Genomic DNA, 144179 nt, shown 5'->3' with positions numbered 1-144179 from the left:
TGGAGGACTCATGGAGACTCAAATATGTGTAAGTTACGGAATTTGTCCTCAAGAAACTCAGAAAGTCAGTTTAGTGGGAAAGACAGCCCTGTAAACAGATATATACAGTGCCTGAGTGTTGTGAAAAGGATGCGCACAGGGGGCTGTGGAACCCTATCCCCAGCGAGGGCCTGAAGGCTTTCCTGAAGGAAATCATGCCTAAATTGTGTTGTAAAGGTTAGGAATTGGGAAAGGGAGCAAAAATAAGAGTGGGATTGCAAACTTAGGAAACTGTGAATGGAAAGGAACGACCAGCAGTTTAAAATACTGCAGTTTCAAGTTTTGAGTGGAGGTGTGTAGAGGTAGGTTGGAGCTAGGACCACAGAAGGCTTGGCTTTGTATGTAGGCTAAGAGCTGTATCCTGGAAGTGAAGGTGCAAGATATGCGGGCACAGTCTCAAAATCAGTCGAGGTGAAGTAATATAAATTCTAACATGACATACCAATTAAGTAATTAACTGTATTGACTCATTCAGAGATTCTTGTTTGTTGTCTACATGAAGACAGGAAAGAAAGGAAGTTCTACACCTCTTAACCGTCTTCATTTTGGTATGATTTCCTCCTTTAGGTATGTTTCTTTCTGTATTCCTAGTATAATCTATTGATGACACCAGTGAATCTCTGTCAGGACAATAAAGTGGAAGCTCCCACATACTCCAGATTTGCGTGGGATCTTACACATTTCCCACACTTTGATGATTATGAAGTCTCTTCACTGCATTTATCTACTTCTACCCACCCCCCCCATCCCGCACCAAAGACCACCAAAATAACCTATTCAGCTAAAACCAAGTTTCTTACTTAACTGCATTAAAGGAGTACACTGTTGTGATATAATCTTTGTAGTGTCTCAGACAGGAAGTTACGGGTGATTTTTATAAGGCTTTTGAAGTCTAGGTTGGAGTAGTTTAAGGTGGCCTTTTCGATGTAGGGATCTTACTGGGATTGGACACAGTGCATGGCATAATAGTTTAGGGCTGGTGGATGCAGCAAGATGAGGGACTTGAAGGCAGATGTGGCCCCTTTTTGATAAGAAGAGGGATTTGCCACGTTGAGTGATCAATTCAACTTCTCAGTACCTGAGAGGGAAGCTCTTTACCCAGATGAGCAACCTGTTGTTCAGATAAATGGATTTTCAGAAAGTTTCTAAAGCTAGCAATGAAGTTATGTACTGATTTACAGCCTATCCTTGTTGGCAGGAATTTCCTGGAACAAGTAGTAAACTCACGTTGATTGATGTACAATCAGTTAAGCTATGGGTTATAGATGTCTCAGTTCTCACAATAAAATCTTATTACACCTTGAGTACTGTATAAGAGAAAGGGACTTTTAAATCTTAGTTTATATGAAGTCATTCTCTGTTAACATTCTTAAGACACAAATTTCACATTCTTTTAAATTTAACAGGTGATGCTACTTGTTTTCTTTATGTATAAAAAAGGATTGTCAACACTTTAAAATTACATATAATCAATCATATTTGGTTGGGAGGGACAAATGTTTATTAAAATGTAGCCTGAATTGTATGTATTAAGTGTATCCAAACTGCTTTTGTGACCTAACATTTGGAATTTCTGCATTTAAAAAAATCAACCAGTTGTTTTTTGATATCTTATTATGAAAATTTTCAGACAAAAAAGTTGAAAAAAATTTACGACTAGCCATACACCCACCACATTTTATTGTATGTATTATCACATATCTATCAATCTATCCACTCATCAATCTGTCTTATTTTGATGCATTTCATAGTTGGAGACTTTTGTACACGTCCCCCCAAATATCAATACTTCAGTGTGCATAAAATATAGCATATGTGTATGCATATTTAACATGATACAGATAGTTCAGCATGCATGTCATTAACTACAATGACATGCACACATCTTAACCCTACCATTCCTTGAGTTCCAATATAAGCATTGTTAAAAGATAAACTGAAACATGTTAAAAATTTTAGGAGTTTGAGCAAAAATTGATTTGAATTAGGCAGCATCCAATATTGCAGCTAGAAAGGAGCTCTGAGGAGCTGTACATAATGACTTTTCTAGCCAGAAGGGAGAGGAAACAAGGAAGTCATTCTAGGCAAAAAAGTGGGTTGTCCAGAGGTAAACCCAAGCACATATGGACACCTTATCTTTGACAAAGGAGGCAAGAATATACAATGGAAAAAAGACAGCCTCTTCAATACGTGGTGCTGGGAAAATTGGACAGCTACATGTAAAAGAATGAAATTAGAACACTTCCTAACACCATACACAAAAATAAACTCCAAATGGGTTAAAGACCTAAATGTAAGGCCAGACACTATAAAACTCCCAGAGGAAAATATAGGCAGAACACTCTATGACATCCATCAAAGCAAGATCCTTTTTGACCCACCTCCTAGAATCATGGAAATCAAATCAAGAATAAACAAATGGGACCTCATGAAACTTAAAAGCTTTTGCACAGCGAAAGAAACCATAAACAAGACAAAAAGACAACCCTCAGAATGGGAGAAAATACTTGCCAACAAAGCAACAGACAAAGGATTAATCTCCAAAATACACAAGCAGCTCATGCAGCTTAATACCAAAAAAGCAAATAACCCAATCCACAAATGGGCAGAAGCCCTAAATAGACATTTCTCCAAAGAAGACATACAGATGGCCAACAAACACATGAAAAGATGCTCAACATCACTGATCATCAGAGAAATGCAAGTCAAAGCCACCATGAGGTATCACCTCACACTGGTCAGAATGGCCATCATCAAAAAATCTAGAAACAATAAATGTTGGAGAGGGTGTGGAGAAAGGGGAACTCTCCTGCACTGTTGGTGGGAATGTAAGTTGGTACAGCCACTAAGGAAAACAGTTTGGAGGGTCCTTAAAAAAACTAAAAATAGAACTACCATATGATCCAAAAATCCCACTACTGGGCATATACCCAGAGAAAACCATAATCCAAAAAGAAACATGTACCATAATGTTCACTGCAGCACTATTTACAATAGCCAGGACATGGAAGCAACCTACATGTCCATCAACAGATGAATGGATAAAGGAGATGTGGCACATATATACGATGGAATATTACTCAGCCATAAAAAGGAATGAAGTGGAGCTATACGTAATGAGGTGGATAGACCTAGAGTCTGTCATACAGAGTGCAGTAAGCCAGAAAGAGAAAAACAAATATTGTATGCTAACTCATATATACGGAATCTAAAAAAAAATGGTATTGATGCCCCCAGTGACAGGGCAAGAATAAGGATGCAGATGCAGAAAATGGATTGGAGGACACGGGATTGGGGAGGTGGGGGGCAAAGGGGAAGCTGGGACGAAGTGAGAGAGTAGCATAGACATATACACACTACCAACTGTAAAACAGCTAGTGGGAAGTTGCTGTATACAAAGGGAGATCAACTTGATGATGGATGATGTCTTAGAGGGTCAGGATAGGGAGGGTGGGAGGGAGCCTTGGGAGGGAGGAGATATGGGGATATATGTATAAATACAGCTGATTCACTTTGGTGTACCTCAAAAGCTGGTACAAGAGTGTAAAGCAATTATATTCCAACAAAGAGCTTAAAAAAAATGTTGGTAGTTATTAGACCAATCACTTAATCTTGGTATTTAATATATTAGTAAAGAATCATATATACTACTATAAAAAAACTAAAGACAGTGGGTTCTCTGTGAAAGGAGGGAGGAAAATGGGATGGAAAAGTATTCAATCATATCTGCAATGTTTTATTTCTCTAAGAAAAAATTAAATGTGTCAAATCTGGGCAGTGTTTATGGATGTCCCTATTATTCCATGTATTTCTTCTGTACACTTGAAATGTTTGTGACACTTTAAAAAATAGGAAAAAAAAAAGTGGGTTGGTTATTGCAAGGTTACTTTCCTTTAGGGGGTGGCAGGGGTCCAACGAGCAGATTACCTAACTAGTGCTGATCAGGTGATTCCATTTCTGGGAGAGCTGAAACTGTTATTAAGTTAATTCTGTTTGGTGTGAGGTTTTCCATAAGCAACTCCATTTTAGGCCTCTTGTCTTGTTCCTTAACAGCATACTCTAGTGCAAGATACAAGCTTTCCCCCAAAAAGTAACCATTGTTTTGATTTTTTTTTTTCCACCATAGATAGCTTTGCCTCTTCTAGGACTTCTATAAATGGAATTATACAAAAATGTGCTGTTTGGATTAGGCTTTGTATACACCATAATTTTTTAAAACTTTTTATTTTGAGATAATTATAGGTTCACATAGAGTTATAAGAAATAATACAGAGAGATCACATGTATTCTTTACGCAGTTTCCCCCACTGGCAAATTCATGCATAACTATAGTACAATATATACAGGAAATTTATATTGACACAATCTACCAACCTTATTCAGGTTTTACCAGTTTTACATACACTCATTTATGGGTGTGTATTTAGTTGTATGCAATATTATCACCTGTGTTGATTCAAATGACCACCACCAGTCAAGATACAAAACAGTTCCATCACAAGAATCTCTTGCACTACGCTTTTATAGCCACAGTCGCTTTATTTTCTTTCACCACTACCAAACCCAAGACAAACACTAATCTGTTCTCCATCTCTGTTTGTCATCTCAAGAATATTATGTAAGTGGAATCATACAGCATTCATTAACTACAATGATATGCACATATTTAACTGTACCATTCCTTGAGTTCCAATATAAGCATTGTTAAAAAACAAACTGAGGCATATTAAAATTTTTAATATTGGCCTTTGAGATAGGTTGTTTTTTGTTTTTTTGATCCACACCACATGGCGTGTGGGATCTTAGTTCCCCCACCAAGGATTGAACCCAGACCCTGGCAGTGAAAGTGCCAAGTCCTAACCACTGGACCACTAGGAAAGTCCCAAGATAGGCTTTTTTTTACTCAGTATAATCCCCTTGAGATCTATACAAGTTGTTGTGTGTATTGCTATTTATCCGCTTGTATCACTTGGGTATTCCTTTACATGAATGTACCATAGTTTGACTAACCACTCACCTTTGAAGCACATCTTGATTGTTTCCAGGTTTGGCTATTATGAACAAAGCTGTTATAACCATTTGTTTACATGTTCTTATATGAAGTTAAGTTTTCATTTCTCTGGGATAAATGCCCCAGAGTGCAATTGCTTGGTCGTGTGGTAAACACACGTTTAGTTTTGTACGAAAATGCCATATTTGTTTTTCAGAGTGGCTCCAGAAATATGCTTGGGGTCCTAAGCTGCACATGTGAAGGGAGAAACTCTGTAAGGCCAGACAAAGACAGGTCAGGGAGCTGTAAGGTGATTGAATCATACAGCTCACATAGGTAAGAAGATATTCATACTCCAACCAACTGGAGTGGAAATTCTTTGTTGATCATGTAGGGGAGGAATCAACAGACATTTTCTGTAAATAATCAGATAGTGAATTTTTGGGGCTTTGCAGGTCATTCAGTCTCTGTCTCAACTATTCAACTCTACTGTTGTGGCATGAAGGCAGCCATACACAATAAATAAACAAATGATTATGGCTGTTTCCAATAAAACTTTATTAACAAAAACAGTCCATGGGCTGGATTTGGCCTACAGACCATAGTTTTCTGACCATTGATGTTAAGTATTTAAGAGACCACAAAAAAAAGTTTTACTTTAGTAGTGGTGCTAAACTATCCCTAGAGTAAAGGCTTTTTTAGACCTGCTCTAACAAAACTTTAGAAAACAGGTCACAAAAGGATCAGATTGATCCATAAGTAACAGCTTCCTGCAAAAACAAAGATCAACACTTTTTAAAGAAAAAGAACAAAATTTAGATATTCAATATCACAATGTCAACCATTAAATTACTAGGCATGACAAGAAGCAGGAAGTGACACATAAGCAGAAGAAAATCAATGGAAACAGACTCAGAAATGACAATAGGTGATTGAATTAGCAGACATGACTTTAATATAAGCCAACAAGGAAAAATGTTACATCAGAGTGGTGAAATTATGTATGATTTTAGAAATTTTTCTAAATATATATATATATATATAAAGTTTTAAATGTTAGCATATTATGTAACTGTAAGTAATAGGATATTGTTTAGCATATTTTAAAATTATTCTTTTCTCATTTAATGTTATGTTAGATTGTTCCCAGTTAATTTGTGCAGCCCTAGTGTTTTTTCATTTATGCATAATATTCTAATATAAAAGCATTAATATATACTTTTCTGATGATGGACATTTATTTCCAAGAAAAATGAAGTGACAAAAACCAAATTTAGTTCCTTTCTCTCTCTCTTTTTTTTTTTTCCTTGATGAGTCTGGGTAAAAGTTTATCAATTTTTTTTTTTAATCTTTTCAAAGAAACAGCTCTTAGTTTCACTGATCTTTTCTAATGTTTTTAGGTCTCTAATTTATTTCTGCTCTGATCTTTATTATTTCTTTCCTTCTACTAACTTTGGGTTTTGTTTGTTCTTATTTTTCTATTTACTTTAGGTATAAGGTAGGTTATTTATATATTTATTTATTATTAGGTTATTTATTTGAGATTTTTCTTGTTTCATGATGTAGGCTTGTATTGCTATAAAATTCCCTCTTAGAGCTGATTTTGCTGCACCCCATAGATTTTGAATTGCTGTGTTTCTGTTTTCACTTGTCTCTAGGTATTTATTTAACTTCCTCCTTGATTTCTTCAGTGACCCATTGGTTGTTTACTAGCATATAGTTTATCCTCCATGTATTTATGCTTTTTTGCAGGGTTTTTTTCCTTATAGTTGATTTCTAGTCTCATAGTGTTGTGGTAGGAGATGCTTGATATGATTTCTTCTTAAATTTATTGAGACTTGTTTAATGTGTTGCTTAAGGCCAGTGTTTCCCTATTGATTTTCTGTCTGGATGATCTGTCCAGATATATCTGATAAGGATTAATATCCAAATTATACAAAGATCTCCAACAATTTGACATTAAAAAAGTAACCTGATTTGAAAATAGGCAGAGGATCTGAATATTCTCCAAAGAACAGACAGAAATGGCCAACAGACACATGAAAAGATGCTCTGCATCACTAATCATCAGGGTGATGTAAATCAAAACCACAATGAAATATCACCTCACACTTGTCAGAATGGCTATTATCAAATAGACCACAAATAACAAGTGTTGGCAAGGATGTGGAGAAAAGGGAACTCTTGTGCACTGTTGATGAAAATGTAAATTGGTACAGCCACTATGGAAAACAGTGTGGAGTTTCCTCAAAAAATTAAAAATAGGATGACCATATGATCAAGCAATTCAACTTCTGGGTATTTTTCCAAAGAAAACAAAAACAGTAATTTGAAAAGATAAATGCATCCCTAAGTTCACTGCAGCCTTATTCAGAATAACCAAGATAAGGAAGCAACCTAAGTGCCCGTGAATAGATGAATGGATAAAGAAGATATATATAATGGAATATTACCCAGCCATAAAAAGAATGAAATCTTGCCATCTGCGACAACATGGATGGACCTGGAAAGTACTATGCTATGTGAAATAAGTCAGACAAAGACAAATACTGTATGATTTCACTTATATGTAGAATCTAAAAAATAAAACAAATGAACAAACACAACAAAACAGAAACAGTCATACACAGAGAAGAAGCAGGTGGCTGCTGGAGTGGGAGGCTCTGCTGTTCCTCACCAATTATGCCAGTTTATAATGATGTCATAAGACTGCCACACTTGAATGTTAACTTAGTTGATTTTCATTCTCAGCATTTAATATCATCTTGAAACTACCTCTTATTAACTACACTGACTAAATTTTTACTTTAGCTGACATTTCTTTGCTTGAAGAAGAGAAAGTTTAGATACAGTGTGAAGTCTTCAAGTGCTAGGGATGTGGCTACTCGTTCCCCTTCCCACCTAAGTCAGAAGTTCAACAAGGAAAAACATTTCCATGAATGTAAAATATTATAGCCCCAAATAATACCTTATGAATGTTTGGTTTCAACATATTGCATGGGATTATGTACTTAGGTGATAAGTTCTTTCCTCCATTAAAACTAGCAGAGACATAGACCCTTACCTCCTTTATGTCTGCTTTATGGCCTCATAGCCCTCCCATATTTCCTGGTTGAAGATTTGTCATGTTTGACTCATGTACCCTCCCTCCAATCTGTCAATTTCACTTCCTTCCGTCTGTCCAATCTGTTTCTTCCTGTCTGTTCTCAGTACTGCCACCTATTACCTTTGCCTCCTACACTGCCGGCGTCACCATTTCTGATCCATTTCAGATATTTCTAGGGAAAGACACCTCTGAGAAATCTCCAGAGACTCCTTACTGCCTGTGGAGTAATGTGTAAACACCTTAGCCTGGCTACTAGCAAGGCTTTCCAGGACTCCACCCATTTCCCATTACACCCTTTAAGCTGCCTACAATTCAGCCAGTTGGTAGTGCTCTGCTTACTACTTCCAGTATTGCTAGCTCATTTCCTCCACTCTAAGTTATTCTCTTTGTTTGACAGGCCTGTCTCGAAACCGACTCTCAGAGGGATTAAGTGACTATGACAGCGCCTGTGGGGGGATATGAAACCAAGTTTCTCTAACTCAGACTCTTTACTCCTAAATACTTGTGCATGTTTCTTAAGAATAAGAATATTCTCTTACTTAGCCACAGTATAATTCTCAAACTCAGGAAACTTACATCGATGTAGTATTGTTACATATTATACAGGCCATACTCAAATTTCACCAATTATCTTTTATAGGAAAATTCCCCATCCAGAATCCCATCCAGGATCAAACCTTGTCCTTCATTCTCATAATTGTTCAATCTTCTTTAACCTGGAATAGTTCCTTACCATTGCTTTGTTTTCAAGGCATTGACAGCTTTTAAAGAATACAAGCTAGTTATCTGTAAAATCTCCCTCAATGTGGCTTTTTCTGAGTGTTACCTCATGAACAGATTCAGATTATGGATTTTTAGCAGCAATATTACATAAGTGAAATTGTATGCTTCTTACTGCATCACCTCACCAGGCACACGATGACAGCTGTCTCATCACTGGCCTTTGACCACTTGGATAAGGTGGTGTGTGGCCCACTGTAAAGCCACCACTTTCCCCTTCATGCTCAATAAGCAATCTGTGGGGACATATTCTGACTGTGTAAATAATCTTTTCCTCATCAAACTTTCACCCAGTGGTTTTAACACTCACTGATGTTTAATGACACAGTGATCACTATGAGAGTTATAAAATGTTGACTTTTCTAACTCTGTCGTTTCGTCTACATTTATTACACGGCAGCCTAGTGGCAGGAGGATATTTCCCTTCTTTCCCTCTATTACTTTTTAACCAGGAAAGCAAAACAAACAAAAACACTTAAAAAGAACTGGATACCATTCTAACCGGTGTGTGGTTGGTTCGCCTTCCCCTTCAGCGTGCTGGACCTAGCTTCTGGGACCTGGTCCCTCACTCCTCTGCCCACAATGCTCTCAGCCTTGTGGGTGGTGGGCGCCGGCCACACAAAATGACTTACTACTTTGTTGCGCAGTTGGTAGCTCCAGATCTCTACAGCTTGGGAGGAAAATGCTTTTGTGTCCCCATCTCTAAGCTAATTTTATGCTTCACCTGTGGAACACAAAAACATTTGTTTTAAAGCCTCCCAAACTAAATGTGCTTAGGTATCACCTGAAAGCTGGAGGGGGAGAGGTTAAAATGTAGGTTGCTGGGGCCCTGCCCCAGAGGTTCCGATTTAGTCGATCTGGGTTAGGGTCCAGCGGGGATCAGGTGGTCTGCGGAAGAAACCTGAGAAACATCACCCTCAAAATGAAGGTGGGTAAGTCCCCCCTCCTGGAGAAGTCGGCGCCACCGGCAACTCCCAAGGGGCCCGCGCAGGAAGGGCCGGGGTAACGAAAAAGGGCGTTCATCCTTCTCGCCCCATCAGCCTTCAGAAACCTACATTCGGCTGATGCCGCTGGGATGCGGGGACCCAGGTGCTGGAGCGAAGACGGAGGCAGAGAGATTCCGGAAAAGAGATCCGCCTTCGGAGCAGGGCAGGCTGGCTCGCGCGCTGCGGGAAGGAGCGCAGCGACCCCCCGCTCCTGGGCGCCCTCGGGCCCGGGTCCAGCAGCGCGGCGGAGCCCCGCCTCCGCTCCCCGCTCCCCGCCCCCCGCCGCGCGCGGGCGGAGTGCTTAGTCACCGTGAGGCTGCGCCGGCCTGGGGCCGCCGCGCCCCCGTCCTCCCCCGGGCCCGCCCCCAGCCCGCGGCGCGCACTTCCGCGTGCATGGCCCTGCTGGCCCGGACTCCGAGCGCGAGCGCAGGGCTCGGCTGGTGGCGGGTGGCGCGCGCCCTTCCCCGCTGCACGCCGCCTCGGGCCCGGCCCGCCCGCGCGCTCTCCCGCGCCATGGCGTGCCGGCAGGAGCTGCAGCCTTCGTGCCCGCCGCCCGCCACCGGCGGCGTGGCCCGCTACGACTACCTGGTGATCGGGGGCGGCTCGGGCGGGCTGGCCAGCGCGCGCCGGGCGGCAGAGCTGGGCGCCCGCGCCGCCGTGGTGGAGCGCCACAAGCTGGGCGGCACCTGCGTGAGTACCGCGTCCCGCAGCCCCGCTTCTTCCCCGCCTCTCTCCGCAGGGACAGCCTGTGCTCTTGCCTAGTGCGACCCCCCCACCCCACCCGAAGGATGGGCTCCCACGCTGCGCCGTCCGCTTTCCCACGCGGGTCGGAGTCAGGATCGCGGCGGGTTTAGATGAGAGAAGTGTAGAGGGGCTTTTCCGCAGCCACGGGGCTAAGCCTGCGTCTGTATCAGCGCAGGTGTGATAATAACGCTGGCTGGAGGTGGCTAAATCTAACATAACTTTCCTGCATCCTCACGCCTCAGGGTGGAAGGGTATTGTACTCCATGCTCGATCTTATCACCAGGTCCATGAAACATAAAACTGCATCTGGAATACCTGCAGGTGGCCTGTGTCTCCGTGGGGAGGGCGGAAGGGAGGATGGAGCCCATGTCCTTGAATGAGGATCCCGGTCCTCTCCCTTCAGTTTCAAGGGCAGAATGACTTACAGCGGTGGTTCTCGCTCTTGGCTGCACATTCGAATCACCTGAGGAGTTGAAAAATTCTGCTGCTTGGGCGCAGCCTCGGCTTTGAGTGATTCTGAATTGCAGCCAAGGTTAGAATCACCAACTGCTGTTGACATTGATGTAGGATTTACTATTAAATGACTTTACAGACCTTTTGTTTTGGGGGGATTTAAAAACTACCTCCCCCCAAAAGAGGGTTGTAAATCCTCGATTGAGAAACTATTCATTTAAAAAAGTTTAGTTCCCAAGTTACTGGTGTGTGCTTTTCTGTCACAAGATTTGGGTGAAGTTCTTGCTGTTAGTATTAAAATGTTGTATCCAAGAGTAACCTGGACTTGGGGATGGCTTAAATTACACTACATTGGGAACTCCTTAAGGGCAGAAATGGGTTCATATGTTTGCAAGCTCTTATCACCTTAACAAAGACTTTGCTCAATAACCATATGTGAGGCTTCCCTGGTGGCACAGTGGTTAAGAATCTGCCTGCCAGTGCAGGGGACACAGGTTCGAGCCCTGGGCCGGGAAGATCCCACATGCTGCAGAGCAACTAAGCCCGTGCACCACAATTACTGAGCCTGCGCTCTAGAGCCTGCGAGCCGCAGCTACTGAAGCCCACGCGCCTAGAGCCTGTGCTCTGCAAGAAGAGAAGCCACCATAGTGAGAAGCCCAGGCACCGCATGGAAGAGTAGCCCCGGTCTTGGCAACTAGAGAAAGCCCACGTGCAGCAATGAAGATACAGCGCAGCCAATAAATAAATAAATAAATTTATATGTATAAAAAAATAACCATATGTGAATGAAACTCAAAATTAACATCTGTGAAAGGGCTGTCTCCAGTGTCCAGGGCTCATTTTTTAAGTTCAAAATGGAAGTGGGAATGAGGAAAGGAAAAATCCCTGTTAGTTACAAACTTGCACCTTGACACCTTAGTCCAGACAGACTCTTAGGAGAAGTCTGGCTCTGCAAAAAGCAGATGGAGGGGTGCCACTAAGAGGCTCCCCAGACAGCTGGTGACATCACTTGGTAACTGGTCATCTTTGTCCCTCTCTACTTTGCTGTTTTCCTCCTTCCCAGTGTGTGTCCTAATTAGCTTGTGACATCCTTCGGCATTGCCCGGTTCCACTGGTATTAAGAAGGGGCTGAGCCCATTTTTAGGTTCCTGTTAGAAATATGAATGTGTTAAGAGATCAGCTACTTCCAAGAGCAAGCAAAGGACAGCTTAAGAGTCAGCCATTCACTGCTTCCTTATCGAGTGCCTGGCCTTGCTTATCTCATTCTGCTGCAGCAACTTTTATTTTTTAGTAAGCATTGATCTCTTGGGGTAAATCCCCTATTTAATATTTTTATTACGTACCATTTGGGCTGTTCTCAAACTGGCTTTTGGTTTTGAAATACAAGGAAGGGTGTAGTACGCATTACCTATCAGAGAAGATGTAACCAATTGATAAGACATGCATTCAGACTTGTCTCAGGAGTCTAGTTATCTGGGTTAGCCACAGGTGCGATAATAAACTTCTTAAGTGCAGTGATTTTCAAACAGGTGTAGGGAAGGTTGAGGCATTCTGAAGCATATTTCATTTGTTCTCGTCCTCACTTCTCCTATTCTAAGTGCCAAGTATTTGAATTGGGGCTAGTTGAGAGAAAAGGGTAGATACCAACATTTGTAAGATAAAGGTCCCTTCCCTCAAGGAATTTACCATACGGTGGGAGAGCAAAATGTAGACTGTCAATCCCAGAGTGAGGGGGTCTGTATTAATTGCTGTTATGGTAGTTGAGAGAAGAGTTGTAATTACCACTTCTGCTTGGGCACAATGATAGTTTGGGGACAGAGAAGGGATGTTTGTGAAGTTGAACTGGGTGAATATCATTTTTTGACAGGGTAGGTCAGGGGCAGAAGCACAGAGGCAGGCTATGCTGTGTAATCAGATTGGACTGGAGCAGAAGGCATCTCCTGTGAAGCTGATGGGCAGGATGGTAGTAAAAATGTCGAGTTTCTGGAAGCTCAGTGAACTGTGGAAGGGTTCTGAGCAGGAGAGTGACACAGTAGAAGTGGCTTTGTACTCCACATACCATTGAGAGATGTCCCTTGGGAAAGTCAGATAGACGTTTCTTTACTATTGACTCGCCAACCACTTTTTTTTTTTTTTTTTACCCTAAATACAGTATGTTAATTCTAAAGCTTGGTAAAATTTTTAAGTTGCTGTGGATGAATTCCCACTGGAGTTTCACATTAGAGCCTCCTGATGGTGGTTATTTCCAGGGAACGGGATTATGTTTTGTTTTTGTTTCGTCATTAGCTCATTTATTAATATGCCGGGTATACAGTAACTTTTTTAGATGCCAGGGTCACAGCAACAAAGCTAAAAGATAAAAATCCCCACCCTCATGGAGCTTACATTGTAGTTGTCTGTAGTTTCTAAATTTTCCATGTGGTTTATTTATGTATTTACGTATTTATTTATGGCTGTATTGGGTCTTCGTTACTGCACTCTGGCTTTCTCTAGTGGCGAGCGGGGGCTACTCTTTGTTGCAGTGTGCAGGCTTCTCAGTGTGGTGGCTTCTCTTGTGGAGCATGGGCTCTAGGTGTGTGGGCTTCAGTAATTGCAGCAGGAAGCCTCAGTAGTTGTGGCTCTAGGGCTCTAGAGCACAGGCTCAGTAGTTGCGGTGCACAGGCTTAGTTGCTCTGCCTCATGTAGGATCTTCCTGGACCAGGGATCAAACCCGTGTCCCCTGCATTGTCAGGTGGATTCTTAACCAGTGCGCCACCAGGGAAGTCCCACCATGCAGTTTTTTTAACAAATAAAAAAATTCAAGTTTTTGTTTTTAGTTTTCCTCCATGAAAACTTAAGACTCATGGAGTGATGGAGTTGGAAGTGATTTTAGAGATCTACTAATCTAGTCTGACTGTAGTTGTATTTGTTTTTGTTTTTAATAGGAAGCACTAACATGAGTTTGCTGACTTAATTTTTTTAGAGTAATGACCATTAAAAAAATTCTATCACTGTCATTTTTATCGAGAACAATTTTTTGAATACAAGTAGGAGCTTATAATTTCAAATAAAGGACAGTCCTTTATTTAACTTTTTTGGGGGGCAGCCTGTGGGATCTTAGTTAATCCACTGTGTTCGAACCCCCACCTCCCGCAGTGGATGTGTGGAGTCCTAACCACTGGACTGCCAGGGATGTCCTGACTGTCCTTTAAATTGAATACTTTTAGCTTTATAAAAACAGAGCATGGGCCCCATTGCTTTCATTTCATTAAGGATCGGACTCACACAGATCCTTACAGGAATTTAGAAGCATTGTTCTAGCCCAGGACCCTCATTTTTACCAAGGAGCAAATTGAGTGTCAGCTAAAATGTGGTTGAAAGCAAACCAAGCTTAGACTAACCTGTGGAATTAGCAGCCCAGCTGTCAGAAACCATGGCTTCAGTGTAACTGTGTGGAGTAATTTATGACTTGATGAACATTTTTAAGCATTCTTCTCAGCTACAGCGGAGGATGCTTCTTCTGCCTCTTGGGAACCAGTCATCATTTACTTTAAAAACACCTGCTTTAGAATCTACCAGCTGGGTCTCCTCTTGAGAGCTCCTGATCTAGCAGGGCTGGAGTGAAGCCCCAGCAGGTGTATCTTTGCAGAGCCCCAGTCTGATTCTGATGTATCTGAGCCAGACTCAGGGTTGGGGGTTTCATGGGAAGCAGGAACTGTGCGAAGACTTTAACCCTGTGGAAGCATTAGAATGAATCTGGTGACCCCTGCACAGTTGTGGGGGTCAGATGGTAATGAGTTTGGTCCTAGAGTCAGTCGTCTCCTGGTTTCATAACTTCATGCCTTCCAAGGGTGTCTACATGGGGTGACTGCGTTGATTTTCTGACTCCTCCTCAGTTTTCCTTTTCCTGGACGCTTTTTTTGCCCCCCTTCTGTGATACAGTGGAGTAGCCCCCTGCAGAGGGGACAGGTATTTTCAAGATGCGTCACCTTTGTTGGCATACCTCAGAGTTCACTTTTTGATGGAATTTATCACTTTTAACTCTTAAGCTCAGGTATGAGATAACTTTGCCCTGTATTGTGTTCTGTCGGGGAGGAAAAACTTTTTCTTTACCCATTATGTTCAGTAGGTGGGGCCTAGGAATTAAACGGAAAATGGACAGATTATGGGAGAGAAGGTTTATTTCATGTGCACACATGAGTGTCCCAGAAAAGAAGTGGGGAGAAAAAGGAACTCTTACTCCTGGAAGCTTAATACCAACTTAACAAAGGGTGACGCATTGTGGAAATGTGATCAGACAAAGGAAAGGGGGTTTGGGCTTCTAGAGGTAGTAAATTGTGGGGAAGGTGCATACATGGGGGGAAACTAATGGAAGATCAGGGTTACTTTAATAAGGGTGTTTTGTGTGTGTGCAGATTCATCTCGGTGCTACCTTTCCATCTCCAGTGATAAGGGTTTTTCTCCTGCTGGTACAGGATGGGGTGGGAAACACCTTCATAAGGGGAAATTCGAGCCTTGCTTTTAGGCAGAAAGGGGGAGAGCAGAGTTCCTCCCGTGTCTGCTGTTTGTCTTTGCCTCAAAATAATTTTTATGCCAAAGGAGCATATTTTGGGGTGGCGTATTTTGATCCCCTCAAGTTCAAAGTGAAATAAGCAATGAGAGCCCGTACTGCTGCTAAACTTCTAGTGGATAAACTGGGTCAGGAGGCATAGGTAGCTCTAATAACATGATTCCACTCTTTTTTTATTTCTTTGGCTGCACTGAATGCGGCATGTGGGATCTTAGCTCTCCCCGACCAGGGATCAAACCCGCACACACCCCTTGCAGTGCAAAGCATGGAGTCTTAACCACTGGACTGCCAGGGAAGTCCCCAGCATGATTCCACTCTTAAATTAATCTTTTTTTCCTGGATCAGGCAAAAAACTACAATAGTAGTATTAGGTTAGGCATTAAAAAAGGGAAACTGAAAGAAGTCATCTGTGTTTCTAAGATTCAATGAAAAATAAGTGATCTTTTATTGCCTACTGCGATTAAGTCATTTCTGAGGGCAGAAAAATACATGAGATAATTTTCCAGTTCAGTTTTTGGGAGTCTCCAAAAAGGTAAATATAGGCATAACTCATTTTATAGCACTTTGCAGATTCTTCAGGGGTTTTTTTGTGGTTTTTGTGTGTGTGTTTTTGTTTGGTTTTTTTTTCAAACTGCAGATTTGTGGCAACCCTGCGATGACCACATCTGTTGGCACCATTTTTCCAACAGCACTTGCTCTTTCATGTTTCTTTGTTGAATTTTTGTAATTCTCTCAATATTTCAAGCTTTTTCTTCATTATTATATCTTATGGTGATCTGTGATCAGTGATCTCTGATGTTACTACTATGACTTGCTGAAGACTCAGATGATAGCATTTTTTAGCAATAATTTCATAGTTAAGTTACATGCTTTTTTTTTTTAGACAATGCTATTGCACTTAGACTACAGTGTAAACATAACTTTTATGTGCACTAGGAAACTAAAAATATTGTGTGACTCTGACTCTTGTGATATTCACTTTATTTCGGTGATCTGGAACTGAAGCCACAATATCTCCAAGGTCTGCCTGTATAATGCTTCTCATGATCAAGTGCAGATGAGGAGAAATGCACGGATTTCCCAAACCCAAGGTGAATTAGAGCCTTCTGGGAGCTTTGCCTCTGCGATTCAGGGCAGTTCAGTTCTCCGCCCACAGAAACATGGGAAGAGTCAGCTTGAGGAAAAAGTTCTTTCTAACTTAGTGTTCCCTTTGCTCCAGGGCCTATAAGAGCATGTGTTCCAGTGTTCTTGCTGAGTATACTGATTCTATTATAAAGACTAACTCTTGTGGTGTAGGTGTGTGGTTGTTACCAATGACAGGTAGTAAGGATTGATTACCAGACAAAACCCTTTTTTTTTTAATTGCAGTATAATCGACATATAATATTGTATTAGTTTGAGGTGTACAACATAATAATTTGATATTTGTGTATTTTGCGAAATGATCACCATAAATGTGTAGTTAACATCTGTTAACCATACATAGTTTTTCTTATGATGAGAACTTTTAAGATCTACCCTCTTAGCAGCTTTCAAATATGCAATAGAGTGTTATTAACAATAGTCACCGTGCTGTACGTTACATCCCCAGGACTTTTTTTTTTATAACTGAAGTTTGTACCTAGCAAAAGCCTTCTTGATCATTCAAGTCACTGTGAACTGTGCTGTACACACCAGTTGAAGAGGCCAGCAGGAGGAGTGGGGGATTTGAAAGAGGCCTGAGAAACAGGCCACTTGGTAGATTTTTTGTATTCATCTAGGCTGAAAACAATTACTCAGCAACATGTAAATCAGCAACCAACTTGGAGGTGATCACGTGTACTTGGATATTATAATGTCTATATCCCCAGCAGGCTGAACCTGCTTTTCTTTTTTATGGTAAGAATACTTAACACGAAATCTACCCTCTTAATGAATTTCTAAGTGTGCAGGACAGTCTTGTTGACTGTAGGTATAGCGTACTGCAGATCTCTAGAACTTATCCTGCTTGCCTGAGATTTTGGGCCCATTGATTAGTAAATCCCCATTGCACTCTCCTACCTGCCCTGTCCTTGGCAACCACTGTTCCACTGTTTGAATTCTATGAATTTGACTATTTTAGATACCTCATGGAAGTGGAATCATGCAGTGTCTTTCTGTGACTGGCTTATTTCACTTATTTTAGTATGATGTCCCAAGGTCGAACATGCATTTTATTTATTTATTTATTGGCTGCCTTGGGTCTTCATTGCTGCACACGGGCTTTCTGTAGTTGTGGCGAGCGGGGCTACTCTTCATTGTGGTGCACAGGCTCCTCATTGAGGTGGTTTCTCTTGTTGTGGAGCACAGGCTCTAGACACGTGGGCTTCAGTAGTTGTGGCACACAGCCTCAATAGTTGTGGCTCTTGGGCTCTAGAGCACAGGCTCAATAGTTGTGGCGCACGGGCTTAGTTGCTCTGCGGCATGTGGGGTCTTCCTGGGTCAGGGATCGAACCCGTGTCCCCTGCACTGGCAGGCGGATTCTTATCCACTGCGCCACCTAGGAAGTCCCAAACATGCATTTTTAAATGGACCTTTACTAAAAGCAGATCTCAGTTTAAGGAACCCTGCCATTCGTTCCTTCAGTATTGAGGAGGACCCCTCAAAACCAGAAAAGAATCCTCATTTGTTTCACGCTTTGAGAATTCATAAAATGCGGCACGCCTATGTTCGTTCGTAAGTGCCAAAGAAAGGAGTGATCAGAAAGGGTGGGGTTGGTTGAGATAGGCAGATCCTATTGTTGAAGTTGGTCATTTGACTTACCTTGTTGATTGCTTCATCTTTTGCATCAGTCTTAGTAGTATTGTTTTGCCCTCTGCCTCAGAAGCCACCACATCTGCAGGGCCAGAAAAAGAGAGGCCTCTTAATCCCTCAGAGTTCCTGTTTCTTTGTGAAAGGTAGCAACAGAGAATTTTTCTGGTAGAGTGGAATTAAAAGGATTTTATGGAAATATTAATGACCTTCCACATTTGTAAGTGGATTCCAAACAGTCATAATTAATAACTATTTATTCCCTGGGTGTTGCAACATGAGATATTAAATAGAATATGGGATCCCAGATCGTTTTTCTTTTGGGGGAGGAGCAAGAGATATGGGGCCAGATATCACTCAGTGGGTGTCAGGTGGTAGGAAAAACTAACACCCTGGAGGGGTTTGTCTCACGGTAGCTGTGTCTGGGTCCCCCGGATGGCCCCAGAGTAATGATTCATTTAAGTTTGACCCCTGGGACTGGGAGCTTTCACATTAAGGTGCTGCTGGAATAAGAATTGAACCAAAACAATTTTAGGTCTAACATTTGAATCCCTCTTTTATCTGTTCATTTTCTTACTTTAGATTCTGCCTTACATAGAATACTTTCTTCTTTCTTTCCATTTCTTTCTTTCTCTTTCTTTCTTTCTTTCTTTCTTTCTTTTTCTTTTTCCTTCCTTCCTCCCTTCTTTCTTTCTTTCTTTCTTTCTTTCTTTCTTTCTTTCTTTCTTTTTCTTTCTTTCTTTTTCTTTCTTTCTTTCTTTCTTTTCTCCCTTCCTCTCCCCTTGATTGTGTGCAGAAATAAAACACACATCAGAATTGGTGTCAGAATTGTGAAGGGGACAAGTGGTGTCCAGACAGCATCTTGCTTAATAACTGTTGGTGTAAAGCTGATAAAGACAGGAATTTTTATCTGTTCTGGTCAGTGATACCGAGCCCCTAGAACAGTGTCTTACACAATCTGTAGTTGCTGAAAGAATGAGTTGATGAACCGATAGTGTTTTGCTTACTGGATGGTGATTGGTCATTTTCTAAGGGCTCCTTCCTCATACTAGTCCTGAACTAGCTTTTAGGCTGTGAAGAAGGAAAACATATGGAGGAACCATTAGGCAACTCTGTGATGGAGAGCAGAAAGGAGGAAACCAGAGAAAGGAAGCTTACTATTACTTAAGCACAGGTGACATTACAGGTGAGGCTGGAAGTTAACCAAGTTCTTGTTTTACCACCGACAAGGGCAATGTGAAGTTTTTATTTGTCTGGGCAGAATTGAAGGTAACAGGGCCAGCCCTAAGTAAGTAGAGAAGCCCCTGAATTTTGCCACGGGTGTCATCAGACTCCTCACGTGTTCTGTCCCTGTTTGGAGAGGCCCCTGCCCTCACTGTGAGCCAGTGCTGGCAGGCCGATGGAACAAAAGGATCGTGAATACTAGATTGGAAGAGGGAGTTCTCAAGATGCAGGAATCTCAGTTTGCAGAGGGAGGCAACGCTGCAGGAATCTCTCTGGCATTGGGTGTCTCTGTTCCCACGGCTTGTTGTTGGTCAGTGCCCACGTGGAGAATGCGGGCCCGGCAAGGGAATGTGCCAGCTGGCAAGTGTGGTATGCTGCAGGGCTCATCAGCTGTGTGCAGCCCTGGGAGGTCAGAGCCCTGACAACCCATGACCCTGGTGCCCCAGTCTAGAAGGCAAGCTTTCTCTGCCATCTGTTGATCTGTTTCTGAAAGGCAGGGGGAGTTTACCTCCTCTCTTTGCCGAATGGCTTTTGTACACATGGGAAGCCAGCAGACAGCAGAAATAATTCAGGGGGGTCAGTGGCATCATCAGACCTATCATGAATTAGAAAAGAGGCGCTTTACGTGCCTTATCTCTGATCTTCTCAAAACATCTGGGATGTAAGTATTATCATTCCTGTTCTGTGGAATAGGAAACTGAGCTCAGAGGCGTTTACATACTTACCCACCAACTGCCAGGAAGTGGAGGGTTCAAACTCCTGTCTGACTGCGCCCATGCTCGCTCTCTTTCTCTCACAGCCTAATGTAACCTCAGCTGGAGAGCGAGAAGGAGGGTTGAGCAGGACTGCACAGAGCTCTGCACCCCGGCTTCCCCAGCTTTGTAGCTAACAACCTGTTCTTCCCTTCCAAGTCAGAGAGGCATCTGTTAATCAGTTCTGTTGCGCTGAAGTGTTCGAGGTCTCCGAAACCATAGGAAACCCTGGAGGCCTATCACTTGGAGCTGCTGAAATAGGAGGAGGAGTAGTTCAAGGTCATGGGCGTCCTTTCGGCCATAGTCCCCGGACCCAAAGTGTGCTGTGCTGGAATACAGATTCTCTGGCCCCCGAAGCTCACAGTTTTCTACCACCTTCTTCCTCTGATTTCTGGCCCAAGACTTGGCAATTTTAGGGAATGTGGGTAATTTCTGCTGCTGCCTCTTGAGTCAGCATCTCTCAGGTCAGGCCCATGGGCTCCATGAGAGCAGGGACCATATCCATTGAGAGCTCTGCTTTGCATAACACCTGGCAGCAGTGAGTGAGCGCTCCGTCAGTACTTCTGAATGAATGAATAGTTACAAGGTAGAAAGTTTCCACGCCCAGAAGGCAGAAACTGCTAAAAAATAAACTAACGTTAGTCATACACCAGACTTGTGTCGTTTGGACACCGAGAGAGCCTGCCTAGGTCCTTACTGGTCATGATCAGCAGAGCTTATAAGCACCTGATATAAGTTATGTCTAGAGGGCATTTGTTTCCATATAAAAGAAAAACAATTGTTTTATAGAAAATATTGAAAGTAGACAAGAGATCAAAGAATCACCCATCTAAATCCCACTGCCCAGATAAAATCATTTTGGTTTATTTCTTGGTCTAAGTGAATGATACAAGTAATGAATTACATTATAAAAACTATTTAGAGTAAAATATGAAAATGTTCTCCCTCCCCAGAGGTGACTACTGTTAATAGCATAGAATATTTACTCAAACTGTTTAAATGTGTGTGTACATTTACAAATATATATATATAAATGCAAATTGGAACATGCAGAGCGCTGCAGCTTTCTTTTTGTCACTTAATATTCTAAGAACCCCTTCTGTAACAGTAAATAGAAATCTTTGTCCTTTTAAACAGCTGCAGAGTATTCCATAGGCTCAATGTATAATAATTTCCCTGTAATAATACTTCCCTACTGGTGGTAGTTACCTTGTGTCCAGTTATTCACTGTGACAGTGCTACAGGAAACATCCTTATGTATGTATCTTTGGACGCTTGAACATAGCAAACTGACTATTTCTGTGTAATGCATTCCTACATTTAGAATTGCTAAGTTGTAATGGTGTGTGGCACATGGTACAGTTTTAATCAGTCTTACTCTTTAAAAAAATTTTTTTAATTGAATAAGTTTGACATGTGACATTGGTAGGTTTAAGGCATACAGCATGTTTTTGATACATTTATAGATTGTAATATGATCACCCATGTAGTGATATTTATCATATCACATACTTATAGTACAGTATCATTGTCTAAATTCTAATTAGTCTTACTCTTCAGCACAATTTTTTTAAAGTTATTTTAGGATGTGATCAAAAGGAAACAAACAGATGTACACAAAAATGTGTGTGTAAACATATGTATCACAGTTTATAGGGACTGTTGGGAGGAATTTCTTTCTAGTCTCAGGGGTACAAATAGTTATTTTCTTAAACAACTGGCTAGTTTTTACGTGAAACCTTAAAACTATTTGTGCTTTCCTTTGCGCGTAGGCTACTAGAAGGCTGAGTCAATTTTGTGGTCTGTCTCTAACAAGTATATGAGCATGGAGATAGCTAGGTAATGGCATGGCTGAACTTTACTGCTTGATACATCATCGTCCTTTGATCTTGAAAAATAATGTAGTTTTCCACTAGAGAGTTTCTCAAAGGGGGACATTCTGGGTGTTTTACCCAGCATATGCCTTGATCAGTTTCCCAGAAATCCTTTAGGACAGCTGCTCAGATGGTTCAGTTGCCTTTATTCAGCGGGTGGGTCCTCTCACCTCTGTGCTGCTGTTTCTCTTCTGCTTTGTCCCTGTGGGTTCTGTGCAAGCTCAGGCTTTGTCCACCTCCTGACCTATTAACATCCCTACAGTGCATGCTCCCCAGAAATGGAATTGTCCTCCCTCCCTCCCTCCTTCTTCTCTCTCAACTGCTTTGTTTTTGAGAAGGTGCTGATAAGTAAAATTCTCTGCCTCCTCACACAAGGAAAATAATGTTCCTATGTTTTCCAACTCTATAATAGAAAAAAGGAAGTAGCTGTGGAATGTGACTTAGAACTCAAGGAAGTCTCCTGGGTTGATGCTTGGGATTCATCTCTTGTGGGTTTGTTTGATGGTTTGAGTTTAATATTTTAAAATATGTCCTTTTTTTTTTCTAGGTGAATGTCGGATGTGTACCCAAAAAGGTAAAACTTTTATTTCTCTTTCCTTCCATACTCCTTTGACATATTTGGTACATCATGATCAAAATAAGGATGTTTTCAAATATACCAGTTAAAATTCTTGCTGCAAAAAATAACTGAGAAAGCTACTAAAAGTGGCTTAAACAATACGATAATTTTTATTTGTGTTTTTAAATATCATTTATTAAGAAGCCTGGAGGAGAAAAAAAGACACCTGGAGATAGGCACCTTCTGAGATTGGCTTAGCACGTAAGGCTATCGGAAAGAACCCTGGCTTCTCCCATTGTTCTGCTCCGGTATCCTAGGTGTGTGGTCAGCAGTAACCCCCACCCGCTCATGGCCACAGGATGGCTCGTGGAGCTCCAGGCAGGATATCCTCAGCCAGCACTGCCCCTGCAGGTTGCTTTAGATTCTTCTGGCCAGGATGGCTACCCCTGCAGGGGAGACTGGGCAAGTGAGTGGCATTTGCAGCCAGGAAGAAGGAGGGAGGGGCTGCTGGAGAGAGAACCACAGAAATATTAGCTCCTGGGTACTAACTGCATCACACATACACAGGAAATGCATCCAGGCCATTCGCCTTGTGGTTGAGTTCTCATAGTGACAAAGTTCCTGTGGGGACACAGTGTGAAAATAACCAGGAATGGAACACAGTGTCTGGTCTCAAACGTCTCATGGTCTAGAAGGAACAAAGACCAACACAATTTTTATAGTCATGGTGTAAAAGAAAAGCACTGTCGAGCTGCATAGAATAACTTTTTCTCAAGAGGGAGATCCAGCCAGGAAATAAAGAAGGTGATACCCAACTCTAAGCCCAAGTGCCAGTATGACCAAGACCAAGTAGATGGTGGTGGCAGATGGGTGGATGTTCCTCCCACACATGGCTCTGGTTAACTGCCTGGAACCCTGGGTGACTTTGCACAGCGTGGGGTGTTTGCCTCAAGCCACCTGGTCTTTCACCTGCTCCAGGGCATCTCTGAATCAGTTTTTCCCAGGGAGGCTAGAACAGTTTTTCTCCAGGAAAGATGTGTCAAGAGTGTCATGGGTTTTTTTGTTTTATTTTGATGTTGGTAGTTTTCAAACAGAAATCTATTTGCCTATAAATTATCCATGTTAAAATCATGTATCGTGTGACTTTGGGTATGTCCTGGTCACTCTAAAATTGAATTTCTCAAGTTGCTTGAATGTTTCTGAGGACAGTATTTGGATACCATTGTGGTAAGCAGTCTGTTGATAGAATTGCACCTCAATTGAAATACAAGTAGAAGAATCTAGCAGAGTCATCAATGTATTCTTCTTTAGGCATAAAGGGAGAAAGGTACAAAGAAGGGATCAAAGGCTTATCAAAAAGGGAGTCTTGGGCATGTCTGACAAAGAAAATGGTAGTTTGTCATCTAGAGTTCTGGATGCCAGTTTCAGTTCAGTTCTCATGGTGATTAGTTGCATAAAAAGGCCTTTACAGTTTATAGGCTGCGTTCCCCAAGAGATGCATCCCAACTTTGAGTTCCAGATGTCTGATTACATATATCCTTATAGGGACGTGTTTGTAGTTACTGAATGCATAATAGGAATTCATTTGCTTTAACTTACCAGTCCTCAATTTTACCTAATAGTTTCCTTCTAAATCACTTTAAAGTTACAGATGCAACTCCATTTCTTATATTGAGCACGAAAGACAAGGCTTAAAGAAATTTGAAACTTAAAATAAATGTAAGCAATAGTAAATTTTAATGGAAGAACTGTGAGACATATATTCTGCTTTTATAGAGTTTATAAACTAGGGAATTCAACAGTAGAAGTAATTCCCCCCAACATTTCACTATAAAATCTATGTGGTCATATTTCTGAACTTTCTATTTTAAAATGTTTAGTTTTGTTTGTAAGTTAAAGGTCAGTATCTTTACTACTATATGGTTACCTTTCTATAGAAAAAAATTTCTCTTTTCTCTCAGGACTCATGCACTACTGTTTTGGGTACCTTCTTTTGATAGGTAATGTGGAACACAGCTGTCCACTCGGAATTCATGCATGACCACGTTGATTATGGCTTTCAAAGTTGTGAGAGTAAATTCAATTGGCGGTAAGTGTAAATGCTGAAAAATATACATTTTTTCTTTCATAGTGAAGTAAGCCATAAGCTCTTCGAGGGTGTGTTATTGTGGTAAAACGTATGTAACAGGAACCTTGGGAGGTGATGGATCTGCTGATGGCATTGATTGCAGTGATGATTTCACAGGTGGACACTTATCTCTGAACCCATTAAGTTGATACATTAAACACGTACAGCTTTTCTGGACGTCAGTCATACCTCGATAAAGTGGTTTTAAAATACACACACAACACAGCATAAAAGTTGTTGATTCAGTGGCGTTAGATATATTCATAGTGTTGTGCAAACCATCACCAACATCCTTTTCCAGAACTTTTCACCAAACAGAAACAGTGTACCTGTTAACGATCCTCGCTTCCTCCAAACCTCTGGTATCTCTACTTCCTGTCTCTATGAATTTGCCTATTCTAGGCACCTTACACAGCATCTGTCCTTTTATGCCTGGCATGTTTCACTTAGCATAACGTTTTTAGAGTTCATCCATGCTGTGGCATGTGTCAGAATTTCTTTTTTTTAATTAATTAATTAATTTATTGGCTATGTTGGGTCATCATTGCTATGCATGGACTTTCTCTAGTTTCGCAGAGTGGTGGCTACTCTTCGTTGTGGTGTACAGGCTTCTCATTGTGGTGGCTTCTCTTGTTGCAGAGCATGGGCTCTCAGCACGTGAGCTTCAGTAGTTGTGGCTCGTGGGCTCTAGAGCTCAGCCTCAGTAGTTGTGGTGCACGGGCTTAATTGTTCCACGGCATGTGGGATCCTCCCGACCAGGGATTGAACCCGTGTCCCCTGCCTTGGCAGGCAGATTCTCAACCACTGTACCACCAAGAAAGTCCCAAAATTTCATTCCCTTTTAAGGCTGAATGATGTTCCCCAATATTTATATACCACATTTTGTTTCTTTACTTATCCTTCAATGGACTCCTAGGTTTTTTCCATCTTTTGTCTGTCGCAAATAATGATGCTGTGAACATTGGTCTGCAAGTCCCTGTTTTCAGTTCTTTTGGGACTATATCTAGAAGTGGAATTGCTGGGTCATGTGGCAATTTATATTTAACTTTTTTTTTAAAGCTTTTATTTATTTATTTTTTATCGAGGTATCGTTGATGTACAATATTATATGTTTCAGGTGTACAACATCATGGTTCACACGTTTTAAAGGTTATACTCCACTTAGAGTTATTGTAACACTGGCTGTGTCCCCTGTGCTGTGCAGTACAGCTTTGTAGCTTATTTATTTTATGCAAAATAGTTTGTACCTCTTAATCCCGTGTTTAACTTTTATTTTTTTGGGGGGGTACACCAAGTTCAATCATCTGTTTTTATACACATATCTCCATATTCCCTTCCTTCCTTGACGCCCCCCCCTCGAGTCCCCCCCACCCTCCCCGCCCCAGTCCTCTAAGGCATCTTCCATCCTCGAGTTGAACTCCCTTTGTTATACAACAACTTCCCACTGACTATCTATTTTACAGTTGGTAGTATATATATGTCTGTGCTACTCTCTCGCTTCGTCTCAGTTTCCCCTTCACCCCCCGCCCCCTCCCAAACCTCGAGTTCTCCAGTCCGTTCTCTGTATCTGCGTCCTTGTTCTTGTCACTGAGTTCATCAGTACCATTTTTAGATTCCGTATATGTGAGTTAGCATACAATATTTGTCTTTCTCTTTCTGACTTACTTCACTCTGTATGACAGAGTGTAGTTCTATCCACCTCATTACATATAGCTCCATCTCATCCCTTTTTATAGCTGAGTAATATTCCATTGTATATATATGCCACATCTTCTGTATCCATTCATTTGTTGATGGGCATGTAGGTTGCTTCCATGTCCTGGCTATTGTAAATAGTGCTGCAATAAACATTATGGTACATGTTTCTTTCGGGATTATGGTTTTCTTTGGGTATATGCCCAGTAGTGGGATTACTGGATCATATGGTAGTTCTATTTGTAGTTTTTTAAGGAACCTCCGAATTGTTTTCCATAGTGGCTGTACCAACTTACAGTCCCACCAACAGTACAGGAGAGTTCCCTTTTCTCCACACCCTCTCCAACATCTGTTGTTTCCAGATTTTGTGATGATGGCCATTCTGACTGGTGTGAGGTGATACCTCATTGTGGCTTTGACTTGCATTTCTCTGATGATGAGTGATGTTGAGCATCTTTTCATGTGTTTGTTGGCCATCTGTATGTCTTGTTTGGAGAAATGTCTATTTAGGTCTTCTGCCCATTTGTGGATTGGGTTATTTGCTTTTTTGGTGTTAAGCTGCATGAGCTGCTTGTATATTTTGGAGGTTAATCCTTTGTCCGTTGTTTCATAGGCAACTCTTTTTTCCCATTCTGAGGGTTGCCTTCTAGTCTTGTTTATGGTTTCTTTTGCTGTGCAAAAGCTTTTAAGTTGCATGAGGTCCCATTTGTTGATTCTTGATTTTATTTCCATGATTCTAGGAGGTGGGTCAAAAGGGATCTTGCTTTGATGGATGTCATAGAGTGTTCTGCCTATGTTTTCCTCTGGGAGTTTTATAGTGTCTGGCCTTACATTTAGGTCTTTAATCCATTTGGAGTTTATTTTTGTGTATGGTGTTAGGAAGTGTTCTAATTTCATTCTTTTACATGTTGCTGTCCAATTTTCCCAGCACCACTTATTGAAGAGGCTGTCTTTTTTCCATTGTATACTCGTGCCTCCTTTGTCAAAGATAAGCTGCCCATATGTGTTTGGGCTTACTTCTGAGTTCTCTATTCTATTCCATTGATCTTCCTTTCTATTTTTGTGCCAGTACCATACTGTCTTGATCACTATGGCCTTGTAGTATAGTTTGAAGTCAGGAAGCCTGATTCCACCAACTCCATTTTTCCTTCTCAAGATTGCTTTGGCTATTCGGGGTCTTTTGCGTTTCCATAGAAATCGTAAGATTTCTTGCTCTAGTTCTGTGAAAAATGCCATTGGTAATTTGATCGGGATTGCGCTGAATCTGTAAATTGCTTTGGGTAGTACAGTCATTTTCACGATGTTGATTCTTCCTATCCAGGAACATGGTATGTCCCTCCATCTGTTTGTGTCGTCTTTGATTTCTTTCATCAATGTCTTAAAGTTTTCTGCATACAGATCTTTTGCCTCCTTGGGCAGGTTTATTCCTAGGTATTTTATTCTTTTGGTTGCAATGGTGAATGGAAGAGTTTCCTTGATTTCTCTTTCTGCTCTTCCGTTGTTAGTGTATAGGAATGCAAGAGATTTCTGTGCATTCATTTTGTATCCTGCTACTTTACTAAACTCATCAATTAGTGCTAGCCCGTGTTTAACTTTTAAAGGAACTGCCGTAAACTTTTGTGGGTTTTTTTTCAGCTTGCCTTGCAGCACGCAGGATTTAATTCCTGACCAGGGGTTGAAGCTGAGCCCCCTGCAGTGGAAACATGGAGTCCTAATCACTGGACTGCCAGGGAATTCCCTTCCATGCCATAAACTTTTCTAGCCATAAATTTTTTTAAAAAAGTTTTAGCATATTCATTCATTTATTGAGCAAATAATGAGTGGCCACCACATACTAGGCACCTTGCCTTCTATGCAGAAAGAAATTTAGGAACCGTGCATGCCAACTGAACATTCTCCATAGAGTAGAATAAGCATTCTGTACCTACGGAAAGCAGACAGACACAGGGGAAGCAGCGCCCGCCTTTAAATACACTCGCTCCCAGAGTTCTCGCTGACAGTATGATTCTCTGCTCCGGGGTGTTCAGGGTCAGAGGCCCTAGTTACAAGTGAAAGAGGAGACTCCAGATCCTCAGTACTGACTCCAGTTTCATTGCAGGGTCATAAAGGAAAAGCGGGATGCCTATGTGAGCCGCCTGAACACCATCTATCAGAATAATCTAACCAAGGTGAGCGTGCGGGGTTTGAACTTTGAGACAGAGCTGTTTGCTGCTGGAGAAAGGAGCTATGCTGTGCTGGAGAACCGAATCTGGCCAGACTGAAACATAGCCTTTACATTTATCTCTTGTTGTTTCTTTTCTTTCTCTTGTGATTAACGGTTTTGATGTCGACCTGTCAGAGTGTAAGTCGGACTCAGTAGGCCTGTCTCATTTCTGTTTCTACGGAGAGTGGGAGGTATGTGCCAGTCGGTGAATCAGGTCTCAACTGATGCCTGCGCATACCTGTCTGACCCTCCACTTAGTCCCAGAAACCAAGCACTTAAGAGCCTGAGTATGTAACAATGTGCCAATTTATGGGTTAAAATCAGGACCGTCATGTGGCTGGAAACCTGCCAGAGTTCGTCTGCTCAGAACACCCTCGTCCTTGGTGGCTAGCTCAGAACACCCTCGTCCGTGGTGGCTAGATCTACTTTAGGACACAGTGTTAGGGTTCAGAAGGACATGTTTGTGAGTGAAGCCTGATCAGGAAAATTGGGCAAAGGTGGGTTTGCCTTCAGCAGACATATGTTGTCCTTCGCTATCCTGAGGCTTTTCCCACCTTCCTGCTTTGATGTCGTACCTCTTCCACTGGACTGTGCTAGAGACATTGACAAATTGTGCAGCACCCAACTCTCCTTTTTCTTATTTATTTATTTTTAATTAATTATTTGCACCACGTGGCTCATGGGATCTTAGTTCCCCAATCAGGAATTGAACCCACGCCCTCGGCAGTGAAAGTGCGGAGTCGTAACCACTGGACTGCCAGGGAATTCCCAGCTCTCCTTTTTCTTTCTTTTTTTTTCTTTTTTCTTTACATATTTATTTATTTATTTTGGCTGCACCAGGTCTTAGTTGCAGCACTCAGGATCTTCGTTGCAGCATGTGGGATCTTTTAGTTGCAGCATTCGGGCTTCTTAGTTGCAGCATGCACGCGGGATCTAGTTCCCCAACTAGGGATTGAACTCAGGCCCCCTGCATTGGGAGCGTGGGGTCTTACCTGCTGGAAGTCCCTCTCCTTTTTCTTGATAGTGTGACTCCCACCACCCTTCACTGGTCTTTGTGATGTCACTCTGCAGTTTCTAAGATGTCCGCATAGCTTAGTTTTTATTAGATCAGTATACTTGGGGTGGTATTTGGGCCACTGTAATCTCGTTAGCATCATGTTTATAAACCACTTTTTAGGGTAAGTTACTTCTACAGATGGCTAACCTCATATATTTTTATATTAATTCTTATCATTCATTGGGTTTATTTTTTTGGAGGGTGATATTTTCTGACCTTAGCCACCAATTCAAGGGGAAGATGTTTGGTCTTCAGAGCCCTGTGCACTGAGTTCAAGAGATTTTAAGGCTGCTAGACATGAATATGAGATGCCACTTGCTATACTAAGACACCCAAATCAGGAACAATCTTTTTAATGGAGCTAGCTTAAAATACTTTTGCAAAAGAGATAGGAAAATTACTCAGGAAATAGCATTTTTTGATACTCAAAAATCTTGGTGTGTAGCAGAATTTACCATGACCTTATGGGAAAGGAATCACAGGTGATCCAGAAATTCGGAATAGGAAACTTTCTATCAGATATCCTAGGAAATGAAAATAAAAATTTCATCAGTTTCTTCCCCAAGTGATTACCTATAATTGCCACTCGACTCAGTCTCCTTTTTGTCTAGTGCCCCATAGGAAATCGTTACCTCCTGAAGAAACGTTTTTGGGGAGCCTCGTGGCTTTTGGCATCAATCTTGATTCACCTTAATTAAGCAGGGCACCTGCAGAACAGGCCTGGAGGGCTGATTAGAAAGGAGGAAATAGCTCAATTCAGAAGCAGGTGTGTTCCAAAATGTTAGAACGCTCTGTTCTGTGATCGTGCTTACAGGATTCCATTATCCTTGTGAGTTGCCCGCACTTCCTGCCAGTACATGTATTGTGGCTGGCAGAAGCTTGCCCGGCAGCTCAGACTCAGGCCCGGGCACAGAGGCTCCCAATAAGAGCAAATCAAGTCTGAGTTCTCAACACCAGTAGTGCAGAACTTCACGGTCATGTAACTTTATGGTATTCTTCCCCCTTGGTTTGAGAAAACAGAAGCACTGCTTTTCCCTCCCTTTCCCTTTGGCCTCAGCTCCCTGAACCTTTATCCTTTGGTTTTTCTCAGGCTCCTTTCTTTCCTCCAGATGCACCCTTCTTCAGTGTGTTTTCATTCCAAGTGGGCAAGGCTTTCTCCTTCAACTCTTGGGGACAAAGATGTAGTCTTCTTCCTTGTGGGGAATGACTTGCATATTTTTTTTTTTTTTAGTGTCTGGGTTTTGGCCCAAGGTAGCACCTTTATTTCTTTTTACTGCACACTTCTAGCCTCAAATGGCAACCCCCTAATCTAAGTATCAGTTAACAGTCAGTAGTTCTGCAGAAACTCAAACATTGGAGGGTTGTCTTAGCATCAGCAAACCATGAACCAGAATCCTCAGTAGAGAATGGGAAGATCTGAGAAGTTGCAGCAAGTTTTATTTTGGTTTTGTTTTGTTTTTTTTTTTGACTGCGCCGCGTGGCTTGCAGAATCTTAGTTCTCTGACCAGTCCTAACCACTGGACTGCCAGGAAATTCCCTTGTTTTGTTTTATAGTCTTTTTCTTTTCTTTTTTTTTAATTTTATCGATGTATAATTGACTTACAATGTCATGTTAGTTTCTGCTGTACGGCAAAGTGACTCAGTTATATATATTTTTCATGTTCTTTTCCACTGTGGTTTATCACAGGATATTGAATATATTTCCCTGTGCTATACAGTAGGACCTCGTTGTTACATCCTATATGTTACAGTTTGCATCTGCTAATCCCAAACTCCCAATACTTCCCTCCCTCATTCCCCTGTTTTTTAACCTTAAGAACAGGCTAATGTTGCCGTGCTTCCTTCTCCAGTCCCACATAGAAATCATCCGCGGCCACGCAGCATTCACGGGTGATCCCCAGCCCACAGTGGAGGTCAGTGGGAAAAAATATACTGCTCCTCACATCCTGATCGCCACAGGTGGCGTGCCCTCGCTTCCTCCGGAGAGCCAGATCCCTGGTGAGTCTTCCAAAGGTACATGCTTGTTCATAACGGTCAGAAAGAATTTACCGTTGTTTTCTACCATACAAGCCATGCCAGGGGATCTGCCCTATACCAGTTCTTTGTCTTGGACACATGAGAGAAGCTCTCTGCAGAACCTAAATGTAATTGGCTTAAGTGGTACCTAGTGATGGGGCAAAGGAAGATATATCACCCAGCTCCAGGCTCAGACATACTACAGGTAACACAGGGGGAAGAATCAGCAAAAGCCCCAGCCTTCCCTTCTCGGCACAGTAGAGGTTGTTTCCAGCCTCAGTTTGTCATGATATTTTTACTGTTTTGTTTAAAGGAGAGAAATCTTGTGGAGATGTAACTTCATCAGCTAATTAAGGCTTCTTATATGCACATTTTTCTCTCATATAAAGACTTAGAAAATTAAAACAGTAAGGAATCTCCGAGATAGTCATGTCTGCCTTTGGTTTGTACACACAGGGATGAATCATAACATACTGCCTGTTCTCTCATAGGAAACATTGTCCATGTCTTTCTCCCCAACGAGATTATGAGGTCTTTGTGGATGAGGATCACAGTTTATACAATTTTTATATTCTCTGTGGATTCTTTTTTTTTTAATTTATTGGCTGTGCTGAGTCTTCGTTGCTGCACACGGGCTTTCTCTAGTTGCGGAGAGCAGGGGCTATTCTTCGTTGTGGTGCACAGGCTCCTCATTGTAGTGGTTTCTCTTGTTGTGGAGCATGGGCCCTAGGCGCGTGGGCTTCAATAGTTGCGGCACATGGGCTCAGTAGTTGTGGCTCATGGGCTCTGGAGCACAGGCTCAGTAGTTGTGGCGCATGGGCTTAATTGCTCCATGGCATGTGGAATCTTCCCAGGGCAGGGCTCGAACCTGTGTCCCCTGCATTGGCAGGCAGATTCTTTACCACTGCACCACCTAGGAAGTCCTCTCCGTGGATTCTTAAGACCCATGACCAACCTAAATTTCTATGGGGAATTTTGAGCATGTGTGCATTTATGTATTTTTCTCTTTCTGGAAAGAGGGTGCATAAAACTTCACCAGCTTTTGAAAGGGGTTCATGACTCCCCAAAAGCTAAAGAACAACTACTGTAAAAAATATGAAGATGCTATTGTCAAGTAACTTAGAATTTAGTTGGTAAGATTGGATATAAACATCCTGATAAGAAACAACCTCTAAGGTTGATTGTTTAGTGAAAGAAAGCAAGGTGTGGAACAATGGGTATAATATGCTATAGTGTGTGTTTTTTTAAAAAGGCAGACTGTACAGAGGCACTGGGATCTCTGGAAGGACCCTCAAAGCCCTGCAATGCCGACTCCCTCCAAGGAGAGAATCAGAGCTCTGGGGTGGGAATGACGCCTGCTTTTCACTAGATGCTCTGTTGTGCTTTTTAAATTTTTTTAAGATACACATTTATTAATTAAAACCATGTAATAAAAACAAATGCAGGGACTTCCCTGGTTGTCCGGTGGTTAAGACTCCGTGCTTCCAATGCAGGGGGTGCAGGTTCCATCCCAGGTAGGGGAAATAAGATCCCACGTGCTGCGTGACGCGGCCAAAAATTTTTCTTAAATAGTTAATTAAAATAAACAAGTTTCCCCTCCAAAATGCAAAGAAATAAAATAAAAGGTAAATGTTCTAAGGTGATTGCCAGACAGTGAGGGTTGAGGCGCTCAGAGCTGGGACGGATTACTATGCACTGGCATGGACCAAAAAAACTTCCAGGGGAAAAGGGTTACAAATTGAGCATTATGTGCTGAGGAAGAGAAGGACCAGAACCACTGGGTAATAAATAGGTCTTTAAAGGACATTCAATCAATTCAACCAGTTTTTCCAGCAGTGAAATCTGAAGGCAAATACATTGACCTGAAACTAGAAGAAGGTTAGGGCCAAATTGTGGAGACTTTACAAAGTCAAATTAAGGAATCTCTGTCATTCATGAAAACTGATTATTAATAGCTTATAAATAGGGTAGTGACAAGATCTAAGTGATAATTTTAGAAAACTAATCTAACAGTGATTTACAGAGGAGGAAGGCCAGTTAGAAAGTTGTTGCAGTAGAATGTACAGTAGGTGGTACTAAGTTCTGAACTACAGTGTTAGCGTCCGAAATGTGGTGGAAATACTCAGTTGAGCTCTGCAGACAGTTAATAAACCACTGCTATATGCCGGGCACTAGGAGAAGAGGACAGACGTAAGAGACACAGAAGGATGAATCAGGTACTGTATTTCACTGATTCCAAGACAGATTAAAAAAAAAAATACTCAACAGCTCCGAAATCAGGATGTGTCCTTAATCATTGTGCATTGAATTTGGCGAAAAGCAGTATTTTAATAACTGATGAGATGGCGGTTGTTGAGAGAAGGAATCACAGATTGATAACTCAAGACTGGATTATTGATGGTAGGTAGTCCTTTTAACTGAAGTGGTAAACAAGAGAGGGATATGGCTTGGGAAATAAAGTTTTAAGGTTCAATTTTAAAAGTACTGGTTTGAAACAAAGTAGAATGGTATAGTGAGACAGAAATATGGAACTAGACCCTGGGGAGAAGGTCAATACTGGAACTACGCATTCGCATTTGGAAGTCTCCCACAGTGACGGGAGCATTGGTTCAAACCATTGAAGGAAAGAAGCAGAGAGAAGAGAACCAAGGCTGAGCCCATTTGGGGACGGAGCTGAGGAGATCTTAATTCCTCAAAGAAATTTAATAGTTATTTAGTCATCATTGCTCTTCTTTCTGCAGAGGAAATAAAAATGTTGACTCAGGGAAGATTTGATGCGCAGTTTCCCAAGTGGAGATTTTAACAGAACTTGTCAAAACAGAGAGCAGTGTGATGTCTGAGAAAGTGTTTGGTTTGTACATAAAATGTTGTGATTATTTTACAAGAGAAAGCCCCATCTGTGACCTATATTGCATTTTCCTATATAGGTGCCAGCCTAGGAATAACCAGTGATGGGTTTTTTCAGCTGGAAGAGTTGCCTAGGTAAGCTGCTTTGCTTCCTGACCTCCGTGTTCATTCTTCCTCAGTTTCTCCCAGCACTTCTTCTGCCTCCTCTTCCAATGTAGGCATTTCCAGAATTCTGTTCTATCTCTTCTCTTTTTATGACCTTGGGTATCTCATCCATGAGTCCCTCTCAGTATATGACTCAAATCTTTCATGCTTTCGGTCAGAGGCCATTGTAAAATTTTTAGGACCAGAATCAAACACAGGGTGGTTTTGAGAATCAACACTGAAGTCCTAAAACGGTCTTCTTTCTTCAACTTGCTAGAGCATCAGTTGATAATGTGTCTAGTGATTCTGGTTTTCAAAGCAGCCAGCGCAGAGGCATCTGGATAAATGAAGGCTCTGTCAGTCTCACAAAAATAGGTTTTCTGAAATTGTCTTTTATATGGGTTTGTCCAAATAACCTTAGTTACGGATTTAGATGCACAGAAAAGAGAAAACGAGGAGGATTGTTTCTGCAATTTGAAGAAGCTGCGCATTGCAGGCTCCCTAGATTAAAGGGGTCCTCCCTTCACTCACGGTAAGTGATAGGGCGCCTGGGAACTGGAGGAGGGACCCTGTTAGCCCAGGGACTGGCCTTTATTTCCTTTTGAATAACACTCAGTCTGGAGTCAGTGTTGCTCAACTCTGCTGCTCCCTGGGCGGATGCTGCCAATGCAGCGAGCTCTTAATCCCGTGCTTTCACATAAAGGCCTTCCTGGAGGGTGACTAATAACTCCCGCTCGTTCCTGTACCTAATTCACCTGGAACCGCAGACGGTTCCTTGGGGACAAGAGAGCGTCTCGGCAGTTCCATAGCTGCTGTGAAAATGTCCCGTTACAATATGTAGAGCAGGTAATCTTCTGACTTTGAGAAAAACAAAGAGGCTTTTTAGACTTGCTGTCTGCAGGGCAGACCAGGGCAGGGCAGTGTGTTAGAGAACGGCCTTTCTGTCCTCATAATCTGTTTGGTTTTAGGGGTGAAGGATATGAGACGTGAGAATATATGCAGATATGTGGTCATGACTCATCATGTTTAAATGATATCATTCAATCTAGACTCAAAGAAACGTCCTTCTAGATATCTGCCCATTACATTTTTTTTTCCATTACATTTTTTTAAACCATTTATTAAACTTGTGTTGGTAGCAATACAAGTTTAAGAAGTGAATGTATGCGTGTTATAAACAAGACTAGAAACATAGGGAAATGAATTAACAATTGGCATATGATTTTTGACTTCTTTTTCTAAGACTCCCTTATCATTTTTATGTTGGTAAGTAAGTAAATAATCAAAGAAGGAACAAATTCTATAGGTGAGATAATATGCTTTGGGCTATATGATCTAGCTTTTGCCCTTATTGGGCTTATGATTGCGGGGAGGCTGGAGCATGGACCCTGTGGAACACTGCGGGTCAAGAGGTTCTGACGGCCTTAACGAGTAAAAGAGATGCTCTGGGGACTAAGCAGGATATAAGATTGTTTCCAGGTGGTGGAGGGCTCCCAGGTGTGGCTGCCAAAGTGTTTATGTTCCCAGGGTGAGCAGCGGCCTCCCCTGTCCTCTCCTGGAGACTCTCCAAGACCAGCAGGTGTTTAGGGTAAGAAGGAGAATGTGGGGACTGTGCTTGGTTCACAGTTTTTAACCTAACTTACTAAGTTTTTCATATACTAAAGACTGGTGTTTTAAATCAAGACTCCAAAAGCCTGGATGTCAGCTCCCTAGACTGAGCTTCAGCTTGTTAAGACCACGCCAACTGTCTTCATTCCTCTGGCAGTCTTTGTATCACAATGTGGAGCTTGGGAATGAAGCTAATATTGAAGTGCAAAGCTGAGCATCTTTAAGGGACCAGGTCCTGACACATCATTGGAACACCTAGGTGCAGCTATGCCTGAAGCCAGGACTTCTCAGTTACATGAATCAATAAATTCCTTTTTTTTTAACCTGCCCCCCCCCCCCCAAAAAAAGATCATTTCCAGTGGTTACTTTCGTGGTAAGAGGTGGACGAGAGGGGCCTGTAGGGGTTAAGGGGGAAACACAGTGCTCCCTGCAGATTTTTGTCTCCTCTTTGAAGAAGCCAAGTCGTTTCATACCTGTTTCTCATGTATCTATTCTGCTGGGACTACATCTCCCAACCCCCGCCAGAGCTATTTATCTTTGAGGAATTTGGAGTGTTTCTGAGCCCTCTCCCCTGCAGGAACTGCATATTGCCATTTGTGCTTTAGCAGATCGCTGGTGTATTTCCCCTCAGGAATTCCTCAAGGGTAGGGATTGCTACCCATTGTGTTCAGCTTACAGAAGAAATGTTTGGGGAAGAGAGAGAAGATGGAGAGAGGAAAGAAGAAAGTAAGGAGGGATTTCCCTGGTGGCGCAGTGGTTAAGAATCTTCCTGGCAATGCAGCGGACATGGGTTCGATCCCTGGTCTGGGAAGATCCCACGTGTCGTGGAGGAACTAAGCCTGTGCGCCACAACTACTGAAGCCTGAGTGCCCTAGAGCCTGTGTGCCACAACTACTAAAGCCTGCACACTCTAGGGCCCAAGCCCACGTGCTGCAACTGCTGAAGCCCATGTGCCCAGGGCCCGTGCTTCACAACAAGAGAAGCCACCACACTGAGAAGGCCACCCACCGCAATGAAGAGCAGCCCCTGCTCACCACAACTAGAGAAAAGCCCGCGCACAGCAATGAAGACTCAAAAAGTAGCCAAAAATAATAATAAAAAGATTTCCTTTCCTCTTCCCTGATGGCTTTCTTCTTACCCAAGCACTGCACCAATGGTAGAACTGTGTTTGAAGCTTTTGAGAATTCCAGCCCTGAAAGCGATAGCTCCAGCCAAAGGGCACTTCATTCTGTAGGTTGCAGCAGGGAAGTGAACATATTACTCTAGGGCTGGGGTCAGCTTCTCCACCATGGACTCAGACCTTCAACCCAACGTTTATCTAGTGTTTAAGTTGCTTTCTTAGACCAGAATTTATTCAGGGCATCTAGTTTCATTGCAGATCTATCCTGCAGTTAAAATGGCTTAATTAAATCGGCCTTTCATCCTATTGCAGAGATTGATAGAATTTAGCAATGATCAAGGAGAAATACTGAGCCAGAGGAGAATAACAGTGGTGAGAACTGTGACGCCAAAGAAAGAAACAGAAAAGATATTTGAAGCAATAATGACTGTCAGTTCCCCCCAAATTAATGTCAGACACCAAACCACAGATCCAGGAAGGTCAGAGAACAGCAAGTAGGATGAATGTCAACAAACTATACCTAGGCATGTAATTTTCAAACTGTAGAAAATCGAAGGAAAAAGTCTGGAAGAAGCCAGAAGGATGAAAACACCTATAAGCGGAGCAAAGGTGAGAATTACAACTCTTCAGAAACTATGCAAATAAGAGAGTGGAGTGAAATATTTAAAGTGTTGAGAGGAAGAAAACCACCAGCATAGAATTCTTTACTCTGCAGAATTATCCCTCAAAAGTGAAGGAGAAATAAAGACTTTCTTGGACAAGCAAAAGAAAATGCTGCTGGTTGTAGTTTTAGGTGCGAAGATCATTGCATAAGAAATTGTCTCTAGCTTCAAAGACTCTATTTCCTCTCTGAAGAAATGAAGCTAAGGAATTTTCAAAAAACACCTAAAAATATATTTCCTTTCTACAGAAGGGTATTCTCTACTTAGGGTCTTGGGACAGAAAAAGGGAGATGAATGGAAAGACAGGTGAAATCTGAATAAAGTCTGGAGTTTAGTCAATAGTCATATACCAGTGTCCGTTTTGACAATTCTACCATGGTTTGTAAGATGTTAACTTTATTTTTTTTTTAATTGAAGTATAGTTGATTTGTAATGTTGTGTTAATTTCTGCTGCACAGCAGAGTGAGTCAGTTATACACATATACACATTCTTTTTTGTATTCTTTTCTATTATGGTTTATCCCAGGACATTGAATATAGTTCCCTGTGTTATACAGTAGGATCTTGTTGTCCATCCATTCTACATCTACCAGCCCCACACTCCCACCATCCCTCCGCAACCCCTGCCCCTTGGCAACCACAAGTCTGTTCTCTGTATGAGTCTGTTTCTGCTTCACAGATAAGTTCATTTGTATCGTATTTGAGATTCCACATGTAAGTGATACCATATAGTATTTGTCTTTCTCTTTCTGACTTAACGTCCTTTAGTATGATAATCTCAAATTGCATCTGTGTTGCTGCAAATGACAATATTTCATTCTTTTTATGGCTGAGTAATATTCTGTTGTATATATGTACCACATCTTCTTTATCCATTCATCTCTTTATGGACATTTAGGTTGTTTCCATGTCTTGGCTATTGTTAAATAGTGCTGCTGTGAATGTAAGATGTTAACTTTCGCAAGAAGTGGGCAGAGGGTATACTACCTGTACTATCTTTAAACTTTTCTGTAAATCTAAAATTAAGGAAGTTTATTTAATGATCTTAACCCTTTACTGTCATTGTAGCCGCAGTGTCATCGTTGGTGCGGGTTACATTGCTGTGGAAATAGCTGGGATCCTTTCCGCCCTGGGTTCTAAGACATCACTGATGATACGGTATGATAAGGTAAATTCTGTACTTTTCCTTGATGTTAATCTTTTTTAAAATCTACAGGGAGGATTTTATGTTGTCATTAAATACTAGGGTGCAAAGCATGTGGAGCTGGTTGGTCTGTTCCACGTGGAGCTGCATAGATGGCATCTGAACTAGGGCTTACATCCTTCCCAGCCACCAGCTGCTAGTTGATGATACTGATTTAGATTTGATCAGACTGGCTGGTGTTTCCATCATGAAATGATAGTATGCCTTAATAAGACATGCATCCTTTAATATAAATATTAGTTAAATTCAGCAAACTTGTCAGGTGAATTTCTTATTCTGAAAATCAATTTCATGTGATCAGATAGTGTTGGATTATTATTAACACTAAGTCAAAAAATTTACTAAATTATTTACATTAAAAGGAAACATATCAAAGATATTTGCACACCTATGTTCATCACATTATTCACAGTAGCCAAGAGGTGGAAGCAACCCAAGTGTCCACTGATGAATGGGTAAACAAAATGTGGTATATCCATACAATGGGATGTTATTCAGCTCTAAAAAGAACATTCTGACACATGCTACAGCATGGATGGACCTTGGGGACATTATGCTAAATGAAATAAGCCTATCACAAAGAGACAAAAACTGTATGATTCCACATATATGAGGTATCTAGAGTAGTCACATTCATAGGAACAAAAAAATAGAAATGGCGTTGCCAGGGACTGGGGGGAGAAATGAGGAGTTATTGTTTAATGGATACAGAGTCTCAGGTTCTGTTTTTGTTTTCATTTTTTTTTTAATTGAAGTATAGTTGGTTTACAATATCGTGGTAGGTTTCAGGTATACAGCACAGCTATTCAGTTATACATATATATGTATATATTATTCTTCAGATTTTCTTCCCTTATAAGTTATCACAAAATATTGAGTATAGTTGCCTATGCTATACAGTAAGTCCTTGTTGGTTGTCCATTTTATATATAGTAGTGTGTATCTGTTAATCCCAAACTCCTAATTTATTCCCCCACCCCCACCCCCAGAGTCTCAGTTTTGCAAGAGGGAAACATTCTGGTTGCACAATGTGAGTATACTTAACACTATGGAACTTTGTACTTAGAAGCGGTAAAGTTGGCAAATTTAATGTTACGTGTTTTTCACCACAGTAAAAAAATAATAATAAAAGAAGCTTATAGATCATCTATTGGAACCACATTTTGTAGATGAAGAAATTAAGGCCACGTGAGGGTTCGTGACTGCTAATTAATTTCAAAACTGAGAGTCAGCGAAGGTCTGAGAAAGCCCAGACCATGTTTCTGCTAAAACGCAGCCTCCATGTTTCCCATCACTTGCTGAAGCATATTGTTTTATGTGTTTTGTTGATTAATCGTGACTGAGGACCACAGTATTGGAGCTTTCAGAGACACAGTGTGGGGCAATAACAAGAGTGTTGGCCTAAGAATCTGATCCCTAAGAATCTATCCGTCTCCAACAAGTGTGTGACTTGGGCAAATCATTTAATGCCTTTGGGACATTTGTCACTCAAATGCAGTGACTCAAATTCTTGATTATTTGAGCAAATGGGGGGGGAGATGAAGGAAACCGACAACCCTGGTCAGTGCGGACTCCAGAGAACTTTCTCTTTGGCTTTGAGACTTGTCCTAAAGGTAACCCCCAGGAGATTTTTGTCCTGAAGAAATGTTTTTCATGGGTCGGTGTTATTTTGCATGGCTGGACTATGTCCAGCAAGTTGGATGGCAGGAGAAAGGCAGAGGAATAGGTAGCCTGAATCTAATATATAAATAAGTAAATGGATCACATCAGTTTATCACTAGAGTGGATAATTCCTGCATTTGTAAAATTGGCTTGGTGACAGAGAGCCACATGTATCTGGGCCTTCCCCCCCCCCCACATGCATTCCTGCCCTCCCCCATCCGCCAATGCATCAGGCTCATTCTCTGTCCTCTGTCCTGGTACAACTCCATTCTAGAACAACTCCATGAAGAAATCACGACCTCCCACCTTTACCCCACCTGTGTGTTATCCCAAAGAAATCTCTAGAGAAAGAGAGGAGGTCTAAGTAAAGTTGCTAGACAATAACAACTATTATTTTAAAGACTGGTCTTCCGAGGGCAGTAGTGGAAGCCACCACAGGAACATTGAAATCCAACTGAAAATAATATGAATGGGAATTTTGAAAAAAGAACCAAACCTGGCAGCAAAAGCATATTGTTATGCCGATTCTATTTCCTATTTTAATGATTCATGTGGCTCCTAATTAACTCAGGTCTGTGTAAGATTCCCATATTCATTGAACTTCATAAGGGCAGACACTAGAATAGCTGTTTCAGCAACTTAAGTGAAATTAACAAATATAATGACACTTATCTCTGGGGATATTAGATACTACTAACATTGCTTATTCATATAAGTGCCAAATGCTCTTTAAATCTGCAACACTGAGTTTTACAGGCTTATTATATACCTTAGGTTATTTCCTTGTTACCGACTTTACTTGTCTTTAATTGGGTCTTCTGTTTGAAAGAGGCCTAGATTCATTGCCTTCTTTAATTAGTGTAGCTGACTGCTAAATCTACTGCTCTGTCAATTCTGTGATCTCCCCTATGCCTAATGCTGTCTTTAATCCTGTATTCCTTAAGTAGAATTAGGATAAACTCTCATCAGTAATGTGGTATAGGAAGAATGTGGGTTTTTCATTCCTTTTCTAACAATCTGCCTTTTTTACCAAGTATCTTCTTCCTCTTCCATCACCCCTAGCACAATCACCATCCCCTCCGTCATCACCACCACCAAGCCCTCCACAAATACATTTTCTGGCATATTGTTCTACTCTTGTGATTGGTAAGGTTTGAGCATCACTCCAGGTATACACTGAGCCGTCATAAGGTGATCTCGTCAGACATGGTTCCTGTCTTCCAGAAGGAGTTTAACCTTCTCTAGCTTTATCCTCCACTTCTTTTCTTCAGATTTCTTCCATATAAACTGGCCTACTTGCTGTTCCTCGTCTGTGACCTGATCCCCTCTCTGTATGTTTGTACAGACCCCTCTACTTAAGGTGCTTTCCCTTGCCAAGTCATCCAGATCCAGTGCAAATGCCACATTCTCCTTGAAATCGTCCCTGTTTTCTTTGACTGTGATTTCTGTCTCTTTTAAACCTCCTTATCTGCGCATTCTTCAATTATCAGTCTGCCTTTTATGATAATAATATTTTGTGTCGTGCACATAGTAGAGCTTAATAAATGTTTGTCAATGTAATGGATGAGTAAGTGAATGTAAGTGTTGATCTCAGTTTAGCTTATGAGAGTTACTTGTCTTTCTCCCCCACTGGGAAGGGGACAGAGGTATCAGTATGCATGTTTATATTCTCCTGGAACCTTTTGGAGTAAATGTCATCAAATAGACACTTACTGCATGCACATCTACTCATTTAAAATAGAGTTAGAGACTAAGTGGACGATTGCTGTGAAAACGGTGAAGTATGAGAAGATTGCTATAGCAGGAATGTTAAAGAACGTGTAAATGGATTTTAACCTTCACTGATCAATTTCCCTGAACTTCCCACCTCAATTTGGCATCCTGAACTCAATGAAGAAAAAATAAAGTGTTCCCATATGTATGGAGGGAAGACGAATGAGCTTTGGTTCTGAGAGTAGGAAGAGGTCATATCTCTTTAGTCCCCATTTAGTGATAAGTGTAAACTGATCTGAGAGATATGGGAAGAGAATGGCTTTCTACACCTTGTTCTCTCATGTTCTCTGTGCCTTCCCAGGCTCTATAGTTGTCTGCCCTGGTAGGCTGTCAGTGGTCAGTTCTTAATGGTCCTGGTAGTGCCTTTCAATGGTGTCCACGATTATGGGGTGGGAAGAAATGCATAATGTCCTGGAGAGAACCTGATCGGAAGACTCAGACCAAGCTCAATTTGAATCCTGGCTCTAGAACTTTCTAAAAGTCACTCTACTTCTTAGGAGTCTGTTTCCTTATCTGAAAGAAAAAAAAGGGAATAACACCTTCAGCCTCATAAGGTCATGGAAAGGATTTGAAGATAAATAGGTAGATGGACAGGCAGACATTCTCTTGAACAACAATCTAGCATTCCAGAAAAAAACACGTAGTTAATTTACAATATTGTGTTAGTTTCAGGTGTACAGTAAAATTGATTCAGTTATACACACACACACATATATATATATATTCTTTTTCAGATTCTTTTCCATTATAGGTTATTATAAGATATTGGTTGTAGTTCCCTGTGCTATACAGTGGGTCTTCGTTGTTTACCTATTTTATATATACTCATAGTAGTGTGTATATGTTAATCTCAAACTCCTAAAACAAACAAAAAAAACTCCACTCACAGTGTAGCCGTGAATGAAGAAGGAAGTAAGAGGGATGTTGATACTGAAATTTCCCTCCCAGGTTTGTAGCATATTTTCAATCAAGTTTTATTCTTTCCCACCACCCATCCCTCGGCTGCCTCTGTATACAGGTGCTTAGAAATTTTGATTCAATAATCAGTTCCAACTGCACTGAAGAGCTGGAGAACGCTGGCATAGAGGTGCTGAAGCACTCACAGGTATGACCGAGCCCTGTCTGTCGTGAACCCCACTAGTTTTATAAACACAAACGACGTGTACCCTAGTCAGTTTATTCCTTTCTAGAGTACTAAGTTTTTTTTATCCTTAGAAGCTGCACTTTACGTTAGTGTTCTAATGGAATCCAAGCTATAAAAGATTAGAAATCTGGTAGTTGAATTTAGTTAGAACTTAAACTGTAATTTTTGTGCTCAAAGGCCTCATCGAACATTCTTATTTTTCAGGTTTATTTTTCAGGAAATATTATTATGGAATCTGTTTTGAAAGCAGCCTCTGGGTTTTATAGATGGAAACAATGACAGAGTTACTCTGTATTTTTTTTATTCTCAGGGAATCCCCTACGTGTCAGATTTTTCCTGGGTCATGAGCCTTGTAAAAATGATTTTTTTCCCCAAAGCTCTGCCCTTCTGGCAGAGGCCATATCGTTAGTAAAATAATAAATGTGAAGTTGCTTTGTAAATGCCGAAGTGCTGGACTGGGGGTGAAGGCCAGCATCAGAATCCGCTGGGACTGTCACTGAACTCTGTGCCCTTCACTCTCCTGACCTGATCTTACCCTCCTCCCCCGAGTCCGGATTGAGAACGTCGGGAAGCAAGGATTGCACAAAGTCTCTCTCAACGCTGCTGCTACAGCCCATTTCCTCCCCCCATTCCAGTTACAAATCACTGTGCTTAGATTTGTAATTTAAGATTGTATCACAGTCTTGAAGAAGTGCACTTTCAAGTCCTTTGTTTTTAAGCTGAAGAGTTAGGGTCTTGATGTGAGTTGGCATTTCTGGCCGCTGGCTGATTTGGGGGCCCCCTAGGAATACCGTGTTGGCTCCAGAGAGTTCTAGTGCCTGCGGCCTTTGGCAGAAGTAACTGTGTCGGCGTATAGGACTCACATGTAGGATTCAGTGGAGAGTTTTTAAAATGTTAAGAATTCTGATTTCCTCCTTATTTGCTTTCCTTCCCATCCCCACATCCCCAATGAAATTGTATTTGCCAATAGGTCAAGGAAGTTAAAAAAACTTCTTCCGGCCTGGAGCTCTGCATGGTTACTTCCGTTCCTGGTAGGAAACCCACTTTGACCACCATTCCAGACGTTGACTGTCTGCTCTGGGCCATTGGACGGGACCCAAACTCCAGAGGCCTGAATTTAAACAAACTGGTAAGCTGACCTAGTCTGCCTATGCCGTTCTTCCCCTCCCCCCCCCCCCCCAGTTTTATTGAGAAATAATTGACATACATCACTATAAAAGTTTAAGGCCTACAGCATGATGGTTTGATTTACATATATTGAAAAATGATGACCACAAGAGGGTCAGCTCACATCCATCTTCTCATATAGATACAATAAAAGTAGAAAGGAAAAAAGGAAAACATTTTCTCTGTATGTTGAGAACTCTTAGGATTTACTCTCTTAACAGCAGTGTTATCTGTCATCACGTTGTACAGTACATCCCTAGTATTTATTTATCTTGTAACTGGAAGTTTATACCTTTTGACCACTTTCCTTGCCTAAAACATTCTTGAACGGGTTGGTAGTCCTGTGGTTTCCCCTGATCCAACCCCAGTCCCCCAGCACTTGAGTGGGTCCTGTTGGATTCTTTTCTCTTTCTTCCATGTGTCCAGTTTCTCATCCAGTCCCACTGCTTCTGCCTTTGGAATGAAAAAAAAAAAAAAAGGATTTTTTTTCCCTTTCTAGTGTCATCACCTTAGATCAGGTCATTGTCTCACCATTTCCTGACTAGCCTCCTCCTTACAGATTTCCTTTTTACTATGACACCTGTCTCTTTAAAGCCCTGTAATTACTCCTTATTGTCTGCAGCTCTAATCCTGATGGATGGGTGTGTGACTTGTTTTGGACGTTGTGGCACTCGGGGACAGGTACAGATGTGAATCTCATCTACCAGAGCTATAATAGCATTTTTATTTGTCCTTTTAAATTTTGAAGGACAGTCTAGTATAGTAGCCTGGGGCATGGGTCCCAGTGTTATACCCTATTTTGAACCTTAGTTCTGTCACTTAACCAATTTCATGGCCTTAGGCAAGTAGCTTAGTTACTCTTAAGTTTCAACTGTTTTATATAAATATGGGAATAAAAATAGTACTTGTCGCGTTGGGTTATAGAGAAGAGTAAATGAGAACGTGTGCACAAAGTAACTAGCTTAGATGCTGGCATGTAGTGTGAACTCAATAAATGTTAACCCGCTGCTGTCGATGGTGAGGGTGAGATGGCGAGGAGGAGGAGGATTTTCCTGACATGCTGTACTACTCTGCTAGTAATAACAGAACATTTCATATGCTTACGGCTTATGTATTTGGTGGAACCTCTTTGACTTATGTCCTAATGTTAGTATCTGTTTTAAGTTGCATCCCTTTTTCATTTCAATAGAAGGTATTTTTCATAATTTAAAAAAAAATGAAATATCCAGGGACGTGTTTTACTTGATTTTAATCTTACTATTCAGTGAAATTTAGTAAAATTAGTTGTCTATTTTTATATTAACAAAACTATTCATCCAGCTTTTCACCTTTCAAGAGATATTGTGCCACTGTGTGAATATAGGCATCGGTAGGTCCAGTTTTCAGCTGTATTTGCTGAATTTTTTTTAAAATGAGGCAAATATTTTCCATCTCATTCAATGTTAAGATATATATTTATACTGCAGATTGAAGGATTACTATGTGTAAGTCTTGGCAACGTGTTACTAGCCTACTTTCAACCTTTTTTTTTTTGAGTATGGTTGATTTAAAGTGTGTGTTAGTTTCTGCTGTATAGCAAAGTGAGTGAGTTATACATATACATGTATCCACTCTTTTTTAGATTCTTTTCCCTTATAAGTCAATACAGAGTATTGAAAAGAGTTCCCTGTGCTATACTAGCCTCTCTAAATCTTGCCAACAACTGTTTGAGGGGTAAGGATGGGGAACCCAGGAGCACAGAGATAAATTGTCCACAAGGCTTGTAAACTCTACAGGAAGTGGAGATGTATAGTAGCCTGGGACGTGGATCCCAGTGTTATACCCAGTTTTGAACCTTAGTTCACTTACCACTGTACTCACAGTGACTAGGTTAATGCCTTGTTTAGAAGTTCAAGTATTTGTTGATAAATGGGTGGTCTCATAACTAGTAAGTAGCAGAGCTGGGACTTGAACCCAGATCTCCCGGCTCCAAAGGTTGTACACTTAACCGCTGTACTACCTACTCCCTAGGCCTGCTGGCTCTCTACTTCTCACATGGGAATATATACACCTGGGATCTGCAAAGCCACAGGATAAGCATGACACATCTTCTCGGAGCAAAAATTCAACTCAGTGGATAGGGGAAAATTTGGTTTAAGGAAAAGCTGATACGTTTTAGAGTAGAATACAAATTTTGCTTGGATTTTTTAAAGATAAAACCATAAATTTCAAAGAAGTCTACTTTTGATGACTGCTTCAGGCTGTGCCTGTCTAAAATATGAGTTAGGATGCTTCAGCAGGAGCACTTCCAAGGAAAAAAATTGAAAATCACTGTCTTAGGTAGACTCCATGGACATACCAAGTACCACATCTGATAGCTGAGTGATTCCTTTTCAGGCTTGCCTGGTCAGCTGGATCATAGAATGCAAAGTCTCAAATCCTGTTAAAACTCCTCAAAATTGGGTTAAATACTTAAGCTTAAGCAAAAGATATGAAACTTGCCAACTTGCTAAAATGTCTTTCATCTTGTGGTTGAGTCTTGTGGTTTCTTGGAGATTCAGGCTGAAGAGGGACCTGAAGTGAGGCGGATCCAGAGATGTGAGCTGCTATTTTTTGTGGATGGGCCGAATTCTTACATGACGTCCCTTTACAATTTTAGGGGATTCAAACTGATGACAGAGGTCATATCATTGTAGATGAATTCCAGAATACTAACGTAAAAGGTGTCTACGCAGTTGGGGATGTGTGTGGAAAAGCTCTTCTTACTCCAGGTAATGTTTCTTCTTTTTGGGGGGAGTAAAGGAGGCTCTGTGTGTTATATAAAACCGTTCAGCTCTTTATAGTCAAATGAGCTCAAGCAGAGGTAAAAGGATGAATGTGTTCATGTCATCAGAATGATAAAAATGTGTTGAAATTGATGTTGGTTTGAGTACCTGACATTTTATGAATAATACTCATTTTTCCTTTAAAAATGCTTTGAATAGTATTTATTTTTCTTTAACATATTTTAAAAATGCTCAGTGAAGACTGAAATTTTTATACAGATGACACACTCATCCTCTGAAGAATGCTGTAAATTAGAATCCGAGTTGTGTTGGTGACAGTGGAAGGAAGTGGCATTCTTACATGACTGCTTAGTCTTCATACAACCAAGATTGATCCCCATCCTCCGAATCCCATACTTCAGCCCACTTCCTGAGTTAACTGGCGTCATCTCAGGCTCTTTATCCCGCTTCTGTTGGAGTCATCCGTCCGTCTGCTTTCACTCTGTACCCCTCTGGGGCCTCACCAGCCTTTACAGAATGGCCCGGGTCTTACTCAGAATGGGAACACACACCCAAAGCCTTTTAGCTCTTTAGGAAGCTCTCTCCACAAAAGCAAACTAACAAGCAGTTTCAAATCCTTTGTAACGCAGTCTTAACAGCTGAAATTTTGTCAAAGTGAAGAAAATTTCTTACATATTCTACTGATACCTTTTTAAAAAATTAAAAAAATTTTTTTTGTCTGCATTGGGTCTTCACTGCTGCCCGTGGGCTTTCTCTAGTTGTGGCGAACCGGGGGCTCCTCTTCATTGCGGTGTGCAGGCTTCTTGTTGCAATGGCTTCTCTTGTCGTGGAGCATGGGCTCTAGGCACGCGGGCTTCAGTAGTTGCAGCACATGGGCCCTAGAGTGCACGGGCTTCAGTAGTTGTGGCACACGGGCTTAGTTGCTCCATGGCATGCGGGATCTTCCCGGACCAGGGCTTGAACCCCTGTCCCCTGCATTGGCAGGCGGATTCTTAACCACTGTGCCACTGGGAAGTCCTGATACCTTACTTTGGGGGGAAAAATGTGTCAATTTGAAGTCAATAAAATTAATAACATGCTTTTACAAAACTCAGGACCGTTAGGAAAAAAACAGGCTAAGGAGAATAACTTTTAAAAAAATTAATAAGAAATAAAAATAATTTTTAAAAGAAATGTAACATTCCTGTGAAATGATTCTGATTATGAAGTAGAACTGAAAATGCTCAAAACTAATAGTTTGCTCCATGAATGTATCAAGAAGCTAATATCCTCATTAAGAGGTAACTGCCAGATGGTTGGGAACTTCTAAATGTGTCTTTTTTGTTGTTGTTGTTGTTCATAATAGAATGTACAGAATTCACGTAAGCTGATAGTTTTGAATAGTTAACTAAGGCATTGATAAGTCTTTATTATATTGAGCTAGACTTTGTAATGAGCATTAACAGAAAACTGTCAGAACTCGTATGTTAAGCCAGGTGGATAAATGGTTAGTAGAACAATTCTGCTGTGTTAAAATGAACAATAATCTAACTAGTGATTTTAAAATATCTTTGTAGTTGCCATTGCTGCTGGCCGAAAACTTGCCCATAGACTTTTTGAATGCAAAGAAGATTCCAAATTAGACTATGACAACATCCCCACGGTGGTCTTCAGCCACCCCCCTATTGGTACAGTGGGACTCACAGAAGGTAGGTGTTTAAAAACGAAGGTCATTTATGGTTTCTTTGCCTCCTCTGCTAACTTTAAACTAGGTGTCTGTCAGCTGACTAAATCTATCTTAGCCCCTGAGTTATATTTCTTTTTAGTTACTAGCTTCTTATCACAGATCCAATTTCCTCCCCTTTGAGAATATAATTCCTTTTCCCCACTCCACCGGTTGACTTGTTTAAGCTTTATTTGAACTAATTTCAAATTTAAAGAGTTGTAAAAATATTATAGAAGACTCCTCTGTACTGATAACATTTTGCTGTATCATTTTCTCTTTATACACACAAACACACACACGCACGCACACACGCACATTTTAGTATCTAATCCCTAAAAACAAGGCCATTCCCTTACAGAAGTATAGTTTCAGATGAGAGTATTTAAGTTGATACAATATTATCTAAACTTTAGAACTTACTTAAATTTTGCCAATTATCTCAAATAATTTCATTTTTAACGTTTCTCCCCCCAAGTCCAGGATTCAGTCCAGGATAATGCAGTATATTTAGTTTCGATATCTCTTTGGTCTCCTTTAGTTGAGAGACAGAATTCCCCAGCTCATCTTTTGTCTTTCTTGACATTGACATTTATGTTGTAGAATGTCCCTCATTGTGGTTTTGTTTAATATTTCCTCGTAATTTGATTCAGGTTATGTATATCTGGCCATCTCTCTGATAGCCAGTGGAATTGTTTGTTTCTGATAGATGCTTTTTTTCCCCCTGTGCATCGTAGATGAGGCCATTTATAAATATGGAAAAGAAAATGTGAAGACTTATTCCACCACCTTTACCCCAATGTATCATGCAGTTACCAAACGGAAAACAAAATGTGTGATGAAAATGGTTTGTGCCAACAAAGAGGAAAAGGTATGGGAAAAATCCAGTAAGCTCAAGACTGTCTTCAAGGTTGGCACGGATGGGGGTGTTTTGGTGAGGTGGAATGGAAGGACCAAGTAATTAAGCTTTCCCTGATTCAACTGGCAGAGTCCCACTTTTATCTCTCTCTCTATATATATATATTGGGGTTCTTCATAATATTTCACATAGAAAGATTCCACTGCTTTTAAAACATAAGTTGGGGGAGGGGAATTCCCTGGCTCCCAGTGGTTAGGACTTGGCATTTTCACTGTCGTGGCCTGGGTTCAATCTCTGGTTGGGGAACTAAGATTCCTGCAAGCTGCACGGTGCAGCCAATAAAAAGGGGGAAGTGAAAGGGGAGGGAAGATTGTCATTGACCAATAGGCCAGAATAGTTAAACTCAGAAATATTGGTAAGTGTAAAAATTTAATGTAAGAAATTTAGATTTAACATAACTAATCAGTGAGGAAGAAGTTTATTTAGTAAAATGTTCTGAAATAATCAGTTATCTATTTTTGGTTTAACTTTTTGAGGAACTGCTGAAATGTTTTCCAAAGTGGCTGTGTCATTTCATGTTCCCTTTAGCAACGCATGAGGGTTCCAGTTCCTCCTCACCTTCATCAACACTTGTAACTGTCTTTTTTTATTGTAGCCATCCTAGTGGATGCGAAGTGGTATCTCATTGTGATTTGGGTTTGAATTTGAACATTTTTTTTTTAATAGTTTTTGAAATAGATTTTGTTTTGATAATTAGGTCAGCCTCTTGGGCTTTGCTATAAATTGAATTAAATATTGAAGTGGAACTTAGCAGTATGCCTCGGGAACATGGCTGTGTGAGGAACAGTAACTAAACTGAGAATTCAGGTGTAATTTCCAGCTTTTCTTATTAAAAAGAACATAGTCTGTATCTGAATCAGTGGCCCTTACACCAAAACCACAAGACAGTCCCTAGCTTCTGGCTTATAAAAATCAACGTCGCTGACAGTTGACAGAAGCAGAAAATCAGTGCAAAGAGTAGAAAGTAAGTGGTTTGGCAGCAAAATAAAAGTTGCTGTTTCTTGCCCTGTTTCTTGTTCCTCAGTAGCCTGAGATTGATTTCCAGTTATTGAATCAGTGAGGTCCTTACCTCTTCATATCAGTTATTTCTTTTAAAAATAAAATAAAATAAAATAGTTTATTGTTGGCTGCGTTGGATCTTCGTTGCTGCATATGGGCTTTCTCTAGTTCCAGCGAGTGGGGCCTACTCTTCATTGCAGTGCGAGGGCTTCTCGTTGCGGTGGCTTCTCTTGTTGTGGAGCATGGGCTCTAGGCTCACAGGCTCAGTAGCTATGGCTCGTGGGCTCTAGAGCGCAAGCTCAGTGGTTGTGGCCCGCAGGCTTAGTTCTCTGCAGCATGTGGGATGGACTTCCTGGACTAGGAATCAAACGTGTGTTCCCTGCATTGGCTGGTGGATTCTTAACTACCGCGCCACCAGGGAAATCCCCAGGTATTTTTTTATGCCATTTATCATTCATTCATTTGGTAGACATTACCTGATAGTCAACTAAAGAGTAAGAACTGGGATACTGTATAGAGAGAAATAACATAAGGCTCCTGCCATCACCAGAAGCTCTTTGTAAATGCAATTTAGATCACAATATCTAAAAATTTGGCTGAATATATATACAGTACGTGATTTGGCGTCTTTGTCTTATTTTGAGATATACTTTTTTTTCAATTGTAAAAAAATGTATAACTTTTGCATCTTAACCATTTTTAAGTGTACCATTCAGTAATATTAGGTATATTCTTGATTTGTTTTTAAGCAAAATATTTTTGTGGCTAAATTTTATATTCTCTAACTTTGCTTTTCAACAGACTACTTATCCTAAAAGTGTTTGCTGGAGGTGAACATTAACTAGTTTTTAAATGTGTTTAGAAACCTGACTGGAAAATGTGATTTGAAACAAATGCCTCTTGATGGTGATTTGTGCAGTCAGCCAGCACATATGGGCTAAATGCCTCTAAGGGCTATCTTTGTTCTCAGCCAGACAGGTAGAGTGGGGAGCAAAAGTGGGCAGGGGGACCTCCCCAGTTAGTCCAGTGGTTAAGACTCTGCTTGCATTGCAGGCAGCCTGGGTTTGATTCCTGGTCAGGGAACTAAGATCCCATGTGCCTTGCGGCCAAAAAAAAAAAAAAGTGGGCAGGGTCCCCTCCATCTAGAGGTTAACGTCTACTGGGAAAGATGGACTGTAATTGTCCAGTCCCCAAATAAATATAACTTTGCAGTTGTAGCAGAACCATAATGGAGAAATATTGGGACTGAGAGCTCACGTGATAGTCAATTAACTTGGTTGGGAAGGCAGGTGTAGCTATCTGAAGAATGAATGGGCTTTAACACTTAAAAGAGGGGAGGAAAGAGTGTCCAGACAGAGGAAACAGGCTGTGCAAAGGAGAGAGCCTGGGAATATTCAGGACAGGAGGAAAGCTGGGGAGACCAGAGTGGGGAGGGCCTGCGGGAGAGCTGAGTTGAGGTGGGCGGGGGAGGGACATCAGGGCAGGATTACACAGGGCCATGTAGGCTGTGTTATGCTATATTGGAATTATAGATGTAAGTTTTTAGAGGCTTTGAAATATCAGGTATCTCTCATGACTAATAAAACATTTATTAGTGTACCTAATAAAATTTCTGTGTGTGTACCTAGAAGGAGATTTATTACAAGGAATTGGCTCATACAATTACAGAAATAAAAATCTTTACTTGAAGGATTTTTCTCTTTTCTATGGCAGGTGGTTGGGATCCACATGCAGGGAATTGGATGTGATGAAATGCTGCAGGGTTTTGCGGTCGCAGTAAAAATGGGAGCAACAAAATCCGACTTCGATAACACTGTTGCCATTCATCCTACCTCTTCAGAAGAACTGGTCACACTTCGTTGAGAACCCAGAGACTCGTATGGCTGGTGGCTGGACCAGTAGACCTTCAGAAAGGAACCAAATCATCACGTTTACTTACTGTTCCCATTTTATGTTATTTCTTTATTGTAATCAGCATCTTCTGGTAGTGGAAATTTTCAGTAAGCTTATTTATGTAATTAGAAATCTGTTTTGTTATCCAGGATTGATTTTCATTTGATTACCTCTCAATAATTATTATTTGTTTTATTAATAGCTCTGTGCTAGCTGGTTTTTTGTTTTGTTTTTTTCTTAGCCTCACCCCAAGTATAAAACCATATGAAGTACAGTAAAGTTAATGTACTTGAATGAATATCACTTGCTAATTTTTATAGAGGAAGATGACAGCTGCTCTTCACATTTAAATAATGCAAGTACAGAGTCATTTTATTATGTTTTTTTTTGAAACCAGTACTGTGCTCTGCATATTGCAAAGCTGCTTCAAGGATGTGACTTTTCTCTAAAAGCATATAACTTGAGAGGCCTGCCTCCTGTATTTTATTCTTTCTTTTGTTCTAAATGATTAAAGATGGTTTGTGTTACTTTTATGACATGAAGTTCAAATTTGGGAGAGATTTGAGGAGGCTGGTTGCGTAAGTGAGAGGGACATTTAAAAAGTGATCCCTGCTTTCAGAAGGAGAGGGACTCAAATACTTCAAAACTCCTTTCCTCTGCTAAGAGTTCGTAGTTCAGAGAATGGCTTCAATTTTTATATGTATTCATGTCATTTTATTTTTTGAAAACTCTTTCCAAAAATCTGAAAATAAAATCACAATCTTTTCTTCTTATAAAATTTGTTATGAGTTTATGGGTAACAGTTCATTTTCTAAGAATATTTCACATTGAAGGGGATCAGATGCCAATAGTGAGCTACCCCAAGTTGGCTTAAGACTTTATGGGGGAGAAGAGATCTCACTTTTATAAATAAAAACCAGAGGTATAAAGAACCATTTAGCAAATGTAATGGTTGCGCTGGAAGCATAGTGTAGAAATCATAGGTTTTTAGCATTTTATTTCCATTAGCCTTTACCAGCTAGGTGAGCTGGTTAAATTTTTCCATGGCTTTCAGTAGTGACTTGGTGCTACTGACCTCTGTCATTTATCTTTTACTGAATGTCTTTCTGGTTAGCCATGGCCAGGTTGCTGCACTGACAAATTAAGTCCAATTTCAACGAAAGAAAAATACCACTAGTAACCAGGCAATGTGACTGTCGCAGCAAGAAAACAGGGTCTAAAAACCTGGATGTGGACTGATATAACACTGCCCCCTCTTCTTCACCAGCCTAAAAGGTAGTGGACCGCGGTCCTGAGCTCCACTGACCTGGTGGGTTTCTCACTCTGTATAGGACCCAAGTTTGGATGGGATTCCAGCAGGAAAAAGGAGAGGCCCCAGTGGTCACACGCACCCTCATACCATGCGTTTTTTTTTTTTATCTTAGGAACCCTCTGCACTGCCTTTTTTCTGGTTCTGGAGTAAACCAACCTGGAAGCAACCTTTTCCAAGTGTCAGTCTTCGTTCTTACCAGTCCTCAGCTCAGTCCAACCCGTGAGCTGATCCGGCCTTACCAGCTTCATTCCACAAAGCGCTAGGGAAGTTACAGATACACGAGGCAGCGTGTTGTAGGTGCTCAGTAGATATTTATCAAAGGAAAGACATGGTACTTGCTTTCTTTGAGTAACTATATAATCTAGAATAAGAGTTAAAATTCTACACAAACAACTGCAATTCAAAGCAGGGTGACAGTATGATTTAGTCAATTTTTTTTTTGGCCACACTTGCCTGTCTTAGTTGCAGCACATGGGATCTTTAGTTGTGGCATGTGGGGTCTTTTAGTTGCAGCATGTGGATTGCTTAGTTGTGGCATGCAGACTCTTAGTGTGACATGCAGACTCTTAGTTGTGGCATGCATGCAGGACCTAGTTCCCCGACCAGGGATTGAACCCAGCGCCCTGCTGCATGGAAGCGTGGAGTCTTGCCCGCTGGACCACCAGGGAAGTCCTGACAGTATGATTTAGAATGGGGCACTTTGGGGAGTGAGAAGGGGCAATCTAATTAACTGGGACAACAGGCACAAATCTGTACCGTTGCAGGAAAACAGGACAGTGCCACCCTAAGTGAGGCATTGGAGAGGTGGAAGTATACAAGTTCAGAGGAGGCAGAAAGTATCATTTCGCTGGGAAAACTGAAGGAGGCTATGGGAGATAACGTAGGATTTGGAATTTGGGGATTGTGAAGGAGGTCAGAGCGTTTGGGAGATGCACTGGGCAGACATGGGCCACGTATACGTGAAGTGATAGAGTTCAGCTTGGCTGGAGCATAAGAGTATGTGATAGCTTTGTGTGGAATGTTCTTCCCCACCTGTGAACCCAATGAGCTGGTTATGTACTGCCGCACAACGAACTACCTGAAAACTTAGTGGCTTAAAATATCACTCATTTTATTATATCTCATGATTTTGTGGGTCGGGAATTGGAGCAGGACTAAGCTTGCAAGGATGACCCTTCTGTTGATGTTGATTATCAGCTGGTGGCATTCAGCTGGCAGATGGGCTGGTCTAGAGAGTCTAAAACAGTCATCCGCGTGTTGGGCACTTGGACAAGGATGACTGACTGGAAGGCTGGCCTCAGCTGGGAGTGCCAACTAGAGGGCCCATGTGTGGCTTCACCAGCATGGCCGTTGCTGAGTTAACGGACCTACATGGAAGCTCAGGGTGCCCAGAGGTTGTTCCAAGATTCCCAGGCAGCTGCTTCAGGCTTTATGACCTGACCTCACAAGTTCTAGAATGTCACTAATGCTACATGTTATCGGTTAAGCAAGTCACCAAGGATTTAGGAGGAAGTAGATTGGACTTCAGCTCTCAGTGGGAAGAGTGGTAAATCTGTGGCCATCTTTAAGCTCACACACTAATGGCATCTACTCATTTTACGGGGCTTGACTAAAATCACCTTTGTGAAGACTTCTATGCATGTATTACATGTTCCTGTAACACTGTGTCCCAGAGGAGGTCTACACGTGTGTTCACCTTGTGTATGTCACTTTCCACTTAGTATCAATTATTTCTATATTCACTATTTCAGTTTCGTAATATTCCTGTATATCCCACAGTAACTTTGGCTACAACAGGACGAAGCTGTGTTATTGTGTGATTTTTGACACTAAGATCGATAGTTAAAAAAAAAAAAGCCAACGTTTTAATCCTTAACCTTTTTGAAAAATGAGTAGGCAGAATTTTCAGATCTTCAACAAACTTAGCATGAATGTTTCCATGAATCTGACCTCCTGGATATAAATGAAGAGCTGAAAGAGGTGGATATAGAAGATTTCCATTGTGCCCTAGTCTGAGAAATACTCTTTTGCCATTACAATTGATATAATAATTTAGCACATTGATTCATCAATAAAGATCAGAGTCGACATTTTAAAGGTAAAAATAATTGTGTGCAGAAGTTTCTGGGTCTTATATAGTATATTTTAAGTGGTATTGAATGTGTTAGGAGCAGTTTCAAAAGATAAAAAATGGTAGATGGTAGAGCTGGGGTTAAATCTAGATTTTACATAAAATTTGTATACAAACAATTCCCCTCTTAAGTTCTTTTTCTGTAAGTTGTATAAGCAGAGATTTGTCTCTTTTGTCTGTTCAACCTCCAGACTCCATAAGTTTGGGGAATCCTAACCTTGTGAGCCTTGGAGACAAAGCCCAGCTCCCCCCACACAGAACTCGAAAACGTGAGGTGCATGACTTCCCAGACTCCCTTGCAGCTAGGGAGGAGGCACAGGCCATAGGCTTGGTCAATCAGATGCACCCATTCCTGACTGTTCAGAAACCAGTGATGCAAATAAATGGGGATGGGAGAATCCATTCTAGTGGCAGGTGATGGCAGTTGTGGCAGTAATATCAAGGGACAGCCTGGCAGCAGTCCCCGTGCCTGCCATGTTGGTTTCTAACTACAGTGACTAGAACACCATGACAGCAATGCTGACCTCACTGGCACATTTCAGAGTCATGGATTTGGCCACTGTGGCTCTGGCTGCCTAACTTCTGAAGCTGGATCACCAGCCCTCCCAAGATTCTGTGAGGTACCCTATGTAGGATACCATTCTGTCTACTTAAAGTAGCCCAGTCAATTTCCAATGGTTATCTAAGAACTGTGACCAATACTGTTTTATTTTCCTAACAGTCTGGAATTACAAGAAAGCTTATCCACCTGTTATAGCACTTGTTGCATCGCCGTTGAGTATTTGTCCGTATATCTGTTCTTTGCTCCTTTCAAAGGCAGGCAGCACGCCCTACACATCTTTGTACTGTGTGCGCCTCCTGTTTATTGCAGTGCCCAGTATTGTCGAATTGAATGACCGGGAGTAGTGGAAGACGGCACTTCCTAGAAAACTAGGTTGTGATGTGTGGAGAGGACCTTGATAAGTGGATGAGAAGATTAGCAATAAGGAATCATTGAAGACTGTGAAAGGAGGAAATGCCACCCCAGTGGGACTGGAAGATGAAAGTGGAGATAGCAAAAACGTAGAGAGTAGGGTGGGGATCAGCGATGAGGCTGGGACTGTCTTTGTGTGAGTTCATGAAGGGCCTGGACTAGGGTGGCAGCAGTGCGAATGGAAAGGAACACGTGTAAGAAAATTAAAGAATCTGCAGAATTTGTGAACTGATTTGAGTTTAGGGCTTGAGGGAAAGGGAAGAGTCAAAACTAGCCCTGACTTTTCCAGCATGAGGAACTGGGAGAAAGATGATGCCATTAATAGAAAGACCAAGGGCTTCCTAGGTGTCGCGGTGGTTAAGGATCCGCCTGCCAATGCAGGGGACACTGGTTCGATCCCTGCTCCAGGAGGATCCCACATGCCGTGGAGAGGCTGAGCCCGTGCACCACAACTATTGAGCCTGTGTTTTAGAGCCCGTGAGCCACAACTATTGAGTCCATGTGCTGCAGCTGCTGGGGCTCACGAGCCTAGAGCCCATGCTCCGCAACAAGAGAAGCCATGGCAATGAGGAGCCTGCGCACCACAACGAAGAGTAGCCCCCACTCACCACAACTAAAAGAAAGCCCACGCACAGCAAAAAAGACCCAACGCAGCCAATTAAATAAATAAATAAATAAATTTATTTAAAAAAAATAGAAAGACCATTAATAAAATACCAAGACAGGCAGAGAAATTGGTTGAAAAGATGCTAAGTTTTAGACATATTGGGTTTGTGGTCTTGGGAGATCTGAAAATAAAAAAGCTGGAATTTAGGAGAAAAGTCAGGACTAGGGAGACAGATTTGTAAATTACATACCTGGAGGTCACAGTTAAAGCCATGAGTATATTCATGACCCCTTAAGACAAGGAGTGTGAAGAGAGAGAAGAGGTCAGAGCATCAATAATGCCCACATTTAAGGAATGGATAAAGGGCGAAGACCTTGGAGGAAAGGGACGGAATAGGGAGTGAAGTCATGGGGAAGGAGCTTGAGGAAAAGGGAGAAAAGCATCTTAGGCCAGTAAGTTTAAAGGCAGAAGAAAGTTCACAGCAGTGTCAGTGTTCTTCAGCCAAGGACCACAGGAATCTCTATCTTTAAACAAGGTGGGTTATTACTTGTTGGTGGTGAGGGGTAACATATAGGGTTATGGGGCATCTGAGTAAGAGTTCTTTCTAACAGAACCTATTATAGGATATGGGCTTTCACTGGGTAACTTTGGGGAGGGTCTCAGGAAGCAGAGCTTGGCTCTAGATTGATATCAGAAAGCAGGGGGCACTTCTATGACTGGGTATTACAGTGGGGAGGCAGCTCCTCCCACCCCCATTACTAATAATTGGTAAAGAAGCAGCATTAACTCTTTCAGCACGAGAGGCGATGTTTGGTATTTTGTGCTGCACAGTGACCTTGTCTAGATCTATGGAGAACGACATGGTTTAGCTGTGAGAATCACATTCATTCTCAGACATCAGGGGCTGTTCTTTTCTTTCCCAAGAGGTTATTGGGGATTTCTGAGATTCCAATTTTAGTAGATTTGTAGGGAGAAAAAGCAAAATAAAAGTGTCTAAAAGGAGGGAATTCCCTGGTGGCGCAGTGGTTAAGAATCCGCCTGCCAACGCAGAGGGCGCGGGTACGATCCCTGATCTGGGAAGATCCCACATGCCATGGAGTAACTAAGCCCATGTACCACAGCTACTGAGCCTGTGCTCTAGAGCCACCACTGTTGAGCCCATGAGCCGCAACTACTGAAGCCCGTGCACCTAGAGCCTGTGCTCTGCCTCAAGAGAAGCCACCGTAATAAGAAGCCCACACACCACAACGAAGAGTAGCCCCTGCTCGCCACACCTAGAGAAAGCCCATGCACAGCAATGAAGACCCAATGCAGCCAATTAATTAATTAATTAATTAATTTTTAAAAAAGTGTCTAAAAGGAGATTCCATGGTTGAGAAAGCAGCAACTTCAAACTACTCATTCACCCATTCAAAAGAATTCATTGTCTGCCTACACAGGCCCAGCTCTGAAGATAAGAAAATCGCTAGGGAGGGCAGGGTGAAACAATTTGAAGATGGAAAAAAAAAATCTGTGCATATTTTTCCTGAGGAAATGAAGCCAGTAAATAGTGAGGGAGGGGAATTGATGCTGGCACAGGAGGTGATAATGGAAGGAATAGACGCTTTCACAACAAACAGTGAACATTTTTTGGTGCATTTTTGTGGGGGGTTTCGTTTTTTGTTTTTTGTTTCCCTTCCACACTGTGCCGGCTTGTGGATCTTAGTTCTCTGACCAGGAAATGAATCTGGGCCCTGGTAGTAAAAGCGTTGAGTCCCAACCACTGGACTTCCAGGGAACTTCCCAAAGCATTTTTTTAAATTAATTAATTTATTTATTTATTATTTTTTGGGGGGTACACCAAGTTCAGTCAACTGTTTTTATACACATATCCCCGTATTCCCTCCCTTCCTTGACTCCCCCCCCCCGAGTCCCCCCACCCTCCCCGCCCCAGTCCTCTAAGGCATCTTCCATCCTCGAGTTGGACTCCCTTTGTTATACAACAACTTCCCACTGACTATCTATTTTACAGTTGGTAGTATATATATGTCTGTGCTACTCTCTCGCTTCTTCTCAGTTTCCCCTTCACCCCCCGCCCCCTCCCATACCTCGAGTTCTCCAGTCCATTCTCTGTATCTGCATCCTTGTTCTGGTCACTGAGTCCAACAGTACCATTTTTAGATTCCGTATATGTGAGTTAGCATACAATATTTGTCCTTCTCTTTCTGACTTACTTCACTCTGTATGACAGACTGTAGTTCTATCCACCTCATTACATATAGCTCCATCTCATCCCCAAAGCATTTTGATTACACCTTCTAGAGCACTTTTCACAGCCTGACTTTCACTCGAGATCTTTGTTGAACCCTTTGAAGACAGAAAGCATGTCTTATTCACTCTAATATTTGTTTATTCCTCCTCACACTCAAACATAATAGATGATATTTGATATTTGTGGAATCAAAGTACACTGGGGACAAGTGAATCAAATTATCCCAAAACATTAAACTTCTTCCTGTTGATAAAGTTAACACTTTTTTTGACAGGTCTATCATCTATCTGTCTATCATCTATCTATCTATCTATCTATCTATCTATCTATCTATCTACCTACCTACCTACCTAGACATAGCCCAATATATTGGTATCCAGTATATAGTATATACTATACATAGAAATAGAGATGTGGTTTCTCTCCATATATATACCCTATAAATTAATGAGAAACAGTTCTTTTAAAGTAGGCAAAAGAAATGATTGGACCATTCACGTAAATGAAAACTGAATGGCTAGTACATGAGAAAATGTTCAACTTCACTAGCAATCAGGCAAATAAAAATGGGTATAAAGAGATGCGCATTAGGTTTAAAAAAATATATATCTGATGATATATTCTACATACCTGGGGGCAGACCATGGTGATTGTCTACTCAGTAATTACTCCCCTTCTTTCTGTTGGCAAAGCCTCAATTTTGTTCTAAATTTCACTCTGCTTATCCATGTGTTCAGAAAAGTTTACTGCCTTCCCACCCACAGAAAAATGAGTCATGTTTGCCTGAGGTTGTCAGTGGTTTCTTTCCCTTTAACAGTAATTGGTTTAGGCAAAGGCATGTATCAATAACTTCATTCTGGCTAAGCGCTACCCAGGAGGAAGTCTGTTTTTGTGTCAAGGTAGGGGATCAGAGCTCTGGCAGAGGTTTTCTTTATCCATTGAAAGTGATGCAGGGGGCAGGCAACAACATTAAAAATGGACAAATGAGACTACATCAAACTAAAACTTCTGCATGTCAAAGGAAATGACAATGAAAAGGCAGCCTACAGAATAGGATAAAATTGTTGCAAGTCATGTAACTGATAAGGGCTAATATCCAGAATATATAAGAAACTTGTAAATCTCAATAACAACAAATGGGCAAAGGTCTTGAATAGACATTTCTCCAAAGGAGATACACAAATGAGAAGATGCTCAATATCACTAATCATCAGGGAAATGCAAATCAAAACCACAATGAGGTATCACCTCACACCTGTCAGAATGGCTGTCATCAAAAAGAACACAAATAGCAAGCGTTGATGAGAATGTGGGAAAAAGGGAACCCTTTTACACTGTTGGTGGGAATGTAAATTGGTGCAGCCACTGTGGAATAAAACATGGAGATTTCTCAAAAAACTAAAAATAGAACTACCAGATGACCCAGCAATTCCACTCCTGGATATGTACCCAAAAAGAACAAAAACACTAACTGAAAGACACCTGCACCCCAGTGTTCACAGCACCATTATTTACAATTGCCAACATATATGGAAGCAACCTAAGTGTCCATCAACAGATGAAGAAAGCAGATTTGGTAAAATATGTATGCATGTAAAATACACACAGTGGAATACTACTCACCCATAAAGAAGATTTTGCTATTTGCAACAACATGGATGGACTTGGAGGGTATTACACTAAGTGAAATAATTCAGACAGAGAAAGATAAACACTATATGATATCACTTATATGTGGAATCTAAAAACTAAAACTAGTGAATATAATAAAATAGAAACAGTCACAGATACAGAGAACAAACTAGTGGTTACTAGTGAGGAGAGGGAAGAGGGGAGGGGCAAAATAGGGGTAGAGGATTAAGAGGTACAAACTATGATGTAGAAAATAAGCTACAGGGATACATTGTACAACACAGGAAATATAGCCAACATCTTAAAATAAGTATAAATGGAGCATACCCGTTAAAAATTGTGAATCACCATACTGTATACCTATAAATTATATACTATTGTACATCAACTATACTTCAACTTAAAAAAAGGAATGAAGTTCTGACACCCACTGTGACATGGAGGAACTTTGAAGACATTATGCTGAGTGAAATAAGCGAGACACAGAAAGACAAATATTGTTCGATAGTACTTATGTCCAGAATAGGCAAATTCATAGAGACAGAAAGTAGAGTAGAGATTGCCAGGGACTGGGAGGGAGGAAAGTGTGGGGAGTTAACATGTAATGGGTGCTCCTTGCGATGATAAAAAAAAGTTCTGAAAATAGATGGTGGTGATGGTTGCATAACATTGTGAATGTACTTAATCCCACTGAATTATAGACCTAAAAATGGTTAAAACAGTAAATTTTATGTATATTTTACCACATTAAAAAAATTTAATGATGCAGGGAAGAAAATATCTAATATCTGGAACTGCTGCAGCCATCTTGTGGCCATGAGGCCAAAATCATGCTGAGGTTAGCAGACCAGAAGATGGGTTCATAATGACACTGTTGTGTTATTGAATTAGAGACCCCAAAACAACTATCTCTGCATTTGTTATATGAGATTAGAAACTATTTATTATTTAAACTGTATTTAGATGGATCTTCTGTTACTTGCATTAAAAACATCCTAAACCATAGAATACATTTCTGTAGTTCTGATTCTTATACAATGTGTATATTTATAAGCAAAAAATAAACTTTTACTTGTAAAAATTTAATTTACAAAACTCCACATTTACAAAATCTTAGGAAATGTTTTTCACATTAAAATAAATAGCAGGGGGCTTCCTAGGTGGCGCAGTGGTTAAGAATCCACTTGCCAGTGCAGGGGAGATGGGTTCAATCCCTGCTCCAGGAAGATCCCACATGCCACAGAGCAACTAAGCTCGTGTGCCACAACTATTGAGCCCATGTGCTGCAACTACTGAAGCCCACACGCCTAGCCCGTGCTCCACAACAAGAGTAGCCACGGCAGTGAGGAGGCTGAGCACCACAATGAAGAGCAGCCTCTACTCAGCGCAACTAAAGAAAGCCTGTGCACAGCAAAAAATAAAATAAAATAAAATAAAATTAAATTAAAATAAAATAAATAGCAGGATTATTTTGTATAGCAAGCTTCATCTGTGATAGCATATGCAAAGTATTTCGCAGTTATCAGATATTTAGGTAATACTCAACAGAAGTTAATTCCTCTCTCCTCTTTTCTTAGTGCTTTAAAAAAATATGTTTAAGTCCCACAATTCTACCCATGTAAAACTTCTGGAATATATTGTACCACTCTTGAAGAAAGTAATCTATATTATACATACCTTCATAAAAAAGACTTCCTGTTTGATTTTTTTATTCAGATGAACCCAATATCAATATCCCAGGGTTTTGGATTAATAATTTGAAAAAAAAAAGGAATATCTGGTTATAAAATTTGCAATAGCTTAAATTTTGAAAGCTCAATCTGCTTTAAAGATTGCTGTTATGTTTAGATATTTCTTAAATCCTAACTAGCGTTTGGGTTTTTTTTGCCCTCTCCTAAATTTCCCCCTCTTCTTTCCCTCCTTGTTTGAATGGTCTCTTTACTCATTTTCTCTGTGGAGGAATATATCAGGGCAGAGAGCAGAAAGAACCTTGATTTTCAAAAGCTTAACTCTTTGGAGAATTGAAGATACCCTTTACTTGCTTTCTTGACATACTTTTTTTTTTCTCTGATATCTTCTTCCTTTCCTTTGAAAACTCAGATGCAAACTCACCAGCATAAATGTGGTTGATTTTTTTTTTTTCCAATTTGACTAATGAAAATGGCATCTCATTGTGTGTTTGTGTTTTTGTTTAGTGTTTTGGGTTTTTTTTTGCCGTGCTGCACAGTATGTGGGATCTTGGTTCCCTGACCAGGGATGGAACCCATGCCCCCTGCTTTGGAAGCACAGAATCTTAACCCCTGGATGGCCAGGGAAGCCCCTCATTATGTGTTTTTTTTTTTTTTTTCCATCAGACACTATTTATTGGAACTCAACTTTGTTTCTCAACATCCTAGTATACTAGGTACCTGGTGGTGATGTTTAAGCTTGAGGAGACAAAAAGCCCTTTATTAGAGGAATTTTGTCTTCAGAAGTGAACTTCTGAATGAAAGTAAAATTCTGTTTCCCAGATTAAAACGTTGTGCATAGAGATCAATATTGACTTGTCCCCATCACCCACTATTAAGAAACATAAAAGTGTAGCTTTATTTACCACTGAAGAAACTTGACCTATTCAAAAGCACAATATTTTTAAAGAAAAAAATAACAGAAGTTTTACTTAGAGGGAATTTGGATGATAATTGAGTTTGACACTGCTATAGAACAGATTTTGAACTGCAGCATATTCATACTTTCATCTTTAAATTCTCACATTAATCAATGAAGTTTTTTTTTTTACTGCGATTCGTGCAATTTTCTTTATTTTTTTAAGCTCTTTATTGGAATATATTTGCTTTACACTTTTTAACCAGCTTTTGAGGTACACCAAAGTGAATCAGCTGTATTTATACATATATCCCCTCCCTCCCGAGACTCCCTCCCACCCTCCCTGTCCTGGCCCTCTAAGACATCACCCGTCATGGAGTTGATCTCCCTTTGTTATGCAGCAACTTGCCACTAGCTATCTATTTTACAGTTGGTAGTGTATATATGTCTATGCTACTCCCTCACTTCATCCCAGATTCCCCTTTGCCCCCCTGCCCCCAACCCCATGTCCTCCAGTCCATTCTCTGCATCTGCATCCTTATTCTTGCCCTGTCACTGGGTTCATCAGTACCATTTTTTTTTTAGATTCCGTATATATGAGTTAGCATACAGTATTTGTTTTTCTCTTTCTGGCTTATTTCACTCTGTATGACAGACTCTAGGTCTATCCACCTCGTTACATATAGCTCCATTTCATTCCTTTTTATGGCTGAGTAATATTCCACTGTATATATGTGCCACATCTTCTTTATCCATTCATCTGTTGATGGGCATGTAGGTTGCTTCCATGTCCTGGCTATTGTAAATAGTGCTGCAATAAACATTATGGTACATTTCTTTTTGGATTATGGTTTTCTCTGGGTATATGTCCAGTAGTGGGATTACTGGATCATATGGTAGTTCTATTTTTAGTTTTTTAAGGATCCTCCAAACTGTTTTCCTTAGTGGCTGTACCAACTTACATTCCCACCAAGAGTGCAGGAGAGTTCCCTTTTCTCCACACCCTCTCCAACATTTATTGTTCCTAGATTTTTTGATGATGGCCAGTCTGACTGGTGTGAGGTGATACCTCATTGTGGTTTTGATTTGCATTTCTAGGATTCCTTGTGACAGTTGATACATTTTCACATCTTTGTTGTGATGGATTCCTGATCTTCAGATGTCAAACAGGACCAGAATGGAAAATAAGAACAAGGTAAATATAGAAACATGAAACTTACTAGGCCAATACTGCACGAGACATAGGAACTTTCAAGAAATTATATTCAGCATGGAGATGGAGGGTAGACTCCTCCAAATCAAACACTTGCTGTAAAAGTTGCACAGCCTGACAAGCAGAATGGAATCTGAATGCCTAGAGCACTTTCTGGCATATACTGGAGGCTTCGTTACTAACTGGTTAATGGTTAATTCTCGTTTCATCTAGCACAACCTCCCACCAGTATTTGCCATTTGGTCAAACTTTCCTTTTTGAAATATTTCTTCACTTGGTTTCTGAGATAACCACTCTTTGTTCTCTTTCTCCTTCACTGGCCTCTTCTCAGCATCCTTGGTGGTCTTCCTTTGAGGGTCCTAGAGCTCATTCCTTGGGCTTCTCTTCTCTATCTTCATTCACTCCCTAAATGAGCTGATCCAGTTCAGTGGCTTGAAGTAACATCTCTGAACTGACCCCTGTGGCCAACTGCCTACCCAACAGCTCCACCTAGGTATCTAACAGGCATTGTCAACATGATGTGGTCAAATGAAATCATTTCCTCTTCCAAACTTGCTTCTTTGCTGGTGTTCCCCATCTTGGTACATGGATCACCACTGACTCCACTCCTCCAAGTAAAGATTTGTAGTCGTCCTTGACTTCACTCTTTAAGTGAAAGTTTTTTTGGTGGCTTAAAATGAAGATGCTGCCAGGCAAGGGGTTATTGGGACAACTGACTTTCATACTATGGGACCCTAGTTGAGAAAACGATGGTGTTAAAGTAGAAAGAGACTATTGATGTTGTGTGGGGAGAGCAGTTGACCACTTGGGAAGAGTTTTGATGAAGTCAGTAGGACATAGGTTGGTACCTAGCTTTATGGGAGTAAGAGCTAAACAGTTTCAGTGCACTCAGATTCTATCAGGCTAGGGGGATTTCCTAGGTGGTGCAGTGGTTAAGAATCTGCCTACCAACGCTGGGGACACGGGTTCCATCCCTGCCTCAGGAAGATACCACATGCTGAGGAGCCACGAAGCCCGTGTGCCACAACAATTGAGCCTGCATGCCACAACTACTGAAGCCCATGCGCCTGTGCTTTGCAACAAGAGAAGCCACCACAATGAGGAGTAGCTCCCACTTGCCGTAATTAGAGAAAGCCCACATACAGCAACGAAGACCCAACACAGTCAATAAATAAATATATAAATAAATGTATACCAGGCTAGGGATGAACTCCATGGCTTTCAACCATAACGTTTATGACTCATTCGGGCTACATGTCTATTGTGGTTGGGCCATAGCTCTGCTCTGTGTCATCTTCACTCCAGGATCAGATTGACAGAGTGCCCCAATCCGGAATATGGCAGGTGCAAAGCAAGACAGTGAATCACAAGCTAGCTGTTAAATTCAAGCGTCTCCTTAGATGTCACACATGTCACATTCCATTAGCCAAAGCAAGTTACATGCCACTCCTATGTTTAACAGGGCAGGCAGTACAATCTTTGTTCAGGAAGAAGCGGTGAATAATTATGAACAATGATACAACCTACCACAGAGGCCACTGGATTTGACAGGTGGGAAATCATTGGTGACCTTTGAAAATAATTTAACTAGAGACTAGGGTCCTAATAATAATAGCTATAATCTACTGATTACTTTACAGTCCACATACTGTGGTGAGTGCTTTACATTTATTGTCTCATTTAATCCTTGTTACAAGCTGCATGTTTGAGTCCCCCTCAAATTCATACATTGAAACCTAACCCCCAGTGGGATGGTATTAGGGGGTAGGGGGTTGGGCAGTAAGTAGGTGGGTGGAGCCTTCATGGTGGGGTTAGTGCTTATAAGAAGTGACAGGAGAGGGACTTTCCTGGCAGTCCAGTGGTTAAGACTCCGTGCTTTCACTGCAGGGAGCAAGGGTTCGATCCTTGGTCAGGGAACCAAGATCTCACATGCCATGAGGCGAGGCCAAAATTTTTTTTTTTTTTAATTAAAAAGAGAAAAGAAGAGAAAGGAGAGAGCTTGTTTCCTTTCTCTTAACCTCTCTGTTCTCTGCCACGTGAGGACATAGCAAGAGGTCAACCATCTGCAAACTAGGAAGTGGGCTCTCACCAGACACTGGTTCTTTTGGCACCTTGATCTTGGATTTTCTGGCCTCCGGAACTGTGAGAAATAAATGTTTGCTGTTTAAGCCACCCAGTCTATGGTAATTTGTTATAGCAGCCCAAACTGATTGAGATAATCCTTTCCGTTACAGGTGAGGAAACGCAAGTTTAGAGAGATTAAATATTGGTTTAACGTCATATAACTACTAGTAAGTGGTGGAGTAAAGGTCAGGGCAGCTCTGTCTGGCTCCAAGGCCAATATTTTAACCCTCGTAGATTGAAAGTTATCAAGAAGGGGCAAAAGCAATTTCTTTTGAGAAAGTCTGGGCAAGAGATTGTAGGATAGCAGAATGTGCCCGCACAAAATATGCCACCTGGGCTTAAGGATTGTTTTGAGCTGAAGACAATTGAGGAGAAGCAGATACAAAAAGAGCTCTCTGCCCTGCCCCATTTGCCTAAGAGTAGGATATAAATTTGTGAAGGTGTGCCCCACTCCACACCAGGAAGGACAAAAATTAATCACTGGAGAAATCACAAAAATCTTCTTATCCCAGAGATGGCACCAGAGGAAGCTACATAACAAACTTTCCTAACTAGCCCTTATCTTCCATTAGTTTCCCCAAATGTTTGCCTTTATACAATTTACCACCCTAGAAACTAAATATCCTTTTTGCTCAAAATCTCCTCACTTCTCTAAAAATTTATTGTTCTTTTGCAAAGATGCTAAGGGAATTCCCTGGTGGTCCAGCGGTTAGGACTCTGTGTTTTATTGCTAGGATCCCACAAACCACAGAGCGTGACCAAAAAAAACCCCCACAAAAAACAGCTGAGTAAGCTCTAGTTCTAACCACCCCTTTGAGTGTGTGTGTGGGGGGGGTGGGGTGGGGAGGCACATGCTAATAAACTTCTGTTTGCTTTTCTCTTGTTCGTCTACCTTTTGTTACTCTAATTCCAGGGCCCTAGCCTGAGAACTTAAGATGGGTTGAGGGGAAAAAAAGAGCTTTTTCCTCCATTACAGGATGAGTGCTTGAGACAGAAGCAGGGTCCTAGAAAGATATTTTCAGTACTGGGCAGGCTGCATCAGAAAACAGGGCAAAGGGCTCCAAAGGAGCAGAGACCATCAATGCTAGAGAAATCTAGGACAGGTGATGAAAAGAGTACTTACTTTAGCTCTTGATTTGTGTAGATGTGGGCTAATTTGCCTTGTCGGCTATTTTGAGAATGTAGTTATCTCTTTAATTAGTTGAGATGGATTAACTGGTGAGGGGAGTTGAAAAGCAGTTATTATTTGATGGCAGAATGAAGTAAATTGATTTGCCTTGCCTCAATTTTCCTCTACCAAGCAATTGTTTAATGTGAAATATTAAAATGTAAAATTAAGCTGCTACATTAAAAAAAATAATGAAGTTCTGATACGTGCTACCACATGGGTGAACCTTGAAAACATTATATCAAGTGAAGTAAGCCAGAGACAAAAAGACATATACTGTATTATTCCACTTATATAAAATATCTAGAATTAGGATACATTCATAGAGACAGAAAGTAGAGGTGCTGAGAAGACGAGGAAATGGGGAGTTATCCCTTAATGGGTACTGCGTTTCTGTCTGGGGTGATGGAAAATTTTGGAAATAGTGATGACAGTTGCACAGTATTGTGAATGTAATTGATGCCACCAAATTGCACATTTTTAATTGGTTGAAATGGCAAAATTATATATATATATATATACCACATTCAAATAAAATAGTAAGGAAAAAAACTAACCCACCATGTTGGAATTAATCATGTGGTTATATTAAGTTGTTTTTTGGGGGTGGGGGGTGTTTGGATTGGCCAGGAGGGAAGAATGTTTCTTAAAATATACAAAGTATATTTCCCTGACCGTCACCACACTTTCTAACAAAGAGTATGCAGTGCATTATAAGCATTTATGAAATAAGACATAAATTTTTATTGCATGAGTAGCTTGGATCCTTCTTCATACAATTTGACGTTAACCACACCCTTCTGACTTGGAAATACCGAGGCTGCCAATACATAGATGGTTTTAATTATTATAAAGCTTTGTTTAAGCATCAGTGGTGGAGACTTTGTGTATATTACACAAGTAGCCATGTCCCTATAGTCACGTGCCTCACCTCAGAGTGAAATGTTTTTCCTGTGTCTCCCTAAGCCCTGGCTAGAGGCTGCTTCAGAAGGAATTCACATTGTATCTATATTGTATAACAAGGATGCAAAGGCAGAATAAAAGTCTATATATTTAACCCCAAGTCATGAATTCTCTGAAATCAAGCTAATCTGGGCTGATGTTTGGAAATGTGGTTATCATGCAATCATCACGTAGTCAACGTTACCAGCAGCCAAAACAGAATCCTTTTTTAGTTCATGTGTAGTGTGGTATCCATGTGTAAGTACATTTAACACAAAAATGGCCTAATTACGGGCCATATAGGGAGCCCATTTTTGTCTTCACTTGAGGAGTACCTTCAGAGTGCAGAACGTCACCCCAGATTGTTTTGTAAATTTATTTATTTATTGGCTGCATTGGGTCTTTGTTGCTGCACATGGGCTTTCTCTAGTTGAGGAGAGCGGGGGCTACTCTTCGCTGTGGTACTCATGCTTCTCATTGTGGTGGCTTCTCTTGTTCCCAAGCCTGGGCTCTAGGTGCAGGCTTCAGTAGTTGCAGTGCATGGGCTCAGTAGTTGTGGCTCGTGGGCTCTAGAGCACAGGCTCAGTAGTTTGCCGGGGTGTGTAAGGGAGGGTTTCAAGTTGGGCACTGATAATAATAACTAATATTGGGGTAAAGATGGGGACAGTTGAGACTTGAGGGTTTGGATTATAAATAACATATTCTTATATTAGCATTAGAAGGCTTAACTGTGTCCTATAGCTGTTCACCTGGCTGAGACAGGATGTTGAAATAAAGGAATGCTTGTGAGCATTTTGTCCAAGTAATTAAACAAGGAGGCCATAGACTCAGGTGGCTCCAAAACCTTAGTAAGTCTACAGGTGAAACCACAACCTAAGTCAGAATCACTGGAGTCTGAGAAAATGAACTTTAAGAACAACTAATCACAAACAGCCAATCAGGATTTCCAGAGAAGGCAACCAGTTAAGACCTGTAGCCAATCAGTACTTTCTTTGAATTGCTTCCATGTGGTCTCTAAAAACCTTTCCCCTAGCTCCCAGTCAGTGGAGTGCTCCTAACCATTTTTGGTTTGGGGCTAATTTGAATTGCTATTTGCTCAAACTCTTCAGAAATTTAATGTACCTTAGTTTATCTTTTAACAGTTCATTGAGTGCTCTCCATGTGGTAGATCCACTTCTGTAAAAGCATGATTCTCTAATTGTTAAACTTCCAAGTCTCAAGTGACTGGATAGTGAGCATGTGTCAAAGTTTCATGAATCACAGTGGAAAGAAATGAAGACCACCCAACGGAGAACAGAGACCGCATCCCTTGCTATTTAGCAAGAGAGTCAGTCACCATCTCTTGCATTTGGCAGACACTCAAAGGCAATCACAAAGAGGGGGAGCTTTCTAGTTAAAAAAAGGGGGCAGGGGGATGCTTCTGGTATGTTCTGATTAAAGTTTGTAGGCAAGGGTAGGCTGGGGGAGGGCTGTCTGAAAGGGAAGTTGGCAGCCTTTGAGTAAATCCTGACCATTCTGAGCTGATTGCTGCAGAGGTTGTGGCTTGGTTTCTTAAATGGGCCAGAGTTTCATCATACATGCTCTAGCCATTGTCCATTTGTATATAAAGTCTGTCCTTCATTAATAAGGAAGCTAACAGAATGGTTGAACTGATTCCAGGAGGATATGGTAAATTGGGATTTATATAATCATTGGGGAAAGGATAAAATAAAAATAAATTGATACAAAACTGGCTTATGTTTCTCAGAACAATACAATTTTAAGCTTTGGGATTTTTTTGTTTTGTTTTGTTTTTTGCAGTGGATGCCTGCTTCTCACTACACCTCATCGGTTTTTTTTTTATCAGTTAATCTCTGACTCTCCTGAAGTTACCTTATGAGGGTAAATACTAAGTTGTTATCCAAATGAAGCTACCTTTTCTGAGGGTGTCAGATGAACATCAAGTGAGTTTATTACAAAATCCTATACAATTTTAAAAAGACACACAATCATCTTTTGGCTTTATTTCCAAGTTCTGAATAAATATTTACGTATTATCTCATTCGGTCTTCACAACAATGAAAGTAATTCATTGTGGTAATACAATTTATTATTCCCGTTTCCCAGATATGAAAACCGAAACACAGGTTAAGTTACTTCAGGAGTAACCTGCACTAAGTAAACACAGCTATAGAATAGTTGAGCACTGGCTATGCAGACGCTTCAAGTTGTAGGAGTCAGCAAAGGCCAACAGCACGAAATCTGACACGCTCCAATACGTTGCAGGCTGTGGACAAGGCCAATTATGTTTTCCGTCGCTTTAGTTCTACCCCTTATGCAGCTTCTGAATCCGAAATCCTTTTCTAAGAGAGTGTACAGGGGTGGCGGTTGGAAGTTCAGAAACTGAACTTCAAGTCAGGAATTGCCTAGCTGTGCTGTGTTGAGCAAGTCATTTAGTTTCCCAGAGTCTCTTGTTTTCTCAGCTGTAAAAGAGAGAGCTGGAACAACGTACTTCGAAGTTTAGGTGATGGTGGCTGGTATTTGATGCAAAGTGACAGAATACCTGATAGACAATAACTTGAAAAAATCTCGTCGTTACTTGGATTAAACAGATCCCAGAGCACGCTGCAGGAGGATTTAGTAGCTTTACAGCTCTAAAAGGAAAGATTTCTTCCCTCTCAGCTGCGGCTACTTAACTCCCACTTGAGTCCCGCCCCCAGCCACCTCCTGTTGTCATGGAAACCCGAGACGCCGCAGCTGGTTGATTCCCTTCCCAGCGGTACCCGGGCGTGGCACGTGATGACGCACGCGCGTTTTCGGCGGCTGAGGCGCCGCGGTGGCTGCAGGGACTGAACTCCAAGCCGCCCGATCAGGAAGTGCGGGCGGAGCTGGGGGCCGAGTCCCCGCCTCAGCCGCCTCAGCCGCCGCCGCCAGTGCAGAGACCCCGACCTGACGGGGCGGCGCTGGGCGGGCGGGCGTGCGGGGGCGCCGACGACCAGCAGGAAGCGGCGGCCGCGTGGGCGACGGGTCGCGGCGGAGGCTCTGGGAGGCGGCGGCGGGACGTGTGGGGCGGCCCTCCTGGCTCAGGTAGGGGTTGCGGCCGCCGGCTGAGGGGCGCGGAGCCCCGGCCTGTTGTTCCTCGGGGCCGCCCCCTCCCGAGATCGAGCGGGCCTCCCACCCCGCGGGAGGCTGGGGCTGCGGTTCCCTGGGCGAAGCGCTTAAACCTGGCAACAGCTTCTCGGGAGCATTGTTTTTTTAGGCCGAGGGTTCACTGAACAAAGTTTTGGGTTGCAAAGAGGGGAAATTCGAATCGGAGAGCTGGTCGTGCCTCCTCTTAGCCCCCAAGCGTGCATTAGCAGCAGCCGCGCGAACCGTGTGTGTGGAGTTTGGGGAACCCCGGTGCCCAGCCAACTATAAAGGCTGTGATTTAGATGCTCCACGGACCGGTTTTTTTTTTTCTTTTTTTTCCCCCGGCTTCCTTTTGGAGATCTAGTTTGGAATGATTCCTAAACTTGAGTTATAATAGTTGTTTTTTGCAAAGTCTAAAGACATCTTCCAAACCAAGTCGCTGCGGTAACCTTTCTTCGTCCACCTCCACATTTCTGTCGTTCGAGAGGTGAAGCAAGTCTCTATTCTCAGCTTGCCGGCTATTCATAGCAGCGTTGGCACCTGCGAGGCTCTGGGGGCTGGAGAGAAGCGAGAGGAAGGAGTAGAAAGGTTGAAAGAAGTCAAGTGGTAAAGTGGAAAGACTATGGGCTTTGGAGCCGGAAGATCTTCGTTTAATTTCTGGCTTCTAAATGGGGGAACACGTGAACTCATTGAATGGTGGCGGTGGTGTAGGTTTTTTTTTCTAAATGTAAAACCGCAGGGTGATGTGTCCTGTTACTACACAGGTCAGTACATGTAAAACTCTACAGATACCGAGTAGTCTTCTGAGAAAAAGGAGGAAAAGTTAGGCGGAGCGTGTGACGGTGCAAGACATTAAACCTTCTGTTCTGCATGCCATTGAACTTTAGCCATAACCACCCATAGATCGCCTTTGTTTTGAAGGCCTTTACCAGCATTTCAGGTCTGGAGTAAGGAGCACCTGATTTAGGAGTCAGGATATTCGTGTCCTGGCTCAGGTACTTTCAGCTGTGTGACCTTAACTATGCGTCTACACTTCACATTTCACGTATTAAAATAGGAATAACACGAAGTACCTGTTATCTCATAGAGCTGTGAGTATCAAATGCTGTAAACATCAGGTCTTTGTAAATTGCAAGGCTTTTACTTAAATCTGTATTAAAATCTTGATTATAAAAGCCTGGGTTAATTATCTGGCTTTACAAGGTGAAAAAAACAGATAGCAGATGTTTCCTGTTTTAGGCTTGTTGCCCCCGGCCTTATCGCTTGGGAATTCTCCTTTCTTGTTCTCACACTTTTCCTCCCCAAGACTGTCTCCTACCTTTCTCACCCCAGTATAGTCATTAGGTTGTTTCTTTTCAGATACAACTCAAAATAATAGTACTGAAATAACATTTTTATAGCTTTACTTTTTTTAAAATTAATTTGTTGGCTGTGTTGGGTCTTCATTGGTGCACACAGGCTTTCTCTAGTTGTGGTGAGTGGGGGCTACTCTTCATTGTGGTGCCCGGACTCCTCATTGTGATGGCTTCTCTTGTTGCAGAGCACAGGCTCTAGGCGTGTGGGCTTCAGTAGTTGCGGCCCTTGGGCTCCATAGTTGCGGCACCTGGGCTCCATTGTTGTGGCTCACGGGCTCTAGCGCACAGGCTCGATAGTTGTGGCACACGGGTTTAGTTGCTGCACAACATGTGGGATCTAACTGAAGCAGGGCTCAAACCCTTGTCCCTGTATCGGCAGGCGGATTCTTAACCACTGCGCCACCTAGGAAGTCCCTGGCTTTACTATTTAAAAAAATCGTTTTCACAAACCTCTTCTCCGTTTATTCTCACAGTTGGGCTATACGTAGACAGCATTGATAGTATCCTTATTTTACTTACGATAGAGTTGAATTTAGACAGGCCTAGTGGATTGCCCAGGTCATGCTGCTGTTAGGGTTTAGAACTGAGGGAAGAAGGCAGTTCTTAGATTCAAAGTCCGGTGTCAGTGATTCTTCTTTCCTTCCTTAACTGAAGTTTTCTCTGTGTCTTATCAATGCTTTTATATATGTATATATTTTAAATTTTATTGAAGTATAGTTCATCTACAATGTTGTGTTTAATTTCTGCTCTACAGCAGTCACTCAGTTATACATTTATATTCTTTTTCATATTCTTTTCCATTATGGTTTGTCACAGGATGTTGAATACAGTTCCCTATGCTATACAGCAGCACCTTGTCGTTTATCCAGCCTATATGTAATAGTTTACCTATGCTAATCCCAAACTCCCAGTCCTTCCCCTCCTCTCCCTCTTTGGCAACCACAAGTCTGTTCTCTATATTTGTGAGTCTGTTTTTGTTTCATAGATGTGTTTGTGTCATATTTTAGATTCCACATATAAGTGATATCACATGGTATTTGTGTTTTTCTTTCGGCCTTACTTCGCTTAGTATGATAACCTCTAGGACCATCCATATTGCTGCAAGTGGCATTATTTCATTCTTTTTAATGGCTGAGTAATATTCAATGTGTATATTTTTAACTTTTAGCGCACTGTCACGTTTTATTTATTGCTTTTTAAGTGAGGTGCTCAGTGCTTTCATTTTCTCAAATGTAAGCTTCTTGAAGACAAGGATTTATCTTCTAGAACATTTCAAAGGTTGAAGTACAGTGCCTCACAAACAGAAGGCACTTAATAAAGGCATGTAAAACCATTAACAATGAGGCTAGAGCAATTTAAACATGTTCTTTTCATTATTCACTTAACAAATATTTATTGACCTACCCCATGCTTGAAGGCTTTCAAAGTATAAGATAGAGTCTCTTTCCTCTGGGACTTTGCTTCCCAACTTATGAACACTAGTCTTAATAGTGTAGAAAACATTTACATAGTCTGCTTGTATACTTCTGAGACTCTCCACCTGGTTCTAGGGAGAGTTCAGACAAGAGAGGAATATTTTTAAATACTTGTTGAACGACCTGTGGCTTCCCTGGTTGTACTGAAGTTGCTTAGAATTGTAGAGTTTTAAAACTGGGAAAAAACCCAAAGGTCTGGTCCCACCTCCCTCCAAATCAGGAGTTTTCTGTAGATATTTCTAACAAATATTAATACATCATCTTCATTACTTATGGTAATCCACCAGTTTTAAAATATACCTTTGGTTTATAAGCAATTCTGATGGTTCTCTTTCTTTTGCAGTGAGCCTAAATCTGTCTCCTAATTTCTGCCCAGTAGTCCTGATGTTATTTCTAAAGCAGCATTGTCCAGTAGGAATACAGTGTGAGCTGCAAGTGTGAGCCACACATGTAGTTTAAAATTTTATAGTAATGATAATTAAAAAATAAAGGGGGAGGAGGGGGAATTACGAGGGTGAGTCAGAAATTATCCGCACTCTTACTGTAAAACTTAACTTTTAGAAAAGACAAATACATCATTTTTCAACATAATCTCCTTGCTTTTCAATACACTTTGTCCATCTGTCAACAAGCTTTCGTATTCCCTCATTAAAAAATGTTTTAGGCTGAGCTGCGAGCCACGAGTGCACTGCTGTCTTCACTTCATCAGAAGTGAATCGTCATCCTCGCAGGGCTGCTTTCAGGGAAGCAAACAGGTGAAAATCCGATGGAACAAGATGAGGACTATAGGGAGGTTGTTTTAACACCTCAAAACTAAGTTTTTGCAGAGTGTCAACAGTGTGGGCAGCAGTATGTGGATGTGCACACCCTCAGACCACAAAAAATGAATCACTGCATACTGCTCTTATGTGCAGATCACAAGTGGGGCATCCATTTTTGCTCGCCCCACAGTTACAGATGAACTGATGTAACATGTTCACACCTGCACAGCAGTGACTGGGGAGACAGTAGCCTTGAACAGAAAGTGCTGATAAGACATTGCGGCCAACTTTATAACTGGAGTTTGGATAATTTTTGACTCACCCTCGTAATTTTAATATCTTACTTAATCCAGTATATCCAAACTATTACCACATTAATGTAATCAGTCTAAAATATTTCAATAATTTAAACAGTTCTTTTTGCTGTACTGAGTCTTTTAAATGCTGTGTGTATTTTATACTTAGAGTACATCTTGACTCTAGCCCCATTTCAGGTGCTCAATTGGCACTTCGGCCAGTGGCTATTACATTGGACAGTGTAGTTCTAGAGCTTTAGAATATAATCCTATTTTTCTTTGCTAGTGCCTAGCACAGTGCTTGGCACATAACAGGCACTAGTTAAAGATTTTTTTCAGTGAATGAGTAAGTGAATAAAAGTGCTAGAGAACTAGTAATAAAAGGTAATTTTGTTTGGCAAGTAACTCTTGTTTAGACCTTGGATTTAGCACATAGATTTGAATAATGGAATCTGTATGAAAGAAACATTTTTATCTTTGCAGCATTATGGATCCAAGCCTCTTGAGAGAACGAGAGCTGTTCAAAAAACGAGCTCTTTCCACTCCTGTAGTAGAAAAACGCTCTGTATCATCTGAGCCATCGTCATCATCAAAGAAGAAGAAAGCAAAGCTAGAACATGGAGGGTCATCAGGCTCTAAACAGAATTCCGGTTAGTACAATTGACTGTTTAAGACTGTTTAGTTTTTATTTTTCTGGAACCCATTTACTCATGGCAAGTTCATTTTTCAGTTCAGCGTTCGTATTGATTGTTAGGTACTTTGTTAAGTGTAAGGGATGGGATGATGAGAGTTTTTTGCTCTTACAATGTTAATAGTTGTTGTGTAGTCAAAATTCAGGTTATCATCTTTAGAAAAACAAAACCAAAAAAACCTTCATTGAGGTTTAATTTACGTACCGTACAGTTCACTTGTTTTTAGTGTATAATTTGAAGATTTTTAGTAAGTTTATAGCGTTGTGCAATTATTACTACAGTTGAATCTTAGAACATTTCCATCACCCTCAAAAGATTCCTTGTGCCCATCGGTAGTCACTCCTTGTTCACACCTGAGCCCCTAATAATTAAGAATCTACTTCTGTCTCTATGTATTTGCCTTTTCTGGACTTTTCATATAAATGGAATTATACAGTATGTGTTCTTTAGTATGTGGCTTCTTTTACCTGGCATCTGTTGAGATGATAATGTTGTTCTTGTTCTTTGTTAATATGGTATATTACATTAATTGATTTTCAGATGTTAAACCAACCTTGCATTCTTGGAATAAATCCTACTTGGTCATGATGTGTAATCCTTTGTTGTGGGATTCAGTTTGCTGACATTTGGTCCAGGATTCATCCATGTTGTAGCATGTATCAGTATTTCATGCTGTTTTATTGCCTAGGAGTATTCCATTGTATGGTATACACCACAGTTTATCTGTTCACCAGTTAATGGACAGTTGGATTATTTGCCCTTTTTGGCTATTATGAATAGTGCTGCTGGGAACATTCATGTACAGGTCTTTGTGTGGACGTGTCTTTTTTTTCCTCTTGAATAGGATTCCACCTAAGAGTGGAATTTCTGGGTCACATGGTAAATTTATGTGTAACTGTTTAAGAAACTATCAAATTGTCTGTTCCATTTTACATTTTCACCATCGGTGCATGTGGGTTCCATTTTTTTTCTCAATCCTGCCAACACTTGTTATTCCTTGTAATTTTGATTGTAGTCATTCTAGTGGGTGTGAAGTGGTAGCATTGTGGTTTTAATATGCAGTACCCTAATGACTAATTATGTTGAACATTGTTTCGTGTGTTATTGATCATTCATGTGTCTTTTGGTGAAATGTCTATTCAAAATTTTTTTGCCCATTTGAAAAAATTGGGTTGTCTTCTTATTGATTTGTAAGAGTTCTTTATGTATTCTGGATACAATTTCTTGATCCAATATCACATGTGTTCTTAGTGTCATATTGAAAAAATCTTTGCCTAATCCAAGGTCATAAATATTTCCTCCTGTGTTCTCTTCTAAGAGTTTTATGGTTTGAGCTCTTACATTTAGGTCTGTGATATGTTGAGTTGATTTTTTTTTAATCTGTGGTTTAATGTAAGAGTCTAAATTCATCTTTTTGTGTGTGGTTATTCAGTTGTCCCTGCGCCATTTCTTGAAAAAACTTTCTTTCCCCCATTGACTTGCATTGGCATCATTGTTGAATATCAATTGACTGCAAATGAAAGAGGTTTTTTCTGGAATCTCAGTTGGGTTCCATTGACTCATATGTCTATCCTTATGCCAGTACCATACTCTCTTTTTTTAAAAATTAATTAATTAACTCATTGGCTGTGTTGGGTCTTTGTTGCTGTGCGTGGGCTTTCTCTAGTTGTGGCAAGCGGGGGCTACTCTTTATTGTGGCGTGAGGCTTCTCAGTGCGGTGGCTTCTCTTGTTGCGGAGCATGGGCTCTAGGCGCTCAGGCTTCAGTAGTTGTGGGCTCAGTAGTTGTGGTGCACGGGCTTAGTTGCTCTGTGGCATGTGGGACCTTCCCTGGACCAAGGCTCGAACCCATGTCCCCTGCGTTGACAGGCGGATTCTTAACCACTGCCACCAGGGAAGTCCAAAGTACCATACTCTTGATTGCTATAGCATTCTAGTGATATTTTGAAATTGGGATATGTAAGTCCTTAAATTTTGGGTTTTTTTCAAAATTGTTTTGGTTTTTCCTGGATCCTTCAATTTTAGGATCAGCTTGTTAGGTCTCATCTGTAAAAGAGCAGCTGTGATTTTTTTTTTAAGCTCTTTATTGGAATATAATTGCTTTACACTCTTGTACCAGCTTTTGAGTAGCTGTGATTTTGATGGGAATTGCATTGAGAATTGCTGTCCTAACAATATTAAGTCTTTCAGTCAATTAACATGGCTATCTTTCCATTTATTTAGGTTTCTAATTTCTTTCAACAATGTTTTGTAGTTTTTAATGTATAAGTCTTGTTTTAAGTTCTAAATATTCTTTATGATAGTGTGAAAGAAATTTTCTTAATTTGATATTTGGATTGTTAATTGCTAGTGTATAGACATAGTAAATTTTTTACACTGTCTTGAGCTCTGCAACCTTGCTGAACTCATTATTTCTAATTTTTTGTGTGGATTTTTTAGGATTATCTATATGTAAGATTATGTCATCTGTGAATAAGAACAGTTTTACTTCAGCTTTCTGATATGAACGCCTCATTTCTTTTTCTTGACTGTTAGTATTGGCTAGTAATAGAAATAGTGAATATCTTTGCCTTGTTCCTGTCTTAGGGGGAAAGCATTCAGTCCTTAACTATTGTGCATGATGTTAGCTGCAGGGTTTTTGTAAGTGCCCTTTATCAGAAGTTCCCCTATATTTCTAGTTTGTTGAGAGCTATCAATATAAATGGGTAGTGGATGTTGTTAAATGCTTTCTCTGTATCTATTAAAATAATCATGTTTTTTCTTGTTCTTTATTAATATGGTATATTACATTAATTTGTTTTCAGGTGTTAAACCAACCTTGTGTTCTTGGAATAAATCCTACTTGATCATGGTGTATAATCCTTTTTATCTGTTGTGGGGTTCACTTTGCTGATATTTTGTACAGGATTTTTGTATCTCTATTCGTGAGGAATATGGTCTGTAATTTTCTTTTCTTGTGCCTATTGGGGTATTTCTATTTCTGGCCTCAAATGATTTGTGAAGTATTCTCTTTTGTTTCTGGAAAGGTCTGTGAAGGTTTGATATAAATTTCTCCTTAAATATTTGATAGAATTCACTAGGGAAGCCATTTGGGCCTGAGCTTTCCTTTGTGGGATGTCCTTGGTAGAAATTTCTTCTTATAGAGCTATTCAGAGGTTACATTTCTTCTTGAGTTAATTTTGGTACTTTGTGTCTTTTTTTAGGAGTTTGTCCCTTTCGTCATCTACATTGTCCAAAGTTTTTCAGAATACTCCCTTGCAATCCTTTTGATTTCTATAAGGTCAGTAGTGATATTGCTCCTTTCTTTCATTTCTGATTTTAGGAATTGTTTGTTTATTTTTTGTTTTGTTTTTGTTTTGGTTAGCCTGGCCTAGAGGGTTGTCAATTTTGTTGATCTATTAAAAAAAAAAAAAACTCTTGGTTTCGTTGATTTTTCTGGTTTTAAAAAATTTCATTTATTTCCACTTCAGCATTTATTTCCTTCCTTCTGCTTAATTTGGGTTTAGTTTCCTCTTAGGTCATTATCTTTTAGACAACTAGGTCAGTGCAACTTAATTCACAACGGAAATTATTTTACCTACTTCAGAGTGTAGCACTGTAATCTTTATTGATGTCATCTAGTTAGATGTTCTTCAAGCTGTTTTACTAACTGATGTTAAAGCAGAGCCAATCTTTTTATCAAAGCAGGTTTATCATTCTTATTAGCACATACATTAGGTTCATCTCTCATTCCAATGAAATTTACATTAATTCATAATAAACAAAATTTTAGAAATTGTTTTAAACATTAGCAAAGACCTGCTCTTAGACTTAGTCTCTTTGATCTGCTTAAGAATATCTTTGCTCCAAAATCTCAGTGGCTTAAAACAACAAAGCTTTGTTTCTCTTTCATATCATGTTTATCTTGTGTTGGCAGGGGTCTTAGCTCATTGTAGTTACTCAAGGACCCAAGCTGATAGAGTACCTGATATTTCAAATGTTGTTAGTTTTGTTTCAATGCCTGAGGGAAAGAGAACTCTGGAAGGTCTTGCCTGGCAGTTGAATGCTCTGGACTGGAGGTGACACACATCATTTCCTCTCACAGCTCATTGGCCAGAGCTAGTCACAAGGCTGTACCAGTTCCACGTGCTCAGAAAGAGGGGAGCCGGAAACACTGGGTGTAAACACTAAAGAGTACCATACCACCCTAGCTCGGAACGCTGTCATTGGATTGACCGGTCAGCTGCTTGCCAGGTCTCCGGGTTATGCTTCTCTAACCGGCCATTCTCTGTACAACAGTCAGTGATTTTTCTAATTATGAACGTGACGATGTCATTCTCTGCTTAAGGCTGATCATTGCTTTTCAGACGAAGTCCACCTTTTCCTGCGGCCTGCATGCTGTGCTTGATCTTGTCCCACTTATCTTTTGTGCCTCTATGTCCCTGTTCTCCTTGTACTCTGTCCTGGTGGTACTGGATTGTAGCTCCTCTAATGTGCTTCACTCTCTTGCCTCTTGGCCTTTGCTCATATTATTTCCTCTTCCTGGAACATTCTTTTTTACCTCCTTCCCTCTTTCCTTTGGTTAACTCCAATTCCTCTTTTAGGTTTCAGCTTAAAAGTCATTCCCACTTTCCAGTTTGTGTTCATTGCTTAGCCTTAGAATTCCCACAGCTCTCCCTGTTTCTGACAAGGCTATTTTGTGCTACTGTAATTGCATGGTTACTTGTTTGCCATTGTAAGCTAACCCCTCACACATAGACTCACTCAATACATATTTGTTGAATGGCTAAATAAATTATGGGGTAAGGTAGGGAAAAGATAGTGTACATTATCAAAACATCTAGTTATTAAAGGACCTGTATGTTTCCCATCTATGGCAAGGACCGCAAAGTTTTCCATTTTTGAAAATGTGGTTTTAACAAGTGCTCAGGATAGCTCCTGGTTACCAGAATATTTTGTATACCTGAGTTCCACAAGTCCTTTAAAAGTTGGCTGCGTTATTTGTGTTTGTTTCCAATGTTAGAAGAAAAACATAAAAAATGTGTGGAAAAGCAATTTCAGATTGTCATGTAGGGCTCTCTAAATTTAAAATGACAGATTTACTTTTCACTTCACATATCAAGTATTTTCTATTTTGTCGTAATTTTCAGTTGCTCCTTCCTTTCTTTCTTTCTCCCTCTCCCTCACCCTCTCCCTGCACTGGGTTTTCATTGCTGTGCACGGGCTTTCTCCAGTTGTGGCGAGTGGGGCTTCTCATTGTGGTGCCTTCTCTTGTTGCAGAGCACGGGCTCTAGGCTCGTGGGCTTCAGTCGTTGCAGAACATGGGCTCAGTAGTTGTGGTGCATGGGCTTAGTTGCTCTGCCGTGTGTGGGATCTTCCTGGCCCAGGGATTCGATCTGTGTCCCCTGCATTGGTGGGCAGATTGTCAGCCCCTGCACCACCAGAGAAGTCCTCAGTAGCTTTTTAATAATGTTGATGTGACACATTTAGTTAAGGGCTGTTATTTCCAATTATTTTGTTATTTTGAGTAATGCTGTTGTAAACATCTTTGTAACTTGAGTTTTTTCTTTTGAACTAATTTCTCAGAATAAGTTTCCAGGAGTGGCATTTCTGGTCTAAGGGCAGTTATAGTGTAGTGGTTAAAAGCATACTTTGGTTTGCTTATGGATGGTAGCAAAATAGGGTTAGGGTTATAAAATATAGTACTGTACAACCTTTGGCATTCTAAGAAATAAAATTGCCATTTTTTTTTATTCAATTTTTTAAAGTTTTATTTTTTTCTATTTTATTATAATCCCCATCTTCATTTGGATGAAAATCCTGACAGGCTATGCATTTTTGCTCCCTATTTTTTTTTATTTATTATTTTTTAAATTTATTTTTTATTAAATTTTGTTGGAGTATGGTTCCTTTACAATGTTGTGTTAGCTTCCGCTGCACAACAGAATGAATCAGCCATGCACATACAGATATGCCCTCCCTTTTGGACTTCCCTCCCATTTAGGTTACCACAGTGCATTAGGTAGAGTTCCCTGTGTTATACAGTATGTTCCCATCAGTTGTCTATACATAGTATCAATAATGTATATGTGTCAGTTCCAGTCTCCTAATTCCTCCCACCCCACCCCTTTCCCCCTTGGTATCCATACATTTATTCTCTATATTTGTGTGTCTGTTTCTGCTTTGCAAATAAGATCATCTATACCATTTTCCTAGATTCCACATATATGTGTTATTGTACGATATTTGCTTTTCTCTTTCTGAGTTACTTCACTCTGTATGGCACTCTCTAGGTCCATCCACGTCTACAAATGACCGAATTTCATTCCTTTTTATGGCTGAGTAATATTCCATTGTATATATGTACCACATCTTTATCCATTCCTCTGATGATGGACATTTAGGTTGCTTCTGTCCTAGCTATTGTAAATAACACTGCTGTGAACATTGGGGTGCATGTGTTTTTTTTGAATTATGGTTTTGTCTGGGTATATGCCCAGTAGTGGGATTGTTGGGTCATACAGTAGTTCTAATTTTAGTTTTTTAAGGAATCTCCATACTATTTTCCATAGTGGCTGTATTGATTTACATTCCCATCAACAGTGTGTGAGGGATCCCTTTTCTCCACACCCTCTCTAGCATTTATTATTTGTAGATTTTTTCATGATGGCCATTCTGACCTCACTGTAGTTTGATTTGCATTTCTCTAATAATTAGAGATGTTGAGCATCTTTTCATGTGTTTATTGGCCATCTATAGGTAAAATTGCCATATTTCTTAAACGGTGTTAAGTGCTCCTAGCTTTTGACTTTTTTAGCAGTTTTGGTTTTTTCTTGTTGGCCATGCTGTTGGCTTTCAGGATCTTAGTTCCCCTACCAAGGATTGAACCCAGGCCCTGGCAGTGAAAGCACAGAGTCATAACCCCTGAACTGCCAAGGAATTACCTAGCAGTCTTTTTGCATTGGGTATCTTAGTCCTTGGGGGTGTGAATGTGAGAGGCATAATGAAAGAACAAGCTCAAGAAATGCAATTTAGGGGGTATGCTAGTAGGGTTTAGTTTGAAAATAGCTCATCTTAGACCATGTATTATTAAACAGTCAGTTTTATGAAAAGTTTATGCAGGTGTCTTTGTGACCTTGCTGAGTATTTTGTGTCTTTTTTTCACATTAATCCTACATAAAATTTAAGTCTTTAAAAATGTATAGGGATTTCTTAGGTGGCGCAGTGGTTGAGAATCCACCTGCCAATGCAGGGGACATGGGTTTGAGCCCTGCTCCAGGAAGATTCCACATGCTGTGGAGCAACTAAGCCCGTGCGCCACAGCTATTGAACCTGTGCTCTGGAGCCCCTGAGCCACAACTGTTGAGCCCATGTGCCACAACTACTGAAGCTCACGCGCCTAGAGTCCATGCTCCGCAACAAGAGAAGCCACCACAATGAGAAGCTTGTGCACCACAATGAAGAGTAGCCCCTGTTCACCACAACTAGAGAAAGCTGCGTGCAGCAGTGAAGACCCAATGCAGACAATAAATAAATAAATTTTAAAAAAATGTGTAAGTTGTCTTCAATAAACTAGAAAATATTGCTTCTTAATAAGTAGGACTTAGGTATAGTGGAAGTATTTTACTTTGGATTTAGGTAAGTATTTTAAGTAGCATTTTAATTACCAAAACATGTGGAGGATAGTACTCTTTTTTTTTTTTTTTTTTTTAGTGCACATGGTTTGTTTAGGTATAAGTTATTTTGGGATCATTAGCCTTTCTTTTGATTTCCAGTTTACCTTTTAATGCTTAGTATTGAATTCTAGGACTCTTTTATCCAGTTTTCATAGTGTTATTTTAAATAGATTGGTAAATTATTCATATTTGTGAAAGTTTTATTGTATATTTAATGAAATGGGTACACACACAAAAGGTGCATGTTTAACTTGTTTTTCCCTTCTAGAGGAAAGCTTTTAATTATTCATTGTCAGTTTTGTAATAACAGTTGGCCTCAGAAATTCTTCTTTTTTTCTCAGGAGTTGAAGGCTGTTTTGTTCATCTTATGCAGAATGCTAGACCACTTCAGTTTCACGTCTTCTGATGTTGTCCATCATACTTCTTAGAGGGTTCGGTTCATTTTTCAAGTCTTTCACAGTTTTGTTTTTTACACAGCAGCAGCAGTCAAGCACTTCATAAAGGAAAGCCAGCACCACAAGAGATACCACTGTAAATATAAATAAAAGCAGGATAACAAAGCAGGCAGTGTTCCAGTTATCATGGAAAGGGTAAATTTTTTGAACTTGAAAACCAAGGTACTGATAAACAGATGTAGTGGTTTCATTCCAGAGACTGGAGCTCAGGGAGGCCATTCTTTAGAGATTCCACCTCTTATATCACTGGTTTGAATCTATAGAAAGGTAGAAAATGAATATATGTAACCAATTGTAAGTTTGTAACCAAATTCAAATATAAGTTTCTAAGATTTGTTAGTAAATTTATATAGGCTACATGAGTCTTCCTTATTTTCTGTCAGTTAATGCCTGAATGGTGTTCTTGAATTTTTTTTTCTATATCTATGCAATGTACTCTGTAAACCATATTTTTTAATGTATATCATTTGTTAGACAAATGTTTATGTTCAAGATTCATATACAGAAATTAACTGCTAATGGAGGCAGAAAAAAAGGCAGCTGAATTGGTTTAAAATTTGATTAAAGCAGTGGTCAGAGAGCTGTTATCTACAAAAAAAAATCTTAGTTTTTTAAAGTTGTGTTCCTGAAACTGTCCCCACGAAAGTTTTTCCCGTTACCCTTGTGGATCCTTCTCACCTTCTTGGTTCAGTGTATTTCAGTCTCCTATTTCCACTTCTTTAAACTTCCAGGATAGGTGATCTGAATTACGAAATAATGGCAGAGAGAAAAAGAGAGAAAGAAAAGCCAAATAATGACAGTTTCCAGAATAAAGATAATACAATTTTAGATTAAAGTTGCCTATGAGGAGACCTTAATTTTAGGATTAATTGGTTAAATATATGGTAGTCTTAAGTGTTTCATAATACCTAAATGACCTATGGACAGGAATATTTAAAAAAACAGGCAAATTCAGCATCCCAGAGTTATATATTATTAAATTATTATTCCATTTCCAAAATTAGCCAGGGAATTAAACTTTCACTATTCTGGCATTAAGCTTTGCTCTTGATGACCTGATACTTGTTGGGCCTTAAATGGGACCATAAGGATTGAAGATTTGATAGTATTAAAAATAATAAATGACTTTTTATTAATCTTTCAAAAATCTTTTTAAACTTTTTGAAAAATGTATGTAATACATATATACTAAGAAACTTTTTGAAATGAGAGGGAAAAAACCCATAGTTCCACTTCTCCAATTCAGTGATTGTTGTCAGTTTCTGTGCTTTCTTTTATGAAAGAAATGAATTATTTTTTTTTTGGTTTTTTTTTTTTTGCTACTTTTATTCTTGTAAACAAATGTTTGATTACCTACTGTGTAGCAAATAACTTTTCTGCCTGCTGGAGATAACTTGTGTGTATGTTACATTTATAGAAAATTTCAAGGTAGTACAGTAGTTTAAGAGCATAATGGGGCTTCCCTGGTGGCACAGAGATTAAGAACCTGCCTGCCAATGCAGGAGACATGGGTTCAAGCCCTGGTCTGGGAAGAGTCCACATGCCATGGAGCAATTAAGCACGTGCGCCACCACTGCCTGAGCCTGTGAGGCACAACTACTGAAGCTTACGTGCCTGGAGCCTGTGTTCCACAGCAGAAGCCACTGCAATGAGAAGCCCGTGCACCACAACGAAGAGTAGCTCCCGTGTGCCACAACTAGAGAAAGCCTGTGCGCAGCAACGAAGACCCAACGCAGCCAGAAATTAATTAATTAATTAAAAAAAAAAGTATAGTGAACACCCATGTGCTTATAACACAGCTTCATTTATCAACTCCTGGCCAATCTATGTCTCTACCCACTTCCACCGCATGGATTGTTTTAAGGCAAATCCCAGACATCATGCCACTTCATCTGGAAATATTTCAGTATATATCTCTTAAAAGAAGAGGATTCTGTTTTTAAGTATAACTATTTTCACACCAAAAAAGATTAAAAACTGACTTAAAACCCCCCCAAACATAACATAATTCCTTAGATTTTCTTTATGAATATAATTTTAAAACTTTGGGGTTTATAAACTAACATTTTCTAAGGTTTTTTTTTTTTCCTTAAATCTGATTTGCATGGCAAATCATCTCACCTCTTTGGATGAAGTTGGTCCCTTTTCCTTCATGTGTGTGTGTGTGTTTTTTTTTAAATTTATTTTATTTATTTTTGGCTGTATTAGGTCTTCGTTGCTACACGAGGGCTTTCTTTAGTTGTGATGAGTGGGGGCTACTCTGATGCAGTGCGGTGGCTTATCTTATTGCAGAGCACGGGCTCTAGGTTTGTGGGCTTCAGTAGTTGTGGCACATGGGCTCAATAGTTGTGGCTCTTGTGCTCTAGAGTGCAGGCTCAGTAGTTGTGGTGCACGGGCTTAGTTGCTTGGCGGCATGTGGGATCTTCCCAGGCCAGGGATCAAACCCCTGTCCCCTGAGTTGGCAGGCAGATTCTTAACCACTGTGCCACCAGGGAAGCCTCTTCCTTCGTGTGTTTTGAAGGTTAAATTGATGATCTGAGGCCAAACGTAAAGGCTTACATTCATTTTTTCTTGTTGGACTTAAGAATCCATTTATGGTGCTTGGTGACCCTTCATTTTGAAATGAGGGACAAGAGACTAATGGACAGTAATTGAATCAATTACTTCTGTTCTCGGACGTACAAAAATGCATCGTCTGGAACACAGGTATTTGAGTAACTTCCGATTGCATTATAGTATTTCAGACTATGTCAGGAAACCCAGCGTTTCAAAGTTACTTTTATCTTTGAAATTTTTCTCTTTTAAGCGCACTCTTGTAGAAAGCAGGGCTGCTGTGTTGCACAGCTCCAGGGAGCACCAGTCATGTTGTGTTGTGGAGTGGGTGCCATTCAAGTAGAATACAGTGTAAGTTGGGGTTGTGCAATGAGGAGGTCGTGATGGGTGACCCCTCCACCTCTGCATTGTTGCTGTCACTGATCTTAACCACCTTTTACACAGTCACGTAACCTATAGGAACTAACCCAAATGGAGACAAAAGTTAAGTCCTTTTTGACCCAGCCTTGCTAGTGGAGTAGTGTCGTGTATGCATGTGTACAGACACACAAATGCCTGAAAAATGTTCAGTTTTGGAACTCCTTTAGGATTTTTAGCACTGCTAAAATGCATATATTCAGGGGAGGGGTAACATGCATTGTTATAGTTATTTTTACTTTAGTGTTGAATGAGTTTCAGGTTCTTTTTGAAAAGCAGAGCTAATAGAGAAGAGGGAGAGGAAGAAGATAAGGACCTTGGTGAAGTAGGGAATCATGTGACTTATGTGGGTAGGTAAAGAACAGGAAGAAAAAAAAAAAGAATAGGAAGAATTGCTTGAGGGTCTGTCTAATAATTTTACCTTGGCTAACCTAGCCCTCTCCAGCACTGGTGAAAGTATTCCTTTGACTCTGTTAAGGCCTTTCAGGTTGATTCCTTGTTAAAATTTGGGAATTTCTTTTGAAGATTTCTGTTCTAAATCTGGCGTTAGAACTGACTGCAGGGGGATTAATGGTAGGGCAGGTAGGAGAGAGTAGAGTAAGGTAATTTCCACATTGTACCTCTCAAATTAATCTGCCCTATTAATGTTAAACTATTTTATGATTGACTTAAAAATATTATTATAGCAAGTTTAAATAAAAATTAAAAGCATCAGCTATAATCTTATTTCTAACATCAAACTTAATTTTTTCTTTTATTCTAGAAATCGGCTCTATAAATCTATAACTCATACTTGGTTGAAATTATACCGAATTTATTACTTTGTGTTTTAATTTATTATTAGTAGGCCTTTTAAATTTTGTGGTGACTTTTTAAGACTGAGGAGAAATTGTAAAGTTACTATTATAAAATTGTAAAGTTACTATTATAAAATGAAATTTTAGAATGATTAGTTGGCTTAAGGAACTTTATATTCTGTTTACTTTTGAGGTAGAAGTGAACTGCTTAAAAGTTTTTCAGGTCCCCTTGCTCCTAAAAAAATAGGGAGGGAGGGAGAGAGATGGGAAGGGAAAGATAAGGGGAAGGGAGAAGGGGGTCAGGCAGACAGATACACAACTAAATTCACTTATTTGAAGTTAACTTGTACCCATCAACGAACTATTCTTCTGGCTAAATGAATATGGTATACTCACACAGTCGAATGTTGTGCATGAATGAGGTGACTGTAGTGACATGGAAAGATTTTTAGGATATGTTGTTAAGTGAATGAAGTGCAGGACAGTGTATAGAAGAAAAGGGGAAATAATACACATTTTTAGTTGCTTGTATCTGCACAAAAGTCTTGGGAATATACAGAAATTAATAACAATGATTACTTGGGTTGGTTGGAGAGTGGAGTCTGGAGACAGGGACGTGTGTGAGACTTGTCAAGATGTATCTTGTTATATTCCTTTGGTTTTTGAACCATTTGTATTATTTATTCAAACTCAAAAGTATTCCTTGCCTTTGGCTTTTAATAATCTATTCTGTTTGGATTACTTCTAAAAAATTAGGATTAGTAAATTGGGACATTGGTTAGACTGTGTACTTTATCCACACACAAATATGATTATAGTAATTATGCTTGCAATAGTGCCTAGCAGTATAGCTAGCAGTATGTGCTTGCAGTAGTGCCTAGCAGTAAAGCTAGCAGTATATGCCACTTCCAAGGGTACTTGTTGAGTCTTGCTAGGAGTGTCTAAGCAGTTTTCAGAAAGAGTATATACACGTCAGGTTTATGTCGTGAATGATGACAGTTTGCCATTTGTGTGTTGATAACTGATGAGCAGCTCAAAACATTCACTCTTTAGTTAGCTTCTGGGCATATCTGGAAAAAGTAAACCCTGTAATATAGATTCATTTTCCACCTTAAATTTAACGTGGTTTATTCTTTCAGAGTACAGTAGATTCTGATAATTTCATGCGTTAAGTTTAGGGTAAAATCTAAATCTTACTTTGATGAATTAGACATAATTAGATATGTAGAAAGATATCTGCCATTAGGATTTTCTTGTATTTTGAGACTCTTTTTGAAATTAAAATGCAAATTTATGTGAAGCAAATGCTGTAAACATGCCTTACAAAAAGTAAGAGAAAACAGTAAAAATTAGGAACAGTCTGTTGTATGTATATATAAAATTATGTATATATAATTTTTAGTTTATTATTTTTTAAAATATATTCTCTTCACCTATTTTTCCTCCCATCTTAAAAGGCCCTAGTGAAATATTTATGGGATAGGACTTAGAACGTTCTGGAACCTTGAATTGCCAGGTCAGAATAAAATTATGCTTTTGCTCTATTTGTGGAAAAAGCTCTTGAATTGAATTCTCTAGTGCATTTAATCATATCACTTTGAAATATGATCAATTAATCTTAATAGCCTTTATATATAGAACAATGCATCCAACGCTGAAACTCTCTGGGTTAAGCTGCACTTCTAGTTAGTTTGGCGAAACAGCAATGAGCCTCCATCTGTACTAACTATAGATGTATTGCCAGTAAAATGTAGGCTGGTTATAGTGTTTAAAAAATGTGGGTGGTAGAAGTTTTTGTCTACAATTTACCTGAAATTTGCATTATGAGTTAACTGTTTTATAAAGTTATTTTTATTTGATCTGAGACATTTTTTGATCTCCCATACTTTGTAGCAAGCAGGAATGTTTTCTAGGCAGTTAACCACATTGTACTGAACCTGGAGAGATCTCATATCTTCTTACAGCAACCTTTGGGCTTTGTAAGGGATACTTTGCTCATGCTAGCAGAACACTGGTTAAGAAATAGAAGGAATAAAAATTATGAAAAAAAATCTTTAAAATTTAAAATAAATTTACCAGCAAAGAAAAGAACGGAGGTTGGATCTTTAGGTCAGTATATATAGGTTATATCCTGGACTCTAGCATTTACTAAATAATTATTTTCATGCTTTAATATTGTGGAATTAGAAATTTGGTCAGCAGTTGAATACTAATTTTTAGTAGACATGAAGGATTGCTCTGAGCTATGAAAGTAATCTTATTACCTTATTACCCTTCTTCCTCCTGTAACCAGTCCTTTTTAGGGCATATTTTTATTTTAAAATGTAGTTTATCAAAACGACTTAATATGTATTTATTTTGAAGATCTGTTTAAGAATAACTTTAACGTTATATTGAAATACTGTGATAAATATATATTTTTTGTGGGATATAAAAAATGAAACACTGTTTAAGGAGGTTTTATTTAATTATAGCATGACTTGTATGTTACAGTAACATAGACTTTAAAATTTGACTGTAGGGAATTACTTTAAAATGTAGGAAAGTCTAAAGCTCTCTAAATGATCTCCTTGGTTACAGTATAATACAGCCTACGTAATTGTACCTTTATGGCCTTTTTATTTTTATATAAAAATCACAATATGATAATTTATTAGCATTCTCTGCATCTAAACTCAGTCAAAAATTTTTTAATTTTCGCATATTCCTTAAAATACAAGAAACTTTCTTATAAATAACTGCTTTAAATTTGCACATATAATCAGAAAGCTTTAGTCCCAGATTTGCTCTTCGTCTAAATTTTTCTTTAAGAAAAAATCCTTTGTTGAGACAGACCAAACTGCTGAAATGAAATAGCTCAGAGAAAATGAAATTTGCAAGTAACCTCTTAACATCAGATGCATATGGCTTACTCTAAGGTCTGGACATAGATTAGGTTCATACAAAACGTCATGAATTTTTTGTTAAGGCACAGATGGTAAGGGTGCTTATCAGATAGAAAAGGCTGTCTTCATATTTTCGTAATAAAATCCTACCAAACAATTGAATACATTTTTTTGAGTCTTTAGTAGGAACAAAGCTTTCTGCTTGGTTTTTATGGTAAAATATTTATATTGTGTCATAAGGACATGCATTATTAAATGAAAAGATCGTATAAACCTACCTCTTGTCTGAAAGGCTGCGGTTGAAGCGATGGTATCCGTCTGTTTGTAATGCAGTCTAGTGCACAGCCAAGATGGAGCTGTGCTTCTATTGGTTGAACCACAGTGCAGCTGACAGTTTCCTCTATGTTCATTTGCATTAAGTCCTGCCACCCTAGGAGTAAATCATTCATAAAGTTGAATAGAGCTCTCTGGGTTCTCAATTGTCACCCCTTCTTTTGGCCTTATTTTTTTTGCTTTAAGCTAAATTTCTGCATAAGAATTTGTGAGTTAGTAACAAATGGATGATTCCTTAGTGTTTAGCTGTAGAATTTCAGATCCTTCCGTGATTATTTCAGAGCCTTCCGTGATTATTTCAGAGCTAGGGCTAGAAGATAATGCCGAGAGAGGCAGTAACCTGGGAAACGAACAGTCCAGTTTTACCAGTGTGGTATTTCCTCCATGAAGTGTGCATAAAATCTCATAAATGATGTTTTCTATTCTTTCAATACTTGTCATTTATATAAATCTTGCTCTCTGGAAGTGATTATTTCCATGTGGTGGTTTGATTTAGATGAAATTCTGAAGAAGAAAAGAAATAATGTTTTTATCTTTATTAATTGGGAGAAGGGTAAGTTTTGGTAGGTACACCACCTATGTTAAAAAAAAAAAATGGCAATCTGTGAAAGTTAAATTGCAAAAGAATCCTCAGTTGGATGTTTAGAGATAGAATGTTTTTATTAGGGTATATTAGAGTTGTGGCCTAAGTGTAACAGTCAGGGTTTTTATTTATGGGAGTGGCTATTAGAACAGCAGCAGACTGCGTAAATGCTTGCTGTGCGGACTTATTTTTTAAAATTATGGGTAAATCAGCACATTTGTTTCTGGGGCCGATAAAGGGGTATGTGGAAATATTCTTACTACGTTCATTCATTCAGTCAACTAGTATTTAATGTTGACTGTGCCGGGCATTGAGTGAAGCGCTGGAGACCTTATGGTGAACAGCTGTATGCACCCGGTGAGTGACCATTTGCATGGTGCTTAGCCTTAGCATATTGTCCTTCACTGATACTCGTGGTCTTCCCAGTTAGTAGTGTAGGATAAGCGTAGTATTATTTTACTAAAGTCAAACAAGAATTCCCTAAATATGCATTTATGAATTTCTGTACTCTGACAAAATATCCAGTTTGAGATGGAATAACCTGTGTGAAATGCTAGTTAATGATTCTTACACAAGGCACATCAGAGTTTACAACTGGATTTGAATTTTTACTCTGCCGCTTATTACTCTGAGTTTTCTTAGGTTTAAAATGAGACAGTAAAACCTCCTAAATAGGATTTTTTGGGAGGGATCAAATGGGAAAATCATTTAGCATGGCTCTTGGCAATAGTAGGTGTTCAGTAAAGGTTAGTTACTATTATTGTTAAGAGTTTCCTGAAACCTTGTGAAAATGAACCACGTAGGAAGTATTCCATAATGTGAAAGCACCTGTAAGGCATTCTTAATATTGTTATTTTTGAAAACATAGTAACGAAGGCTTTAATGTGTCAGTTATTTTATTATTAAAATTGTAAAAAAGTTATTTTTAAAGGAAAGTTGCTTATGAGGGCTCATTTTGGTCTCAAAAAATCATGTTCAATAAAGCCTTTTCACTGACTAATCTCAAAGGAATATTATGTTGTCTTCTAGAAGCTTTTCCTTTGGATCTCTGACAGTTGTTACATTTGACTTGTGGTTGTTCTAATGCATTCTTTTGTTTAAATTATTATTACCAAACTGGTGCCAGAAATTGACTCTCCCCCCTTTTATTTAACCTCTTCCTTTGTGGATCAGCCACATGGGAACTTTATAATATCTGATCTGATGCCTTGCTAATAGAATGTGTACTTCTGAGATTTCTTCCTAGTATTTACAATGACTTTTTTTTTTTTTTTTTTTTTAACTCTTCCTGCCTATGACTAATAGAATGCATTTGTGATGCAGTGGTAGCATTAGGATTTCTGCCTGTAAATATGCAACAGAATGGTATATGTTCTGAACCAAATGATCTTCTGTGTAGATTGCTCCTTGTTTCATGCTGTCATCCTTTTTAAGTATCCATGTTTATGCAGTGGCAGTACTTATATTTTTTTATTCCTAATATATCTTTTTTTTTTAAGTTAATTTATTGACAGCATTGGGTCTTCATTTCTGCTCGCGGGCTTTCTCTACTTGTGGTGAGGTGAGCGAGGGGGGGCTACTCTTCATTACGGTTCTCTGGCTCCTCATTGGGGTGGCTTCTTTTGTTGTGGAGCATGTGGGATCTTCCTGGAGCAGGAATTGAACCCGTGTTCCCTGCATTAGCAGGCAGATTCTTAACTACTGCGCAATAGTTATGGTCTCATACTTTTTATTAATTTCCATTGATCAGTACCCATTTTTTTTTTAAGTTGGTAAGCAGAAATGGATGTAATTGGTGATAAATTGAACTTTTTATCCCCTGTAAGTAATCCACTCACTTCTCATGATTTTAAAAAAGGTGTTAGAAAAGCACTGTGGATCAGATTGAGATTTGTGTTGTCCTCTTATTTAAAAAACTTTGCTTTTAATTATGGCAGAAATCTAATCAGACTTAAGGAAAGGGTGAGATAAATGTGCTTATAAAAGAAGTGTGTTTTAATGCTTTTGAATTATTTATACTTTGTTTCCATCCTTGGTTAGAAAATGGATAGTTACTATGTGTGTCACCAAAATTTTGTAAGGTAGAATTTACTAGATAGGAAAACTCAAAACCAGTATTTTACCAGAGTTAAAATCATCTTACTAGCTTAAAAATTAATAATCACATTTAATATGAAAATGTTATAATTGTTTTTTGAACCTCATTTTCAGACCATAGCAATGGATCATTTAACTTGAAAGCTCTGTCAGGAAGCTCTGGATATAAGTTTGGCGTTCTTGCTAAGATTGTGAATTACATGAAGGTAAGTACTTAACTAACAAAAATTCTGTTGACTTTTGACAGAAGGGGATTGGAATTTTCAGAAGTAAATTTGTATATACATGTCAAAATTTATCAGTTTTTATGTTTCAATATGTGTGGTTTATTGTATGTCTATTATACCTCAGAACTGTCAAAAATATTTAATGCCTCAAACCTTTTACATTATATCAAGTTAGCATTGCAGTGAGTCATTGAAGTATATTTGATTTACATTACATTACATTAATTCAAGTACACAATTTAAGCCCACCATTTCACTTAATAAAATTATGCTCAGGCGGTAGATACAGTCACCTCTTAATTAGTCAATCCACTTTGGCAAAACCAATGAGAAAATGTGAATGATTTGCAGGATATTATTACTTCCATTGAGGTGAGAAGTAAAAAGCTACGTAATTCAGGCAGATGTGGTGGTGGCTTTTCTACATCTTGGAGGAGAAAAATTGAGAATTGCTGAGGGTCTTAGAAAAACTTTAACTTACAAAAGAATTAGAATTTAATGTTTCATGGGAGGTTTAGTATTTTTTGAAGTAAATTTTGAAGTTTTGATGATATGACATCTTGGCTTTACTAAAGACTCTGAACCCTAACTTAATTTATTAAAGGAAAATTTCATTTATAGCTAACATGAATAAGTGATTTCAAATTTACCCCCTTTGTCTGCCAAACCCTTATTCCCATTTAGTAAAAGTCAAAGAAAGTACTGTATTTGTTCTTATTTCAAATTTCAGCTATCTGTTCCTTAGTATATAAATCAGATTTTATGTGAAGGCTTTTCTTTTGTAATTTAAGAGACCTGGTATCTGTCTGGCTATATCTGAAATCTGTGCTTTGTATTTGATTTCTGGTAGAAATCTGTTATTTGATAATGGGATATTATAAACTAATGTACTCTGATACTTAAGTGTTTACCTTTATTCCACCCATCCATTCCCCCACATGGTAAACAATAATAAAACCTACTATCTGCTATTATGGTATGAATGGTATGAATACCCAGATGAAATGTATGCCCTCAAGGCTGTATTTTGAGGGAGACTGACATTTAAATGTCATATTTATTACAAGATATTGAATATAGTTCCCTGTGCTGTACAGTCCTTGTTTATCTGTTTTATGTATAGTAGTGTGTAGCTGTTGATCCCAAACTCCTCACCCCACTCACCACCCCGTTTTTCCCCTTTGGTAACCATAAATTTGTTTTCTATGTCTGTAAGTCTGTTTGTGTTTTAACAACAGTCTAAATGGTGACCCATTTCTGGCACATTGTAATATTTCAATAAAATACAGCACTCTTAAATTTATCTTAGGGAATCTAAATGCCATTTTTTAAAAAACATAAAATTCAGCAGTTGTAAATTTTAGTTATTTACCCTTTCAACTCGTATGTCAGTTCTGTTACTCCCACTGAATTTTATCCTAATTTATGTATTTTAGTGTTTGGAAATCTTCTGTTGATCTTCTGTCAAAGTCCTTTGTAACAATAATGTGTATATAAATTGAAATTAGGAATGTTTTCCCTCTGACCATAAAGCTCTAAATATTAAAAATATTTTCCAGTTTGAGCTATCATTATAATTATTATTACCACATAGTTGATTAGAATAACATAAATGTACAAAATTTTTATTTAAGTGAAATAAATGGAGCTGTCTTCTCTATTTCTTCAGTGGTTGTGTCTGGAGATAATATTGATAGAATGAAACAGGATTTGGCACCAATTTTTTGTCTTATTTTGAGATTTTGTAGGTTTAAGTGCTGAGAAATAAATGTTCACATAAATAAGTTCATTCTAATAGAAATTTTGTGGTAGCAGAACCTTCCCAGTTGTATGCCAAAAATCACATGGTGATTTATCATCAAACATTTATCAGTTGACAGTTCTATTAGGTCCTCCTTCAGTTTTGTTGAAAGCAAAAGAATGGGAATCACCAGCTTGCCAGAGGATTTGTTACCTGGTCCTTAACCATCCACTTAGTTTCTAGGAAGTATATCAAAAAGGTTTTACCAAGATTCAGTAAATGTCTAATTATATCAGTTTCCTCTTCTTCCCCACATAGGTACTTTCCTTAATCTGATAATATTCAGAAGCACTTGAGAAAATTCAGCGCACCTTTGCCAGTGCAATTTTTTTGATGAAATACTTTTATGTGTATAAATATATTTTTGCCAAAACTGTCAGATTGAAGGTTTAGCATACTCAAGTTGTGGAAATTGTTTTCTGGTTAAAAAAGCTAGTCTCCATTGTTGGACCAACCAGATGTATCAAACTTATTTTTTTTATCATAAAATATCTTTTACTATTAAGTTCAAATAAACAGGTTAATATATATTTTAAGTAATGTAAAAGTCACTGAGAAATATAGTATGGAATGAATACTTCAAGATACTACTAAGATAGTTGAGATTAAAATTATGGATCAAAAACAATGAATTTGTCCCTTTTTATAATAATTAAAAAAATAAATATGCGGTTTGCCATCTTGTAACATTGCATCATTATAAATTAAATAATCAAATGTTTATGAAGCAAGGGTGTGTTATTTGTGTGCTTGTATCTTCCAATCTCTGATATTCAGCTTTGAGGTATAAAATAAAAGGAAATGATTCAGAAATAACTAAATTTTATTTTGGGGTGATTAATGAAGGAGAAGGATTCCTTTTGCTAAAAATGAGTTGGTTATACAGCTAACCATGACTTATTTTTTTAGTAGGAGGTAGAAATATTAAATATTTAAAAGATATAATGAGAAATGACTAATTAGAATAAAATTTTCATGGTATGATTTGATAGAGAAGGTTTTAATACCACATTGAGTAATGCACACTCAATCTAAAACAGTTCATATGTGGTTTTTGTCTGTGGGTTTTATGTAGCGTAATTTGAACATTTTGGTAGTCTGAGAAAATATTTGTTATTTTTAAAGAATTAGCCTCCTTTATTGGTATTGCTTCAGTTCTTTAAATGTGCTTTTTTTGTCAAGCTAATAAATATTCAAGGAATGGATTTTGAGAATTGCTGAAGAGAATTACTTGTATACAAAATGCTTGAAAAAATCTATTTTTATAATTAGATATTTCTTACCAGTGTTCCCTTTACTTGGAAAGTCTCCTCTAAGCCAGCAGTCCCCAACCTTTTTGGAACCCGGGATCGGTTTCATGGAAGACAGTTTTTTCACAGACCGGGTGGGGGGTGAAGAGCTGAAGAGTTCAGGTGGTAATGTGAGTGATGGGGAGTGGCAGATGCAGCGTGGCTTGCTCACCCACTGCTCACCTCCTGCTGTGCTGCGGAGTTCCTAACAGGCTGCGGACCATTACTGGTCCACAGCCCAGGGGTTGGGGACCCCTGCTTTAAGCAGGGCATTCTTGAACAGTATGGCATGGAGGTGGGGTGTGTGGGGATGGAAGAGACAGAGTTGTATAAAGGAAACAGCTTTCAATTGCCCACAAACTGTAATTCATCAGAATTTAGAGAGTTGTAGCAAGGACCAATATATCCTATTTTTAACTCTTAGAAAAATATTTAGGACTGGAAGAGACAAGCCCTGTCTATAGTGGATAGTTTATGATACCTCAATTATCATTTATGAGGGCTTCCCCAAAACAATATTTTTTTGACTTGCCCTTTTGTTGGTTGTTTGAGTCCTTGAAGTTTATTATACCTCCAGGCAATGCGTCAATGCATTGTAAATACTGGGTGGAGGTGAGAGTTATCCCCCCCCCCTTTTTTTTTTTAAAGGGGGCAGGCCTGCTTTGAAATGGAAAGAGTACCTCATGCAGAAGATGATCTGTAAGGTGATTCTTGGAAGGTCTTCAACTGTCCCTTGTGTACCCTTTTTGAAGAGCTGATAAACCAAGAACTTAGAAAGCAAAAAGGGCAACACAAAATGCTCCTCATAGTTGATTCATTTACTGATGGAAGAGCTCTTTAATTGTTCAGTGATAATTATATAGAAATTTTATGGAGAAGGTTCAAGAGATGCCATTAGGTCCATACGAGACACTGCTCTAGTTCTCCAATGACAAATCAGTGGTGCACTTTGTTTTTGATAGAATGATCTTTCTCTTGATCTTACTATTATCCTTTTATGTGGTTGTATCTCAGTTATGTAAAGCATCGTGTTGAAAAATTTGGTTAGTTTGATTTAGCCTAGCTCATGGATTTGCATGGAATATCTTTTTCCATCCCTTTACTTTCAGTCTATATGTGTCCTTTGGTCTGAAGTGGGTTTCTTGTAGACAGCACATATAAGGGTCTTGTTTTTGTATCCATTCAACCAGTCTGTGTCTTTTGGTTGGAGCATTTAATCCATTTACATTTAAGGTGATTATTGACATGTATGTTCCTATTACCATTTTCTTAATTGTTTTGAGTTTGTTTTTGTAGGTCTTTTCCTTCTCTTGTGTTTACTGCTTAGAAAAGTTCCTTTAGTAATTGTCGTAAGGCTGGTTTGGTGGTGCTGAATTCTCTTAACTTTTGCTTGTCTGTAAAGCTTTTGATTTCTCTGTCGAATCTGAGTGAGATTCTTGCTGGGTAGAGTATTCTTGGCTGTAGGTTTTTCTCTTTCAGGACTTTCAGTATATCCTGCCACTCCCTTCTGGCTTAAAATAACACCATCGATTATCTTATAATTTTGTAGGTCAGAAGTCCAAAATCAATCTTACTGGGCTGTAGGCAGGGTGGTTCCTTATGGAGGCTCTGAGGGGACCTTCTGTTTCCTTTCCTTTCTCAGCTTCTGGAGGCCAGCTGCATTTCCTGACACACAGCCCCTTCCTTGCATCACTCCAGCCTTTTTTTTCCATCACATCTGCGACTGTTCATATTCACTGAAGCTCTCCTGCCTCCCTCTTTCCCGAGGACACTTGTGATTACATTGGGCCCATGCAGATAACCCACAATAATCTATCACAAGACCCTTAATTTAATGACATTAGTGAAGTCCCTTTTGCTACTTATGGTAACACAGTCACAGGTTGCAGGGATTTGGACATGGATGTCATTGGGGGAGAGAATGCAGTCTTTGGGGGAGGGGATTCAGGGTGACCACAGTTGTAGTCAGTACCTCATTATAAATTATGACACTAATTTTTTTTAATCTTCCTCACCAGTTAGGCAGTTTGGTTAGTAAATTTCCATCTTTCCTTATGCCATTCAATTCATGCAAACATATCAAAAGGGTTTATAATTTTTTAATATTTTTGATGGGTTGATTTTATTTTATTTTTTTAAATCTTTTTATCTTTATTGGGGTATAATTGCTTTACAGTATTGTGTCAGTTGCTGCTGTTCAACAAAGTGAATCAGCCACTTGTATACATATATCCCCATATCCCCTCCCTCTTGAGCCTCCCTCCCAACCTCCCTATCCCACCCCTTTAGCTCTTCACAAAGCATCAAGCTGGTCTCCCTGTACTCTGTAGCAGCTTCCCACTAGCTATCTGTTTTACATTTGGTAGTGTGTATATGTCATTGCTACTCTCTCACTATGTCCCAGCTTCCCCTCCTCCCAGTGTCCTCAAGTCTGTTCTCTACATCTGCATCTCTCATCCTACCCTGCCACTAGGTTCATCAGTACCATTTTTTTAGATTCCATATATATGTATTAGCATACAGTATTTGTTTTTCTCTTTCTTTTCTCTTTCTCTAGGTCCATCCACCTCACTACAAATAGGTTGATTTTTATGGCTTAGTAACATTCCATTGTATGTATGTGCCACATCTTCTTTATCCATTCATCTGTCGATGGACATTTAGGTTGCTTCCATGTCCTGGCTGTTGTAAATAATGCTGCAGTGAACATTGTGGTTCATATTTCTTTTTGGATTATGGTTTTCTCTGGGTATATGCCCAGTAGTGGGATTGCTAGGTTATATGATAGTTCTATTTTAGTTTTTTAAGGAAGCTCCATACTGTTTTCCATAGTGGCTGTATCAACTTACAGTCCCACCAGCAGTGCAGGAGGGTTCCCTTTTCTCCACACCCTCTCCAGCATTTATTGTTGCTAGGTTTTTTGATGATGGCCATTCTGACTGGTGTGAGGTGATACCTTATTGTGGTTTTGATTTGCATTTCTGTAGTGACTAGTGATGTTGAGCATCTTTTCATGTGTCTGTTGGCCATCTCTATGTCTTCCTTGGAGAAATGTCTATTTAGGTCTTCCGCCCATTTTTGGATTGGGTTGTTTGTTTTTTTGATATTGAGCTGCATGAGTTATGTATTTTGGAAGTTAATCCTTTGTCAGTTGCTTCATTTACAAATATTTTCTCCCATCCTGAGGGTTGTGTTTTTGTCTTGTTTATGGTTTCCTTTGCTGTGCAAAAGCTTTTAAGTTTCATTAGGTCCCATTTGTTTATTTTTGTTTTTATTTGCATTATTCTGGGAGGTGGGTCAAGAAGGATCTTGCTATGATTTATGTCATAGAGTGTTCTGCATATATTTTCCTCTAAGAGTTTTATAGTGTCCGGTCTTACATTTAGGTCTTTAATCCATTTTGAGTTTATTTTTGTGTATGGTGTTAGGTAGTGTTCTAGTTTCATTCTTTTACATGTAGCTGTCCAGTTTTCCTAGCATCACTTACTGAAGAGTCTGTCTTTTCTCCATTATATGTTCTTTCCTCCTTTGTCATATATTAGGTGACAGATGTGTGTGAGTTTATCTCTGGGCTTTCTGTCCAATACCATTCATCTATATTTGTGTTTTTGTGCCAGTACCATACTGTCTTGATTACTGTAGTTTTGTAGTATAGTCTGAAATCAGGGATCCTGATTCCTCAGGCTCTGTTTTTCCTTCTCAAGATTGCTTTGGCTCTTCGGGGTCGTTTGTGTTTCCACACAAATTGTAAAATTTTTTGTTCTAATTCTGTGAAGAATGCCATTCGTAATTTGATAGGGATTACATTGGATCTGTAGATTACTTTGGGTAGTATAGTCATTTTCACAATATTGATTCTTCCAATCCAAGAACATGGTATATTTCTCCATCTGTTCGTGTCGTCTTTGATTTCTTTCATCACTGTTTTATAGTTTTCTGAATACAAGTCTTTTGTATCCTTAGGTAAGTTTATACCTAGGTATTTTATTCTTTTTGTTGTGATGGTAAAGGGAATTGTTTCCTTAATTTTTCTGATTTTTTGTTGTTAGAGTATAGGAATGCAAGAGATTTCTGTGCATTAATTTTGTATCCTGCAACTTTTCCAAATTCATTGATTAGTTCTAGTAGTTTTCTGGTGGCATCTTTAGGATTTTCTATGTATAGTATCATCATGTGCAAACAGTGACAGTTTTACTTCTTCTTTTCCAATTCATATTCCTTTTATTTCTTTTTCTTCTCTGATTGCCGTGGCTAGGACTTCCAAAATTATGTTGAATAAGAGTGGCGAGAGTGGACATCCTTATCTTGTTCCTGACCTTAGTGGAAATGCTTTCAGTTTTTCACCATTGAGAATAATGTTTGCTGTGGGTTTGTTGATGGATTGATTTTAAACTCACAGAAGGGTTTTGCTTGGAAGACTTTTTAAAAATAAAGGTTAAAAGTATTTCTAAAATTTTTAAGATAGGCAGATATGAGAGTTTTTATTCTTAAATATTTTAAACTCTGAAATCGCATAATGATGGAAATATTTCCAAAACTTTCTTTTTCAAAATGCTCTTTGCTTAGCATGAATTTCTTTCAAAAAAGTAACTTTGTTACTTTCACACATTGTTAAAATGCTAGTTTTACTTTTTTTTTTTTTTTTTTAAAGAACTAATTTATTTGTTGGCTGAGTTGGGTCATCGTTGCTGTGCTCAGCCTTTTTCTAGTTGCAACGAACAGGGTTGTGGTGCCCAGGCTTCTCATTGTGGTGGCTTCTGTTGTTGTGGAGCATGGGCTCTAGGCGCTCGGGCTTCAGTAGTTGTGGCTTGCAGGCTCTAGAGCGCAGGCTCAGTAGTCATGACACACGGGCTTAGTTGCTTTGTGGCATGTGGGATCCTCCCTGACCAGGGCTCAAACCTGTGTCCCCTGCATTGGCAGGTGGATTCTTAACCACTGCACCACCAGGGAAGTCTTAGTTTTACTTTGAAGGAACAGATTTATAATACTGTGATTAGCCTCTGTAATCACAGAAATAGCTAACAGATTTGAAACACTTGCATTTTTGTAAAAAAGAAATTTGTAACTCAGTTTTAAGTGGATATTTCTTATGGGTTTATAAAGTCATTGTACAGTCTCTGTATTTTAAAGGTCTTTAAAAAAAAGATTCAGCACAATGCTGGCATGTTATAGCAGGTAAGCTACAGTGTGTTGCAGAATGCTGAAAGTGAATGATTGAGGCTGTCAGCCCCTTTATCATGTGGGATTCCCACTCTTCCCTCAGGATTCCTCCATGCATGTCACCGTCTGAAATGTGGGTCATCTGACATGAAGCCAAGGGAGTCTCTGTTGTCAGTTCACATATTAAATATTAGTAAAGCATAATTTGTAAGTGGGAATTTTAGATAAAAAGTTTACTAAAGCTTTTAAAGGACCTTTCAAATGGATTGCCCTTTGTAGCCCTGGAGTGTATGCACTTGGCTTTAGAGCCCACTGTGCTATACTACAGCTGCCTCTCCTTCCTTTTTCTCTGTATTCTAGTCATCATTCAAAGGTTTGCCCACATCCAGCTTTCTCTTTCATCTCTGACTGTACCTGTCTTTTTGGCAGGTGATTATATACCTAACTTTTATATGTGTATGTTTAGCTCTGACCCTATTTTGTGAGCTCGTGCAAGGCAGAAGTGGTTTGCATTTCATTGTGTGTCTCATTGCAATACTTTTGATGTATAGGAATTATCAAATAAGTGAATGAATTAACAGCAAATGCTCAGTAAATGGTTCTTCATGGTATGTTAAGCTTTATGTCTTTATCTGTTTTCCGAACATACCTTTGAAATGTTTTTATTCTCGTTTTATAGTGGCCTGACTGAAGCCCAGAGTGGCTCAGTGACCTGCCCAACAGTGATGAAGCTTAGGGCCTGGAATTTTTTTCTTTTTAATTTTTAATTTAACTTTTTGTTTAGAGTAATATATCTCTTGGTATAGAAAACAATATAAAAAGGTATAAATGAAGAAGTCTTGTTCTCACCTCTAATTCTACTTTTTTTCTCTCCTGCCTTCCTATAGGTAATCTTTTGTTGCTTTTTTGTGACTGTTTCTAGTGGTTCTTTACATAGAAACCACGTAGGAATATGTTTTTATTTTTGTCTCTTCCTGTATAAAAGGTTTCATATGTTTTTTTAACACAATGCTTTTTTAAAAAATATTTACGTGTTTTAAATTGGGATATAATTGACTAATACATTATATTTTAGTTGTAGGACATAATGATTTGATAGATGTATATATTAGTATATACAGTATATATACTAGTATATATATATATATTAGTACAGTGTTGTTAATTTTAGTTACCATGCTGTATGTTACATCCCTGGGACGTATTTATTTGGAAGTTTGTACCTTTTGACCACCTTTACCCATTTTACTTACCTCTTATCCCCCATGCTGCCTCTGGAAAACCACAAATCTGTTTTCTGTATCTGTAAATTTGTTTGTTTTCATTCCACTGTGTAAGTGAGGTCATACAGTGTTTGTCTTTCTCTGTGTGACTTATTTCACTTAGCGTAATGCCCTCAAGGTCCAACCATGTTGAAAAAGGTAAGATTGCCTTCTCTGGCTAATAATATTCCATTATTCCATTTGTGTGTGTGTGTATAAAAGTTTGAAAATTGATTTTATTTTTTAGAGCAATTTTAGGTTTACAGCATAACTGGGCAGAAAATATATATATTCCTCCTATTTCTCCAACTTCCCACACTGTTGACATCTTCCACTATGGTGGTATATTTGTTAAACTCTTTGAATCTACACATTGTTATCACCTAAAGTCCAGAGTTTACCTTAGGATTCACTCTTGGTATTATGCAGTTTATAGGTTTTGACAAATGTATAATGAATGTATTCACCATTTACGGTATCATGCAGAATAGTTTCACTGCCCTAAAAATCCTGTGTTCTGCTTACTTAATCTCTCCCGTCCCCTTAGCCCTTTGCAACAACAAAATTGTTTACTGTCTCCGTAGTTATGCTTTTTCTAGAATGTCATGTAGTTGGTATGTAGCCTTTTCAGATTGGCTTCTTTCACTTAGTAATAGGCATTTAAAGTTCCTCCATGTCTTTTCACGACTTGATAGTTCATTTCTTTTTTAGCACTGAGTAATAATGCACTGTCTGGATGTACCACAGTTAATCAGTTGACCTACTGGAGGACATCTTGGTGGCTTCTAAGTTTTGTCACTTATGAGTAAAGCAGCTGTAAACATCTGTGTGCAGTTTTTTGGGTGAACATAAGTTTTCAGCTCTTTTGGGTAAATACTAAAGAGCGCAATTGCTGGAGCATATAGTAAGAATTTGTTTAATTTTGTAAGAAACTTTCAAACCATCTTCCAAAGTGGCTGTACTGTTTGCATTTCCACCAGCAAAGAATGAGAGTTTCTGTTCCTCCACATCCTCACCAGCATTTGGCGACTACATATGGTTTTTAACTTAATGATTTGTCTTGGACATCTTTCCAAATTAGCGCATAGAGAACATCTTTAGTTTATTTTTTAGCATCTGCAGAGTAGCATAGATGTACTGTAGTTTATTTAATCACTTCTCTATTGATGGCCACTTAAGTAGTTTTTAGTACAACTTAGTGTCGTAATAGTTCTAAAGTAGGTCTTATACAACTAATGTTTCTAATTTTCCTTTTACAAACAATGCTGCAGACCTTTTTACAAACCTTGTTGCTTTTCTACATTGTGGTTTACCTGTAGGGTAAATTCCTAGAAGTGGACTTGCTGGGTCAGGGAATTCAATTTGGCATTTATATTGCCAAATGCCCTCTGTAGGAGTTGTGTCAATTTGCATTCTTACCAGCAGTGTGTGAAAGGGCCTGTTTCCTTATAGCCTTACCAGTAGAGTTGTCAAACATGGAATTTTGCCAGTGTGATAGATAAGGAATATTTTAGTGGAAGTTGAGTATCTTTTCATATGTCTGAGGTCACTTGCATCTCTTTTTTTTGTGCTTTGTATGTTCCTGTCATTGGATATTTTCTTGGTAGGTTTTTGGACCTGTTAAAATATTAGGAAGGCTAATAGCTCTCTGTGATATGAATTGCAAGTACTTTTTCTCAGTTTATCGTTTGATTTTATATAGCTACAGGTTTGAACTTGGTTCTGCCTGATTTTATAGTCCATTTTCTTCGTCACTGTAATTGTACTGCCTTAAATAATACACATTCTGCATTCCTGAAAAGATTAATTTACTTGTAACTGTTATTTAATACATCTAGCATTTTAAAACTGTCTTCTAGGGAATTCCCTGGTGGTCCAGTAGTTAAGACTCTGCACTTGCACTGCCGAGGGCCAGGGTTCAATCCCTGGTCAGGGAACTGAGATCCCATGAGTCACGCTCCCGTGGTCCCCCACCCTCTAAAAAAAATCATTAAAAAAAAACCTGTCTTCGAATAACAGTTTCTTCCTGCAACAGGCACAGCATTAATAACAGTTTCTTTCTGCAATAGACACGGCATCAGCGAGGAGATACACATCCTCTTACTTTAGAAGAAATTTTGGATGAAACACAACATTTAGATATTGGACTCAAGCAGAAGCAATGGCTAATGACTGAGGTAAGAATAGGCTTAAATTATTGTAAAAAAAAAAACGCTGTAAGTAGGGTTTTCGTATACTGAAATCTGATAATTATTTTTGCTTTTTCTTAAAAGATTTGGTACGGGTTTTTGTTCTTTAAACATTACACATTTTGAGATTGATTTGTTTTTGTATAATCTTATGTATCTATTTAAAAATGTCAGATTTTAGCATAAAAATTAAGAAGTCAGTCATTGTACCAGTTTTTAAGATTTTACAGAATAATTGATGCTTACTTTGAATTGCTAAATTTATAATGTACGTGTTGGCAAATTGTATGTTTTAAGACATTTAAAGCATGAGGTGTTATAGGGAAAGCAAGATATTTTGTTAAGCAAGATATTTGTTACACTGCTACTGCTATTATGATTTGATAGTGATGTTACTGCCTCTGGCAGGTTACTTGGAAAAATAATCATAATACACACAATATTGGAAGAAAAGTAAGTGCCTAACCATCAGTGACCATGCTAATTTGGAAATGAGTAGCACTTTAAAAACTGAGTTATTTGTCTCTTTCTGTTTAAGTATGAAATGACAATTTAAGACAACTTTCTAGGACCAGTGCTGATTCTAAATGTAAGTTTACCAAATGTAAACTTCCTAAAACAGAATTTATTTTACCAAGCAAATGCTGTTCTTGATTTTAATAATGTAAAATGAACCAGTTAGTATCATTGTAGCTCATTATATTAGTGGTATACAAAAAGTGCTAGTCCACATTTAAATTTTGATGCTTTACCTAATCTTGAAATTTCGTGGAGTATCCACATTAGGTAAAGTTTATTTTAATTACTATCCTATTCTCCCTCCTTTCTTCTTTCTATGTTTCTTTTTATCTGTTCAGGGTTAGGCTAGCAGCTGTAGAAGAAAATGAATAATAGTGTTGCTCTTTGTTAAAGAGCTTTCCTTTTTTTTCCCCCCTCTCAAAGAATAGGGTAGTAAGGGACATTTTATTTTAAGCAAAAGGCAACCAGAAATGAAATTGTAATATAAAAGTCTGTCCCTACACTTCTGCCATTTTACAAAGAGGACATTTAATTTAGAGTGTCATATTGAAAAATGAAGAATTATGAATATTAAAATTGCTATTGTTATTTTCTTTTTGATTGAATAATCTCCTACTGGAAAACTTCAAGTCAAAAGTATTTCCCATGGGACTTCCCTGGTTGTCCATTGGTTAAGACTCCATGCTCCCAATGCAGGGGACACCGGTTTAATCCTTGGTTGGGCAATTAGGATCCTGCATGCCATATGGCATGGCCAAAAAATCAATCTATCTATCTATCTATCTATCTATCTATCTCTCTATCAATCTATCTATATCTATCTCCATATATATATATATGGAGATATATATATATTTTATTATACTGTGTTATTTTGCGAGAGATGTATGTATATATATATCCCAGATAACACAGCTAGAATGTCTGATATATTCATTCCCAGCTGCTCTTGCAGAAGCTTTAGCAGAGGCTGTTGGTGCTCCCAGAACCTCCATTTGCCTCTCCTCGCCCTCCAGGCCCCCTTGCCATTAGGCTGGGGACTAGTTCTGGCCAGTGAAAAGTGGCAGGGTGACATGTGTCCCTTCCAAGATGTAGCAGGTAAAAGCCAGTGGGCCTCCTCCATCTGTTGCCTTTCGTGCTGACTCTGGTAGGTGACACGGTGGCAGAGTTCACAAGATCAGGAAGCCTGGATTCCCAAGGTGCTGCTTGTAGATGGGCCTGAAGAGCTTTCCTTCTGATACTAGCTATACAACAGGACTGACGAGGCGCATAATTACATTCAGTAATTTCTGCATTGCTACTCAGTTTCAATCTCAAGCTGACATCATAGGTAAATCTCTTATGTGCACTAGTACGGTCCTTTTGAGTACCTTCCACAGCTGCTAGTGCCGTTTAATGCCATGTGGGGCAGATTGACTGTTGATATGTTTGTCCCAGGGTAATGTTTCTCACATTGTAATCCCGATATGTGATAAAGTACTTTGAGGGTGAGGTAGGCAGTACCCATTTCGCTTTGTCTATTGATGTTAATAGGTGTTTTGTTGATGCTTACCTCTTTTGTCTTCCAAAAGAATATGGGTACAGCTTTCTTCAAAGCAGTTGTAATACACTGGTTTCTTTCTCATCCAAAGAATCTATATAAATAATAAACAGTTTCTTTTATAAAAAGTGAGCATCATGCTGATCTCTGCCTGTTGTTTTGGATTCTGGATGTCCAGTATTTTAGATCTGTTGATATACAAGATACTTTTGGATATCAACAAGATAGCAACTTATCTTGGTATCCACAAGATATTTTTAATTTGCCACTGTATTGGGTATTGTTTTTTTAATAATTAGTAGAATTAGATAATGTATATATGGTATTTCTTTTTGTTAATATGTCCAAATTGTCACTGTTACAGGCATTAGTCAATAATCCCAAAATTGAAGTAGTAGATGGAAAGTATGCCTTCAAGCCCAAGTACAACTTGAAAGATAAGAAGGCCCTACTTAGGCTCTTAGATAAGCATGACCAGCGAGGCTTAGGAGGAATTCTTTTAGAAGACATTGAGGAAGGACTGCCCAATTCCCAGAAAGCCGTCAAGGTGAGCTTGCTTTTCTTTCTATGCCTTAATATACTTTGAATTAATAATATCTTTTGGTTTTAAACATTATGAAGACTTAAAATTTATTTTTAAAGCCTCCTCCATCATACATACTTGGGGTTGTGAGGAGCCAGTTGAAGATTTGAAATTTGTGTTTTGGGCTATAGAGCAGGACAGAGCATAGCCATTTTTGTGTAACTTTGACAGCTCCCTTTTGTGTTGTTGTATATGATTGATTCTTCAAAATATTTCTGGAAAGATTTCCTCAGAGACATTAGTGTTTTTCTTATAAGTGGTTATGTTTGTATTCAAGAACTCCTTCAATAGTGCTTATGCACATTGCTAACCTGAGGGAACCAGAGGCATTAAAACACAAAAAACATTGACTAATAACTTGCTTGTTGTGAATTCCTAAAGGGGCTATCAGTAAAAGTGATAGAGATCACATTTTCAGTTTAAATTTTCAACTCTCTTGGGAAGGCTGGTCTCTATTATTCACAGTTGCTAATGATTGATGCTAACCTGTAAGCCGGTTCATTCTTCTTGCTACCTGTGGAGGAAACTTGCTTCTTTCTCTCCTCTCTTTCTTGGCAATTCAGTTGAACACGTTAGCCTTTTTGGTGTTATCCCACAAGTCCCATAGGCTGTGTGTATGTGTGTGTGTGCGTGCGCACGTGTGCACTTCTGGACTTTTTTTTGTTCTATTGATCTATTGTAAATTGTACTCACTTTTCTTTTTTACCTCCAATTTGTTATTAAGCCCAATTGGTGAATTCTTTATTTTATAGGTGGTGGTTTCAGTTCTCGACTTTTCATTCTTTCTTATGGTTACTGCTTCTTTGCTGAAGTTTTTTCTGTAATTTTTTTTCCCATTCATTACAGGCATATTTCCCATTATACCCTTGAGTAATAACTTCTTGTAGTTGCTTTAAAATCCTCCTCTTCTGATTTCAGGAGCTGGGTCATCTTGGGGATGGTCTGCACTGAGACTTTGTCTCTTGAGTATGGGCCATGTTTTCCTCTTTCTTCATATACCTGATTTCTGTTGAGTCTTGAACGTGGTGAATTACATGGTTCAGGATTCTATTATATTCCTTCAAAGAGTGTTTTTCTTTGTTTATTTTGTTTTTAAGTGGGCATTTGTCTTGACTAGAGTCAAGATTCAGACTTTGTCTTCTCTGTGGTGGATGGCATATGACACATCTTTTGTTCTTTTAGCTCTTTTGTTATTTTTAAAATGTCTTGTCCAGAGACTAGTATAGTGGTTTTCTTCAGGAGGGCTGGTCCCTTAGGAACTACTTAGTCATTACCAGATGAAGAACCCTTTTTAATGTTTTAACCTAAGTGTCTAAACTTAACCTGCATGAATGTCACAAATAATATGTGATCAAAGTTGATAAGTTGTACAGTTTATAGCATGCTGAACGGTAGAACTACCGAATCCTAGCTTAATAGTTGGGAGTGCTAGGTACAGTTCCTGCTCCATTCTTTTTCCCATTTTGATAGGGGCCAGTATTGTTACTCTTCAATAGGTTTTACATTACATTCTAAAGTAGAACAGTGATGTAAACTGACAATTGCTTATTTTATTTTAAATAATTTTGTGATATAAAGGCACATTGACACCCTATTTTTTTTTTGATGGATCTAAACAACTATATTACTGAAAAAAAGAACAATGGAATACAAAACAATACCATTTGCATAAATTAAAAACATGCACATAAGACATTTAACAATGGAATGATTGCCTATGGGAGAAGGAGAGGTTCACACCCTGTTTTTTTTTTTAAGCTCTTTATTGGAATATAATTGCTTTACACTCTTGTACCAGCTTATGAGGTACATGAAAGTGAATCAGCTGTATTTACACATATATCCCCATATCCCTTCCCTCCCGAGACTCCCTCCCACTCTCCCTATCCTGGCCATCTAAGACATCACCCATCATCGAGCTGATCTCCCTTTGTTATACAGCAACTTCCCACTAGCTATCTGTTTTACAGTTGGTAGTATATATGTGTCTATGCTACTCTCTCACTTTGTCCCAGCTTCCCCCTTGCCCCCTGCCCCGCCAACCCTGTGTCCTCCAGTCCATTCTCTGCATCTGCATCCTTATTCTTGCCCTGTCACTGGGTTCATCAGTACCATTTTTTTTTTTTTTTAGATTCCGTATATATGAGTTAGCATACAGTATTTGTTTTTCTCCTTCTGGCTTACTTCACTCTGTATGACAGACTCTAGGTCTATCCACCTCATTACATATAGCTCCATTTCATTCCTTTTTATGGCTGAGTAATATTCCATTGCATATATGTGCCACATCTTCTTTATCCATTCATCTGTTGATGGGCATGTAGGTTGCTTCCATGTCCTGGCTATTGTAAATAGTGCTGCAGTGAACATTATGGTCCATGTTTCTTTTGGGATCATGGTTTTCTCTGGGTATATGCCCAGTAGTGGGATTACTGGATCACATGGTAGTTCTATTTTTAGTTTTTTAAGGATCCTCCAAACTGTTTTCCATAGTGGCTGTACCGACTTACATTCCCACCAAGAGTGCAGGAGAGTTCCCTTTTCTCCACACCCTCTCCAACATCTGTTGTTCCTAGATTTTTTGATGATGGCCATTCTGACTGGTGTGAGGTGATACCTCATGGTGGCTTTGACTTGCCTTTCTCTAATGATTAGTGATGTTGAGCATCTTTTCATGTGTTTGTTGGCCATCTGTATGTCTTTGGAGAAATGTCTATTTAGGTCTTCTGCCCATTTTGATTGGGTTATTTGCTTTTTTGGTATTAAGCTGCATGAGCTGCTTGTATATTTTGGAGATTAATCTTTTGTCCGTTGCTTCATTGGCAAGTATTTTCTCGCATTCTGAGGGTTGTCTTCTTGTCTTGTTTATGGTTTCTTTCGCTGTGCAAAAACCTTCAAGTTTCATGAGGTCCCATTTGTTTATTCTTGATTTTATTTCCATGATTCCAGGAGGTGGGTCAAAAAGGATCTTGCTTTGATGTGTGTCATGGAGTGTTCTGCCTATGTTTTCCTCTGGGAGTTTTATAGTGTCTGGCCTTACTTTTAGGTTTTTAATCCATTTTGAGTTCATTTTTGTGTATAGTGTTAGGAAGTGTTCTAATTTCATTCTTTTACATGTTGCTGTCCAGTTTTCCCAGCACCACATATTGAAGAGGCTGTCTTTTTTCCATTGTATATTCTTGCCTCCTTTGTCAAAGATAAGGTGCCCATATGTGCTTGGGTTTACCTCTGAGTTCTCTATTCTGTTCCATTGATCTTCCTTTCTATTTTTGTGCCAGTACCATACTGCCTTGATCACTATGGCCTTGTAGTATAGTTTGAAGTCAGGAAGCCTGATTCCACCAACTCTGTCTTTCCTTCTTGAGATTGCTTTGGCTATTTGGGGTCTTTTGCGTTTCCATACAAATCATAAGATTTCTTGTTCTAGTTCTGTGAAAAATGCCATTGGTAATTTGATCGGGATTGCATTGAATCTGTAAATTGCTTTGGGTAGTACATTCATTTTCACAATGTTGATTCTTCCAATCCAAGAACATGGTATGTCCCTCCATCTGTTTGTATCATCTTTGATTTCTTTCATCACTGTCTTATAGTTTTCTGCATACAGATCTTTTGCCTCCTTAGGCAGGTTTATTCCTAGGTATTTTATTCTTTTTGTTGCACTGGTAAATGGGAGAGTTTCCTCAATTTCTCTTTCTGCTTTTGCATTGTTAGTGTTTAGGAATGCAAGAGATTTCTGTGCATTAATTTTGTATCCTGCTACTTTACTAAATTCATCAATTAGTGCTAGCAGGTTTCTGGTAGAGTCTTTAGGGTTTTCTATGTATAATATCATGTCATCTGCAAACAGTGACAGTTTTATTTCTTCTTTTCCAATTTGGCTTCCTTTTATTTCATTTTCTTCTCTGATTGCTGTGGCTAAAACTTCCAAAACTATGTTGAATAATAATGATGAGAGTGGACACCCTTGTCTTGTTCCTGTTCTTAGAGGGAATTCTTTCAGTTTTTCCCCATTTAGAATGATGTTGGCTTTTGGTTTCTCATATATGGCTTTTATTCTGTTGAGGTAATTTCCTTCAATGCCCAGTTTCTGGAGAGTTTTTATCATAAATGGATGTTGAATTTTGTCAAAAGCTTTTTCCACATCTATTGAGATTATCACATGGTTTTTATCCTTCAGTTTGTTGATATGATGTATCACACTGATTTACGTATATTGAAGAATCCTTGCATCCCAGGGATAAACCCCACTATCTGATCATGGTGTATGATTTTTTAAAAAATATTCTTTTATTTATTTATTTGTTTATTTTGCTGTGTTGGGTCTTTGTTGCTATGCATGGGCTTTCTTTAGTTGTGGTGAGTGGGGGCTACTCTTCTTTGTGGTGTGAGGGCTCCTCATTGCTGTGGCTTCTCGTTGCAGAACATGGGCTCCTCATTGCCGTGGCTTCTCTTGTTGCGGATAATGGGCTCTTGGTGCGTGGGCTTCAGTATTTGCAGCACATGGGCTCATTAGTTGTGGCTCATGGGCTCTAAAGCACAGGCTCAATAGTTGTGGTGCATGGGCTTAGTTGCTCCGCGGCATGTGGGATCTTCCTGGAGCAGGGATTGAACCCATGTCCCCTGCACTGGCAGGTGGATTCTTAACCACTGTGCCATCTAGGAAGCCCGGTGTATGATTTTTTTAATGTGCTGTTGGATTCTGTTAGCTAGTATTTTATTGAGGATTTGTGCATCTATAGTCATCAGTGATATTGACCTGTAATTTTCTTTTTTGTGACATCTTTGCCTGGTTTTGGTATCAGGTTGATGATGGCCTCGTAGAATGAGTTTGGGAGTGTTCTTCCTTCTGCTATATTTTGGAACAGTTTGAGAAGGATAGGTGTTAGCTCTTCTCTAAATGTTTGATAGAATTCGCCTGTGAAGCCATCTGGCCCTGGGCTTTTGTTGAGAGATTTATAATCAGTCTCAATTTCCATACTTGTGATTGGTCTGTTCATATTTTCTATTTCTTCCTGATTCAGTCTTGGAAGGTTATATTTTTCTAAGGATTTATCCATTTCTTCCAGGTTATCCAATTGATTGGCATATAGTTGCTTGTAGTAGTCTCTCATGATCTTTTGTATTTCTGTGGTGTCCATTGTTACTTCTCCTTTTTCATTTCTAATTCTGTTGATTTGCGTCTTCACCCTTTTTTTCCTGGTGAGTCTGGCTAATGGTTTATCAATTTTGTTTATCTACTCAAAGAACCAGCTTTTAGTTTCATTAATCTTTGCTATTGTTTCTTTCCTTTCTTTTTCATGTATTTCTGCTCTGATCTTTATGATTTCTTTCCTTCTGCTCATTTTGGGGTGTCTTTGTTCTTCTTTCTCTAATTGTTTTAGGTGTAAGGTTAGGTTGTTTATTTGATACTTGTTTCTTGAGGTAGGACTGTATTGCTATAAACTTCCCTCTAGAACTGCTTTTGCTGTGTCCCATAGGTTTTGCGTTGTTGTGTTTTCATTGTTGTTTGTTTCTAGATATTTTTTGATTTCCTCTTTGATTTCTTTAGTGATTTCTTGGTTGTTTAATAGCGTATTGTTTAGCCTCCATGTGTTTGTATTTTTTACAGTTTTTTTCCTGTAATTGATATCTAGTCTCGTGGCGTTGTGGTCAGAGAAGATGCTTGATATGATTTCAATTTTCTTGAATTTACCGAGGCTTGATTTGTGACCCAGGATGTGATCTATCCTGGAAGATGGTTCTGTGTGTGCTTGAGAAGAAATTGTATTCTGTCGTTTTTGGATGGAATGTCCTATAAATATCAATTAAGTTGAGATGGTCTAATGTGTCATTTAAAGCTTGTGTGTCCTTATTTTTGTTTGGGTGATCTGTTCATTGATGTAAGTGGGGTGTTAAAGTCTCCTACTATTATTGTGTTACTGTCGATGTCCCCTTTTATGGCTGTTAGCATTTGCCTTATGTATTGAGGTGCTCCTATGTTGGGTGCATAGATATTTACAATTGTTATATGTTCTTCTTGGATTGATCCATTGATCATTATGTAGTGTCCTTCCTTGTCTCTTGTAATAGTCTTTAAAGTCTAATGTGTCTCATATGAGTATTGCTACTCCAGCTTTCTTTTGACTTCCATTTGCATGGAATGTCTTTTTCCATCCCTTTACTTTCAGTCTGTGTGCATCCCTTGGTCTGAAGTGGGTTTCTTGTAGACAGCATATAGAAGGGTCTTGTTTTTGTATCCATTCAGCCAGTCTGTGTCTTTTGGTTGGGGCATTTAATCCATTTACATTTAAGGTGGTCATTGACATGTATGTTCCTATTACCATTTTCTTAATTGTTTTGAGTTTGTTTTTGTAGGTCTTTTCCTTCTCTTGTGTTTCCTACTTAGAAAAGTTCCTTTAGCAATTGTTGTAAGGCTGGTTTGGTGGTGCTGAATTCTCTTAACTTTTGCTTGTCTGTAAAGCTTTTGATTTCTCCCTCAAATCTGAGTGAGATTCTTGCTGGGTAGAGTGTTCTTGGCTGTAGGTTTTTCTCTTTCAGGACTTTCAGTATATCCTGCCATTCCCTTCTGGCCTGCAGAGTTTCTGCAGAAAGATCAGCTGTTATCCTTATGGGTTTTCCCTTATATGTTATTTGTTGCTTTTCTCTTGCTGCTTTTAGTATTTTTTCTTTGTGTTTAATTTTCGTTAATTTGATTAATATGTGCCTTGGTGTATTTCTCCTTTCGTTTATTCTGTATGGGACTCTGTGCTTCTTGGACTTGATTAATTATTTCCTTTCCCATATTGGGGAAGTTTTCCACTATAACCTCTTCAGATATTTTCTCAGACCATTTCTTTTTTCCTTCTTCTTCTGGGATGCCTGTGATTCAAATGTTGGTGCACTTAATGTCACCAAGGTCTCTGAGAGTGTCTTCCATTCTTTTTATTCTTTTTTCTCTTTGCTGCTCTGTGGCAGTTATTTCCCCCATTCTATCTTCCAACTCACTTATTCATTCTTCTGCCTCAGTTATTCTGCTGTTTATACCATCTAGAGTATTTTTAATTTCAGTTATTTTGTTGTCCATTACTGTTTGTTTGCTCTTTAGTTCTTCTGAGTCCTTATTAACTGTTTCTTGTATTTTTTATTTTGTTATCGAGATTTTGTATCATCTTTACTATCATTACTCTGAATTCTTTTTCTGGCAATTTTCCTATTCCATCTTCATTTATTTGTCTTGTGGGTTTTTTTCCTGCTCCTTTGCCTGCATGGTGTTTCTTTGTTTTCTCATAGTAGTCCAAACTTCAGAGGTTGCTTGTCCTGGCAATAAATAAATAAATAAGACTGTCCAAGCCCCAGACTAATGGCAGAATGTTGAGTCAAATACTACTCAAGGAAACACATACATGTATAAGACACACAAATACTGAATCCATTAGCACATAAAGCACTAGAAAGACCTGACAGAAGAACACCAGTATGCTATCAGACAGTCAAAGAGAAAACCAACAGAAATTCAAAACCAAAACAAAACAAAAATAAAAGCAAATAAACAAAAAAACACCACACACACACACAAAAATCCAAGGAGATTTTGAAAGCTAGGATGAAATATAATAAAGAGCAAGAGTACCACCAGACAGAGTGAAGCTTCTCAGAATGAAATCAGACAATTATACTTAGAACTAAGATAATGACAAAACCTAATAATAAATACCAAAGCAGTGTGTCATCTGGAGAATAAAGCAAGGAAACAGCAGACTGATAATATTGCTTATATTAAGATAAAATAAACTTAGAAGGAATAGAAGACAGGGCAACAGAAGAGTGTAGTGTGACTGGAAATATGAAAAGAAAAAGAAATAGAAATGTGTAAAAGCGAGAGATGAAAAGAAGGTAGGAGAGATACAGTCAGTACTAGAAAAAACTTAGCTAGAAATAGATATGTATAAAAAGGCTAAAAATAAAAATAGAATAAACAAATATGTTATAAAATGTGTAGATCCCTTAGGACTAAGATTGTAATTAATAAAAAAAAACAAAAACAAAACAAACAACCATAAACTAGAACTGACCCCAGAATGGACCAGATCAATAGAATTAATACTAATATTTCTGTTTCCTTGAGGTCTCAGCTGTAAGTGTCCTTCTACCTGCCTTGGGCTTCTTGTATTATTCTGTGACCAGCAGAGCATCCTTTATTGTTCATCTGTAAGTGCTGGTGTGTGGGGAGAGAGGGTACAATAGTGGCTCCTTCCCCTGGGAGTGAGTGAGCAGTGGCACCCTGCCTGGGTCACGGGGCTTGAGCAGCTCAGGCCGAGAGAACAACTGCAACCTTCGCTCCTCCCCCCTGCTATGACTCCGCTGGTGCACCCTGCCTGGGTCACGGAGGCTCAGTCGGCCGTGGCGATGCCTGTTGTAGAGGGACGCTGGCGGCTCAGGTGTAAACAGGATGTCTCCAGAGCTGGGCTGCTCTGCGGGCTTTTGGCTCTCGACTGCAGGCACTCTAGGCCAGCCCTGCCCGGGGGCCTTTGTTATCCCTGAGTGTGTTAGCTAGGCCCACAGGGGTCCTTCCTTTGTCCATCGCAGGCTCTGAGAGAGAGGCTACACGCTCGGCTCCTCCCCCCTGCTTGTGAGTCAGCAGTATTGAGCCGCCCATGGCTGCCCAGCTTTCTGTGGTAGGCACTCTCTGCTGCGGATTTCTTCCATCCTGTTCTCTCAGTCCATCTCCCTACTGCCAACAATGTTTCTTACCCTGAACCAGTTTTCTGGTTCCCATGTTCCAGCTCCCAGACCCCCTGTTCAGCTGTGAATCGATATCTCAGTCTGGACACGCTGAGCCATGGTGCAGACCCTCCATGTGTTTCTCACTGTTTCCTGTCTGTCACAGCTCAGCTGCTTCATCCTCTGAACAGTCCCAAATGCCTCCCTTCTGACCCAGGGAAATTCCCTATTGGATAAGGGGTTTCCCTGTCAGATAAGGGACATTTCCCCAAATTTGGCAATCTCCCCTCTGTTTCAGATCCCCTCGCCCTAGGGTGTGGGACCCGTCCCTTTCCTTTCTTCTCCTCCTCTTTCTTCCTTTTTTTCCCCTCTGTCCTACCCGGTTATGTTGGGATCTTTGCAGTTCTTTCTGGTGTCCAAGGTCGTCTGGTGTTCAGCTGGTTCTCTGTGGGAATTATTGCATCTTTTGGTGTATTCCTGATGCATCTGTGGAGAGGGATGCACTCCACATCCTTCTACTTTGCCACCATCTTTCTTCCACAAACACCCTATTTTTAATGGCTCTCTTAAGGAGTAGAGCTGTAAAGAGGTCATGAAAAGCACACAGTCTGTCATTTGCAGGCAGGATTATTTCTAAATTGTTCGAAACTCCAAGTTTTTAAAAATCCTCTCATTTTAAATATGTGAAGATGTGTTCTATCCTAAGTAATTTCTCAAGGGAGAAATCTGGCATAATTAAGTTAAATCCCTTCTATGTTGTTTCCTTTTCTTCAGTTCTTGGAGGAGATAGAAGATAACTTTAACTGTTGTTTTGTTGACCATATAGTGCTTTGTAGAAATGTATAGTGCTAGCAAGGAACAAAAAGGATCATACAAAAGCAAGAAAACAAGGAAATGAGAAAAACCAGTGACTGTTCCAGATTATTCATCTCTCAGTAGTTGTTTTTTGAGGGTTTTCAATAATTAACTGCCAGAATAATTTTAATAGTCCACTCTGTGTTTATGATATGTTTTAGTTTGAAGATGGTGTATTGAATCAACTACTCAGGGTTTTTTTTTTTAATTAAAAATTGTTTTTAATTAAAAAAATGATTGTAGTAAGTCTGGTTAAATTTGTCACCATACATAGTTATCAAAAAAAATTTTATTTTGTGATAGGAACTTTTAAGATCTGCGCTCAGCAACTTTCAAATATGCAACACAGTATTATTAACTGTAGTCATCATAATGTCTGGTACATCCCCATGACTTATTTATTTTACAACTGGAAGTTTGTACCTTTTGACCCTCTTCATGTATTTTGCCTATCCCCTGATCTATTGCCTCTCGCAGTCACCAATCTCTTCTCTGTTTCCATGAGTCCTTTTTTTTTTTTTTTTAAAGATTTCACGTATAAGTGAGATCGTACAGTATTTGTCTTTCTCAGTCTGACCTATGTGACTTAGTGTAATGCCCTCAGGTCCATCCATGTGCATCCATGTCATGTCGCAGATGGCAAGATTTTGTTCTTTTTTAGGGCTGCAAAGTATCCCATGTTTGTATATAACACATTTCCTTTATCCATTCCTACATCATTGGGTACTTAGATTGTTTCCATATCTTGGCTACTGTAAATAATGCTTCACTGAATAAGGTGGTACATATATCTTTTTAAGTTAGTGTTTTCATTTTCTTTGGATAAAAATATCCAGAAGTGGTATTGCTGAATCATATGGTAGTTTTATTTTTGATTTTTTGAGGAACCTTCATACTGTTTTCCATGGTGCCTACATCAGTTTACATTCCCATCAACGGTGCACAAGGGTTCCCTTTTCTCCATATCCTCACCAGGACTTATTATTTCTTGTCTTTTTGATAATAGCCATTCTGACAGGTGTGAGGTGATAATCTCATTGTGGTTTTGATTTGCTTTTTCCTGATGATTAGTGATGTTGAGCATCTTTTCATGTACCTGTTGACCATCTGTGTGTCTTCAGAAAAATGTCTATTCAAATCCTCTGCCCCCCCCCCCCCCCTTTTTTTTTTGGCTGCGTTTGGGTCTTTGTTGCTGCACCTGGGCTTTTCTCTAGTTGAGATGAGCAGGGGCTACTCTTTGTTGCGGTGTGTGGGCATCTCAGTGAGGTGGCTTCTCTTGTTGCAGAACGTGGGCTCTAGATGTGTGGGCTTCAGTAGTTGCCATGCGTGGGCTCAGTAGTTGTGACTCACATGCTCTAAAGCACAGGCTCAGTAGTTGTGGTGCATGGGCTTAGTTGCTCCATGGCATGTGGGATCTTCCTGGACCAGGGATTGAACCCGTGTCCCCTGCAGGTGAATTCTTAACCACTGCACCACCAGGGAAGTACCTCTGCCCATTTTTTTAATTGGGTGGGGTTTGTTTGTTTTTTGCTGTTGTGTTCCATGAGTTCTTTATATAATTTGGATAGTAACCCCTTATGATATATGATTTGCAGATCTTTTTTTCTCATTTAGTAGATTGCCTTTTCATTTTGTTGATGTTTCCTTTGCTGTGCAGAAGCTTTTTAATATGATGTGGTCCCACTTTTTTGTTATTGCTTTCATTGCCTGTGCTTTTGATGTCAAATCTGAAAAATTGCCAAGGTGGATGTCCAGGAGCTTACTGCCTATGTTTTCTTTCAGGAATCTTACAGTTTAAGGTCTTATGTTCAGGTCTTTAGTCCATTTTGAAATAATTTTTGCATATGATGTAAGATAGTGGCCCAATTTCATTCTTTTGCATGTGGCTGTCCAGTTGTTCCAGCGCCATTTATTGAGGAGACTATCCTTTCCCTATTGTATATTCTTAGTGCCTTTGTCGTAAATTAATTCACCATATATGCATAGGTTTATTTCTGGGTTTTCTGTTCTGTCGCATTGATCTACGTGTCTGTTTTTATGCCAGTGCTGTACTGTTTCAGTTACTATACTTTTGTAATATAGGGAGTGTGATACCTCCAGCTTTGTTCTTCTTTTTCAAGATTGCTTTGATTGACAGGATCTTTCATGGTTCTGTATAAATTTTAGCATTGTTCTATTTCTGTGAAAAATGTCATTGGAATTTTGATAGGGATTGCATTGGATCTGTATTTTGCTTTGGGTAGAATAGACAGTTTAACAATATTAAGTCTTCCAGTCCACAAGCACAGAATATCTTTTCATTTTTTTTGTGTCTTCAGTTTCTTTCGTCATTGTCTTATAGATTTCAGTGTAGAGATCATTCGTCTCCTTGGTGAAATTTATTTCTAGGTATATTCTTTTTTTTTTTTTTTTTATAGGTAACTTTTATTTTATTTTATTTATTTATTTATTGGCACACGGGCTTAGTTGCTCCGCAGCATGTGGGATCTTCCTGGAACAGGGATCGAACCCCTGTCCTCTGCATTGACAGGCGGATTCTTAACCACTGCGCCACCTAGGAAGCCCAGGTATATTCTTTTTAATGCAGTTGTAAATGGGATTGTTCACTTCTCTTTATGATAGTTATTAGTGTATAGAAACTCAGAATTTTTGTATATTGATTTTGTATCCTGCAACTTTATTGAATTCATTATTCTAATAGTTTTTTAGTGACGTCTTTAGGGAGATATATAAAATATAGTCTGCAGAAGGTGACATTTTTATTTCTTCCTTTTCAATTTGTATGTCTTTTCTTTCTTTTTCTTGCCTGATTGCTCTGGTTAGGTCTCCAATACTATGTTGAATAAAAGTGGCATCCTTGTCTTGTTCCTGATTTTAGAGGCAGTGCTTTCCAGCTTTTCACTATTGAGTCTGATGTAACCTGTTGGCTTGTCATATATAGTCTTTATTATGTTGAAATACATTAACTTGGTATCTGTATTGTGGAGAGTTATCATAAATGGGTGTTGAATTTTGCTAAATGCTTTTTCTGCATCTACTGAGATGTCATAAGAGTTTTGTCTTTGATTTTGTTAATATGCTGTATCACATTGATTAATGTGCAGATATTGAACCATCCTTGCATGCCTGGAATAAATCTCATTTGATTGTGGTATGTGATTCTTTTAATGTATTGTTAATTTTGGTGTGTTAATATTTTGTTGAGATTTTTGCATCTATCTTCATCAGGGGTGTTAGCTTGTAATTTTCTTTTCTTGTAGCATACTTGTCTGGTTTTGGTATCAGGGTAATACTAGCCTTGAAAAATGAGTTTGGTGAACTGCTTCAGTTTTTTTAAAAGAGTTTTGAGAAGAACTGATATTCTTTCAATGTTTGGTAGAATTCACCAGTGAAGCTGTCTGATCCTGGACTTTCGTTTGTTGGGAGATTTTTGATTACTTATTCAATATCTTTTTTAGCAACTGATCTGTTCAGAATTTCTATTTCTTCATGATTCAGGGTTGATAGCTTATACGTTTCTAGAAATTCATCCATCTCCCCTAGGTTGTCCAGTTTTGTTGGTGAATGTTCATAGTAGTCTCTTCTGATTTTTTTGTATTCTGTGGTATTATTTGTAATGCCTCCCATTTCATTTCTGGTTTGAGTCTTCTGTCCATTTTTCTTGGTTAGCTGAGCTAAAGGTTTGTCAGATTTGTTTATCTTTTCAGAGAACCAGCTCATAGTTTCATTAATCTTTTCTGTTGTCTTTTTAGTCTCTATTTAAATTTATTTCCAATCTAATCTTTGTTATTTCCTTCTACTAACTTTGGGCTCATTTGTTCTTTTTTTCTAGTTCCTCAAGGTGTAAGTCTAGGTTGAGATTTTTCTTGTTTTTTGATGTAGGCATTTATAGCTATGACTTTTCTCTTAGAATTGCCTTTTTTTTTTAAACCTCTCCTAAGTTTTGGTACATTGTTATTTTCATTTTTTTCAAAGTATTTTTTTAATTTCTTCTTTGACCCAGCGATTAGTAGCATATTGCTTAATATCTACATAATTGTGAATTTTCCAGTATTCTTCTTGTAATTCATTTTTAGTTTTATATATGATTGTGGTCAGAAAAGGTGCTTGATGTGATTTGCTAAGACTTGTTTTGTGGGTTGACATATTAACTAGCCTGGAGAGTGGCAAGTGTGTGCTTGAGAATAATGTGTATTCTGTTGCTTTTGGGTGGAGTGTTCTTTATATATCTATTAAGTCCATGTAGTTCATGCATTGATGCCTAAGGTTGAGATTATTCATCTGTGGTATTGTCATCTAAAGGCTCATAGTTTGAGACTTTATTTCCATGATGAACTTCACCATCACCATTACAGTCCAGAGTACTGCTATCATGCTTTTTGCATTCTTGTTCTTATTAATTAATAATAATGAAATACCTTATGTCAACTTTCTTGTCATTGCTAGAGTAGTAGAAAATGAAAAATTTGTAATTGTCAACTGCTCAGTGAAAGCTAAAAGACAGCAAAGACTAGCCAAGTCTTTTATATTTTCTTTAAAGATGATGCAGTATTTTGGGCAATGCAGTAAGAAAACTGAAGGATGGCTGTTTATCTCATAGTTGCACACTCAGTTTTAGGTGATTTAATCATTCTTCCATTTTCTTACTGTTCTAACTTTTCACATCATAATTGGAAATAATTGGTGGATAATGATGAGTAAGTAACAAAATATTTTAAGGTAAAGGAAAAGTAAGAACACAGATTCCACAGTTTTTCCCACAGATTAATAAAAGGATCAAGTAGATCCAAATTGTAATTGCAACATAAGTTGAATTTTGTTCTATTTAAAACAATTTTGTTTCCTTTTTGTACTTTGGGTGCTAAGAATAAAAGTCTCAAAATACCAGTTCTTAAAAATAGAACTACTCAAGAAAGAAACTCAAGAATTAAAATTTGGTCTAGTGGACCCTAAAGGTATACTGAGGGTTAAAGGAAGTGGGAGTCTTTTGTTGTTTAAAAAAAAAAAAAAAAATTTCTTGGGTGATGCAATTTGGAGTTAACCGAAAATTTTTTCTTTATCTTTAAGGCGTTAGGGGACCAGATACTATTTGTAAACCGTCCTGATAAGAAAAAAATTCTTTTCTTCAATGATAAGAGCTGTCAGTTTTCTGTGGATGAAGGTGAGTCTTTTTTATTTATTTATTTATTTATTTATTTATTGGCTGCATTGGTTCTTTGTTGCTGTGCACAGGCTTTTTCTAGTTGCAGTGAGCAGGGGCTGCTCTTCATTGTGGTGCATAGGCTTCTCATTGCAGTGCCTTTTCTTGTTGTGGAGCACGGGCTCTAGGCACATGGGCTTCTGTAGTTGTGGCACTTGGGCTCAATAGTTGTGGCTCACAGGCTCTAGAGCATAGGCTCAGTAGTTGTGGTGCATGGGCTTCGTTGCTCTGCAGCATGTGGGATCTTCCTGACCCAGGGCGTGAATCCATGTCCCCTGCATTGGCAGGTGGGTTCTTAACCACTGCACCACCAGGGAAGCCCACAGGTGAGCCCTTCTGTATGGATACTTTCTTTAATTTGCAGACATGTTACAAATTTAGGGTGACAGAATTGATAGTATTTACAATACAGTTATAACTTAAATTTTATAATACTGCTTTTTTACATTATCATCTCTTATAGCTAATAACTCCTATGTCTAATGTATTATTTATCATGATGTAATTTGAAATATGTAATTTGAAAGATTTTAGGTTAATTGTACTTACAGTCATAGTATAGCAGTTCATGATTTCTTATGCTCATAGCTCAACTGTACCAAAGAGGAGTTTCTTTATTTCTGTTGTTTTACAAATATTACTTTTTATCTTGATGTGAAAGCTTGATGCAGGATGGGGAAAAGAATAAACTTTTTGGGGAGACTGATATTCTCTTAAATAACATGAATTTTTTCATTATCAGCTTGGATAAGAAAGGAGATTAATTTTTTCTCTCTGGCAGTTTTAGAGTTGTATGCTAAGCTATATGTTGTTTTCTACTAAATGTGTGATACTTATGTTGTGGATTTTAGTTTATTTCATCAATATTTTCAGGTAAAATAGTAATTAAACAAGAGTTTAGTCATGAGAAATTTCTTTTCTATGCAAGTAGATATTCTCATTTATACAAATATCTTTTACTCTAAATTTGTATTAATTTTGAAGTTTTATTAAAAGACAAGAAAAGAGTTGAACATTTTAATTATAAAATTTCAAAACTCCCAGCAAAATATTTTAACAATATAGAAAGACATATAGTACAATGGTAGTATAGACTCCCAACAGTGAAACTATCGCTGTGCCAGCCTGGTAGTCATATTGACTCTTTTTGTGACATTAAATAAAAGAGATTCTATTGAATGAATAATTTTGCCTAAGAAGTGCATTTATAAATCTTGTGCCTATAGAGCCCAAACCTGTCTTGATTATGATTTGTAATTTGTACAGTAACCCTAAGTTTTTCTTTTATGTGTTATCTGGCTATAGATAATCAGGCTTGTGGTGCTGTAGTTTCCTCAACCTAAAGTTACTTAGGTGACCATGGTTTTTTTTTAGGAAGTAGAATATTGTATTTTTGTGAAAATCCTCATTGAGAGTATCTTGTATTGATATATAGTTCTCAATAAATGTCAATTAAATGAAAATTTGCAAAGTATCCTGGCTCTTCTGTAATGCCATTTCTAATAAATAAGGTAAGCTTCCTCTATGTAAATAAGGTAGTAGTCAGTTCCTTCTCTATGTTTTAGTCATAAGTGCTCATGTAAGAAAGATTTGGCTGAGGAATTTTTGTATTGCCTGAGTCTCTTACTTGGAATTTTGGTGCGATGTAAACTTTTATAATTGTCAGATTGATTTCTTCCTTTTGAAAACTGTACGGATAGACTTGATGTTTAAGTCCTTTTGAGTTTAAAGAAACAACTGATTCCTTTATTCTTAGGCATAGTTAGTGCATTTGAAAAAAATTTTTGCAATATTAAAAAAAAAAAGACATCACAAGTATCACATGTTCAGATAGTAAGGAAGATCTCACAATGAAAAGCAGATGTGCTTTTCCTTTCTCTAATTCCAGTCTCTTTTATGGCAAGTAACTTAACTGGTTTTATTTTAGTTTCTTCTGGTAGTTTTTCCCATCTTGCTAAATAATATGCTTATACTGTTATTTATTTTTTTAACTTGAAACATTGTCTAATGATTTATTCTTAATCATTTTTTTTGATTCCAACACCTGTCTCTCTTTTCTACTTCCCAGTATAGTGCATCACTGCTTTTAGTTTCTCTTTGATTTATCTTGGCACTTTCAACCACATAAGCTTTCTCAGTGGGAGTTTTTAGTGTTAAGTCTGCTCTCTAGATGGCAGCATAGTGTAGCATATCTGTTCTGCAAGTAGATGTTTAAACTGAGGCAAGTGTTTGATAGGAGAGAGATTGCAGTGGCTCTATAAGAGTAGCATGAAACTGTAGGATTTCTTGATAGTATTTCACTGGAGAAATTTTAGGAGTACACTTTGATTTAGCAGTAATCCTCACAGTAGTCCTTGTACTAAGCCATTGTGATTTTTCTTGTGTGCTTTCTGTGGATACTGTTGTTTAACTTTGCTCAGTGTTTTCCTGTTTGTGTGTTTTTTACCTAGAGTTCTGTTCCTTAGTATTACCTGTTTTCATTTACCATGTTTTATGACCTTTGCTGGCTTAAACTATTCCCATCTCCTCATTGCTTGGCTATAAAGACAAAATGAAGATTTTCACCCCCACCTCAGATTATAAAAGTAAATCTTATATGCTTGTTAGTAAAATCCCACACATCTAGAAGAAAGTTCTGTAAATAGTTGAATGTTTATTTTTCTAGTTTACTTTCTCTATACTACAGATATTCTATGATTTTATGGGTGTGTCTGATGAATGGATTTTTAAACATTTAACATTGCTGCAGCAAATATCCTCACAGACCTTTATGGTGGATATGTGTATATGTATTTTTTATGTTAATGAAACAGACATACAAATCAGGAAGGTATTGGGAAGGTAAACAGTAAATTATCTTTGCATTTTTTAAAATATTTATTGCTATTGGTAAAATACATTACTAGATTTCTCACTATTGAACCATGCTTTTAGTCCTAGAGTAACCCTTCTTTGGCTTAAGTGTTTCTGTGTTCTTTTTTACTATTGTATTTAAGGATTTTTGCTTAGTGTAGTCAGTTTTCTGTTTCAGTGTGCCTTCTCAGGGTTTGGTAGGGTGTATGCTGGATTCATAAAAAGAGAAGTGCTGGTCTTCCTTTCTCCCTCCTTCCCACCCATTCTCCCTTTCCTGCCTTTCCTTCCTTACCTTTCTTTAGGAGAATGTTGGATTCCTTAAAGATTTGAAAGCATACACCCATGAATGTATCTGGCTTCCTTTTTTGGACATTCTTAGCATCTTCTTTGGTTATGACCTTCTTTAAGTTTTCTATCTTGTGAATCAATTTTGGTAATTTTTATTTTCCTACAAAAATCATCTATTTTAAATTCTGAAATTTAATAGCATGTAATTTTGTATAGTTTAGCCCTAGAACTTGTTTAATTTTGTCTGTTATTTTCCCTTTTTATTGCTCACTCTTTGTATTTGGACTTTCTCCCTATTTCTTTGTTAGGTTAGCTCTTGGTTTATCTGTTTTACTTTTGTTGCTGTTGTGTTTTGTTTTAAAAGAAAGTTATCAGATTACCCTTTACATATTAGTTTTTTGACTACTTGATCTGACCAGTGACGGAGCAAATGTTAACATCTCTTATTGCTTTTATATTTTTGTTAATTTTGCCAATACTTCCAATACTTACTGCTTTATATATTTTCCTGCAGTTTTTGGTTTATAAATGTTCTTGACAGTCATAGTTTAAGAATTGTATCCATAATCATTATTCAGTCATATTTAATGTTACTTTACTTGAAATTGAGCTTTATTTCATATGACTTTCTAACCCTTTGCCTTTTTAAAAAAAAAATTTGACTGATATATTTTTGCCCATTCTGTTACTTTATATGTTTATTTTTTTTAGATATTTCCTTTGTAGGTGGCATATAGTTTTAACTTTCTGAACCAGTTCGGAGTGTCATTTTGTATTTACTGTCTTCATTATCTGATATATTCCCCCTATTATTTATTTGTAAATTGTGTAGTTTATTTTTGGTTCATATATAAAGTAGTTCTCTTTATATCTTTAAGTAATTTGCTTAAACCTGTTGGTATCAGTTTATCAACTTTATTCTCTTTTTACTCTCTAGTTCATGTTTTCTGAGATTTTTGTTATAACCTATGATCATTTATTCATGAATCTATTTTTTCAACAAATACTTATTGATCTCCTGTAGTATGCCGTGGTCATTTTGCTATTGTAGGGGATACAGTGGTGAACAACATAGGATAGTGTCTGCCTTTATGAAGCTTACATTCTAAAGGGGAAAATAATTGCAAAATATTATCCAATAATATATAAAATATACAAAATAATGTACAAAGCAAAAAATGATTGCAGAGTGTATCAAATGCTGGGAAAGAAGTAAATGGGGTATGTGCCAAGCTAGTAAGATAATGGGAAGGGTGGAGCTCAGAGAAGACCCCTGTGAAAAAAGATGAAGAGTGAGATAGAACCAGCCTTAGGAAGTATTAGGACAGTGCCCGTGTGTGTGCAGTTGTGTAGGTAGAGCGCAAAGGCTGGAGGAATAACTGATTTTTTTTTTTTTGGTAAGCTGCTGGTTTTTAATTGTTTAATCAGATTCAGTGGGCTGTTTTTATAACAAATATTTTATAATATCTTCTTTGTTCTTGTTAAAATAAAATTCATAGGTAATATAATTTACCTTTACACAGGATTTCTTAAGTCAGTATAATACACTAACTGTAAAATAAAGAGAAAAAAATTGATTTATATTTTAAAAATTTGTTTCAATATTCGTAATTGTTCAAGCACATTTATACATACTAGAATATAAATGGAATATAAATGAAATAGCTGTTTACATTTTTATGTAGAATTACCATTGAATGTAATAGCTACAAGTGAACTAATAAAGGTGTGATTTACTGGCAGCTTACATACTATAATTGGTATTTTCCTTAAGTGATAAATAATTCTTGGTAAAGTTCTAAAAAATACGAGGTGTAGCTTTTCTGTGATTTTTTTACGCAGGTTAATTGTACTATATTTATATACATTATGCACTGTATATTCTTAGAAAATCAAGTGTGTATTAAACCAGTATACTTTGTTTATATATGTAAAACAGAATTGGGTTCTAGGCTCAGTTTATTATAAACTGGTATTTATCATTAATCTGTATACTTTCTAATAAAGATAGTTGGGAGAACACAGGGTTTTTCAACCTTGGCAGTATTGACATTTGGAGCAGAATAATTTTTTTGGTGTCAGGGTTGTTCACAGTGCATTGTGGGAAGATTAGCAGCATCCTTGGCTGCCTTAGATGCCAGCAGTGTACCTTTCCCCACAGTGTGACACCCCAAAATGTATCCAGTCATTACCAAAAGTTCCCTGAGGAGCAGAATTGCCCAGGTTGAGAATTATATTGAAGGTACAGTTTATATTTATGAAACAGAAATGGATATTATGATATGTGGTCTTCAAGCTTCTTTTTATGCATTCCTTCATTGAGCACATTCAGTGATGTGAGGTTTAGCAGAGTGAATGATTTCTGTCCTTGAGCCCAGGCCGAGGGGTGAATGACTTGGGTACACATATGGTACAGTATGTCATACATATGTCATTGTGGTGTTCATACAGTGCTGTAGAGACCCCGTGGGTGACAGGTACCTCAGGGGTAAAATGCCATTCTTTTAGTTGAAAGTGTTGATATGGTGTAAATCACTAATTTTAAAAACTGAATTTTTTTGTTAATGATTTAAATTATGTGTTTCCAGAGAAGACCTATTGAAAACAGATGCATATCTTAACATTTGTCTTTCTCACTGTCCATCTGTCTGTGTTTTTTTGTATTTTACTTCTCAAATGTTTCGTCTTAATTATGCTGATGAAGTTATTTGTTTTAGCCCACTAGGTGGCAGTATTAGCCATAGAACAGAAATCTTGAGTGAACAAGCTTTCAGTCACACTGAAGATTCACCCTTCATTCTATCTGTGATAGAAGCAAATGTCCAGAAAATGAGATATAGCATAAGTAAGGAGAGCGTCTGTTGTGTAGTAATTAAAAAGAATTAAATCGATAAGTGAACCCAGAGTAGCTGGACCTAGGTATGTGTTTTATTTCACAGAGGTGATTATTTCCATAAATCAGTATCTTATTCATTTAGGGGCAGTATAAATGCATTGGTCAAGAGGCTGGTCTGAGTAGTCGACCTGTAGGTTTAAATCTTGGCTCTGCTCCTTATTAGCTTCGGCAAGATACTGCCTAATAATACTTAACCCCTCTCTGCCTGAGATTCCTCATCTATAAAATAGGAATAGTGATATCTGTACTTCAGTGGTCCTTATGAGGATTAAATGAGTTACTATAAATAAAAATACTTGGAGCAGAACCTGGCACATAGTAAGAAATCATAGTAACAGCAGGTTAGCTATTATTAGTAGCATTAAAAATATAAAATAGTACCAAAATATACTAGGTGTGTTAATCTTACTCATCTGGATACTTTATTTAGCTGTCTGGTTATTAACTCAGTGGATCTGTGGTCTTGCAGTTGGTTAGACAGGTAGCAAAGAAGCGGAGTCCGTTCATTCGGAGACACTGATCTATGGCAGTGACATAATGTTAGGTGGTGTTCCTGTAAGAAGCCTGATGACAATCTGACTGTCCCCCCATTGCCGGTAACTTGTTCTTTTCTGCCTGGAAGCTTCAGCGATTTCAACTTTATGCTTAGAATCCAGGACTCCTCCCAGCAGCTACTCCCCTGGGGCCTTGATGCTCTTTTAGGTCATTTTTAAATAGCTATATGGTATTCCAGTTATGGACATACTTTACAACACTTTTTCTGATGCTCCACAGAGAAAAATTTAGTTTTTTTTTTGCTATATGCTATTATAAATAATGCTCAATCCTTGCACATAAATATATGTACTCTTGCCCTGTTATCTCCTTATTGTAGTTTTCTTAAAGTATAATTGGTGGGTCAAAAGATAGGGCATGTTTGAAGAAAATTTGAGTAGCCTGCCTAATGCCCATCCTAAAGTGTGCACCAATTTTTTGGGACCAATTTATATGCGAAGGGTATCCACTTCTTTACCCTCAGTAGTGCTAGATGTTTTTAGTTGACTTTGCCAGCCTCACAGAAAATAAAGATGATCTTGATTTCAATTTGTATTTCCTTGCAGTGATTTTTATAAAATTTACACCGGTTTATTTCTCTTTGTACCTCTGTCAGAAAATCTGAGCATTTTCTGTCCCTACATACATTAAAAAGTAATTAAATTCAGGATCCTGTGAGATCCTGCCTCTAAAATTAGGCCCTGCCTTCCAGTGTTCATCTTAAGTATTTATGCAGCTATAATACATTTACATAGTAGATGTATTATTTAAACACTGCAATAGCATTGAGCTAAGGAAAGCCATGGATTAAATTAGAAATGTTTTATTGAAACAAAGACATTAAAGAGCTTTTATTCAGGCATTTTCCTCTGAATACAGCTCAAGTGATGTTTCTTTTAGCAAAGGGAAGTAGTTAAATTTTGTTTTAATGTACTTTCAGTTCCATTGTACTATGAAAATGTATAGTGTTTATATTCTTTTCGGTGGTACATTAACACAGACTGGCTTTCCAGATCGCTGCTGTCATATTGGCCTGTGTCATAAGTGGCCCGAGGTATATAAACTCTGTACACATCAGGTACAAAGTGAAAGTAGTTTCAGTCTTCAGGGAACTGAAATTTTGCAGTGTTGGTAACACAGAGGCTTGGTAAAAAGTGAACTGAGTGAAATTTAACACTGAGTGAAAGGTATTTTTGTTCTATGTATTTTTTTCTCCTTACCTTTTGTTATACAAAGAGAGGTACACAGTATAGTTGTTATACAGTTATATCATGTATTACTTATTCTAAATAAGTGACTACAGTTGTTACAAGTTGATAGTTAGAATTTAACAAGTCATGTTTAAAATGTCAGAACTGTTCTTTTGTGTGTGACGTAATTCCTTCAGCAGCTGTGATACATTTGACATGTAAATTCCCAGATATGGTATACATGTTAAAACAGTTTTGTGTGCTTTTTTGGAATTAAATGTTTTTATTGCTGATGTGCAAGTTTGACCTGAAGCTGTTTTCTCTCATATGTACCTGTCATGAGCAGAGCTAGTCATGTTAGTCACACTGTTCTTAAAGTTTGGCTAAAAGATCGATAGTTGGGGACTTATAGCTTTCACTTAGAGAAAGCTGGAGAAAGCACTATTCCCACTCTTAGAACAACAAACTCTAGACAGCTGCCAATTTATTGTTTTCTTGACTCCATCAGAGAGCTGAGGTTGCAGGGCAGCCACCTAACCTGAAATCTAAGGAAAGATAGGCACCTCCACGAAAAGATGGGGTGCAAACCCTTGTTTACCTGGGACAGAGAACATAAACAGCGCTCAGAAAAATTCACTTAAAATGTTTAATGACCTGCTAAAGGCTTAGTGTGGACTAGCAAGCGAATATAGAACCTCTGGGGGCTGCAGATGAGTGGGAGTTTGCACCCACTCATAGGCTCTTCTCCACAGACTCCCCTGGATGCTTGCAGAACAGAGGCCAGGGTGGGGTTGCTGGCCTCGTTGGGCAGGTCTGGAGGTGGGGAGCAGTAGACATTTCAGAAAAGATGTGAAGCCCTGTCTGACTTCTCCTCCCTTCCTGTCTCCTACGAGACAAAAGCCTTAAACTCCTGTGAGAAGAAAAGAAAGAAACATCCTCCACCCCAGAGAAGGGGCAGGACTATATGCTGGGCCCAGAACTTCCGCAGAGGGGGCGGGGCAGGAACACTGAGGAGGCCGCCCCCAGACACCACAGCTGAGGCTTCATCGGAATATCAGAGAACTCCCACCCCATACCAGGCTGACAGGTGTGGCATAACAGGTAACAGTGGAATTGCATGAGTGTCACAGGAGCATGGAGGCTGACACACCATCAAAGGTGCAGCAATGGGAAGACCTAAAGAAGCAGGTTGAGCAGACACTGCGGAAAAACTGCTGGCAAAGCAGTCTCTGCCCTGAGCACAAGGTATGGCTGGAGGAGTTTGGAGCCTGTGGTGCCTCATGGGTGACCACAGCAGCAACAAATTCCAAACCAAGTGTGTGTTCTGACAGTAGAATGCCTCTACCTCCACACGCTGCAGGCCCTGCAGAAGGAAGGGCGTGCCCATATCCTGGCATAAAAACTATTTACCTCAGTCTCAGCTGTCCTACAGAGGATATCCTGCTTTCAAAAAAATGATGAGGCATAAAAAGAAGCAAGGAAAAGCAAAGCACTTTTGAGACAGGGAGTTTACAGAACTATATTCTTAGGACACAGATACTGGAACTGTCAGACTTGGAATTTAAAATAACTCTGGTTGATATGTTACGGCCTCTAGTAGAAAAGGCAGACAGCGTGCATGATCAGGTAGGATATTTCAGCAGAGAGACATTGTAAGAAAATCAAGTGAAAATTCTAGAAATTAAAAGCACAGTAACAGAGACAGTGCCTTCAGTAAGCTCATTAGTCAGCTTGGCATAACCAAGGAAAGAATCTGTAAACTGCAAGATAGGCCAGTACAAATTAAAGTGAAATGCAAAGAGACAAATGTGAAGAAATACAGCAGAGGCTCCGTTAGCTGTGAGATAACATCAGATGGTCTGAATGTATAATTAAAATCTCAGAAGGCAAAGAGAAAGAGAATGGGACAGAAGAAATCATGACCATGTATTTTTTAAAATTAATGATAGACACCAAATCAAAGGTCCAGGAAGCTCAGAGAACAGGAGGCAAAAAAGTCCCCCAAAGGAAACAAATGACAGAGAAACACCTAGGCATAGCATATTCAAACTGCTAAAAACCGAAGGTGAAGAGAAAATATTGAAGTAGTCAGAGGAAAAAGCTCATTACAGAGGAAAAAAGAATTACAGCAGACTTGTCATTTGACGCTGTGCAAACCAAAACATAGTGCAGTCACATCTTCAAAGAGCTAAAAGGGAAAAAGTTTTCAACCCACAATTCTGTATCCAGCAAAAGTAATCTTTAAAAAACGAAGGCCAAATACTCTCAAGAGGAATATTCTCTCAGTATCACAGAAACTGAGAGAACTCATTGTCATGAGACCTGCATTACCAGAAACCCTAAAGAAGTTCTTTAGGCAGAGGGGATGTGATACTAGACAGAAACTTGGATCTATACAAGGAAGTAAGTGTGCTGTAAATGGAATCAGTGAAAATAAGTATAAAATCCATGTTTGTCTAATTAAAAATTTTAATTAAAAGTTTTTCATCACTGAAAGATAACTGACTACCAAGCAAAAATATTGGAGATGAAATCTGTGTTTAGAGCATACTTAAAAGTAAAATTTATGACAGTAGCTCAAAAGTCAGGGAATATACTATTATAACATCTTTACATGTGATGTGGTATAATTTACTTGAAGTTAGACTCTGGTTAGTTAAAGATGTGTATTGTAAACTCTAGGACAACCACTAAAACAATTTAAAAAAAAACTATAGTTTACTATATTGTACAGTTGCAAGATGCTAAGAGAGTAGGTCTTAAAAGTTCTCATTGCAAGAAAAAGGATTATCACTATGTGAGGTGATTTATGTTAACTTACTGTGGTAATCTTTTCACAATATATACATATATCAAATCATTTTGTTATACATCTAAAACTAATACAAAAAAAAATACAGTGTTGTATGTCAATTACATGTATCTCCATAAAGAAAAGTATAAATAATAATAATAAAGATGGAGCCACAAAAATATATTTAATTCAGATGAACACAGGAACAGAAGGAAAAAGGGAGTAGATGAAACAAATAGAAACAGTGAGCAAGATGATAGATTTTATTCCAACCACATTAAGTGGTAATTGTGTTAAATGTAAATCATTAAACATACTAAGACAGATTTTCATATGTTTAAACATACAAAATCATATACTTCTCACTGTAAAATCATCTAAACATACTAATTGAGACAGATGTAAATTGTCTAAACATAATAAGGCAGATTTTCAGATTGGATACAAATGCAAGACCCTAGCATGATACGCTGTCTATGAGAAACTTTATAAAGACATGGGTCAAAAGTAAAAGGATATAAAATAATATATCATGCTAATGAAAGGAAAGCTAGAGTATTCGTATCAAGCAAAGTAGACCTCAGAACAGAAAATTACCAAGGATAAAGAGGAACATTACATAATGGTAAAGGGTTCAGTTCTCCAAGAATATATAATAGTCCTAAATATGTGCATATTTAACAACAGAACTTTAAAATACCTGAGTTAAAGATAGATATAACTGAAAGGAGATAGACAAACCCACAATTAAGATTGAATTTCACAACACTCCTCTCTCAGTAATTGATTAAACAAATAGATGGAAAATTATTATTAAGACTTTTCTATCCTTACTATCAACTAGCTTGACCTCATTGACATTTATGAAGCAAGACTACCCCAAAACAGAATACATATGTTTTCCAACATACATGGAATATTCACCAAGACAGATGGTATTCTAGGCCCCAAAACCTTAATGAATCTAAAAGAATTGAAAGCATGTAAAAGATGTGCTTGGATCGTAATGGAATTAGATTAGAAATCAGAGATATATTTGGAAACGCTACAAAATATTTGAAAATTAAGTAACACTTTTAAATAACTCATGGTTTGAGGAGGAAATCACAAGGGAAGTAAAAAAGTATGTTGAATTAAAGGAAAGTGAAAGCACAAGATATCAAAATTCATGGGATGTGGCTGTAGCAGTGCTTAAAGGGAAGGAGCATTAAACGCTTCCATTAAGAAAGAACATTACATTACATTATGGATATATCACATTTTATTCATCCATTCATCAGTTGATGGGCATTTGAGTTGACTCTACTTTATGGCTGTTGTGAATGATGCTATGAACATTCATGTACACGTTTTTGTGTGGACATAATTTTTCATTTCTTTTAAGTACATACCTAGGAGTGGAATTGCTGAATTGTTTGGTAATTCCAATGACTAACTTTTTTTAAAATTAATTTATTGGTTGCATTGGGTCTTCGTTGCTGCACAGGCTTTCTCTAGTTGTGGCGAATGGGGGCTACTCTTCATTGTGGTGTGCAGGCTCCTCATTGCGGCGGCTTCTCATTGCGGAGCACGGGCTCTAGGTGCATGGGCTGGATAGCTGTGGCTCACGGGCTCTAGAGCACAGGCTCAATAGTTGTGGCTCACGGGCTATAGAGCACAGGCTCAATAATGGTGGCACATGGGCATAGTTGCTCTGTGGCATGTAGAATCTTCCTGGAGCAGGGATTGAACCCATGTCCCCTGCATTGGCAGGCAGATTCTTAAGCACAGTGCCACCAGGTAAGTCCCTGTTTTAGCTCTTGTATTTAGATCTTTGATCATTTTGAATTAATTTTTACCTACAGTGTGAGGCGTGGTCCATTATTATGTTTATTACTACATTGTTATGTGTAAAACTGTATGTATGACCCAGCCATCCCACTCTTAGGTTTTTACCCAGCTTCACTCAAAACCCATGTACATATCAACTTTATTCATAACTGCCAAAACCTGGAAAGAACTCAAATGCCCTTTAACCGTCCCTTTATCGCCCCCAAGTGTGGTACATCGTTACAATGGAATACAGCTTCACAATAAGAAGGAACAAAGTACTGACATGCCCAACAACATGGATAAATCTCAGATGAGTCATGCTTATTGAAAGAAGCCAGATTCATCTGCCTTCCTTAAAGGCATTAGCACTCAGAAATGAGAGATGATAGGTGTCAGATGATGATGGTAACTAGGACAGATATAGATAGTGCTTTTTCCTTTGCAGGCATTATTCTCAGTGCTTTACATTTATTAACTCATTTAATCCCCACAGCTCTATGAAATACGTATTATTATTATCATCCCAATTTTACAAATCAGGAAACTGAGGCAAAGGTTAAGTAATTTGCCCCATGTGACATAGTTAGTAAATGGGGTCACTGGGTTCCACACCCAGACCCTGTGGCTCCACAGTCTGCACTATTCTGCTAGTTTTGTATTTCACAGGAAAGCTCTGAGTGTAGCCAAAACATGAATGAGTTATTTGGGAATTTAAGCAAAGCCTTATTAATGAATTTGCTTATTTTCTTTCCTTTTCTGTTACATAGTTTTCATTCTTAGCTCAAGTAGGACAGGGTTCCCTTCAATTGAAAGGGTCAAATCTGAGTTTTAAAATCCTATCCTGTTTTCTTCTTTTCTGTTAAAAGACAGCAGATTTTTAAACAATTCCTATTTTATTTACCCTTATAGAGTCTGACTGACTTTCATGATACCTGGAGATAATCTGCTAAAACAATCATTTGTGTTTAAATTTGATGTCCCCTAATCATTTGCGGTTTTCAAAAAAAGGAACGTGATTACTAGAAAAAGAGACTAGGATGCCTAGATTTTGGTTTCTAAATACCATTCTTCAGTAAAAGGAGTCAGGACTGCTTGGCAGAGTTGATTCCAAGTTTGGGGAAATGCAAGATGAGCTTGGAACATGTTTCGGTACCAGAAAGTAAGAGAGTGCTCAAAAGAACCCCAAACAACAAAAAAGGGAAGCAGGTCGAAAAGAAGACCAGGAACAATTTGAAGGGACTTAGTGACCAAAGCCAGGATATTTGAAAAACAAAATAAATAATGATAGTAAAGGGTTATAATTCATGAAATAAAATATCCATGAATCCGTACTAAGTTAACAATTCAATAAATGGATTGAGACCAGTCTCCTTTACAGTAGAATTCTGATCCATATATATGAAAGAAATGATGGAAGTAACATGCTGTCAGGCAAACCCACAAGTAGCATTTGAGAAACTGGGTGTTTAGTAGGCATAGTGTCAGTAAATCTCCCCACAGGACACTTATTAATTACAAAGGGAAAAATAATAGCTTCATGGTGGAGAAATCTGACAGACACCACCTAAACCAGCCATCATTCTAATAGCCGCAGTAATAAGATGTGAACATCACGGACCTTCGACGTTAGGCCCTGAGAAGGGCACAATGTCTTCTTGGTGATATTCCTGCCCAAAATGTATAACCTCAGTTTAACCACAAGGAGATATCAGACAACCCCACATTGAGGGCCATAGTATAAAATAACTACAGAAACTCCTCAGAAGTGTCATGGTCCTGAGAGACGAGGGAGAGACCAGGCACACTTAGAGCCTAGAGCAAGGAGACACAGCAGCTAGACACAGTGGGATCCCAGGTGGGGTCCTGGACCAGGGCGGGGACACTGGTGCTAAAACTGGTAAGGTCTGTAGATTAGGTAATAGGCTTGTATTATTAGTTGAAATAATTTTACTAAGATTATATACAGTGTTAACATTAGGAAAAGCTGGGCAAAGCCTGTACCTGGAATTCTGTGTACTAATGTTGCAGCTCTTCTGTTAATGTAAAATTATTTTAAAATAAAAAAGTTTAAAAAATGTAAAAAACTAGATACTCTGTGATTCCCAGATGATAGGATTTCATATGTTCAGTGATCAAATTGATGCGCATGCACTAAATTCAGTGCAAACCATAGTGGGAAACTTACGAAATAGAATATCCGCTCCTGAGGAGCTCATAGCCCTTCGAGGGGCTGAGAAAGTCATGCAAACAAATAGTCATCTGTTAACTGGTTTCTGTAATCGATGCAGATGAAAGTTCAGGGAGTGTACATGAGGAAGAGCTCCTAGTGTATCTATAGAAATTAAAAAAATTTTCATTTAGAGATGTTTTGGATTGAAATAACTGCACAGTTTGAATTCTTTGTAGTAGATTGTCATTTTTGCATTTGGTCGCTGTCGTCAACAACAACAACAAAAGGCTTTTGTGTGTGTGGCAGAAAACAAATTTCCTAACCCAGCTGTTAGGGCATCATTTGCTTCATTGTAATATGTATTGAAATAGGAAAGAGGAGAACAACCTGGTCCAGCACAGTATCACACACTTACGGGGTCATGTGTGCGCACGCGGATGCTTACAGCCTGTGGTGAGCAGGAGGCCCAGCCCACAGCCTCAGGGTACCCAGGGAGCTTTCCTTTTTTTGCCATCCAGAGTACATACATGTTATGATTTGCCATCATAAGAAATTTTTTGTGTTTGAAAGTAGATGTTAATAATGACATGAAACCTGGTTATTTGAGCCTGTTTTTAGGGACAGAATTTAAGGTGCAAATGAGTTTCATTCTGGAATGTCCCAGTTGTGATCTCTCTTGGTTGCAAAAATAGTGATGTGGTAGAGGGGCCAGGAGTCTCTGCGAACAAGGAGTAGGCTGGATGGAAGGCCTTTCTCCTTTGTCTTCCAGGGCATGTGGGACAGTGTTACTGTCTCAGTATTCCTCCCCTCACTTTTATGACCTCTTAGTCACCCACCCGCGGTTTATTTGATTTCAAAAGACCTTTTTTTCTTAAATAAACTGTTGTAAACCTCTCATTCCTGTATAAAACTTTGATTCCTCATCTCCCTATGTGTTTCTTTTCTCTTATAGAAGAGGAAGTGGGGTATACTGGGCTCATGGGATATGAGCAGGAATTTGAACTATTTCAATGGAGAGAACTGATTTCTGGAATAGAAGGCAAGGGTCAACTGCCTTTCTTCCCAGGAAAGCGGGGAGGCCTCAATCACATGGCCCTTCATTTATAGACTCTAAAAATAGAGCAGTGCTGATCTGGTCTGTAGGGATGCAGTTTGTGTTCCCAGGCCCTTCTGCTCCTCTGTGTCCAGCATCTGAATGTTCCTGTCTTACTTCCTATGTTTTTATAATGAAATCTCAGATGTGCTGAGATCAGAGGAGATAATATTGAAGTCTGATTTCGATCACTGAGATGTCATAGCTTGTAAACATCTGTTGTACAATAACTACTGTCTTGGCACAGAGTTTCAGAAACTGTGGAGGAGTGTCACTGTGGATTCAATGGATGAGGAGAAAATTGAAGAGTATCTGAAGCGACAGGGTATTTCTTCCATGCAGGAATCTGGACCAAAGAAAGTGGTATGTACTCTCTAGAAGAAAATGTAATTGTCTGCCCTTTGAACTGTTAGCCTGCTTCCTGTGCCGCTCTCGGAAGAACAGGTAGGTAGTTCTCCCTCCCTTTTTTCTCACGTCCTAATCGCATGACCTTGGTCAGATGCATTCAGATCACATCTGATGTATTGAGAGCCAGCGGATCTCTTTGCCCTCAGATGCTGCTCCCCAGGTATCCGAGAGCCTCCCCTGTCCCCTCTCCAGCCCCTGTCCTGGCAGTGCTTGCTCTCAGTCTCCAGCCATAGGACGTGTAGTGCCCACGAGTTGTCCTCCCAGCTTCTGCCAGGAACTTGCTCTATCATCCTGGCCTTGGTGATCTTTATCCTGTTGCTTCCACTCCCCCTTGCTCCCAGAGCTCCATGATCTTGGTGCCTGGCTTGCCTTAGCCCTGATCGCATTGAATTGTCCTTGTTGACTTTCAGATCCCTTAGGAACCAGGTGCTACTGTTTTGTAGCCCCCAAATCCTGCTCATTGGAGGGATTTGTAATTGAATGAAGACTTGTGAATTGCCTTGTACCAGCTAACCAGCTCTCTGCAGTCCAGGGACAAAGCCAGAATGAGGAATATTTCACTAACACCCTCTTTCCCTTGTCTGTCATCGTGCCTTGTAGCTTGCCTTCTTTGTGACTTTGTGTTTTATTCAGTGAAGTTTTAGGATTCCTTTAAAAGGGAAAATTTATTGCCAGTGATCTCCAAGAATTAGTGTGATGGCAGCACTTCGTGGTTTCCTATCATTGCTTTGTTTGTTAATATCGTGTGATATTAACATTTCAGGTATTTAGTAAAGAAAAGACAATAGTTAACAGACCCTCTGCTCATCCACTTCCCAGCTTTGCAATATCTCTGTATTTTGCTGTATTGGCTTCAGGTCTTTTTTTCTTTAATAGGTTTGTGTTACTTTATTATTATTACTTATTTTTTGGCTATGTTGGGTCTTCATTGCTGCGTGCAGGCTTTTCTCTCTAGTTGTGGAGAGCAGGGGCCACTCTTCCTTGTGGTGCATTGGCTTCTCATTGTGGTGGCCTCTCTTGTTGCAGAGTTTGGGCTCCAGGTGCGTGGGCTTCAGTAGTTGCAGCATGCGGGCTCAGTAGTTGTGGTGCACAGGCCCAGTTGCTCTGCGGCATGTGTGATCCTCCCAGACCAGGGAACCAACCCACGTCTCCTGCATTGGTAGGCAGACTCTCAACCACTCCGCCACCAGGGAAATCCCTTCAGGTCTTTGTTTTATTGGTAATTAATGGTGGATAAAATTTTAAACCCGATAATAGAGATGAAAAACAAAAGAGATTGTTTGCCTCTCTTTTTATCCACTTAGTGCCTAGAACAGTTCTGATAAGTTTTCATGTCAGCCCATTTATTCCAGGTTGGAGGTATATGCTTCACTGTAACAGAGAGCCCTGGTTCATGTTTGCGAACCAGGATTGTGTGGAGGGATGTATGTGAGGCTGGGCTGCAGAACAGAAAATAGGTCACAAACTCTGCATCTCTTTGCTGCTGGTTTCTGGGGCATCTTTTGTAAGTCCTCCTCATATTACTGCTCTGAGTAGCTGCTGTTTCTGTTTTCACCTTTTCCTCTAGGCCCCTATTCAGAGAAGGAAAAAGCCTGCTTCACAGAAAAAGCGACGGTTTAAGACTCACAACGAGCACTTGGCTGGGGTGCTGAAGGACTACTCAGACATCGCACCCGGCAAGTAGTGAACAGTTCTGAGAGCAAAGAGTTACAAAGTCAAGATCTTTCTTGTTGACCCTGGGATCTGAAGACTGTCTTCTCGTTCTACTACTTAGGACTGAGGAGAGGAGCAGTTCAGTTTACAGAACTAGTGCAAATTACCAAACTCGAATCTTATTTTCATTAATGGGCTGATGAAATGTGATGTCCCCTGTTAACCTCCTCTTTCTTCTTGGGGGAAAAGCGCTCAGCCTGGCATGCCGGTGTCTTTGCTATTTATCTTGACTTGTAAGTGGTTCCTGGTTCCATTTTCCCTCTTTTATTACCTTAGAACAAGTTTGCCGATAGCCTTGAATGCAATATTTGTTTATTCCAAAAGAATGTATTTATAATAAAATCATTGTAGAAGGAGCTCTAAGATGTCAATGAATTCAGTTTGCTTCTTTCCATTCTTGGCAGTGGCAGGTGGCAGCTCCGGTCTTTGACTCCCACAGGTGCCTGCCTGGAATGTTGTTGAAGGCTATGGTCTGGGCTGTGTTGCTGAGCGTGTGGATTTCATAGTTGGAACCCAGGGTGTGCCTCTTGTTAGCAAGTGAAGCAATAAAGGTATACTACATGTGATTTTCTAATGCTTTCTTTTAAAAGGATAAATCAGTATTTAGCCTCTTGGATTTTGCACGTCATGTTCTCGTGCCATCTCCAGCAAGGATGAAGACATTACTGTGTCCCAGCCCTGGTGGCACTTGGCCCTGAGGTTCTTCTGGTGGAGACTCCCTCTGTCTCTCTATCACTGGCTGAGCTCACGAGAGCTGCTGTCAAACATGTGAGTTCTTAAGAGTTGTGGTGACTTTTGGGGAAATATATGGTCATTCTAGCATAAACTACCCATTTTCCTTATCTGTGCTTGTTTTACGATCTGTGGTGGCCCTTTGGGTTGATTTGTTATGGTCCTTATGTCACAAGTTGAAATTGTAGTGAATTATAAAAACAAGATTTGGTGTTCTCAAAAAAGTTATGATGATAACCCAAAGCAGTAAGTACTTTGTGCAGATGACAAGAAGCCTTTTTGCTGTTTTAGTTTTTATCCTATTTATTCTCGTTTTTCAGTGTCATCCTATTTCAGTGTCATCTTACCTCTTTCTTGTATCCAAGCCCAAAATGTGGCATGAGAATATGTACAACTGAGACTCCTCACGATAATTTAGAAAATGAGAAACTCAATC

The 144179-nt window shown here is 39.1% G+C and overlaps 3 protein-coding genes across 7 annotated transcripts; 2 read left to right on the top strand and 1 right to left on the bottom strand.

Moving 5' to 3' along the window:
- Positions 1-9822: 9822 nt before the first annotated feature.
- Positions 9823-54306, top strand: GSR (glutathione-disulfide reductase). Of its 2 annotated transcripts, none has more exons than XM_057696723.1 (14): positions 9823-9843; positions 9956-10591; positions 22814-22840; positions 24826-24914; positions 28747-28816; positions 31759-31906; positions 34852-34906; positions 39374-39473; positions 43963-44049; positions 45059-45217; positions 47894-48005; positions 49577-49708; positions 50460-50593; positions 53354-54306. In XM_057696723.1, exons 1-14 carry the CDS (start codon positions 9838-9840, stop codon positions 53501-53503), a joined length of 1905 nt encoding a protein of 634 aa, XP_057552706.1. In that variant the 5' UTR covers positions 9823-9837; the 3' UTR covers positions 53504-54306. The 2 variants fall into 2 exon arrangements, with proteins under 2 accessions (XP_057552706.1, XP_057552705.1); XM_057696722.1 differs by having other exon boundaries at positions 31759-31921.
- Positions 54307-73214: 18908 nt separating this feature from the next.
- GTF2E2 (general transcription factor IIE subunit 2) lies at positions 73215-143577 on the top strand. 4 transcript variants are annotated; one of them, XM_057697826.1, is made up of 9 exons: positions 73301-73538; positions 77075-77165; positions 77951-78117; positions 96047-96138; positions 107741-107848; positions 110284-110466; positions 125128-125221; positions 141138-141253; positions 142866-143577. In XM_057697826.1, the coding sequence occupies exons 3-9, from the start codon at positions 77955-77957 to the stop codon at positions 142980-142982; spliced, it is 873 nt and encodes a 290-aa protein (XP_057553809.1). In that variant the 5' UTR covers positions 73301-73538; positions 77075-77165; positions 77951-77954; the 3' UTR covers positions 142983-143577. The 4 variants fall into 4 exon arrangements, 3 of the variants coding, with proteins under 3 accessions (XP_057553808.1, XP_057553809.1, XP_057553811.1); XM_057697825.1 differs by lacking the exon at positions 77075-77165 and having other exon boundaries at positions 73215-73538; positions 142866-143376; XR_009047798.1 differs by lacking the exon at positions 77075-77165 and having other exon boundaries at positions 141138-141334; positions 142866-142994.
- Positions 86129-87010, bottom strand: SMIM18 (small integral membrane protein 18). Its single transcript, XM_057697831.1, has 2 exons — positions 86946-87010; positions 86129-86524 (listed from the first exon to the last, which is right to left on the bottom strand). Exon 2 carries the CDS (start codon positions 86484-86486, stop codon positions 86190-86192), a length of 297 nt encoding a protein of 98 aa, XP_057553814.1. The 5' UTR covers positions 86487-86524; positions 86946-87010; the 3' UTR covers positions 86129-86189.
- Positions 143578-144179: the final 602 nt, after the last annotated feature.

The sequence above is a fragment of the Hippopotamus amphibius genome, chromosome 10 (genome assembly GCF_030028045.1).
Source record: "Hippopotamus amphibius kiboko isolate mHipAmp2 chromosome 10, mHipAmp2.hap2, whole genome shotgun sequence".
Lineage (NCBI taxonomy): Eukaryota > Metazoa > Chordata > Mammalia > Artiodactyla > Hippopotamidae > Hippopotamus > Hippopotamus amphibius.
Note: the sequence above shows the minus strand (reverse complement) of the source record. Positions and strands in the feature narration are given on the sequence as shown.

Bases quoted from the DNA above. Each gene is read 5' to 3' on its own strand.
- GSR (XM_057696722.1), top strand. The intron at 34,907-39,373 runs GTAAGCTGCTTT...CTGTCATTGTAG, and splicing joins CAGCTGGAAGAGTTGCCTAG to CCGCAGTGTCATCGTTGGTG. The intron at 45,218-47,893 runs GTAAGCTGACCT...TTACAATTTTAG, and splicing joins GCCTGAATTTAAACAAACTG to GGGATTCAAACTGATGACAG.
- SMIM18 (XM_057697831.1), bottom strand. From the start codon at position 86,486: ATGGCCTCCCTGAGCTCCAGTCTCTGGAATGAAACCACTACATCTGTT.
- GTF2E2 (XM_057697826.1), top strand. From the start codon at position 77,955: ATGGATCCAAGCCTCTTGAGAGAACGAGAGCTGTTCAAAAAACGAGCT. The intron at 78,118-96,046 runs GTTAGTACAATT...CCTCATTTTCAG, and splicing joins AGGCTCTAAACAGAATTCCG to ACCATAGCAATGGATCATTT. The intron at 125,222-141,137 runs GTGAGTCTTTTT...GTCTTGGCACAG, and splicing joins TCAGTTTTCTGTGGATGAAG to AGTTTCAGAAACTGTGGAGG.